At 41.6% G+C, this 142994-nt stretch overlaps 10 protein-coding genes across 19 annotated transcripts in view; 3 read left to right on the top strand and 7 right to left on the bottom strand.

Moving 5' to 3' along the window:
• LOC119905441 (plakophilin-1) overlaps positions 1-2214 on the bottom strand; it is a 20100-nt gene extending 17886 nt beyond the window's left edge. Inside the window, exon 1 of one of the 2 annotated variants that reach the window (XM_038722484.1) lies at positions 1469-2214. In XM_038722484.1, the coding sequence (XP_038578412.1) occupies positions 1469-1901 (433 nt within the window). In that variant the 5' untranslated portion in view covers positions 1902-2214. The remainder of the gene's footprint in view (positions 1-1468) is intronic. The other variant, XM_038722483.1, reaches the window with a different exon arrangement.
• A 5398-nt stretch (positions 2215-7612) lies between these two features.
• On the bottom strand, positions 7613-17378 carry tead3a (TEA domain family member 3 a). The gene is made up of 13 exons (XM_038721899.1): positions 17338-17378; positions 16546-16787; positions 12495-12559; positions 12221-12283; positions 10741-10752; positions 10203-10313; positions 10059-10102; positions 9883-9944; positions 9656-9789; positions 9386-9556; positions 8151-8291; positions 7886-8038; positions 7613-7754 (listed from the first exon to the last, which is right to left on the bottom strand). Exons 1-13 carry the CDS (start codon positions 17376-17378, stop codon positions 7641-7643), a joined length of 1353 nt encoding a protein of 450 aa, XP_038577827.1. The 3' UTR covers positions 7613-7640.
• A 23269-nt stretch (positions 17379-40647) lies between these two features.
• LOC119906079 (adenosine receptor A1-like) lies at positions 40648-41967 on the bottom strand. The gene is made up of 3 exons (XM_038723595.1): positions 41630-41967; positions 41082-41545; positions 40648-40896 (listed from the first exon to the last, which is right to left on the bottom strand). The coding sequence occupies exons 1-3, from the start codon at positions 41965-41967 to the stop codon at positions 40685-40687; spliced, it is 1014 nt and encodes a 337-aa protein (XP_038579523.1). The 3' UTR covers positions 40648-40684.
• Positions 41968-43262: 1295 nt separating this feature from the next.
• Positions 43263-46095, bottom strand: LOC119906080 (transcription factor Spi-B). Of its 2 annotated transcripts, none has more exons than XM_038723596.1 (6): positions 45993-46095; positions 45759-45793; positions 44771-44975; positions 44537-44655; positions 44200-44344; positions 43263-44042 (listed from the first exon to the last, which is right to left on the bottom strand). In XM_038723596.1, the coding sequence occupies exons 2-6, from the start codon at positions 45777-45779 to the stop codon at positions 43717-43719; spliced, it is 816 nt and encodes a 271-aa protein (XP_038579524.1). In that variant the 5' UTR covers positions 45780-45793; positions 45993-46095; the 3' UTR covers positions 43263-43716. The 2 variants fall into 2 exon arrangements, with proteins under 2 accessions (XP_038579524.1, XP_038579525.1); XM_038723597.1 differs by having other exon boundaries at positions 43272-44024.
• Positions 46096-63240: 17145 nt separating this feature from the next.
• Positions 63241-100800, top strand: LOC119905451 (leucine-rich repeat-containing G-protein coupled receptor 6). The gene is made up of 18 exons (XM_038722509.1): positions 63241-63920; positions 78861-78932; positions 84963-85034; positions 86940-87011; positions 90142-90357; positions 90521-90592; positions 92900-92968; positions 93488-93559; positions 93714-93785; positions 94173-94241; positions 94609-94680; positions 94986-95051; positions 95167-95238; positions 95685-95756; positions 96265-96390; positions 97489-97643; positions 98287-98367; positions 98503-100800. Exons 1-18 carry the CDS (start codon positions 63697-63699, stop codon positions 99756-99758), a joined length of 2910 nt encoding a protein of 969 aa, XP_038578437.1. The 5' UTR covers positions 63241-63696; the 3' UTR covers positions 99759-100800.
• Positions 100801-100875: 75 nt separating this feature from the next.
• ube2t (ubiquitin-conjugating enzyme E2T (putative)) lies at positions 100876-104487 on the bottom strand. 2 transcript variants are annotated; one of them, XM_038722519.1, is made up of 7 exons: positions 104359-104487; positions 103913-104022; positions 103714-103783; positions 103499-103604; positions 103262-103360; positions 102218-102301; positions 100876-101208 (listed from the first exon to the last, which is right to left on the bottom strand). In XM_038722519.1, the coding sequence occupies exons 2-7, from the start codon at positions 104019-104021 to the stop codon at positions 101092-101094; spliced, it is 585 nt and encodes a 194-aa protein (XP_038578447.1). In that variant the 5' UTR covers position 104022; positions 104359-104487; the 3' UTR covers positions 100876-101091. The 2 variants fall into 2 exon arrangements, with proteins under 2 accessions (XP_038578447.1, XP_038578448.1); XM_038722520.1 differs by lacking the exon at positions 104359-104487 and having other exon boundaries at positions 103913-104324.
• Positions 104488-104630: 143 nt separating this feature from the next.
• On the bottom strand, positions 104631-108422 carry zgc:194242 (uncharacterized protein LOC100005854 homolog). Of its 4 annotated transcripts, none has more exons than XM_038722515.1 (4): positions 108132-108422; positions 106031-106287; positions 105611-105791; positions 104631-105486 (listed from the first exon to the last, which is right to left on the bottom strand). In XM_038722515.1, exons 1-4 carry the CDS (start codon positions 108283-108285, stop codon positions 105290-105292), a joined length of 789 nt encoding a protein of 262 aa, XP_038578443.1. In that variant the 5' UTR covers positions 108286-108422; the 3' UTR covers positions 104631-105289. The 4 variants fall into 4 exon arrangements, with proteins under 4 accessions (XP_038578443.1, XP_038578444.1, XP_038578445.1 ...); XM_038722516.1 differs by lacking the exon at positions 108132-108422 and adding an exon at positions 107808-108095; XM_038722517.1 differs by lacking the exon at positions 108132-108422 and adding an exon at positions 107817-108094.
• A 22-nt stretch (positions 108423-108444) lies between these two features.
• On the top strand, positions 108445-113487 carry etv7 (ETS variant transcription factor 7). 4 transcript variants are annotated; one of them, XM_038722511.1, is made up of 9 exons: positions 108445-108826; positions 109045-109192; positions 109314-109478; positions 109559-109735; positions 110964-111071; positions 111195-111317; positions 111889-112031; positions 112174-112274; positions 112371-113487. In XM_038722511.1, exons 1-9 carry the CDS (start codon positions 108731-108733, stop codon positions 112540-112542), a joined length of 1233 nt encoding a protein of 410 aa, XP_038578439.1. In that variant the 5' UTR covers positions 108445-108730; the 3' UTR covers positions 112543-113487. The 4 variants fall into 4 exon arrangements, with proteins under 4 accessions (XP_038578439.1, XP_038578441.1, XP_038578440.1 ...); XM_038722513.1 differs by having other exon boundaries at positions 108461-108826; positions 109162-109192; positions 110940-111071; XM_038722512.1 differs by having other exon boundaries at positions 108461-108826; positions 109135-109192; positions 110940-111071.
• A 1122-nt stretch (positions 113488-114609) lies between these two features.
• LOC119905147 (patatin-like phospholipase domain-containing protein 2) lies at positions 114610-119560 on the top strand. Its single transcript, XM_038721898.1, has 10 exons — positions 114610-114817; positions 114906-115138; positions 115244-115309; positions 115394-115606; positions 116576-116636; positions 116752-117000; positions 117244-117361; positions 117950-117954; positions 117997-118138; positions 118242-119560. Exons 1-10 carry the CDS (start codon positions 114610-114612, stop codon positions 118387-118389), a joined length of 1443 nt encoding a protein of 480 aa, XP_038577826.1. The 3' UTR covers positions 118390-119560.
• An 8997-nt stretch (positions 119561-128557) lies between these two features.
• On the bottom strand, positions 128558-136423 carry LOC119906288 (potassium voltage-gated channel subfamily A member 10). Its single transcript, XM_038723856.1, has 2 exons — positions 136307-136423; positions 128558-132769 (listed from the first exon to the last, which is right to left on the bottom strand). Exon 2 carries the CDS (start codon positions 132559-132561, stop codon positions 130816-130818), a length of 1746 nt encoding a protein of 581 aa, XP_038579784.1. The 5' UTR covers positions 132562-132769; positions 136307-136423; the 3' UTR covers positions 128558-130815.
• Between the last annotated feature and the right edge of the window lie 6571 nt (positions 136424-142994).

The raw sequence follows: 142994 nt of genomic DNA, 5'->3' as shown, positions 1-142994 counted from the left end.
TTTTCACATCTTTGTCCGTCTGTCTTGTTGGATGATTCATGGGAACGTGAGGCTCACAGCGATATTGTGCCAAATGTAGGGCTCTGACTTGTCCATTACGGGACAAAAACACATTTGCTCTCTTAGCCATCTAGCCAGGCAGATTGTTTTAATTTCATGTGTTGAGGCTTTATGACATCTGCCTATGAAACTTCTGCTGCCACTGAACACAGTGGAGGTGAATGCTTCAAAAAAACTGTTTTAACAGACTTGCTTTCTTTGGTGAGAGCAGACCTGCACACCAAAGGGGGGATATGTGCATTTTATTGTGCTGAAGTTGGAAATGGAAAGAACAGATCTATAAGAATGGTCTGATTGATTTTGGTTTTAAAAAATCCTCCAATGTGAACTTTATGTGATTCATGAACTTAGCTCTATCAAATAGTCTATTAAATGTTTGGCCCTAATATTAAAGTTAAGACCACCTAATGGCCTCAGGGTTGTGTGCAACTCTGACCTTGTGGTTGTATTTCTTATTAGGCCTATTCAGTGTTTGTCTACTGTTGTGTTTTGTAGACCTGCAAATTTGCCCTGAGCATAGTATTTTAGATGCTTTGTTTTCTTTTTCTTTTTTCTTTTTATTTGCTAAAAAACTATTTGAAACAGGCCAGTAGTGTCCTTATCATGCAGGACACAATTGTCACTATCTCTCAAAGCGTTAAAAGTGTTAACCGTAAAATAGCATACAGGCAATAATCTGTAAAGTAGTGGTATTGCTCTGTTTTCATAGAACAGCCATACACTACATCTCAACAGGAAGACCTGCACATAGGCCATTTCACAAGATAATAATATTTAGTTTCTCAATTTTTATAATGGCTCTTGCAGTAATGCCAAACACCAGAGTGGTTTTGAAAGACTAAAATGTAATTTTCTAAAGTGCCTGTGTGGGCTTTTGTGCCCATGGTCTTAAGCTGCATTCCTAACTGACTGAGAGAAAACTGTGGGCATACTCAGGGATAGTCAGATCTGTCTCCGACAGTTTGAGCTCTCAGAGACAACGCTAACAGAAATCCCTTTCTTGTGCAACAGCAGCCAAGCATCACACTTCACGTCGATGATAACGGCCTATTTCACTCTGACAAAGGTCTATTTTGGCGTCACCTATAGCCTGTTGACACCTCTGATAATGAGTAGGCTTTAGTGTGCCACGGCGACCTTAGATGACAGTAAAGTCAAGTCGCCATGTCACACTAAACTAGCTTTAGGCAGAACAGTTTATCTCCACTTTCAGCCTACAGAGAAACGAACTATATTGGAGAGGTCTGGTAAACTAGAGTAGAGTGCAACTAACGTTAGCCTCCTACTTCTGGGGAACTTGTGTGAGTAATAACTAACAAGCAAAAAGTAAGAGGGGCCTATGTAAAGGTGCCTGAAAGAAATGAAAGCGGTTTTAACATGTCGTACGCTAAAGCGCCATGTTTCATACTTGTTGGTGAGGGCGACTGCGTGCCGTTCTTCCCCGGTTTGGACTTGCTCCTCTTGATGGTGTGCACCTGATCCAGCACGCGCTGCTGTCCCGAGCGCAGCTTGCTGTCGGAGGGCAGCGCGAGCGACGTGTCCTCCACGCTCCCGATTGTCAACACGGATCGCAGCGGCTCCGGAGCCATCATCTTTCGGTGTCCGTGAACGGGATGGATGAAACCAGTTTCCACAAAGTGCCAAAAACTGCAGACCCGGAGGAGAAGTGCGGCTCGTCTCAGCGCCAAGGAACGCAGCGGAGGTATCTTTAGCAGGCTATTTGAAACGCTCTCAGAGCTGCGACGGTGAACTCCACCCTCGGAACCGCGCCCCGTCGAGGTGGGACAGAAGAGTTCACACGCAGGTGCGGAGTGAAGGGAAGGGCCGAGGCAGACGCGCATATGGTGAATTAGGAGAATGTGTTTTTTTTCATTTGATCAACAGATATACTTTTCTGAAATCTCTAAGATGTTTTTTAACCACACCAGAAGAAAGAATGTAGCCTAGATATCATATCCAGGGGAAACACACAACATGCGTTTTTCGCTCTTTTTGTTGCCCGTCTCTTCTGGAGGCTGTGGTGCCTTTGTATTCTGTAGCCTGATAGCCTACACTTCATTGGGTTAATTATAGGTCATGGATATTTTCACGACTTAGCTGACTAATGACTGTCACATTTTTGTATGATTTACACAATACTTGGTGTATCGGTGTATGAGAGAGGGAAGGGTGAATATTTCATTTCACTGTTGGTGGGGACAATAAAACCATCTCCAGAGAGAAAAAGGAGCCAATTTGAAGCAAGTTTTTGTGATTCATCAGACCAGGCCACCTTCCTCCATTGCTCCATGGTCCAGTTCTGATGCTCAGGTGCCCACTGTTGGCTCTTACCACAGTGGACAGGGGTCAGCGGCTATGGAGACCCAATATGCAACAAACTGCTATGCTCTGTGTGTTCAGACACCTTTCTATCAGAACCAGCATTAACTTTTTCGGCAATCTGACCCACAGTAGCTTGTCTTTTGGAACGGACCACATGGGCCAGCCTTCGCTCCCCATGTGCATCAATGAACCTTGGTGCTCGTTCACCGCTTTTCCTTCCTTGGACCACTTTGATAGGTACTGACCACTGCAGACCAGGAACACCCCACAAGAGCTGCAGTTTTGGAGATGCTCTGACCCAGTCATCACAATTTGACCCTTGTCAAATTTGCTCAAAGCCAGTGGGTGGGATATGCTGTCTACCGGCATTACACTCATAAACCTTGAATAATGTTGTTGTATGCATTTGAAGAACTTGAATGACTGTCCCAGTTTACCCAGACCATGCTGTCCCACATTCTCAATCATATTTGATAAAGTGGGACAACAAAAAAAGCTAAAACACATATTCAACACATGCATGGCCTCAGGTGTTGACTCTCACCCCAACAACTTCACGCTCCACAGCAAACCGCTCCAGTGTGTGCTCAAAGTTCCGTTCTGATGAAGCAAAAAGAAACAAATTCTTTGCAAAGAGCCTTGAGATCCCATCAATGATGATCACAAATAGAACAGGTGATAAAGGACAACCTGTGTCCAACACGCACTGAAAAAGTGTTTGAAGTTGTGCCACAAACAGACTGCTGCCACCACTGGCCCTGGTACCCCATACTCCCGCAGTACCCCCCACAGGAGGTCAGAAAGCCTTCTCCAAGTTTGAGAAAACACATGTTGCTCATGTTTTACGATATTGATATCACGCCACTGTTGTCCGTTGTGACTCAGTCCATAAATGAGCTGGGTAGAATGAAAGAATTTCTACTTAAAACAGATCACAATAACAGCCTGCACATGTTAGGACAGCAACGTAACATATTACCTGAAATGTATAACAGCTGTTGGCCAGTGACAATAATGAAGAAAAAAAAAAAAGGTTTTATGGTTTGTTTATCATCATTATTTCATTTTTCAAGACTTTTGACTTTACAAAAAAGATATAACAAGATATATAAAGTGTAGAGAATGTTGCCAGAAGCCAGAAGATCCGTTTATCTAGATGATCATGATTCATGAACTTAAAATGCCTAATAGATTTCTTTCACAAACAGCTGTAGTTTTCATCACCTTATTGTGTTATTGTGTAAGATTAAGCTGGACTACTTTTTTTTAAGCGTCTGGTTTGCAGACAAACTGTTCAGGACACAAGCAAGCAACTTGAGGAGATAGCAAAGACAGAGGGGAAAATAAAAAAGGACGAGGTGAAGGACAGGGAGAACATGAGGGGGGAAAATAGGAGACAAGGACATGCTCTGCATAACCTGATTGTTTTGGCAAAGTGTCTTCATATGACATTTTCCCACCACACCCTTCACCTCAACACTGCCACGACGCGATGCGCGTTTCTGACAATGTCATAAAAGTAAATAAACTCAGCCTTGATTGATAATTACCAGATGTTTTATCTGAGTGAGAGGGAGGAACATGAGCTACACATTTATTAGGTCCACTGATAGTGTCAATTCTTCTAAGGTGATCATATAGGCTGTAGACAAGCCAGTATTGTTTGGTCTGTAGACCAGAATGGATGATTTAACGTGAGAAACAGCCATGAGCAACCTGTTAACTATGTCAGCTATATTCTTGTACTGTTGCCATGTTGGAAGAATTAGATAATGCGGTAAGTACCACACCCAGCCTCAGGGATTGTGTGTGTGTGTGTGTGTGTGTGTCACTGTCCACCACTTACAGTTCTGGCAGCATGGCATTGGTAAGTCGAGCCTTCATAGACAGATAACACTCTGACTAATGTCTGCTTATAGAAAAGCCAAAAACTGAGGAGAAGAATGGGAGGATTAGTGGAAGTGAACAGTTGTATGTAAACTTGTTGACTTGCTGTAAATAGTTTTAGGGGGAGTGTGAACACCAACATGCTTGAGTGGCCAGTGTGGACAAGTGTCCATTTATGTTAAAAGTGAATAGGCCCTGTGCTGAAAACACCTCAAAACCCAAGCAATAGGTCATGTAGAGTGATGCAGACCATATGGACTGTGTGTGTGTGGAGTCACACATTTAACACATTGCTTTAACATGTATGCCTTGGAAAGTTGCCAGCAAACACACATTATGCAATATATTTATGATTTTGAAAGATCCAGAAAAAAGTTTTGAGCATTTAGATTGGTTTACAGGTGTACACACCCACACTATACAGCATAGTGTATAGGTACTATAGGTCAGGGCATTTATTTGACATAATCAGGTCTGACAAGATATGAGCAGAAGCTTCAACCTTCACCCTACAGAAGCAGGGCAGTATTGTGGCGTGTATGTATAGTATGTAGCAGCAGGGATGACCCAAAAGTATCTGTTGTTAAGCCTATATCTTTCAATTGTGTATCATTTAACTATATCAGTAACGTTTCCCCACAAGGATATTAAACTCCTTGAATGGTGCACATGTGGTATAAAAGAAGTATAGTGTATAGCTTTCACATTGGCAAAACACCACAAAGACAATATCAATAACCTATATGACTAATAATAATACTAACAGTAAAACATAACTGTACTTTAGTTTGACCCTTGTGTATCTGACAGATTCATGTTTTTTTCCTTCTAGCTATGCAGCTGTAAAGAGGTGCACTGATAGGTTGAAGGCATTACAATGGAGATAAAAGTGAAGACTTTCCATGACTGCTCTGGCTATGTCACACCAGGCTCTGAACTCATCTGTCCACTGTAAAACTGAGGCAACTGCACCATCTAGCAGGCCAAATAAGAATTGCAACCTACAGTATGTGGCATGATATGTCGTAACAGTGAGGGCAATTCATCTGATTACAAAAGTGAGTAAAACTACACGTACAAAAACCACGTGAGGACTCTAAAGCAGCTGAATGGAATCCAGACGTCTGTCACTTACTCATTTACATCTGTGCCACCTGTGTTTCTAGAACACGTCAAAATGTCTCCCCTGGAAAAGGCCTAAGACTAGAGCTTTGCTATCATTTTGACAGTGGTGCCTAAACGACACCTTTCTTGAGAAACATTCCCCCCCTACAAAATCCCTTTAAATAAATTGCATTAGCGTTACTTCTTGTACTAACTTTGAACCCATTTACAAAATCTTTGCCTAAATAAAAAATATGATTGACTATGAAATGATCAGAAAGTCTTGTTTTGTTACCGACACTTAAATGATGACAAAGCATTCGATGCCAACTTTCATTACTTGACAGCTTGATACTAGAGTCTATGACGCATTATGTTGGTACTCAAAAAGTATTGAGGTTCGATACCCAACCCTAAAATGGGACTTTTTGAATTTCACTGAACCAGAGTATTAACAGTTCAAAATGTAGAGGATTATTTAAGATCAGCTGTTTTAAGTGTTCCTATGAAGGCTACACGATTCTGCAAACACTGTGATTTTATTGGTACAGCATAAAAGGCACAGATTTAATTCACTGAGCATACTTGACCAAACGAGTGATAAGGCACAGCCAACACAGACAGGAAAAATAAAAGAATAAACATTTTGGCTGCACACACAGTGAACATGGTTATTTAAAACTGAACCAGTCGGCTCTTACTTTCATGATCAAGACAAATCATTGCCACCTTCTGCATGGTTAAAGAGAATCCCACCAGGAGAGGGAGTGATAGTCAAATAACAGTTACTAGTTTTAAAAAAAATGCTGGTAGTAAACATGTACCAGAATCCAAAAACATTACATAGAAAAAAAAAGATGGGATAGAGCATATGTAATCTGGATACTTTGCTAGTGTTATCAGGCAAAACATCTACCCCAGTGCACGGTGGGTGACCTTAGTGTGGTCTGTACCATACATCATTTTGCATACATAAAAAAAAACACCAATCATATATGATGTTTAGAGTAACACTTCTAGCTGTGCTGGTAAAATACAAAAAAGAAGTTATTTCATCTTTACAAAAACGAGTCTATCTTGTTTTGGCTTATAAAACAGTACCATTACAAGTGTAGTGTACATATCCTATACATCAGTGCTCCTCAGGTTAAGGCTTTATGAACCAAAGCACATTCTTATCCCAACTCACGTGGAGGTAGAAATACTGCAGCAAGCCCACACAGTCTAAGTAAAAACAGTAATGTCAATGAACAGTAAAGATAAGTCTTTCATTCAAAATGCTGCTGAGTGTGAACTGAATCTGAAACTGGTTGTGTACTACTTTGTTTCCAAAGACAGGTGAGCCAAACTTAAACGCCTCCTTGAGCATCAAAAAGATCCTTCCCTCCACACCTCTGCGCCACTGGAGACCTAAAATTATGGCTCTCTTTACACTTGTTTCAAATATAAATACGACTTTACGTCTCTTTACATGTAGTGCATTACATTCTGGGAAAAGGTGCACACACATATCTTTCTGCCATGAGAGTTTTGATTAAACAAACTGGGGATTCATGACTCCACACTAAGCAGTGATAGAGGATACACCAACTATAGGCTCATTCAAGCCCTACCTTACGGAGATACTACAAACTGTAGAAGAAATAGCCATTGTGGCAGAGTTACATTAACACTGATTAAATGATGTGTTTGCCAACCTATATTCAAACTCGTCTCACATCGGTCACACCTATGATGCAAAAGCATATACTCGGAAAATTCCCTGGAGATGATAATTTTCATTTGTAGTGCAGCGCAGCTACATTCCCACTGAATATTGTGTATATGATCAGAGACTATCACTTATTAAACTTGACTAAATGTAATTCATCCCTTGTTTTTTGGATCATGTTTATCAATGAATTAAATTAAAAAGACAGGAATAATACCCTTCTCAAGGTGAGACAAGGTTACACTGGATCAGAGATCACAACAGTTGATGTGAATGACACCACATACTGGTCAAAATCCATAAAAATGAATTTCACTTTAGTGTTTAAGTCATGGGATGTTGCTGAGTGCAAATGTGTGCATTGTTTGCAGTGATGGAAATACATACAAACAAAAAACAGGTGTGACTAAAGTGTGACTGTTGGTCTGTAAAAACAAGTGTGTGTTTAGAGTAGAGGAGTGGGGAGTCTGTGTGTATGAGCTGGAAAGAGTGTTTACGCCATATGTATCAAAAAAAGAGTCTGTGGAGAGTCTCTGTGCATGCACGCCACGTGCTGCTAGTCATTAACTAGTCGATAAACATGGTACTGTGCTCCGTGTTCACTTGTGGACACTTCAAACACAAAGGCGATGCACAGCAGAGTCTCCTGAGTTTCTCTGTTGGACACAACCTAGAAAGAGACAGGAGAGGAGGAAACACATTGTGGAGGTCAGGATTTAATAATGAAACACATGAACAAACACCATTCCAGAGATTCAGATGTGGGAAATAAAAGAGGTGCGCAATAACACACGCACATACCTGTAGGATGGTGAAGTTCTCCAGTACACTGTTCATCATGTATTTCTCTGGCAGGTGTTTGAGTTTATGGATGAAGTTGATCATATATTCACACATGGGCGAACGATGGATGCGGAACACATACTTTCCTCCTTCCATTTGTGCATATTCAGTCTGAATGGGAGCAATCCACACGTACACATCACAATTAAACCACATGAGAATATGGTCTGATATGCGCATTAATATATATAGGAAAAAAGGGGGGGGGTGTTCATCTTCTCACCTCAACCTTCTCCACCACCTGTTTGCCAAAGGAGCAGACCTTTGTTGACACACTGATTGTGATGTTTTCTGTTCCACTGTACTGGCTGCTCACACCGTAGAACACGCCAGAACCCTCCTCTATGTCACTGCTCAGGTCCGCCTGAAACGAGCACAGAAAGATGGGCCGTGAGTGAGTGTGAAAAGACAGACAAAAGTAGATCTGGCTCAAGGTTCCCACTGCAGCTCTTCCTGCAAAATGTCTGATCACATAAGCCAGGGGATTTAAAAGTGTGAAGCGGGCCTCCCTCGGGGGGCTCCAAACAGCTTCAGGGGATGCTCAGTGAATGGAAGTGAAACAATATTACATTACTTATTGCATTAGTTATCAAAACGAGATCACATAGAATAGTGTACATGTGTGAGAATTCAGAGATAGATTTCAGAGATTCAGAGAGATTTGGGAACTGTTTTCCTCCCATCAAAGTCAGAAACTAATAAATGCCTTAGGACAGACCTTTTTTAAAACTATTTGGTGTAGTGAGAAGTTACGTCAAACAGCAATATTAGGCTATTATGGACAGACAGACAATTTTGTCTGTCTTGTGTGAGCACACGATGACACACGTGCATATGCGCACATGCAGGTGATGTGTGGTTTCACACTATATCCCTGCTCAACAGGTGGAGGTAACACGCCAAGATATGCCGCAATGCGCTAACAAAGGCAGGGAAAAAGAAGACTGCAAGCCGGAAAACATGGATGTAAACAATGCTCAACTTAAAATACTCAGCTTTACAAATGTTTTATGGAGGGAAACACACACAACATGTTTGTTTGACTCCAAGGATACTCACCAAAACACATTTGTTTGTAACACCACTGAATGTAAACAATGTTTCTTTGTTGACAAGAAAACTCCACAGAGAAAACAAAGTACTGTTAACAAGCAACCACCAATGAAGAAGTCAGTTCCTGTGTAAACACCAGCTCCAGAATCACACTGGCTTTGCTACCCCCTTGTGGTGTAGCAGGTTATAACCTCAGACTGTAAACAGCTATGCAATTTAAAACACCAACTTAAACCTCTAATGCAACAGCTGTATTAAAATGTTAGTGTCAAAGTTGTACAATTCCCCATGATCTCCTGACTTCTTGTGACTATTTATCAGACTTCCTTTTCTTCAGCATGCCTCTCATAATTCCCAGTTATTAATCTAATCTAATCAGTGAGAACACTGGTTTTGTGTACTGACCCAGAACTTGACGAGGAAGAATGCGTTGTGAGGCCCTTTTTCATACAGCTCCTTCAGGCCTCCTTTCTTCTCAGAGAACTTGTCGTAAATCTGCCTCACATCTATTGACTCCAACACAGGGTCATTGTAGCCTGGGTTTGATGGGCCAATGTGTACAAAAAGGTGTTTATACTGTAGGAAAGGAAGGAGATGTTATAAGAAAGCGAGGAAAGACTTTGTTTTGGCAACATTCTATATTGTTATCTTGTATAAATGTCTGGATGTCTGTACCGCCTCCCTGTCTCTCTGGGTCTCCAGAAAAGCAGAGTACTCTAGTAGCCGTAGTTTTGCTGAGGCGATTGTTCTGTCTTGCCATACAGGAGCTGCTATAGCTGCAGGGCGGTGGGGAGGCAGTGGCTCATAACCTGCCAAACATTGAAACCAGGATAACACAATTAATATAAATTAATATAACAATTGCTAATAACTCAAATCAGTGAGTTTGCGTTCACACTTACTGATAGGTGCAGGTACAGGGGCTGGTAGTGTAGTATATGGTGGCTGTGCAAAGGGCTTGATGCTGTAAAAAGAAAGAGCAGGAACCCCCTGAAAATGAGCAACTGCACCAGCTTAAGCACAGGACTCTCTCCAACTTTAAACAAACAAAACCAACTTATCTGCCAGCAATACTTACTCCTGAGAATGTCCAGGCTGTCCTGGCATAGGCCCGGGCCAAAACTAAACAAAGGGAAAGAAGGGAAACAGGGCAGATAGTATTACTCAGACTTTTACCCAGAAGGAAGAAAAGAACAGATGCACGTGTGTTTGTGTGTCTCACTCTGACTGGTGGAGGGAACGGAGTCTGGGCTTTCATTACACTAGCAGACACAATCTGAGCAGATGAGAGGTTGGCTACTGTCTGCAGTGCCTTGTCTTTGGATACCTGGTCCTATGTGAGAAAGAAAATATTACACCATGATAATGGTCCAACCTTGAAAAGAAATCTAGTAAACTTTTAGTTAACGCTCCACAGTCAGCCAACCTTAAAGGCCAGTTTAGACAGCAAGCCAACATTATTACATAGTACTTCAGCATGATGCAGTTACTATGAGGGAAGACAGGACAGAGTGCGAAGCAGATATTGGGGTGGGGGGTGGGGGGTGGGGGGTATGCCAAAGCAGGAGCCGCACCAAGCTAGCAGGCTAGGAGAGCTAACTGGAGCCATTACCAGTATTTAACTAAAGCCACTAAAGACAAAAAAGAGTCATGAGCAGGATTTTTGAGTCTGGCAGCAGAACTGAATTGCAGTAATGTGATGCCAACCACAAAGCAAAAAGCCTGAAGCACAAAACTGTAGTTGTATTTCCAAAACTTACCAAGTTCATGGCCTATGGCAAAGAAGACACATTATTAATTAACTTTAACAGTACATTCAACATAACAGTAGGTCACAGATTCACTGTTCTGCAATGTGGAAAAACAACTTGCTGACTACACAAAACTCTTTTACTAAACCCCAAACCTACCTTATTTTACACACACACACACACACACACACACACATACAAACACACACACTTACATTGACATGACAGGCTACGCCCTATTAGTGCTATCTTAAAGCTGACGTTCATACAAGGAGATATACTGGCCTGGAAATCTGAACAAGTTACACTCAATAAATGTGTATTAGAGGGCAGCAAGTTGAATGCCTTTGGTCAAAAATGATGTCACAAAGAAGCTTTATTACAGGACATGGTAAAACCACAAGAAAACTGCTTAAACAGAAAAGATATAAAAGGACAGAGAAATGTCTTAGAGTGAGATTGTGGAGATCAGACGTGATTTAAAAGGAAAAACTGAAATTCATCATGTGCGCACATGGGTGACGGGGACATTAAAAAAATCCCTGCATGTCTGTGTATATGCAAGCAATCAGGTTAAATACTACAGCCATGCACATGCTTAGGTCAACCCAAGACGGCTTCTGAATCTCAACTTATCTGTCCAAAGCCTCTTGAACTAAGTAAACAGATCAACATCGCTGCCATGCATGGTAACAAAAATCTCTTTCACACATATTATGATACATAAACACATTCAAAACATCTGGCATTTACACTGTAAAACTTAGAGTTACACGAGTGAGATCTTTTAACGCATGCAGGCAGATAAATAATATATCTGAAATATAATGAGTTTGCAAAAACTGAGCCGTCCATGCCAATCTCCCACAGCCATTAACAACCACTATCTCAGTGCCCCAACGATGGTGTTACAATCATGTACCTAACTATTTCAAAGCTGGATTTATGCTTCTCCATCAAGGTGTTCCAGTGGTCCTGCGATAAATACTGTACATGAATTCTAGCATCACCACAACACAAAATTGATATTTCATACGTTAACATTACAATTTGTCTATTATTAACGAAAACTTGAGTCCTTCTCTGAGTTGTTCCTCACTGTCTTGGTAGTGAAAATGTTAAACTAGCCAAAACTGACTAGTTTCCATTATGGTAGAACCCCCGATGTATGAACTGAGCCTCCTCAATACGTCAACAGAGAAGCATAAATCTGCCATAAGCTCTGACATAGACATCTATGGCGATTTGACGGGTTAAGTCAGATTTGGGCCACATGAGGAGCGAAGCAGCTAGCGTGATCAGTGAGCGTGTGTACCTTGAGCTTAGTCTGAATCTCACGTGACTTTCTCTTGGCCAAGACTTGCAGGTGACTAGAGACCTGACAGAAGACAGGAGGAAGGAAAGAGGATGGGGGGGAAGAAAAAGGAAAGGAAAAAAAGAGGGGATGTGACTACAGAGGGTAGGGAGAGTTGATTCAGTGGGCACCCACCTTGATGCTGGTCTGGTATTCTCGTACCCTCTTACGTGCCAGAACCTGAATGTGACTAGACACCTATGGGGCCAGGGTTACCCCCATGAAAAGACACACATTTTCAGGATGATTTTGCAGTTTTACATAGAAATGGTCCATTAAATTCAAGAAGGTGAAAAAGTAAATTACAACAAAATAAAAAACAAAAACATATCAGGTAAGCTGCACATAGCAAATCCTATTACATAAAACACATGTAAATACAATAGTCATCAGTAACATCTATGCATACCTGTTTGCGTGTGCGCGTCTTCCCTGTTCGTAGCTTGATATAGCGAGCTATCAGCTCATTTCGACCTGGAATTGAGAAAGGGATAAATAAAATGAGCACTTTAAATGGCAACATGGGGTATTGCAACTTCAGAGTTCATTGCGGGAAGTGTTTTTAAGCAACCAGTGTGTGAAACGCAGGGACACCTTTTTAGTCCATAAAGTAGGTACTGTCTGTTTCACAAGGATTCGCAAAACTGTAAAATGCCCCACGTACAAAAAGCACCCCCCCCATACGGCACAATTGGAAAAGGAACGGCTATAAAATGGTTCAAATTGATTTGAGTGTCATGCAATTTCTGTGTCTGTATGATATTCTCATTAAAGGACAGTGTGTGGTAATTTAGAGTCTGATCTGGTCTTGCTCGATGGCAGGGCTCCAAAGCAGACGGACAAGAGGTGGGAATGGGAAGGGAAAATAGGACATCATATAGTTTCCAAAATGTGGTCACTACAGACTGCATGGTCAGCTCTCCTTCTGCTTCCCCCACTTCCAACCCACACCTGATGAACTGCACGTCTCTAATCGTAACTGATGAGCATCTCACTATTCACTATGCTGTGTTAGAGAAAATTAGAGGATACTAAAGCAAGGTTGAAGATAAAAGGTGACCAAATTAAGCCACAGAGTCTGATTCCACAGCTGTAATCATTTAATGACATTTACACGTGAACTAACATCATCATCGCCATCACCATCCTTTTTCTGGGAAGTGGTATGATGCTGCAGAGACTTAGGCTGAGTCACATCAGCTCTGTGGAGTTACCAGAACACAGAATTCCCCCAAATCAGAAGGGGCTGACTCAGACCCAGCAGTCTGCTCCAATTCCCAAAACAGGACACATGCACTTTCCTGCAGCCTACAGCTACTCCACATAAGGCCAAACACTTTTTCATCTGGAGTCAACTCATGTCGCATTTGTTGTAATGTGTGTGATTTATGGCTTGGCACAAGAACAGAAGGCATATTGGACGACGAGTTAGGAAACGTGGCAATCCATTGCAAGAATAAGATCCTTTCCAAGTAACTAACTAAAAGTGTCTCCCCTTACCTGCCAAATAAATCCAGCATTTGCCCATTTGCTGAGATTTTCAGCCACCCCCAAAAAAGAGATACAGAAAGACTTCTTATCGAAATATGGCCTACTACAACTTTCAAATTGCAGGAGTGTTAAAGGCAACATCATTGTTTGGTACAGATCCTTGCGAACATCACACCATGATCATCTAAATATGTTTTTAATTAAACATTATGTAAAAATGATAATTCCCTCCAATGTTGCAAATCATAATGCAAGTGCAAGATAGGTCAAAATAATTGCAATTAGATATATTTTCAAAATCGTTAGCCCTACTGTGCAAAATGCAGAGACAGTAACAAACTAACTAAACTTGTATTCACCTTTATTTGGTCATTATTTCAGTTTGGTTTTACAATTAAAAATAGCAGGAAAAATCTACCAAGTGAGCACCTTGCAAATATCAATTTATCAATCTCATTTGCTCACCAGGGGCTGTATTAAGTGAAATTTTGAGTGAACTCGTGATCAAATTTCTGTGGAGTTGAAAATGCTCTTATATTTAAGAGAGCAAAGACAGCACTGAGACTGAAGCTCAATTAAGACTGGTCTAGTTTAGCAGGAGGAGGTAAATAATCACATGCATTGAGGTAAAAATGATATTTTATTAAAGCAGATTACAATATTATTATGTTTATTTAAATGCCATATTTTCCTTGTTTTAACAGCTGCACTGTGTGATCCATGCACACAATGTTTCTAACCACTTGACCGTGATATCCATATTTATCCACTTTAGACTGTAATCCATAAATTCAACTTCACGTTTGAACAGGACTTGTTTGATGCACTGACAATCTGCCAATCAAGGTAACATTTCTATAGCATCTTTAATGCTGCTGTTTGGTTACTACTCTCTCTATTTTGTCTTCCATTTTATTTTAACCTTTGGTATACACTAATTCAAAACTTGCTATGGACGTTTGTACTCGACTTGATAAATCGTGACTTCTTGTTGAATTTTATTTTACAGGATGGGATTAATTTAAGAGAATGTTTTTAATATAAAAGAACACCTCTGGTTGAAGTTCTGACAACGTATGGCCAGAAGATAATCAAACTGTAATGAAACAAATGGTTTCCTTTCTTCACCTTGTTTTTTAATATATCTAAATTGTATAACCTGTAAGACAAACTGATATTTTTTGCGTTTCTTTAAAACAGAAAACACTGTTTACATTAAGAAATAAATTAATTAAATTTCAGGGGGTGTTTGTTTCTCACAGTATTGTAATTTAGAGGCAGTGATTCAAATGTTTGGGGGTGGTGTCCTGCAGGCTGGTTTCGAAAATGAGAGACCAGTGGGTTTACTGTGAGCGTCTGGGATTATGTTCCAAGTGTCAGTGTAGCTTTCCAATGTGTGAGTGTGGCGGTGGGGCTGTCCTTGTTTATTGAGAAGGAAGTGGGGGTGGTCAACACTGTGAGGACACACTTCCACAAAAGGAGAAAATGCCGCAATGTTGAAACAAACTTTCCTTTTCTGTCGCATGGGATCGCATTCACAGGCTGCTGCAGGCAGGAATGCCAACCCCCAGCCAAAAAAGAAGAAAAAAAAAAGAAAGAAAGACAAAAATGCTGGGAATGTTGGATGCTAGCCAATGTCTTCAATAAGGTAGAAAGAAACAGTCAAAATACATCAAAGCTCTACTCGCAGACAGTATCCTGAACCAATCCTAATAAGAGCGAACACTATAACACTGGTTATTCAGTCCCATAGATCAATATGAACTCCTCTTTAAGTAATTATCGCCGAGGGGAATGAGCAATCAAGCAACTTATTCATATGCTAACCGTAACTTGACCTGAAAAGGCAACCTGCTGTATCCCTTGACCCTGTCACTGCTGGCTGCCCTTTGACCTCAAAGCTAAATAGCCCTCTCCCAAAATACCTGCAAGCAGATCACCTGGGCACAAACTAAGAGGTCTTTCCAAGACTGGTCAATAGCACCCTGGTTTCCGAAGTGCATGCAGCGAATCATTACTGATCGTTGCAGAGGTTCCTTAGAAAACCACACCAGGTGCAGGAAGAGAGTTTCATCATTCTGTAAAAGGCCTTTTTACATAGTTATAGTTAAGTTATATTTAAAAACCACTGTCAGATTTACACAGGCTTACGTTAACTAATTATTTAGAAGTGAAAAAAAGAGAGACAAATGAACAACAATAACATAAAACCTCTATTTACATCATCCACTGTTACGCAGCGCTACGTCCCAATTAAACATTTGCTGTGCTTGCATGTAAAACAATGCTTTCTTACAATGGTAAGTGGCTTTACATGCAATAGATGGCCTTCCAAATCTCTTTTCCTAATGACATGGCTGCAATGGTTTACACACTGTCATTTCAAAGTGAGCCAGACAGCACTATAAACAAAACGACATGCAGTACAGTAAGTCATTCGCAGAAGCCGTATGCAATGGCAAATTATATTGGGTATTTTCAGTTCCACTTCCAAATAAGTGATTTAGTTTAAAGTGGACTGATGCTCCTATACTGTATGTGCAGTTGCAAAGCTGTGTCCTGCAGAGACCCTGTGCCCACAATCTGTAAAGTGAATGTTACCTTGCTATTATTACGAAAGAAATTCTAGAAATGAAGACCATCCCCCCGCCAAAAAAATCTTTAAATATATTGATTCATTTTCTTAAAATGCTGCCACTGTAAAAGCATAATTTAAAATGTTTCTGTTTGTGGTTCCATAACAGAAAATGTTTGTTCAAAACCCTTCACAACCAAAGGTACAGGTAGAGTTCTCCATTTACATTTTTTCATTTCATGTATAAAAGTATCTCAGCAGGCATTTAACACAAACAAGAAAACTATGGTCTATGAACTAGATATGACAGAAAACACCTGGCAGAAGGAGGAGACATACAGGATTGGCTGGATGACAGTCATTGTGTTAGGACAGAACATTTTATGTTCCTCACCATACATCTTTCCTTCGTCTGAAAGTATGATCTTCCTCCTGCCGCAGGGAGGGTAGATGGCCAGAGCTTCCTGAAAGCTCTGCTCAATGTCTGGACTCCAAACGCCCTCAGGGTCGCCGTCCAGTCCGCGGTCCGGCCCGTCTCCCAGTCCTTCTCCATCGCCACCCTCCTCCTGCGCCCCGTCAGGGCTGCCACGGCAACTCCACTCCGACGCAATGATGACGGCTCCAGCCACAACACACCTATAAACACACAAGAGGAGATATTTTAAAGAACTGCTATGATAAGATGATGATACGAGTTTGATAAGGAGTTTACAATAAAAGTGGCAAATTTTTAAACAATAGCTCCTCGATCTCAGAGAGGTAGACAAAAGCAGACTTATAATTTAGCCAGCATATTTTATCAGCTGTAGCTAACTCCCTAATTAAGCAAACGTTAGCCCCATGAGTTGAAAACTCGGTCTCACTTTAAATGTTTCCGTCTGAGTCGTTTTTTAAACAAGGACCATGGAAAAGGGGTCCTAAATGAGCACACGGCAGCTACATATATGATAAAATAAAAATGTCACTAAATTAAATAAAGATCAGGACAGAGCTGCCACTGGACGTTCTCACATTTAAGCATTCCTTTGATTGGTTATTATTATTTGTAGGCAGGGTTAGGTGATGTCTAGCGAATTGGCATATGACGATGTCTACAGGGAAACATCACAATGGACAATATCGCTGTTTGGAGGCTTTACTCGCAAAACTTTACACTTTCAGTATTTTACTCAAACAGAAAATCTACCTGCATCTGCTGCCTAGTGAGTAGGGATGGGGGTCGTTCATTTTTATTGATACCCTTATTGAGACTGCTTAAAGATCCGATTCTTTATCAACACAACTATTAATATTTTACTATTATTTGATGACGGTTATTTGATAAGACCAGACCCAACAGGCATGAGGTAGGCCTGCACAGTATGAGGAAAATGTTCAATGTGCTATAACATTGTTATATATTGAGATGATATATGACTTGCGATAAATAAATAAAACACTGAAGTGTGCATATTAACTGCATGGTTGTTTTAAAATTAATTATAAAATTAGAATTTAATATTTTAAATACAGCTAATGTTGTTTCTAGAGCAGCAACATTATTTTTTTACAAAAGCAAAGTCACATTATATATATATATATATATATATATATATATATATATATATATATATATAAACTCAATATCTGACTTCACAATACTGAATGACGTTTAGAGAGAGTAAAAACTCAGACATCAGTCTGTATCAGTCCCTCCTTCTCCTCCTCCTCTCTGCTGTTATTCACTACCTGCAGGTAACGTTACCTGGTAGAAGGAGCAGCAGCTGGTTTGTCTCAGCCAGCAGCTATGATTTTAACAATGCCAAATTTTAAGACTACAGACCAGTCTATGCTACAGACAGACAGTTGTCTTTTTAGCTTGTTTTTAACATTTGGCTAACTGCCAAGTTAACATTAGCTGCGCTTCTATAAAACATACAGGATAACAGACTGAGGACAGAGATTATTAAATTAACCCTTTCTACATGTTTACCTTACAGACAGGTGTATTGATAAAGTATTGTCTTTTTACTTGCGAAGGTTTTATTGCACGTACAGTAACAAGCGTAGCTGTTGGCAACTCTGGTAGTTTGGTGCTAACTTAACTTCACCGTGTCCACTGCGACAGAGCGGTGTCTCTCTCTGCTTCCGCTGTGTGCGTGTGTGTGCACACCGAGTCAGTTTCAGACCCTTTTCAGTGTGTGGTAGTTATCCAACGAAGGTTAAAATCAAGGGCAACTGGAATTCCAGTTGCCCTTGATTTTAACCTTCATAACTATGACCTGGATGACTGAGAATCTTCATAGACATCGTGTGTGGTAGTGTTTGTGTGTGTCCGATTGGGTGGAAGGTGGTGGCTTTTAACAATGTTACGATGGTAGAGGGCTCAGTGGTCAATGACTGTCAGCCATCGCCCAACCCCACTTATAGGAATAAATAAATTGATAGTCTAATCATCAAGGTAAAATCCATTATGGAGCAACAAAAACAGAAACAGTGTAAATAGCAATGCTTGCCCAGAACCCAGGTTTCAGGACAAGGTTTCTTCCATATTATAAAAGCATTACACCAAAATATCTGCCACAGTGTGAGAGCAGAGGGCAGTTTTGACAGCTGATGAATTTATAGAAGGCGGCATTGCAATCAGTGAGGTTTAAAGAAATGAATGCAGCCGTCTCCTGGATGTAATACAATTTTCTATATCTTCAACTCAGCAATAGCAGGAACTCACCAACACACACCACTGAAATCTATTTTTTTTCTTAAATTTGTTAGCAAGGAAAAAATTGACCACCATACTTCTGAAATATGCAGTTTGATTTAAAACCACAAAAATAGAAAATAAATCAAGGCAATGTATTAGAGCTTCGAGTATTGGATCCCCACTCTCAAATGTCTGAGTCTAATGGAACCACTGTTCCATCTAAAAATGGTGATATGTAGTAGAGATTAAACAATTTGTCGGATAATCCAGTTATAATCCCATTTATCCATTAGTCAATCTAAAGAAAATTCAATCAGTAAGTTGTTTCAGTCATTTTAAAAACAAAAATTAACAAACAATCTCTGCAGCTTCTCAAATGTGAGGATATGCTTTATTTTATTATAAACATACTACACTCAGTGGCCACTGTACGCACAGGTACACCTGTAAAACCTTAACACTGTCAAAGGGGTATTAATTTAACTGTATGTTTATAAGTGAGCTTGTAGTTAGCAGTGGTGAAATGGTCAGCATTATACTGAGGTGTTTCTATTTTGCCCACCCCATTTGCAAACATGATGGGGAAGGATATTAGACACTTAATATAATGCGTCCAGTAATAGGTTGAGTTGCATTACAATGTATAGTTGTGCCAAATAAAGTGGCCAAGGAGAAATGCAAAAGTGAATTGAATATCTTTGGGTTTGGATTGATGGTCAGATAAAACAAGGAATTTGTAGCTTAGCCACCTCAGCTGAGAAAACTGAGAAATTAATCAGCAGATTAATAGATAATAAAATAATCATTAGTTGCAGCTCTAGTATGCAACCATGCAAATGATGTAAGTAAAAGATGCTATGTGTAAGATTGCAAGATTCATACTCCAAACAAATAGGGGGCAACAGAGCGCCAGATTAACAGCTAACTGCTAGTGACTGTAGCTGCCTTCTCTAGCTCCTGTTAGCAAGTTAGCTCAGTTAGTCCTGCAGCTACTAGCGGATACATTAGCAGATTCTGCCCAGATTGTGAGTTTGGAGCACAGGGGAAGTGTTGACCCCTTCTAGCACAGGAGCTATCGACCGCCAGGCAGAGGAGGTTTTCACGCCTGGGGCAAGGGGGACCCAGCGGTGAGTGCTGGCGAAGAACGGTGCCTGAACAGGCTCCAGAACTGGAGTCAGGCAAGTGGGCAACAGAACCACTGAACAAGCCTCAGACACCAATGGAGGCCAGTTTGACGACAGGGAATACAGTACCTCACCAACTATACAGTACCTCACTAATTATTATCTTTATCTTAAGAATATAGATTTAGCTATGCTGACATTGATGAGCCTCTCCGGTGAAAGATATGTCATGCAACAAACATGCGATAGCTACCTCAAAGTGAAAAAAGTTTTACTCCAACTTTCTAGTGGGAGTTTACCTGAAATTCAAGTATTTCATCTGATGTTATCTGTGGTGTGTCAATCTCTGTTTTGGCTCGCTCATTAGTTAAAAAAATGAAATCACGTTCGACGGTTGGAAGCCGTTATGCCAAGTGGCCCCCTTACATCACATGGCCCTCTTGATTAGGTTTTTATGGCTATTGAAGGGTAATTAATAGATTATGAAGGAATATGCCACACCCCAAATACAAAGCTGACCAATCACAGCGCAGTATAGGACTCTCTCTAACTGAGGTCCGACACTTTCATGGATGCGTTCCATTCACTCTAATGCAAAAGCAATCGTTTTCTAGCTTTTTTTCCCCCACTGTATTTTTCCAAGATATCGTCATACACTGTTCCTGGGGCACTTGTAATAGTTACAGTCGCTGCCCAGAGAGGTTTACAGGAGAAGTATGATTTATTCTCTTTCCAAAACCTTAAATAAATCCAGAAAAATTTCGGCTGTGGGTTGTTCCTAATGTAATGTTAATTAGCTAACGCTAGCTAACTTCCTACTGAATATAATGTAATAAAGCCCTACTGTTCTGCTTTTTAATGATTGTAATAATGAATAGAGGCCTACCCAGCTTTACAGGAACAGTGTTGATCCTTCATATCGTTGTCTCAATCGTCAGTGGATGTGGTGGTTCACTTGTACTGTGTGATTGGTAGGCTTTAGGTTTCATCTTTCATTTTTTCACATCCATTTGAGTCAATTTGACAGCCTGAAGACAACCTTCAAATGTATAATGCAACTGCAAAACTGTCTGCTCTTTCTGAGATCGCTTTTTCCAACAAATTTGACAATATTTCTCCAAGGAGTGCAGTAATAGACAGTGGCAGTGCTGACAGTTTGTCGGACTTAGCAACAGTAACTAAGGGGGGCGGGGCTTAGTGAAGGGTTAATAGAGGAGGAGACAAGCCTGGGCTGTGTTAGGTGAGGGATTCTTCACAAGATAAACGTAAACATACTGCAGCCGCTGCTCGACAGGGACCTGGCGGTTTTTAACGTTAGAAATGCGGCAGCGGATGCTGTAACGTTATATGGATCGGATATACCAAACACTTGCAGTTTGTGTTCTTTTTGCGTGATCTTGTTGAAAGGTGATCCAAATAAAATTTGACTGCTTTTGCGGAATATCTACGGGGGAGTGTGAGCTGCTGTGTTGGTCTGTTGTTTTGCCCTCCAGGTCACTGCACGTCACATGACTGAAAACTATGAATTGCCTACTGAGGTACAAATTGTATTACAAGGCAGCTTGGGTTGGTGCTACCTGGTGAGCATGCTAATTTCAGTGGATATCTCTGCGACATAATACATAGGTCTTTCACATAATGTCAGAAAGGTTACTTCTTCACATTCTGTTAATGTTCGATGTTAATGTTTTTAAACTAAAAAGTCTTACACATTATCACAGGAATTCTGTTGAAACTTTGCAAGACAGCCATACTATTACCACTGATATTGGTGCTGACCTCTCAAAAATGTTCTCACCCACAAACTGAATATGAAAGATGCCCAAAGAAAACCAAAAGAGTGGCCATGCACTGTCTTGCTAAACTACATCACAGACATTGTGATGGACGGACCGGACCAAAATTAACTCTGCCCCTGCCGAGAATGGTGATAGATTTCTTGGGCCCCAAATGTCTTCACACTCCACCAAGAGCGGGATCAGATTCATCTAAAATTGGTTACAGCTTTCTTGGGTAAAGGGTCTATTATTAGTCCTTGCATTCAGGGTTAAAGACCTGACGAGAAAATGGCAAAACATTAAAAGCTTGTAAAGTTTGGCCAAGGTCAATGAAGACACCACCAGTTGGCCTAGCTATTAAAGTTACACCGGTGCATGTAAGATGACAGATGACAAATTGACTATAGAGTTAGTGATGGCGAGACCACGTTGTAATTTTCCTAATCATTCTGGAGAAACTAGTTTAAAAAAAGCAGTCCTTGCGCTGATATGAAATTCAAGGAAGTCTGCTTTGCCTGCATGGGCCGCATGAGGAAATTACACATTCTTTTGTTATTGTTGATGATGCTCCAAGTCTCCTCAAACACAGACACACACATGCAACATGAATGCTGCCTGGTGTGTAATGTTTTCCAGAGTGTGGCTAACATGGTCCCTGCCACAGAAGGACCACAGAGGATCAGTGTGGTCGCCGAGCTTCCCTGCTGTGGTGGACTTATTGGACACACTCTGCACAGGGCCTTCCCAGATTCGATCATTTGACGGGACTATGGTGTTGCCACAGAGATGGTTTGGAAAGAGCAAAGCCTAAAAAGAACATTGTGATACTCAAGTGGAGGAGATGTGACGGCCTTTAAGGTTTCTACTGTGTGATAAGTCAGCCACTTGGCTGAAAAAAACAACAACATACTAATAATTTTTCTTATCTAAATTAACTTGATAATTCAAGACTTTTATTAATTATATTAGAAGTGCTTATGTGGGGTTTTGTAACAGTTTGAGTTCCCCCCTCTAGGGTATAATCAACCCTGTAACATAAGTAACATCACTAACAGTGGTTCCCAAACCTTAGCTTTTTTCTTGTGAATACGTTCCCCTATTCAGGCCCATAAAGGCCTTCAAATTAAACAACCTGAGACGGAAATATCCCACTCTGGTTGACGTACGCAAAGCTCATGCCCACACAAGGCAATAACCTTTGATGATACGTCATATATACAGCTCAATTCGAGGGGGAACACAAGCCTAAAAACCACTGCTATAGGAATAGGTATATAGGAATTTCTTTGTGAATATCTTTTTTTTTTGTTGGCAAATACAGAACATAAATATTCCATGATGTTTATGCTACTTCAAGTATGTCCTTTTTTGTTGTAATAACTATTCTTTTCCAAATTGTGTCATCTCAATCAAATTACAAGCTCAGTTTGAGTTAAAGGGAAGGCAACATACAAGGGATTAATTAGGTCTGATCAAAAACAAAACAGTTAAGGGGCAATGTGTAGTTTCCACTCTCGATTGTGTTTTCAGCCCCAGGTGTGCTGCAAGCGGAGGAGGCTTGTTAATGATGAATACTATCGAAACCAAAACCAATCACTGTTGTTTACATGGTCCGTGCTTGTAAAATATCAACCATGTCTGAGTCTTATAACGTAATAGATATCATCTCTGTCTGTGTTTCTCTGCAAAATGCTAAAATGGGTCGCCAAATGTAAAGTTAATGTGTGGGAAACACTGCAATTATAGCTAAGTATTTTACAACAGATAATGTTAGAAACTGGTCGGTGTTAGCAGCAAAGCTCACGTTATCTAACTTGAGCCAACTCTAACACACGTTCATAAATGGCGAATAAAAAAGTGATTCATTTCATTAAAACACTACATATAGCCCCTTTAGGGGAAAAAATGGGTTGATTTTGAAATGCCAAAGAATGAAGATGTTAACTTTGATTAAATCACCTCAGTTAATCTGATGCAAACGACATTGACAGTGGCCACTGGGTAGTAATGCACTCAGGGGCCACTTTATTTTTTAGGTACAGCTGTAAAATCTATATTGAAGTGTTTCTAATATTTTTCCAGCTTCATAAATTGAATAAATATATGAATTTGTGCAGATCTGTTGCATTGGATTACATTAATGCATAGGTGTACATGATAAAGTGGCAAGGGATTGTATATCAAGTGCAAGGTTACTGCTGAGCAATTTGGCTAAGATTTGGCAAAAGCTTTGTCATTTGCCAGAGTATTGGTGATCCAAAGTTAGGACATTATGCAGAGAAGGCTAATGCTGCCCTGCCAGTTTCAATATAGCTGCCAGTGGCCAAAGGGTCAGGTGTTTAGTGCAGTGAGGAGCCAGTAGAGCATTGAGCTAAATAAAGCTATGAGCTCAGCAAACACATGCACATTATGGGCTCCCTTCTGCTCCAATGGGGACAGCAGAGACATTATGATTAACAATGCTAGATTTCATCACAACACTTTCAGATTTCCATGCCGACTTCAGCTGTCTACTACTACTACTTCCACTACCACCACTACTACAGACCTCACATCGATAAGGATTTAACGTTAATCATTTGAACTTATGAAACCAAAGGTCAAATCTTAAACTATATAATAATTCAGTCAGCATAGCTGTGCTGGAGACTAAAAAAATGTGTCTTTTCCCCTCCTTCCTCTGGCTTCTGTTGAACCTGTAAGACCAGTCTCACATGTTGGTGACACTTTCACAATAACAAGAAATGAATCCCATCTGCTAGCAAGTAACTTAGAGGGGAAAAACTGAAATCACGTTCAACGGTTGGAAGCCGTTTAGCCAACTGTGAGTTGGCAGAAATCTGCCTTTGACCCAAAGTGGGGGGGAAAACTTACATGTAACCAGGCCAAGCACATGTTATACATAGTACAGACACTTTAAGGTGCAAGTAGAAATGTTATTTTCTATATTTCCGTGGAAGTATTACAGGCAAGCCACTGATAACACACTCGAGCTGGCATGCTAGTTAGTTAGCTCGTGGGCTAATAATACCTCAACAAACTGCAAACTAAGTCCGAGAGACGAATAAAAACTCATTTCAATTACAAACGGGGGGACTGACTAAACAAAAGAGGAACTCCCTGCTAAACACACAAGGCTCTGAATCAGCAAAGCGGCAGCGGGAAAATGCGAAATATGTCAAATATCCCAAAACTTCAAGCGCACAAGAAGCGAAGCAGCTGCTGCAGCATGAAAGTTGCTGCTCACAACAAAGAACTATCTGAGAGCGCACTCACCTCACAATGGCTTTCCTGCCCCGCTGTTACAGGCACACACTGCTCTTCGTAAACTTTTGTCTCCACGGCGGATTTGCTTTCCGAAGCGAGGGGTATTTCCTCGGCAAAAAATAACCGTGTTTGACAGAAAAAGGCGGAATGCCAAGTATGAGTTTGGTATGAAATCAACGCGCGGAGGAAAACGCACAGAGGCGTGGCGTCGAAACACGCGCACACGCAAAAGTTTTGTGGGTCTCAATGCAAACTCCTCCCAGAAAAAGAAGGGATAGGGAAAAGGGGCGGTGTAGATGTTACACAAAATATAGACCTAAGCTAAATAGGCTACTGTTTCTTCAGAGTTCAGGTTGATTTCTGACTGTGGCATTTCCTGCTCTAGTGATTTTAATGACAAATACATACACGATAAAAGCAAGGAAACACTTAAGAAATTAAAATACAGTTAAAAGAAAGATAAATAAATAAAATTAACTAAATTTAGGAAAGGCTCTTCTATAAAAGTATGTTTTAAGAAGGGACTTAAAAGAGTTCACTGACTCAGCCGACCTGATTTCCTCGGGCAGGCTGTTCCAGAGCCTCGGGGCCCTGACAGCAAACGCTCTGTCCCCTTTAGTTTTCAGTCCAGACTCTGGAGCAGAAAAAAGAGGATCTCAAGGTACATGATGGTGGTGTTTCAGCTCCTTGGTCTAAAATTACTTGATTTAAAAGTTAAACTCCTACATTCAAAATGTAAATTAAGTAATAGTACAGAAACATATGGTAACAAAAGTAATGTTATCCATTATGCAGAAGCACTACTTTCAGAGTGTAAATTAAAGATCTATTGTACTATTGGATATTATTAGGTCTACTTAATGTTTTGATTTATTAATGTATAACCAATTTTATGTTACTTTATTCACTACTGGGTAGTTTAATGGTAAAGCTTTGTTTTAAAGTGTCACAAGCCAAAAAGGTTGAGACAGACTTGACTGAACAATTTAATGAAACATAAGGGATTCTTATGCATTCTCATTTATGTCTTTCTCATGTTTTGCATATTCCTTGATTAATGTGTTTATTCCAGTTACAATGCAGCAAACTCCACTGCTGGCAACTTATGTCCATGACTGCCACACTTCTAGTGGGACCACACTACATTAAAAAAAAAATGAAAAAGATTCTTTCTCATCATAAATTACAAAATAAATATAGCTACATACACAAAGGGACCTATATGAACAAACATACATTACATAACACACTTTTTTTCTTATTCTAATCAGATAACAGCTTTATACAATTTAGCTTGTATACAGTATCATACACTTAATAAATCTGATTTAATTTTTCTCCTTTCACAGAGACTGTTGAATAGGACTCAGTTTTCCTGTTTAAAACACCACATTTGAGTTTAGAAAGAAATTCTTAAAACTGAGTCTGGAAGAAAGTACAGTGGTCTGATGTTCTTCTGGATAGGAACCTGTAGAGGATGTAGAGTAGGCCTACAGTGTCTATCAGAGGTTTTTTTCCTTAACCCATGAACTGATTTTAGGGACATTTACTAAACTCTGAAATACATTTTATTGTATTGGCCTCTGTCATGCTACTTTTTCATTCCCTCCCTTTGCTGTTGTGCTCCTTTACAGGAGGAAAGTAAGAGAGACCGCCCAAACCCACTTCTGTAACCCAAGGCCGATATTATGTTAGGCCTTGGCCAATTCTTTTTATTTTTATTTTTTCAAGTTAACAGAACTGCTATTATGCCAAATACATATTTTGTGTCGGCCTATTCTTTTACTAGATATGGACATTAAAACCAGTTTATTAAAATAATTCAAGTACAGTGACTAGATGAAGAGGTTATATTTAATTGTTGTTATCAGAATTATTGCCAGGGACAATTCAATAGTCAGGGAGGGCAGGGAGACGTCTCTACCATAGAATTTACCGTCTACTAAATTCTAGGCCTTTGCCTGGTTAGTTTATTTTTCTTACTTGCTATGATGACGTCCCCTGCTATGAAGTCACAAATTACATTATATTGTGAAAGAATTCATACTTACGTTCTGGGACTGGACACTAGGGCAGAGGGCTGTCAACTCTGCTCAGGGATTCAAATGGGCTTGGGTCATCCCTGGTTAATGATTTACATCACCTACAGTATTACTCTCCCATACTGACAAGGTGAGAGTAATTAAAGGAAAAGACCTTCTGCTTATGTAGCCGACATGCAATAGTGATATTGTAAAAGGAGATGTAAATGGCCTCTGAATGATATGTCACAAGACTGACAAAGGGATTTAACCCCTCTTATTCTCAGCATGCCCCTTAACAGCTGACATCCTGTTTAATGGCACATACAAAAGATGAACATGTGATCTGGGATCCTGCATGACTCACAGTTTCACACCTGTTTCCAACAGTTTCTGTACTGGTCAGAGAGGTTTTATGCAGAACATTATCAACATCGGCAAGACCTATCAAGCCCTAAGGGCACCTGCTTAGGTTCTTTAACGCTCTGAACTGATTGTTGTGATTGGGTATAAAAGTGACAGGACTGGCAATGGCAACAATTCACTGGACTGGTTGAGAATAGAAGAGGAGCACGACCATGTTGTCCCTGCATATGGCCACTGGAGGGCAGTACTGCCATAGCAATGGGCATTTCACAGGACTAGCAGTTGACATGGCACTGATTGATGAAAAAAGTGGATGACATTTAAAGCCAGCAAGCAGGCGTTTTTGTTTTTGTTTTACCGGTCCTGTGAGTTTATGAAAGCTGCTCAGAACAGAAAGGGGCATTTCATCTTTTAGTTTAGGATTAAGATGAATGACCTGTCCAATATAAAGTTGTGACAGATTGCCAAACAACAGTTGGATTTCCCTGGTTTCTTTTTGAGGTGTATAAACATGTCTATATCTCAACCTGCCTGCACAAAGTTCTTTCCCTTCCCCAGTGAGGTCTGCGGCATCAATGGAGATCAGGTAGTTGGAGGTAGCTTCATGTTCTCATGTTCTTCTAGAAAGAGCAAAGGAGAAGAAAGAAAAGGATTTTTTTAAAATTTGAAACCAGTCTGACTACAATACATCTGTGGCATGAATTTTATAGAAGTCAACTCCTTCCTTTTGTATCATTGTTCTGTTCAAATATAGAAAGTACATAGGAAGTAAGCCTCAGTCTATCTCTCTTATCCTTCAGTACTTTCCACTCACTCAGGAACTGTCTTGAGGGCAGACTCTTCAGGATTATTAATTTCACTCTCCAGAGGGGTTAGGCTGCCCTTCCTACTGGAAAATAAGGAAAGGAAATTGAATGGCCATTCCAGTGCTCCCTCCCTTCTTCCTTTTTTTCTTTTCCGCATCTATGTCTTCCCCATCAGCTTTGTCCGACTTTATATTGATATTTGAATATCTATCTAATCTTAACACAGTACCACAGTGATAATTTGCCACAATGCTTCTTTCTGTCTTTCTTTCCCTAAACTTTACTCGGCATGTCTTCCATGTCTTATTTACCTTCTGCATGGGCTGTTTAATGTGTCTTGTTTAGAATAAAATAAAAATAAATACAATGGAACTAATAATCATTTGTTTTGAGAGTGGCAAATAATGCCACTTAGACCTACCTTTCGGTGAAATACCTTAGTGTGAAATAGTTTCATTATATTAGAGCTGAGACTTCCAGTGTGCACCTTATATTACAGAAATTCACACACTTTTAGGAGGAAAAAAACCTGCATGTGTCCAAAAAAGTGGGATTGTTCTTCCAGCGTTCCCTTTTCAGGTCACAGAATGCATTTAGAGAAGTTTGCCACTAGATGGGGCGCCTCATCTTTCTCGAGTCAAAACTGGTCAAGATGGTAGTTTAACTCTACATGCAGTCTATGGTTTAACCGTAGCCAGTGGCAGTGGAAAAAATCTATCATGAATTTTTATGTAGGCATATTTGTGAGCAGATGTTCCGTACAATTGTTAAACAGTTTACTACAAGAGTTTAGTCTGACTATTATTGATCTCTGTTGGGGATCGAGGAGTTGCTTTATGTAGGCCTACAAGTCAACAAAGTCAGGCTCAGATTAATGTCTGCCAAGCTTTAAATGCTACAATTATTAATTGTTTAGGTAGGCACAGACCCGGCCCCTCCAGTGCATCATTTGATCTCACACTTTGTCACTAGGTCTCTTGGCTACTATTTTTTGCCGATGAACAGAGCAAAACAAAAACTGCACCAATCCCCCTGTTGAACAGCTACTGCATAAACTTGTCCTTATTATAAACAACTGGATTCAATTGTTAATTCAATTACTTAATGCAGATATTGAGCGCACAGACAGTGTATGGAGCCTCTTCCCTCCTCCAGCACCTAGCAAAGTACAGGCCTACCTATCAGAAAGGTAAGTTAAGCAGAGGGCTGTTTAGTTCTAATACAAGGATTGTGAAAAAACGTGTTTTGCTTGGTTTGTTCACTTTAAAGTTGAGCATTTTCAAAAGTCCAAAGTACTAGCTTTTAGCTAACGTACTGCTAGTTGCATTTAGCTAGTGTCTAGGAAGTCCTCCACATTATTTAGAGAAGATATTTTGTCTGGTTTGATTATTGTGTTTATGTGTCAGGAAAATTATTCAAGGAACAAGCCGTAATTAAACCTTTACTTAAACCATATTTATTTGCAAAAATGATCAGTAGGCTAAAATAATGTTGGGCCTCTCACATGTGACTTCATGATCTACTGTGTTAAGGTTACTTGATCCACTATAGAAATTGACAAGACAACTACATTGGTGTCAAAACGTCAGGTTACACTTTAATTGGATAGTCAGCCAGGCAGTTTATATTATTTATTTGTAACATTTCAACAGCATATTTGAGATTCAACCATTCAGCTGTTGCACAAATCAAACTGTTTTCTAGGTTTGGTTAGGTTTAGGCACAAAAAACACCTTTTTGGGGTATGTTCAGCACACATATCCTCTATTGATAATATGTTAAACATCTACAGACAAAGTGAAACAGTTGAAATGTTACAAATACTAAATATCTGCAAGCGGACTAGCCAAATAAACTGTGACCAGATGTCTTACAATATATCCATATTTCCCCCAGAAATAATGGCTTCAGGAAATTGTTGGTCTATTTTTATTGACTTTAATTAACTTAATGAACATATACTTCTATTGTGAATGTTTTCATTCTTATTATAAATCAGATTTCGGTAGTTGCTGAACTGCTGACAATATGTTTCATTAAGGATTCTAACATAATAACTGAGGAAGGGGTCCTTAAGTTAGGCTAATTAAGAGAGCAATAGGTAGATTAAACCTACAATTTAGAAAAAATAATTATTAAATGATTAGCCTACCTCAACATTACAGTATTAAAACCCCAGAGCATTATGTTGAGGTGAGTTAATAAGTAACAATATATCCTCAGTGTGTGTGTGTGTTGTCTGCGTGCATACACAAGCAACTGTGCTGCTCATGTTATTAATAACAGGAGGAATAACAAAGTAAGAGTGTCCCCGTGTGAACTGGGTGTGAGCACCAAAACACACTGTTATCAGATTCAGCTGTCACACTCAGTTAAAGGCCGACTAACATCACAACTGTGGCACAGCCTTTTGAAACTCTGCGTGATGTCTCGAGCAATGATTAGCTTGTGTTAGCTACCGTATAATGCTTCACTGTTGCCTGTTATCAAACGCTGAAGGAATGTCACACACGGCTCTCTTCCTGTGTGTAATAGTGTGGAAATAAATGTGGCCGCAGTGCATTCAGAGTACATCTGCCCCTACAACTGTACAATACAGTCTGGCTGTGTGACTATATTTGTCCTCCCCTCCTTCCTTCTCTTGCAAGGGGACAGGAGAGTCAAGAGTTGGAAGGTTGCCAAAAGAGGCCGGCCCGCCATGCAGCTGAAACTTTTACAAGCCAAGCAGGAAGAGACACAGGGAGCGAGCGAAGAAGAAAAGGAGGAAAAGAAAAAGTGAGAGAGACGTCTAAGCTCCTTTCTCTCCCTCTCCCTGTCTCTCTCCTCTCTGTGTCTGTTTGTCTCTCTTTCTTTTCTTTATTCCTTGTTGAAGCCATACTGTATTTGCCCGCCTTCGTTGGCAGGGGGCAAGTGTAGGTCTGTGAGGACGGGACAGAACGGGACGGGAGGAGGAGGAGGGGGGGTGGGGGGGTCTTTGGGTTCAGAGAGTTCAGCTGAGGAGAGAAATAAATGCATAAACAACAAAGGAGACGTGACGTCAGGTTGAGGGGCTGTCCAACCTGCTGGCTGAATCTGAGCCTCCATGGAAGAACCGGATTGTTCGTACCACATGTGTGTATGTTTGCCTGTCTGTACAGTATGAATGCTTGTGTGTGTCCATTGTCCTGTCTTCGAGAAAAGACTCATGGAGTTTAAGCAGAGAAGCTAGACTATTGTGGTCTGTTTTGTCTCTGAGGAGAGTGTTTGAAGACTGGAAGAACCTTCCAAAAATGTGCGTGAGTGTGTGTTAGTGAGTGTGTGTTAGTGAGTGTGTGTTTGGCCAGTGTGAGTAACTCAGGTATCACAGCAGCTGCAACTGTTTCACTTACCGAAGACAAAACAGGCTTTGTTTTTTTGTCTTCAGGTGGTTGGTGAGAGTTTTAGAGAAAATGTATTTTGTTTGCAATTTAACGGTAAAATAGATTCCTGTTTCGTTTTTTTTTTTTAGAATTAAACCCAGCATTTTCAAAATGACATGTCTCAGCAGTGAGCTCTGATTGGTTGGCTTGCATTGGGATGCCCGCTCAGACGCCGGTGATTCGTCCGCGAGCGGGCTATAGAGAATGGTCGGCCATTTATGAACAAATGGATTTATGTTTTCTCTCCTAATGCTTGAGGTCACTTGGAGGCGACAGCCCTCTGATCCAAGATCTGCATTGGTGTTCAGCTGTCTTGCCGGAGTGAGAATGCAAAGGGAGACCTGGGAAAGATGCCAACGCCTGGTTGGAGGGGGGGGGCGAAAAAGTGACATTCTCTGAAAAATCCACCCTCTTCGCTCATTGATTCATTTAGCTGAACTCCCTGAAACCCCTCCCACTGAGGAGGGCAGATATTATCCCCGATGGAGGGAGAGGACAAATTGACGGAAGGATAAAAGGGAGACACGGAGAAAAGCAGGCAGGATAAAGATGTCGAAAAAAGACAGAAACTCGCCCAGGACTCCTCTTTGAGTCAAGAGAACTTGCCAACAAATGTCAGTTTAGAGTTCGCATCTTGAGACAGTTTGGGCTTTTTTGATCTATTGATTGCACAAATGTGGCGAGATGGAACAATATGGCAGAAGTGTTGGGATCTGCTTGTCTCTCTCAGCCATCTGTCTGTTGCTGCAGGATAGAATAAGTACAGCACAAGGTGAGAGGTGTGTTCTGGGTGTTTGCTGATTAACGCACAAATTCTCAGAGTGCTCCCAGCTCCTGTGCCACTGTTTTGTGTCACCGCGTCTGCTCACCACAGTTTTTACCCTTCTTCTCTTTTCTTGTATTTCTGTGTCTCACTCTCTTCCTTAACTCTTTTTCTCTGACTCCTCCTCTTTCTGTTCACCCTTCTCTCTCGCTACAGCATGTCCCTCCCTTCCTCTTTCTGTGTCTCTACCCCCCCCCCCCCCCCCCCCCCCTCCTCCTTTTTCTCCCCTTCCCTCTTGGCAGCAGTGCCAAAGTGGGCAGGCAGACTGAGGCAAACACAGCACAGGGCAGAGCAGAGGGCGATCCAGAGGCTGGCGAATTGATTACGTGTATGTTTGTGTTTTGGAGTGTCCTCTGTCTGTGTGTTTGTCTCCGTTTCGTTGGTCGTACGCGGCTGCAAGCAATGTGAGTCTACTGCGAGTCTGTTGTGGAGCTTTATCTCTTTTTTGTTGTTCACAGTGTGTTTGATACCGTGGCTTGTGTGCGCTTTGTATGTGTGTTATAGGACTGTGTGTGAGCAGACGTCCCTCTGTCACCCTGTGTACGGACAGACGCACTCACGCCAGTAGGAGGGGATTGTGGGAAGGGGGTGTAGCTCTCAGAGGGTGTGCTCTACTCCTCTCTTTTCCCTTCTTCCCGCCATCACGGCCCTCTTCTCCTCCAGTCCTCCGGCCCAGCCCGCCGCTCACGTACAGGCTTCAGGTATTTTTCTTTTTTAATCCTGCGACACCTCTTCCCATCTTTTTCACTGCCCTGTAAGCTTTCTCCTCCAGTCCCTCTCGCCCTCTTCTCTCTCCTTCATCATGGTCTTTCTCCTGTAAATGTGTCTATCGTCGTCGATTGCCACGCTGCACTCCGCTCGCCGCCATTTTGGCTCAATGGACATAACAGGAGAAACTTTTCTAGAGCTCAGAGGGACTCCCTGACTCCCTGCTGGCCATCTTCTTTCTCCTGCTTCCATTATCTCTTTTTTCTCTGTCCCTGTCCCCTTCTTCCTCTCTCCTCTCTGCTCTAGGACAGCAGGCTCTGACAGGGTGGTGAACCGTCTTTCTGGGGCTTTCCGTACTGAACAGGTGTCTCTTTGTAGACTGACGGGATGAAGGACAGGCCTACTCGGTCACTTTCTGACCTCAGAGGGTCGACCAAGCTGGTGAGCGGTTGTTGTGTCCAAGTCAGTACAGGTTTAGCTGCTGGCCAGCGTTGAAGAACTGCACCGACAGGACAAGCGAGACACTTGGCAGGTCTCTTATCACCCAGAGGCGGTATGATAGCTAATACTGGGGCAATATTTACTTTGTTTCTCATGCCCTTCGCACACTGTTTGCACTTTCTGCCACTGTGAAAACTCAGATATGAGGCAATTATTTCACAAGAACATGCGTGTTTGTGCATGAGTTTTATCTGTCTCCGATCTAGAGGTGTGACAGTTTGTTTGTAAGGTGGCATCTGTAATGTTTGTCTTGACACACTGCGTCACAGGCTACAGCTTTTGATACTTTGCACTTCAGGGGAAACTACGGCAGAAATGAAACCGAGTTAGGTCAGACAGTGCTGTAAAGAAAAGGGCAGATTGTTGAGCAAAGAGTGCAGCGAAGCGTTGGTGTTCTTCAGTAGTTCTTTCTCCTTTTATCAGTAAAGCCGTGGATTTATTTTCACCAGTGCGACCTTCCTGTCAATGCAGAAAAGAAAACTTAAACAGTAGCGTTTGTCTGATTGATGAGTTTATCTATGAGCTGCAAGAAAACAAGCATGTTATTATTATTTCACTGCAATCTCATGTCACAGGCCAGAATGCCATGAAACAAAATTTCCATGTTACACTCTCCGAATTAGATAGAACAGGATATGTAAATTAATCAACAACCAATTTGATCTTTTACACTAAAGAGGAAATGAAATACAGATTGAATTATATAAAATAACTGCATATTACATGTACATTAGAAATCTAACTGGACTCCTTATTATGAGTACTGATCTAAATAAAGGTTGGTGTTAAGATGGCGCCTTCATGCCACGTGTTTAAGAAACAGTGAATATGGGCAGACCCTTTCAACATACCCCTAACAATTTGTTGTTCCTGATTCCTCTGCATCAACCTTGGGCGAATTAATTCATAAAAAAATGTATATGATGCAATGTAATGCAATGTGTATTGACAGGTCAGTGATCAAAGGAAAATGTTAAGAAAGAAGCTGGAGAAAAAGAGAGAGAACAAGGGTTACAGAGACAGAGAGGTAGGAGTGGGAGAGTTCTTACCCCGCCCCTCTCTTATCCTCAGATGAACTTATCGTGTTGCCTCATAATGTTTCTGAGTTTTTCTCCTAGAGGCAGTCAGGCTAACTTCCTGTATTCAACCTCAACATAGCTGATTGGCTGATATCTTGGCTGACCGGCCGCAGTTTGCAGCGAGGCAACAGGAAGTTTCTCATCTTGTGCAGGAAGCTGCAGCTGTTTCGTCCTGACACACACCACTTTGCACTCTCGCATGCATAGCTCTTTGTGTACATGCATGCACGCCCTCTTTGAAACGGGCATACCTTACCAAAGCGTGCTTGTGTTTGTGCATTCATGTGCATGTGTGTCTGTGTGGCATCGGTGAATGCTGTAACATGTGGGCGTGTAGCAACATGCCAGGCCAGGCATCTGAGCTATCAGAAACATTTGAAACCATGGCAACCACACTTCTCACCAGCACAATAGGGAAAGCGATAGACAAGTGAAAAAGAGGAGAGGGGAGCAGGGCTGGACAATAAAACAATAATTATCGCAATATAATTTTTTTCAATAACAATATAATACATTTTCAATAAATGTTCAGTAAATGTTTGACTTTATTCACTTAAGTCATACATGAATTAGGTCTTAACTAAACTAACTAACTTAACTAATATGTTTATTTTGTTGAGGAAAAAGGACCGAAAAAAGCTTTTACTTAATTTTACTCGTGCATATTTGTTGACTAAAGACTTTATCGCAATTGATTTGAGTGTTCTACCTCAGATTTGGGAAGTGATCCACTGTTTGGCCTCAAGTGTTGACCATAAAGAAGAGTTTAAACCACAACTAACCATCAGGTTTCGTCAGCTTTCACTCAGGAGCAAAAATCAGCCTTTAAACTCGAAAGAAATAACAATTTGATACTTATCGTGCTAATTATCGACATCGAAAGATATGAAACTTTTTATTGTGATAACATTTTTGGTCATATCGTCCAGCACTAGGATAGAGAGAGTAAATGAAGAGGAGGACAGAAACCTCGGATGTATACTTCCTTCATTTAGAGGTTTTAGAAACACATCTGGCCTGGGTCTGGGTAGTTGGAGGGTATACAGTCGCTAATAGTGATTCAGAAATGGTCTTGTTTTTTTCCCTTTTATCAGCTAATACCCCTCAACCTGATATACTTAAGTATAAATCTAAAAATTGGAGATTTACAAAAGCGGAATGAGTGTGTTCCCGGCCACTGTTTCAACTTAGCTCCACTTCTGTGTGGCTGTATTTACGGTTGAAATGATTGTTAGACACTGTGATTTTCAACACAATGGCTCCCTTATGCCTTATCTGGGTCATGCTATCTTTTCATCAAACATGTTTACCTAGTTCTTATGTCTGTGTGAGTCCAATATTTGTGCGTGCAGCCCTCTAGTTGGCAAAATGGAGGAGTGGATGGCCATGGACTGGAAGCATTTTCATTTAATTAACATTTAGTAAATCTGGATCAGATAGAATGAGTTTCCTTCGTGTACACAGGTCAAGTGACTGTGCGGTGTTGAGTCTACCAGTGTGCGGATATGTGTGTAAGTGCATGCATTTGGCAGTGTATTCCTGTATACACGCATGCACATAAGCATGAGCCTTGTGTGTTTGCGCTTGGTTAATGAGGATTTACAGAACATCAGAGCGGGCACCATGCCAAATGGGCACGGAAGTGGCTCAGTGCTCCCGTCCTTCGCCCTTTAATGTAGGAATCAGGTATTCCTTAGGGAGTGGCAAAGATGAAAAAGCAGGTACGATAAAATCGCTATTGAGGAGCGCTCTATTGAGGATCAGCCCTCTTTCTCGTATCTGCCAGATGCCTGGGCACAGTTTTTCCTGTAGATTAAGACTGGACACGAGTAAGACAAGACGCGTAAACATACACACATGTGGTACGAACACCCCGTTCTGCGTCTTTTTAATTGCGGGAATTCTTCATCCTGCCATTAATTGTGTGGCATACTTCCTCTGCCAACTCCAGCTCCCCCACACCGCTCTTCCTCCTCCTCTTTGCCCACCATCACCACCTCCTTCCTCCCTCATTGAAATTCTGCCTGGTACACAGACACTGCCCATTCTTGGCACAAAGCTCAGAGAGAGAGGGAAAGAGAGAGAGAGAGAAACACACAAGAACCTGTACCAATCGTCTGGTGCCCCCGTCCGTTGTGTCTGCCAAGCATTCATCCCGTCTCGCGGACCAAGGGACCAGGCAATCCAATAGGTATTTCCCTGCCTCTGCTTCCGGCGAAAATCTGCTCCAATTCGGAGGAGTTTTGTTGGCAACTGAGTGTGCCGTGTGTGTGTTTGGGGATTTGCTGATTAATTTGTGTGTTTACGTCGTTTGTATCGGGTGAGGAATAAATCTGACGTATCCTGCATCCTTTCACAGTGTAGGGGAGGAAGCCAAGGCCTATTGTTTCAGCATTTCACTGTTTTTCTCCTTCATTTTTCGCATGGGTTCTGATTTGTTAAAGATGGCGCAGTAGTGGTGGTTCTTCGTGTGTTCTGATAGCACAGCAGGTTGATGTTGGAAGTTATTAAAACCTGTATAATAAACACTGCTAAGTCATTTTAGCAGCCATTTTGATTATGTTCTTATAACTCACTACACAACGTAATAAGTAGATATTTGGATTGTAACAGCTTGTCTTTTTTGTAGGTCTTCACTTTAAAATTGTCTTACAAGGCCTTTCTTTTTTATAGTCATGGTGGTATTATATACTAAAATACATTTAAAACAAACAGTGATTGTTGCATGTCTGAAACAGAATCAGGTATGGGCTTTATAGACGCTGTTGCTGTAGATGTGTTTGAAACATATTGAAAAAGATCAAATTCCCAGTTCTACAGCTGACATTGGGTTGTGAAAAACCCAAAACATACCCAAGGACAGATTAACATACTAAAGCAGGAAATTGTCCCCGGAAAGCATATCCTGGTTGGTCACAGCAGAGCAGTGTAATCAGAGGGCAAAAGAGGACAAGGTCTGTGTTTCTGGGCTTAATATAAATATACTACCATTTAGCCATGATTCTGCTGTGACAGATGCACAGACAGACTGTCTGATGCACAGACAGACTGACTGAGGCAGATGAGATTAACTCAATAGCTCACATTTCTTCCTTATCTCATCTTTTCTTCAGGATCCTCTCAGCTGCCCCACTGGCTGGAGGGATATTTATTTCGGAGCTGTTGACAGAGAAAATTATTTGCCCTAGCCGAGCCATGTGTGCTCCTTTTATGTGCCATAGACAAAGTCCACGAGCGCAGACAGCAGCGCCCAATAGAGCTCACGTGACAGACCGAGTTTGGCCCCAGTGTTTCCACAACAGTTGGGAGTTGTGTAGAGCAAGGGACACCAGTTTTTGCAATTAACCCAGAAGCACAGAATTCCCCGAAAGCATTTACTGTTTAAATGTTTGTTTTCCTTTGAGGCCATGCTCAGATGTTAAATCTTCATTGATTTGACCCATTTGTGTCATATCACTGTCAGTCTGTTCCCCTTGTCCTCCGAATACAGCTCCAGTTAGGGGACATTTCTCGGCGACCAAACAGAGCTTGTAGATCTGTCACTGGCACAGTGGCAGAGTTGGGATCATGCCAACAACCCCCCCTTCTGTCTGTCTGGTCTCCTGTAATCAGACTAGCAGGGTCTACTGCATGCTAACTACGGGCCGGTCTGGATCAAGTCTCGGGGGTTGTGGCTGTATGCTAATTTATGCAAGCAGTGTACCTCCTAACCCCTTCTCTGTCTATCTGAGGCCCAGGTCTGGCATTTAGTCTGGCACTCATTAACCCTTCAGTCGCTGCCATGTTAACAGGCTGGCCCATCCTAACCCTTTATCCCTTAAGAGTTTAGCGTTTAGCTGCCTGAGCATGAGCATCTTTCTTTGTGAAATTAATAAAAGTTTAAGAAACAAAATACACAGTCTGCTATGTTAAGCGAGAGTGCCAATTTTTTTTTATTAAACCAAAGCTGAACAGTTAACAGTACAAGTAAATTCACAGGAACATGGACATGCTGTATGTGATGATACTTTTTCTCTGTGAACTTTCCAGCTGTCTGATAAGTGTGGTTAGAGTTGCTCTCTGTGATAGTGAGTGTGTCGTCTGGGTCTGTTGGCTTTGTCTCGGCGCTTGGCGCAAGATTGATTCTCTATCGCATCGATTGAACAGCCGCTCTTTCTTAATCAAGAGACAGCAGGCTCAGGAAAAAAAACCCCTGAAAGGTAGACCTTATAGTGTTTTTAAGCAGACCTAAAATGGCCGATGTGCGAGACGCCATTTTGTGTTTCCTTGTTGTGTTTTGGGGGGCAGAATCCCAGCCTTGTATTCAATCAGAGGCAGCTGGTGGAAGCCATATTTGCAAGCATCTGTGTGTGTACCTCTGACTGAGAAGCAGCAGCCAGCCTACACAGGGATAGCCCACTGGAATGAGCTCAGTATTTGGCAAAAACGGAAACGAATTCCTGGCACAGAGTCGGCAGCTCTTTTTCCCCGCCTCTCTCGATCACATGCCAGAGTCTCAGGAAGCCAGTGAGTTGTTTGTTGGGCTTTCACACATTAGTGCTCTCACTTTCCGATGTCCGCTTACCGTTAAATTGTCTTTGATTTAATTTAATGGAACCGAGTTCTTAACTTTCAGCGCCGCATTAAAAAAACAACAAAAAGAAGCTTGGTTGATCGGTGAGGATGTGCCAATATGCAAAATCTTGGAAGGTCTTCTTTTGTTAAGAAGGGATAAACGTTTTTCTTGGCAGTTAAAGCCTTGTCGTCACGAAGCACTCCACGTTCAGCCATAAGTTGTGATTTTGAACCATTTCCAGGCACAAAAACAAAGACACAGAGATAAAACTGAAAATACAACGCGCTGAATTTGAACACATCAGTCTAAAATGTCACGTAAATATACACTTCAAAAATTGATGATCCTACCCAGTTTTATCTTGCATGTATTTTTCTGAGAAGAATAGTTAATTAAGATAACCCTCTCTGTTTCTTTTTCTTTGTACCATTGCAGGGCAGTTACCTTTGTGGATCTTTGATGCTGAAGCAACGTGGATGCTGTCCTTGGGGCTGAGGTAGTAGATTGAATAGTTGTGGGGTTGTGTAACCTCTTTTTGAGATAACTATACAATCTACTGTCTTTCCCAAGGAGACAGCAGAGTCAGCTACTCGCCGACTGTCATCTCAGGATGGGCAATCACGCTGTCCATCAAAATATACGCTTGCAGCAATCAACATAATGTACTGTGACAAGCATTGTTGTTGTTTTTTTTGCTAGAGCAGCTAAATCAGGTTTCAGGTGTCAACAGGACGTGAACGTGTTTGATTTGGGCTCTGTCAGGGTGAGGTAGTAGGTTGTATAGTTTGGTGGGTGGGATTGTACCCTGCTCAGGTGATAACTATACAGTCTATTGCCTTCCCCGAGGAGCTCACTGAACACTCATGAATGTTCAACACACTCTCATGGCTAAGTATCAATATTTATTTTTATGATTTGGGGAGTGGGAAAAAACAGGAACTAGTAGATATGTGCTGCAAAAGGTTAGCGATGCATGAATTGAAGCTGTGAAATGACTAACTCAAAAAAATGTACATCTCAATAAAAGTTACACATGCCTCAAATCAGTTGCCCAAAAAATCCATGAATGACATCTTGAAATTGTTTCTTCGTCACCTACTGCAATTCTGATGGCTACATGGTTTGTGTGCAACAGCAGCTATTGAGTTTGTTAGTCTAGAGCACCCTCCAGTGGAGGCTTATGAGTTAGCTTTGGCTTAAATAAAGTTTGCAGACAAGATTTAGGCGACCGAATGCCATGGCAGGCTAAGTGTGTGCAGTGTAGGGGTTTCACAATTTCAAACACACAGACTGCCTGTATTTCCTCAGTTGGATATCTGTAATAAAGCCTTAAATGATTGTTGACCATGTTTTGTGTGTATGACAAAGTCCCATGAACTTGAACCTCAGACATACTGGACTTATAGTGACCCTGTGGTCCTTTGTTAGGGCGTGGCCATCCGTCCTGATCCACACATCTCGGTGTGATTGGCTCGGCTGCCTGTACTTGATCGGCGAACTTGCTCATCCCCGTTGCAACAGGTCATGTTCATGAGGAAGCGCCTCCATATTTGTCTGTAAGCCTGTTGGATCTTTGGGATGCGATATGCATAGACCACAGGGTTGACTGCTGAGTTGGCGTGAGACAGGAGAATACCTGGAAAATGGATTTGTTACCATCATATATCACTAACTGCTGGTAAGTATTGTGATCTGTATGTGTGAGTGTACAAATACATATGTGAAAAAAACAAAACAATTTAAAGCCTCTAGGGGAACATTTCTCAACATGTAAATACAAAAACAACCAACAGCAGACTGTGTGAGGGCTAGAAGAGCTACCTGTATAGAGCGTCCCTGGTGTGACAGCTTGGGGACCATGAAACAGCAGCATGCAGTTCATCAGGTGCAGAGGAATCCAGCAGCTGGCAAACAAAATGAGAACCAGAGCCAGGGAGCAGGCCAGCCTCTTCTCCCTGAGCAGAGAGGCCTGGTTTTGAGGACAGCCCTCCTTCAAACGGCCCTGCAGGCTCCAGAAGATTCGCATATAGAGGAGGGTCATGACCAGCAGGGGTGCAATGACACATCCCAGGAAGTTGAAGTAGACCATGAAAGGGAGGGAGATGACTGAGAGGAAGGTGCAGGGTGGAGAGATGAAGGAAGTGGAAGATGTATTTGTGGAATCAAAGGCTAGAGAGGAGTAGTTGTGCCAGCCAAACAGAGGGGTGAACCCCAGCAGGCAGGACAGTATCCAGCACACAGACACTGCCATCCATGTACGCCTCTGTGTGGCCAGGGCTTTGTACCTGAGAAAGAAGGAATGAAATTGATTTCCACAAATCAATTAGTAAGCATGTTCTCCATCCAGCTTTTCTACTTGCAGACCTCACCTGAGTGGTGTGTGTAACCTGAGGTATCGGTCCACGGCGATAGCTAGCAGTGACAGCACAGAGGCCTGAGTCAGCACGAGCACGACACAGCTGAGAAGTAGGCACAGGTCAGGGGTCAGACTCACCCAGCCATCCAATAGTACAGACAGGGGCACAGCCGCCACACCCACGAGGCAATCAGCCACTGCCAAGGAAACGAGAAAGCAGAAGGTTGGCTCTCGAAGGGAATCCCGGATACCAACACACACCGCACACACCACCAACACATTGCCAAGGCAACAGGCCACAGCAATCAGCGCTTCTAGGACTGTGTAGGCCACCCAGCTCCACTCAGCCATCACTGCAGATGAAGAACAGGGAAGCTATGAAGTTTGACGGAGCAGGTTTCCCTGAGAGCCCTGGACAGGTGGGTTGAATTCCACAGCGAGAGTTATGTCCAGCATAATCCTGTGTCTGCTGTTCAGATAGCAGATTCCTGCTTTTCAGCTGATTTGGCTTCAAATGACCAGGAAAAAAGCATGGAACAGATGCTTTTTATATGCAAACATGCATGCGCTTTCTGCGCACACAACAGGCGTGCACTCCATGGAGATGCCATCTGTATTTCATCAGTGAGTGAAAAACATTTCCTCACTTTGTGTGTGCCTCAGTCGCCTTAGAGGAGAGGATTACATGAATGAGCCATGGCACATTTTTCACAGAACAGTTTGATATTGCATTTGTGTTTGATAACGGTACTCATATCTTTTACTTGAGTAACACTACAATTTAGCAATACTGAATAAGTAAAGCTAAATATCAAAATTGCTAAATATCCGTTTTCAGTGTCATATTTTAATATGTATTATATTACTAATGCATTGGTATGTAAGCAGTGTTTTAAATGTTAGAACTGTTTATCATGTTTTAGATGTAAAATCTAAATCTGCAAAGTAACTAAAGCTGTCAAATAAATGTATTCGATTAAAAGGTAAAAATGTAGTACAGTATAAAGTGGCATAAAATGGAAATTAAATTATTAAAATCATACCTAATTTTAGTACTTAAGTAACATAAGTAAATACATGTGGTTACTTTCCACCGTGGTTACTGTAAATACAGCATGTCACAGCAGAACAAGTTTGTGACTGTTACCAGAACCAAACTATCTGCTTTGTAGTACAAGCTGTAGTCAGGGATGACTACGAGTTCATGTGTGTTGAACATTATGTCATTTGACCCTGTGTCACGTGGTTTCAGCAAATATGTGTGTGGCCCCATCATTTGACTAGGGAAATTAAATTACATTATTTTGGCAGCTTCATAAAAGAAATTTATACTCAGCATCTCGAATGTGTTCAGTGTCTGCGTGTGTCCTGCTACTCCTGTGTGTCAGGGTACTTTGTAGATGTTACTGATTAACAGGTTTTGCTTTTAATGGTGTTTTGTTCTAATGCACGCTTACTTTGCATACAATTTTGGCTATGGGTGTGTGCTTGTGTGTGTCTGTGTTTGCACCAGTTTATAAGCACATCTGTGTTTGCCTGGCTGATAGGCACCACACAGTATATCTTTGTTCACGTGGATAGATAGACAGACAGACAAGAAAATATCAGGTATTCTGAAAATATTTTCAGATTTATTCATTCATCTTAAAAAAATATATTTTAACACAAACAGATCATGTTTACACAACCTATTTTTTAAGTCTTTAAAATTATCGTGTAAATGCTGACTATCTGCAATACAGAATCACAAAAAACAGAAAACCACAACTTTTATTTTAAGAATGATAGTAGTTCTACTTATGAAGTAGATATTATGTGATAACCTGTTAGGTTTACATAGTTTATAATGGCAGCTGACTTTTCATGCATTGCCTATCACATCACTAGCACCATTTCCTGTTTGCCCCTTATCTGACCTACAGTGTTTCATCCTCTGGCTTTTCAAATACCCAGTATTCATTTGTTTCTACATACCATAGAATTAGAATCAGCAGAATGGACATGAATGGGACAACCACAGTGATTTTCCGTAAATATCCATTGTGCTTATTGTTTTCCATGCTTATATACATATATATTATATACTGTCCATCAGGCCTCTTACACTGCATTAGATTCTCCTTTTAGGCCTCGCAGTGTCTTCTCATCGAACTGGTAGGTGAGCTTCCTCTTCACCTTGTGAATCTCGCCCGTGCGGGAGTAGTTCCTCAGCGCCCGTGCCATCTTCTGGTAGGTCATCGTCTTGCGATTGCCCTTACGAAGGCCCCAAAGCTCCGCCAGGCGCTCCTTGTTTTGGGAGGAGAACTGGAATGTACCAGCCGAGGACTGGACCCACCAGATACAGTTACGCATCGATGGCGTCTGGAGCATCTCAAACAGGAACTGGAACAATCGCTCCTTCCTCTTTCCTGCCAAGGAGGAAGAAGCTATAAATACAAATGTGACAATGACTCAACAATGTGCGTATGTGTGAACATAGATGTTTTTTTGTCCCAACAGAAGGCCTTACACTAAATACGAGCCTGTTTGGTGTGTAGATATATCAAAATAAATTTTGTTGAGAGTTTTGGTGCGCATGTGTACCTGAAAGTGGGGCAAGAGGCAGGGAGTCTCTGTCCTTCCTGCTTCCCCTATCCGACGATGGTGATGGGGAATCTTGGTACTGGGAGCTACTGGACTGGGAGTCTGAGTCAATGTATGCAGGTCCCACGTAGTAAGAAATGTGGTCCTGAAGCAAACACACATAAAAAAAATATTCATAATTCACACATATAACCATTCCCAAAAATTATGAAGAAAGTCAATCAAAAAAATCTAAATTCAACCTCAAAATGTGAAATGTGTCACACAGTAATGTGTAGTTTTATTCAGCAATGTAAGAGGCATCTGAGCTAGGTAGATTCAGGCCCCTTGAACTCACCCATTGATGGTCATGGGGACTAGGCAAAGCTGGAGGCAGGGCATGCTCTTCATATTCCTCATTTGGAGTGTAGGGGTCACAGTGCCACTCATACGGATGCTGACCAAACCAGCTATTTTCTATGGAGAAACAGGCAAAAGATACAGTCAGGTAAAAAGATATAGAAATACACAACCACCGACATCATCTCATTTACATCTTTTTCATTATCATTGCCGCCACCCCCACAGTAACCTATGATCCTGGTGCTCTGGTGGGAGTGTGTGTGCTTTTGTTGCCCCACGGTGGTTGGAGGTGATGCAGGTGTGCGTGCAGGCTGGACCTCCAGTGAATGCTCCTGCAGATACTCCTCAATGACCTCCAGGTCCACCTCAGGGCAGGATGAGGGAGCCACTCCGCTCCAGGCCACACGGTCTCCACTCAGCCTGACAAAAGCCATCTAACAGACACAGAGGCAGGACGCCGGCTTTGAGAAATAATTCACACTCACTCACAGTTTTCCCCTGAACTAGGTTGTTGTGTGATGCAGACAGAGAGAAAACACTTTGCACGATGGGTGCCATTTATCCCGTGTCAGTCATAGCCTAAGGTGGTGTTCTTGCACACCTGCTGTTTTTTTCATTATTCTGTGTTGCATCATATTGTGAATAATTTTGGTCTGAGATCGGGAGATTAGGGATGCACTCACTCATCAATTTTAAATAAGCTGGGAATTATCTATGAATCCTGAATTCTACATAATATTAAACCGCACACATCATCCTTAATATGTAATATGGTGAATTCGTTTCCATCTAGGCTAGATTTGTCAAACTCCAAAATGACACACACTAAAGACATTCACAGGGCAGCAAACCGTGTGATATTTATTCTGTTTGCATGGTTTTCTGTATGGGTCTTGAAAATGAGCCAGGTGTGACAGTGTGTGTTTTAGTTTGACTGGCAAATTTATGCAAGTGTTTGTGCCTCCACCAGGACAGGTAACATTCAGGTAACAGTGATGTGCGGCTTTGCTGCTTACTCTTACAAATAAACCTTTACCCTCCGCCAACACGTCAATTACAGTTAACACTATAATATTTCATAAGCCACTATTACACAAACATCCAGTTATATAAATATAACCACTTTTCTTTGTCGTTCATGGACTGACCTATGGTTACACTCTTTCTCTCTCTCTATATATATATATATATGTACAATAAAATTATATCCAACTCACCGTCTCCATTTCTGCCAACATACTTAAAGGACAATCTGGAAAAAGTTAACACAGAATGAGACAGTTGTGAGACACAAGAATCAAAGTGCAAAACATGAACAGAGAAGTGAAAGAAGACGTGACACATGCTTCTCAAACTTATCAAGATGCAGATAGACAGTCATATGACAGCAAAAGACAACAAGGCCACGTCAGAACCTGAATGAATGGCTGTAACAAAGAAGATACCTGTACCTTGTTAAGTGAGAGGTGTATTCCTGTGTCTGGTGCAGTGCAGTAGTATCCTCAGGCTGTAGAAGGTGGAGACATGAGAATATGAGTACTCACCTGAATGATGCTCACCTCTTATATGTCACTTTTGGCCAAGCCCCTTTGGTTGTTAGTGGGAGTGGTTCACAAAAGAAAGCATTTTTTTCTTGGCAGATTGTTTCTCTATTTCATATTACGTGTGAGTGTAAGCAGTGTTTTAAAGCTTGTGAAAGTTTATTCCACAGAATCAAAACTTGCGGTGTATGTGTGGTTTCTTATCATTGTATTTTCAGCTGCAGAGGTGCAATGGGAGATAATGATGTGATTTCATATTTTTGGCTTTACATCCTGGTGGAATAAAACATGGTAGTGGGCAAGGTAATGAAATTATGGGAAAAACATGCTCTACTACCTAGACGTTTTGAAGAAAAGATGGGTGTTATATCTTGAATTAATACTGAAATGCTTCTACACACACTCACTCACATTTGCATGCATCCAAAATTCCATTTAACTGTAAAAGGTATTTACCCATACTACCCACTGGCTGAACACTATTCAGTAAGGAGACATTATAATGTAGTTTAGAGGACAAGGATATTTTAAGTGTTTGTTAAGGTACAGTATTTTCAACAATTACAACATCTCCCATTAAGACATTTTAAACAATAAAAACTGTATTATAGTATATTGTCATTTATTATTATCTGTTTATTTACAGTTCACAGGAGGGGTTAAAGTTGTTGACAACTACATTGTTAACACATAAAAAAACCCTTTAGATAATGGCTTAAATAATATTACATAATAATATTATTACAGACGTGGATTCCAGTGTTATCCCTCTGATGGTCTTGTTTCAGGTGTTTCTATGCTATGCCTGCTGGGATGTAGCATGTAAATGTTGACAGATATACATTTAACCTCAGGAAAAAATGCCTTTGACACAGATTTATGGTTCGATAAGTAATAATAACATAATAAGTCCAAATGCAGTGGCAGTAGCCTGTGACCTCCTTGGACTGATGATATATGACATGCATGTAATGGGACAGAGAGCAGGTATTTACACTCTGTGTTTTTTTCCTGTGCTATCATATAAACATGATAAAAACTCAAACAGTGCTTACAGTAACGGCATCAAGACTTTACAGCTTGTCAAGGTTTAGTGTAGAAATTCATCACACTGAAATATTACCAGAGGCCCCTACATTATAAACCTATCAGAGTACACAAAGATACATACTTAAGGTCGTGGAAGGTCAATACGTCAAAGTGTATCAGCAATTATTTTATATGGTGTTGTACCACTTAAATATTGAACATTTGTTTCTTCCTGGTTCTGGACAGCACCTTTAAAATGTATCAACATGAGTACATGTACTTGTGCATGTGTGTCATACTGTATATGTGTACAACTGTCAGAAGATTGACTGACACAGTACAGCAGCTGGGCAAATAGTGCTTTCCACCCAGTGTGACAGGGTGACCATCTGGAATACTTTAGTCTTCATGACCCTCTCTCTCTCTCTCTCTCTCACACACACAAACACACACACACACACACAGCCTTGTGGTGGCACTATCTTCGTGGGAACCCGTCATTGACATAATGCAATCCCTTGTCCCTTACCCTAACCTTAACCATCACAACTACATGCCCAACCGTAACCCTTTCCCTAACCCTTACCTAATTCTTACCTGAACCCTAAAACCAAGTGACCCTTAGAGAGCCCTTTAAACTTGTAGGGTCCAACACTTTGGGCTCCACAAAGCTGTCGAACCCCACAAGTATAGAGGAATCCCTTTTTTGGACCCCACAAATGTAGTCAAACAAGCCTCCACACACACCTTACACAAACACAAATACACACTCATACACTTACAGTATATGCATATGCATACTGCCCTGCTCTGTAAAATGTTACTGCTCTTCTTGTATACACATAGCACAGCTTTGTTTACCCTGTGCATGTTTGCTCATGTGCAGGTACAAACAATTGGAACCTAGTGTACACAAACATTTTTACTTTGGCTTGATTGATAAATCTAATCATGGATCGATTGCCTCACACTAATTGTTTGTTTTTTACAGTGTGCTGTGGTTTTAAAAGCTAAGTCAGAAGCAGTTGGAAAACCTGTTCAGCAAGCTGGAGAAATAGCTTCCCCGAAATATCAGGAGGGCTTCCCGTACGTGATGCAGATGATGTCATAGACCCCATTTAACCCTCAAGATGCTAACTGTATACATAAAACAGATGAAAGCACATCCATAAGTAACAAATCAAACTGCAGAGTAGGTCATAATCTTTATGATAAGGCCTCAGTTAGTGTGTGTAATATTTGCTTGCACAGCAAAAATTATAAATATAATTCCCACAGAGATAAAACCATCCTCCCTCAATATGTATCATAATTCTCTAATTAGCCTTCACTGTGAGGACACCACAGCCACTACAGATTTTCTTTGTTGTATGAAACTGACATCATGTCAAATATATGTTGTAGGTAGAATACACATGTATTGATATATCTAAGGCTTGTAGTTTATAGTATGTGAGTACATGTCATTAAATTATTTGCCTACAAAGCTTGGGAAAAATCTGTGCCAATATTAATACCAATAGAAGTCCTAATTCCAATCCAGTTCCATACCCATACTATACCTACACAATTAGAAATGCCAGTGCCAGTGCTGAAAAAATGCAAATGCTAATATCATTAGAAATGCCAACAGTGGGCACCCCTGTAGCTCATCTGGTAGAGTTGCTCAAGTTTGATTCCAGCCAGAGCCCTTTTCTGCATGTCATCCCCTCTCTGTCTCCGTGCCTTTCCTGTCAGCACTTCTAAAGCTCACTAATATGTTATATTGTAATTATTTAATCTGTAGAGAAAGTGTAACATGGACACATTGTTGTTTTAAGGGAGGTTATGTTTCAGACTATTTCTTGGTAGGGCACGGTAACTTCCTGGAGACTCTGCTGGTTGCCGGGCAACTTCACTGTAACAACAGAACTCTCTGCACTAAGCTAGGCTAAGTGTCTGCTTGTGGTAGCTTAACATTTATCATACAAACATGAGGGTAGTGTTGATGTTCTCTTATAACTTTCGGCAACACAGAAAATAAGAGCATTTCCCACAGTATCAAACTGGTGGCAACAGTGGATGTAGTGGAAGTCAGAGGCAGACTTTACCAAGACCCCCCAGAAATACATCCCCAGTTGTAGTAGTCGCAGGGGTAGTTGCAGTACAGTAGTAGCAGTTGTAAGCAGGTGCTAGTGGAAGTAGATGTTGTAGCAGTAGTAGTTGAAGGAGCAGCAGTAGAAGTTATTAATTGTCAAAACATAGAGAGAGCTTTATAAAAATACTCGATAAACGTGTTCGGAAAACCCCTGGGTGAAATGGGTGACGGTTAGGATTCCTATAATTCAGCTTGCACCTGGAGGATTCAAACAAGGTGATAAGGCCAGAGAGACATTGGACCCTTGCAGTCAGAAACACACAGAGTGGCAGGTGAAACCTGACAACTGTTGCTTTACCCGGACAGGTACTGTAGGTATTACATTTATCTGATTTGTGTTTTTGTAACTGCCTTAAAATGTTGTCAGTCCTCTTTTTTAAGCATGAGCATCTAAGTCTAAGCTAAAAATAAGACTTTGCTTCCAAGAATAAACTCAGGGTGTTGAGGGGATTTACAGAGGGTGAGCTTTCTGAGCACTACTACTATCATCACAGCTATTGCATAATATATATAACATTATTTCACTATGTCATTCTCTTGACAAAAAACAATTTACATAACTGACTTGTGAGTGTGCACACACACAGACACAGACACAGACACAGACACACAGACACACAGACACACACAATCACACCCACCCACCCACACACACAAAAGCAACATTTCCCATTAGTGTGTGAAGTTGTGAAGCACTTAGTAAAGGGTTGGTGATGAGTAATGGGCCGTGTGTGTGTGTGTCCATGTCAGAGTGCCCAGGTGTAGTGGGTTTACAGTTATAATCAAACCCCCTAGGTTGGTGAACATACGCAAATCACCTGTACACATGCAGGTTACTGGGAATTTCCCTAACGCCTAGACAAAAAGGTGTGTGTGCTTGTTGTGTGTGTGTCAAGTGATAAGTGATGAAGCCATTAACTCCCAGTGAATGAACACCAACATGTACTATGTATGTAGGAATAACTGAACTGAGTAATATGTTAAATATTCAGCAGCAAACATTACACAAATACTTGTTTTAATCAAATTAAATGTGGGGGCACATGGGATTTATAACATTTAAGTGTGTAATTCCAGGTAACGTATGCATTTATGTGTGACTCATGGTAGACCCGGTGATGATTTTAATTAATTTTTTTGGAGCAACTGTTTTTAAAAAAACTTCTGTTAGATGTTCACACCCATGGGCAGGGCCCCAGTGGTGAGCAGGTGAACAATCTGGCAGGTGAGCAGGCAGTTGGACATGCCGTGGTGTTGGCATATGTACTGTGTGTAGAAAACAATGGCAAGTATGCAAAACCTGAGGTTGACCCCCAACATCACCACCTCTCTATCGCTTTCACACACTTTGTTTTTCTGTATTTACCCTCTGTCTTCTTTTGACTCAATGCCAACTTGTAATCTATTAATTTACTTAATAATTTTGATTACTTTAGTTTTATTTTTGTTATGCATTTGCACATTGCAATTTATATCTTTCTAAAGTGCATTACTTTCTACAACTGTATTATTTATAAGATTCTCATCCTAATGTAACTAATTATAATATAATAATAATCTTTATTTGTAGAGCACTTTTCAAAAACAAGTTACAAAGTGCTTTAACAAGTGTAAAGACAATAATACCCAAGAGACAATAATACAAAAACAATACAAGATAAAAGCATGAAAACATTGAAAAGACTAAAATACACGTTTAAGATAAATATAAAATTAGTAAAATACAATAAAATAAAAGGGATAAAATAAAGTCAAATAAGATCGGGAAAGGCTCTCCGATGAAAGTATGTTTTAAGAAGGGACTTAAAAGAGTTCACTGACTCAGCTGACCTGATTTCCTTGGGCAGGCTGTTCCAGAGCCTCGGGGCCCTGACAGCAAACGCTCTGTCCCCTTTAGTTTTCAGTCGAGACTCTGGAACAGACAGCAGACCTCTGCCCAAGGATCTCAAGGTACGTGCTGGTGTGTATGGGACTAAAAGTTCAGAAATATAACAAGGCGAGAGGCCATGAAGAGCTTTAAAAGTGATTGTAACAACTTAACAACTACCTGCACAAAAATACATGTAATTTGCATTTAGTACTAACTAGCTGTGCAGTGGTCAATTGGTCCCTTTTCAGGAGGATAATATACATCACTCATATGGGAATGCTGGAGATAAGAAATGGGATTGGGAACTGGTGGGACCTTGCATTCCCACGGAAGTTTGTTTGTGTCCTCCAGTAGGCAGTCCTACAATCTGTGGTCTCAATAAACAATCATAAACCACACAGACACAGACTCGCACACAAACGCACTGGCCTTATCGGAATAACACATAAACTGGAGTGTGAAGACTGTACATAAATCATCTGTTTTCACAGCGAGATAACCACAAAAAGAGCCAGAGCGAGAGAGTAAATGCATCTAAGCGCAGAAGACAAACATCTCCATGAGATTCTCTACCTCGCCACCAAAGACTACAATAAAGGGCCTGAGAGGCTTTCATAAGCTATTTTAAAACCAGTCCCTGTTGCACACAGAAAAGCCCACATACGCCACACTCGGTGAAGCTATGCATTTGTCTGTAAGAACAGCTTGACAAGATCATAGTGTATTCTCCTGCTGGAGGCCCACACCTTCACTCCACAGCTGTTGTCATGAAGGGAGGGTGGATGAAAACAATAGCTGTCTTTTCTATCAACCTCCCACATCTGAACTTGTCGCCTCATTAGCAACAAACTCACACAGAACATCTGTCTGTTGTCTCGCTTTACATGGTATATGCCTGATCTTCTTACAGTGTCAACATTACAGAACAAAATGTTTTGCTGTCCTCTGCCCTTTGCTGTAGTAAATGATCATGATACTGTAACATGGAAAACATAATACCATGGTTTGCTACAAGTCATTGTTTAAGTCACAAGTACATCTTGATCCACTCAAGTCCACAGTCAATTCCTATCACAGAAATACTGTTGTTAGTACTGTTTTTTTCTGCTGTAACAGAAGACCAACAGCTGGTACAGAACAAAAACAGTATTTGACAAAAACAAGACTAAGAGTCTACAGCCATGCAGCTATATAATAATGTCAGCCTGTCAACATGCTCACAGTGACAATGCTAAACCTGATGTTTAGCAGGTATAATCTTAGTGTTAGAGTGTTAGCATGCTAACATTTGCTAATTAGCATTAAACACAACATACAGCTGAACATTAGTTTGCATGTATTTAGTCATAAACAAATTAAATATTTGCCCTGATGATGGTGCTTTACAATTTAAATTTAAGATTTAAAGTAAGAAGAGCACCAAAGTGATAATAATTCACCCTGAGGACAAGGACCAAGATTCACAACAATTGATCGAACATTTCCCTCAAAACCACACATTGCAAACTCATGGCGTGGTGCTAGAGAAAAGTCAGGGGATCACCAAAGTCTGTAGGATTCATCTTCTGGGCACCATGAATGTATTTGCAACATTTTTATGGCAATCCATCCAGTAGTTGTTGAGATATTGCAGTCTGAACCTGGCCCGGTTGACTAGAGCCATACTGCTAGGGTGGCTAAAATCAAGGAGTACAAACATGTAGAGGAATTTAACTGATTCCTGGGGGGGAAAATTTGTTATATAAAAGGGCGTCAATCCTAAAATAACACCTCCTACAATTAAGTTACAGTCATTCCTTTAAAACAAGGCCTACATTTGTCTCAATCAACCCAAAGCAATATCATGACAGAAAACCACAACAACAGTAAGGGTGGTAGCGGTACAGACCTAAAAATGCATAATAGTGATAACAATATTAATGATGCTTTTGTTCAAACTGTTAAGTCTGACGTACGTCCACATGTGCTCTACAATGGTCTAAAGAAAAAACAAAAACAAAACACCACAATATAAATTAAATCTTGAGAAATTGTCATCAGAAAGGAAAGGAAAAATTCCAAAAGGGACTTATCACAACAATGCTCTTGATATTTTTATTTATTTAATGTTGAATCAATGGAATCTACATCCAGTTAGGTTTTTTTCTGCTGGGATTTCTGCACTTTCAGGAGTGTCCAGTGGAGTCATGTTAACTGTCAGCACGTGTGTATTGCACTTTATGGTTTGCCTGACTGACAGAAAGAGCTTGCAGTATCATGCCAGGGCAAAGGCTTCCCCATTCCAGAGAAGGCCACATCATTGTGTGAATGATTAAAGGATTTTTAGCACTTCTGCTTTGCCGACATCTTCAAAGGCCATAGTGCGGTCAGCAGAATAAATGACATGGCAGTTTGTGAAGTGAGGCTCGTGGGACGGAGTTCCTGTGGTCTGAGTCTTTGTGCTTAAAGGGCAGTAACAGAATCACAGCTAGAAGAGTACAGTGTCTTGGACTTTATCATGTTTTATTGTTTTACAACACTGAATCACAGTGGATATCATTTAGAATTGTTTGCTTTATGATTATTAATCAGAATGAAAAACTCCTAAATGTTGAAGAGAATACTTTTATTAGCTACATAATATTTTTATATATATTATATAATGTTTTTTACATACAACACCTGTTGCAATCAGATAGACTGGAACTTGGAAGGGGCTCTCCAAGCACTCAAAAAGACTATATCAGCTTTGTCTAGGATGCCTCCAAAGGAAAGACCCCGTTCACACAGCAGATTAAAATGCCTCTTCAGCAGAAAGAGATTCAGGCCTAAGGCAGGGAGGATTCTGACCAGATCAAAATCACAGATGCGTTGAACACTGACTGAAGGAAAAAGAGAGAGAAAGAACATTCTTTGTATAGAAGGTGTGGACTTGGATTTGTTACAATAGGCAGAGAGAGAGAGAGAGATCTACAAAACATATCTATACAAACAAAAATAGAGATGGTGTTACATGTATCATATTTTAATTGTTTGACTACTTAAAGGTCTAGGTTTCTAGGACACAGAAATCCCACTTATAATCAATATTTAGTTTGAATCTTTCTAACACAAGTTTTACTGGGAAAATTCTGTAATATCTTGAAAGACGCTTCATTAAGCTCATTATTGAGAAAGTATTTATCATAAATTGTCCATGCCTTCTTCCACTGTCCACTGTGTGCGCAATTATTAATGTGCAACTGAGTATTTTGACCATATCATCAGTTTTATGCATACTTTACAACTCCAAGCTGTATAAAGTTGAATGCTTTTTAGATTTAAGCATATCAGGTGATGAGTATTTGTGTAATGAGCGAGGGTGTGGCATAAGAAGATCAACACACTGTATCAAGGTGTGCATAATTGTTAGGCAGCTTCTTTTCCTCAGGCAAAATGGGCCAAAAAAAGAGACTTAACTGACACTGAAAAGTTAAAAATTGTAAATTGCCTTTCAGATGGATGCAACACTCTTGAAATAGCTAAACTTTTGGGGTTTGACCACTAGCCAAGCAGTGGAGTACAGAGGATGCATGTGATGAAGTATTGTCCTGCAAAAAGATCATGGCCTTCTTGAATGTTGAGGAATTCTTCCTGTTCCGCTGAATCTTCCACAGACTGGCATTAGGTTTGGGAGTAGAGTTTTAGTCCATCTTCAAGCTAAAAAGGTCTAACTATGTCATCCTTAAATGATAGCAGCACATACCAGTACCCCATCCTCCACCTTGCTGGTGCCTGAGTCGAAGTGTTACCGTGTCCATCACTGATCTAGCCACGGACCCATCCATATGGTCCATCAAGAGTCATACTCATGTCTTCTTCTTTGCCCAATCTTGACGCTTCAACTTTTGAATCTTATTCAGTAGTGATTGTGTTCTAGCCTTTCTGACCTTGGCCATGTCTCTGAGTACTTGGCACCTTTTACTTCTGGACACTCCAGGTAGTTTGTATTTCTGAAATATGGTGTCACTGGAGGACTATGGGTTCCTGTTAGCTTCACGTTTTATTAAGTCTTCTGCTGTTAATTTGCGCCTTTTCTTCTCCATGAACTTTTTGAGCCCCAGCTGACTATTGTAAACAAAATGTTTGATTGTCCGGTGGTCACACCTCAAACGTTTAGCTATTTCAAGAGTGTTACATCCGCTTGACAGGCATTTTACAATTTTTGACTTTTCCGTGTCAGTTAAAACTTTTTTTCGGCTAATTTTGCCCAAGGAAAATAAGCTGCCTAATAATTATGCATACCTTGATATTGGCTGTTGATCTCCTTAGGCCACACCCTTCCTCATTATACAAATGCACATCACCTGATATGCTTAAATCAAATAAGCATTCAACCTTATACAGCATGATACTGCAGATAACTATGATGTGGATGACTTTGCAGAGGGGACAGTAACATAACTGTGTCCGTTCTACTCAAGTGTCCCAGTAAGCCATGACAGTGAGCCAGCATGAACAATGCCAGAACCATAAAACTGAAGAAATTCCATGGATATAAGTTATCATTCACTTTGTTTTTTTTATACCTAAACTTGTCCTAATGTGAAGTATCAAGATGTCCAGGTTTGATGGAGATGTTTAAGTAAGCCCACACATGGTATTTACAGCCCTTCTCTGGGCTGTGTGGCGTACAGACTGTGCTTGAGTCACATCTTTGTTTTTTTTGTTGGAGTGGGACAAATTACGCTTTTATCATTCTTATAACTCCTACATGGAGTTTTCTGACCTCACGTAATTTTCCAGCACAGCTCCACCCACCTTCAACCTGACAACCGAAAACACATGTGTCGGTGCATAGCCTTCAATAATCAATAATGAGCAGCATCACACATCATAATGGATTATTTTCAGTTAACAGTTTGTAGTTACAAATGCTTGAAAACATGACATTTTTAAGTCAATATATTTTCAATAAAAATACTGCAAAAATCCCACCAACTAGGTACATATGAAGCATTTGAGATGGCAGACACTTTAGAAAACTTAGTAGGCTTATCTCATCGGGGTGCTGCTGTCTCTATCAGTGTCCAATTTGACTGTGTTGCCTGTGAATCCAGGTCATTTTACTTGCAAACATTTATAAAGAACACTAATCTCAGCTTGTGCCATTGTTTAACTTAAACACAAAATCTAAAGACTGAATACTATGGGAGGGGAGCTTTAGTTTATTAAGGATTAGAAGACTATGGGGTTGTAGCCGTCAGCTGGTTGTTCAGTTGCTGACCTGCTGCAGTGATGCTGTTCTGTCTTTTGACTGACGATGGCGCCATTTCATTAGCTATTTCAAAAGTCAACTCTGGAGCCCACACTGTAACGGTATGATATCAAAAGATTATTGTAATCATGCTTTCTGTGATAATACCTTTAAGGTGCCTAATTTCTTTCTTTTTAGCAGTAATCTTTCAACTGCTGCTATGTTGTTTTCAGATGGCTGGAATTCTCTGAGCCTTGTGTGCAACCTACAATAATAAGGCTCCTCTCTTCATCTCTTAATGTATTGTGTTGAGTCTCCTGCTAGTCCTATCTAGGTTCTGCATGGATGGGACTCTATGGAGACAGTCCAATTCTTTCAGTCACTGTTAACATTCCACATCAGTCTCCCTCCACACTGACACGGCTGATACCATCGATACCATCATGCAGAACTGGGCACGACGGCACAAACATACATCACTCGCACAAAAAACACACACAGACTAACACAGACACACTGCTACAGATATGAACTTGCACACACACGTGTACAGAGGTATGATTAGGCAGTCCTTGCCACAGTGATCAAAAATTTGTTTAGTATTTGCAGGTGCAACAGTCACACAGACAAACACACGCACCAACAAACACACCCTCTGATCGCAGCGCCACAGGCGTCACTCAGTATAGCATCAAACGGAGTGGAGCGTGTCTGTCTTTGGCAGAGTGCAGGTGCAGACCTGTCTGCTTTAGTGAGCCTATTTCACCATATTAACCCTCGTATATATCACACTGTCACTGCAGAGAAAACGAGCCAAGTGGAGATCAAAACACAAGGCGGCTTTGTCTGGGTACGACAGATGCATCTTAATGTAAGGGAAAGTGTTTGGGTGTAGTACATTTAAAGTTACCTGCCCTCTTCAGAGTTATCTGCTCATGTGTGCAGTGTGGTAGGGGCTCCCCCTTTTGTTTGTTAGTAGTTATTGCACCAATGACGGTTAAACATTAAAACACTTGTGGTGCATTTTTATGCAAGGTTACAACTCAAACAAATAAGCAATTAAAAAGTGAGTAATTTAATTAAAACTACATATAGCCTCTTTAAGTGCTGTTGACTGCAGGTGGAAATTAGCTTTGAGCTAACTCTTGTACAATAAATCAAATGGTAACATTTATGTTTAATATTGCAAAGGGTGTTACGGGTGGTGTGGGGACAGAGAGGACCCAAATGCAACGCTCAGAGGATAGGAGGTTTATTGAGGGAACAAGGGGTTGAGGGACCGGAGTGGAGGGAGAGGTGGAAGCCGGGGAAACACAGGCACGGGGAACAGAGTTGACTGGGACCAGGGAGCCGGGGGACACTGGGGCCGAGGAAGGGAGGATGCAAGGGGGAACTGAGAGTACGCCGTGGGAAGCCCGAAGAGGAGAGGACCGGAGGATGAGCCCAGCCGACAGAACAGATGAGGGTGAGTGAACCTGGGAGGGAAAACAGACAGGGTTAGTGACAGGAGCGACAAAGCACAGGGAATTTGAGAGAAAACAAAAACTTGAGAGCCTGAACGCAGAGGTGGCACCGGGTATGGAGCAACGACGATCAAGCAAGAATGGTGTGGAGAACCGGGGTACAGGCAGGGATGAGGTTGACTACTGGCAGGTGTGGCAGGCTGACGAGGTGGCGGGTGAGGTGCAGGTGCGGGTCGTTGGCTGGGCTCAGGAGCAGAGGGAGAGAGAGAGCACACAGGGGAGAAAACACAGGGAGGCAGGCAGGGAACAGAAAACCAAGGAAAAAGCAGAATAACTGAAAAAAAGGAGAAAAAAAACAGGACACCGTTAGTCGGGCTGCCACCACAACAAAGGGTCGCTTAGAATTAAATGAAATAAACACATTATTCCCATTGTTGAAAATATAGTGGGACCTCTTGGCAATTGTCAGTTATCACTTTAAAGGTTATACAAGGTGACTTTAAACTGCAATGTAATTGTGAGTTTTTCTGGATTATTATAAAGAACACAATGTTGCTGACATGCATATGAAAACTACAAAAAGCACAAAAAACCAGTTTTTTATTTGACTTGTCTGTCTTTTACATTGATTGCTGTAAAACTGTATTGAAAAGTCCTATACAAATAAAGCTATTATTATTGCCACTGTATAACTAAATTACCAATATTTTTACCACTAACTTTTTAATTTGACATAGCATCAAAATACAAATAACATTAACGTGTCAATAACAATTCTGGTGGTGTGTTACAGATGTTACAAATTTGCGACCCTCCAGTTGAGGGGAAGAGCTCTCACCAGCCTGTGGTGGAGTGTGATGGAGTGGTTTGCTGAACTCCATGACTAATCACGTGCCTGAGCCTACTATTGTCCCATAACACGGGAAAATAGCTCCAAAATATCTGCCCACTTGCCAGCACCCCCTCCTCTTCACCCATCCTGCCCCGCCCTTGCATCCACGTCTTGCTCCTTCTTTCATTCATTTCTTTCCTTTGTACTGTGAGATACAGAGAGGAAGAGAGGGATGGGGGCAGGGATGGAGGGAAGGAGAGGGACCTTTTGTTGGCTTTCAGGTGGTTTCACATGAAAAGCCAGAGTACACACCTAGGTTGCCGCCACCAGCGACCCAGGGCGTCTCACTTGCTTCCGCTGGGTATACCTTCAATTGCCTCTGTACAGCCTAAGCATGCACAAATACAGACACAGGCACGTTTGCACGCATATGCATCTAGAGATGTCTGCACACAAGTGTGCTCACTTATGTCAACTTTTGGTCTGTGGATTTAATTGGAGGGTTAATGGTAGGTGTTGGTTGTGGGTGGGGAAGAGGTTTTGTGAAAATCAGAATCAGAATCAGGTTTATTGCCAAGTAGGTTTGCACATACAAGAAATTCACTTTGGTAGATTGGTGTAGAACAATAAACACAGTAAGTAGAAAATATAAAGATAAAACAAGTACTGTAGGTTTAGAAGCATACATACAAAATGACAATATATGAACATTTTTTAAAGATGTACAATATAACTTTTTAATGAGAGCTGTGCAGTTTGTGCAGGGATGTACAAAATATTTACCAGGGAATGTGCAAAAAGTTCACAGTATGAGGGGGGAGGATGTGAGGTGGGATGGAGTGTGTGTGTTGGGGGGGGGGTGATTGCACAGCTACTTTGTCTGTTCTCTGCCTGAATAGACTCTTCTTGCTGCAAGGAGCTCAGGTAGCCGTGTGTGTGTGTGTGTTTTATTCCCAGGTAGACCACGGTGAGTGCTCTCAAGTTAGTGTCAGGTGTCAGGTAGCTACTTGTCTTTGTGTCTTCAAGGCTGCCGTTGCTTGGATAGTGTTTACAGCCCAGAGAGCACAGTGGAGAGAGGGAGGATGGGGGAGGAGAAGGGAGGGAGCACTGGCTTTGATCTGATGCAGACTGTTTGATAGCGTGTGTGAGTGAGAGAGCGAGTGTGAGAAAGGAGAGAAAGGGAGAATACGAGTGCACGCATACTTTTTTCAGTGGCATGTACAAATGTCTGCACACACTAACAACTGTGTGTGCGTGTGTGTGTGTGCCTTTGTGCATGTGTTTGAGCCATTCATTTGACCCAGGGCCCAAACAAGCCTTTCCAGGGGCCTGAGTGGAATTTGAAATCTTAAAAAATGTGTGATTTGAACATTACTGACACACAGAGCTTATTAACCTAAGTGATACTGAAATACAACACACCAAATGTGTCATACAGACAGGAGCAGTAGTCACGTAGCCGAGATGTGCCATCCGGGAATCTGATAAAATGAGTTGTCAAATGCTGCCAGTGTGTGTTGTCCTTAGCACTACTGGCACAAGCAGTGTGGCACATTGAAAAGCAAGTGATTCAGTGCAGGTGTCAACTAACAACTAACAAAATGACATCACACACTGGTCATATTTATAGCTATAGATCGCTAAAACAGACTACGCAAAGTATCAAAAGACAAAACACCAATACCACACATCACTTCAATTCAAATATATTTTATTTACATAGTGCCAATCATTAACAGAAGTTATTTCATTGCACTTTTCATATGGAGCAGTTCTAATATTATTTACAGAGCCCCAACAATTCCCATCATGAGCAAGCACTTGGCAACAGAGGCAAGGAAAAACTCCCTTCTAGCAGGTAGAAACCTTGAGCAGAATCTAGACTCAGGGAGGGCATCACCACTATATCAAACAAATAAGCATCATATCATCCCAGCTGACATGTCAAACTATTATTAGGCATGCTGAATGTGAGATAAGCCTAGCTTAGTTCAATTACTGATGCCAAGGGATCAGTGGTAGCTCTGCTCAAAGATCCACTTCCACTGCTGTGGGTTTAGCACTTTGCACTAAATCGCCTAGCTTTAACACATAAAAAAAAAAAAAAGTATGTATTAGCCCTGTGCCTCTGAATATGCATGCCTTTATTCCAACTAATTACTTCTTCAACTCATTTTTAAAGGCGCATTTATCCTCCCTGTGGAGTAACAGACACGGGACTTCACATTCTCCCCCACGGGAGAAGAATGGATTACAGTGACTCTCATTTAACCTTGCAGACTTCCATCAGAAAGGTCAGAGTGGGTACAATTTGAACAAATGCGTAACTTACTTTCTTACGGTAAGGAGTGCCATTTGCGGTTGTATTTGCGACTGAACGGAAGTAGTATCACAAACAAGAAGAAGACAGAGAGACAGATGGAGAAAGACAGAGACAGGCAGGAGACCAGACATGCAGGTTTTTACAGTATGTGTGTTTTAGGGCTCACCTGGGGCCAGACAATTAAAGAGCATTTAAAAAGATGACAGAGCTCTGCCCGCAAGAAGAAGAGAGGTGGAGTTTGCAGGTGTATGAAGAGCATGTGCTTTCTTTTTTTGTATATGTGCATGTGTGCCCATGGGAATGCGTGTGTTCTAAGTGGATGTACCATAAGATCACGCAAGGTCTTCCTCTGAAGGGTCCGTAATATATCTGCCTTTTTGCATCTGAGGTATAGTGAAATGCTCGTGAAAATAGATAAGAGACAGCAAAGACGGACATTCCACTACAAAGAGGAAGAGAACAGAGAACGAGAGAGGGAGAAAGAGCATGAGAGAGAGAGAGAGACTATGTGGAGAACGGCTCTGAAAGAGTTTTTGTGGGGCCATAACAAAGGCCCCTCAGAAAACACAGTGGCATAGGAATGTTAATTAATTAATGAGAAACTATTCAGCCTACAGAGAATAGCAGAGAAAGAAAGAAAGACAGAGGAAGAGAGAGACGGTGAGACGGACAGACTGGCCGGAGGGGTAGACAAACTCAAACTGGGTGCAAAGACATTTACAACTGTACAGTTTTATATATTTCAAATAGGGTGGTGTGCACTTTTTCAGGCTCCAGTTTCTATGCAACTATGCAGTCTTCAAGGCCTGTTTGCGTGTCATAACTTTACATGTTGTAGCCTTGTTCATGGCTTTGCATGTAACACACCACCACCATCGATTGAAATCCTCAGTTCCTCAAGCCTCAGCTTCCCAGGAAACAGCCTTGTTTTCCACATTGACTATCATGCATTTTTGAGCTAGTCCTTTGGGGTTTGAATAGATTTTATGAGCCCAAGTGGTTGTCAGATTTTATCAACTCATGGATGACCGTGTAATCCCTCCACTAAAACATGAAAATCACCAAAACTGGAGTTATGAGGTGTGATTTAATGCTAACCCTGCAAAGGATTTCTGTAAAAATTTCTCAAAAGTATTGCAATAATCAATTGGTGCTGTGTTTTCTATTGGAAAAATTCTCTCATCTGCCCTCCCTACTACAGCTTTTTACTGCTTGCTATTTTGCCGCTGGGAGATACGCCTGAAATTTAACAAAAGGACAAAATAACATCGGTGTTGCTTTGAATGGCAAGCCAGTTTTTCTTTGATTTGCTATAATTATAGAATGCATCATTAGGTGGTTAGGCAACATCCTGTACTTACAGGTGCATCACATATAAAGCTTAGTTGTGTAACGTGAAGCAAGAGAGTCTAATTTTATAGCATTCTTCTCTGGCTGTATGTAGCCCTTATTTGTCCTCAATGTATCGGGAAAAGCACAGTTTTAATTTCAATAAAAAGTCCACACAAGCAAGAATTATGTGTTGAAAGGGAGCTCAGATGAGATTATTTTCAAGATTCTGTGGAAAAGCTGCAAGTGAGCGCAGATAGACTGTGTGATAGAGATAGGCTTTAGCCCGAGGCAGCTGACGCTTCTTCACAAATCCGCACTCTTCTCTCTATAGACCGGAGTGTGTGCATGTGAAATTGATATGTGAGCTCCTTTGCGCCAGTCGCTCATAATCTGTTATTTTCTATGGGTGTCCATATGTGCTTGTGTGTGTATGTGCGATCGCGACATTCCAGCGGCAGAAACCTGAGAAGGTGTGACTTACGAGACACTGGATTCTGCTCTTTCTGGGGACAGAGGGGTGCTGAAGTGTCAGAATTCCAATTTCCTCCAAACAGTCACTCCCAGTCACACACTCTGACCCTCTGCATCTCTCTCACACAACCAAACACACTCTGCTGCTCTCATTCTTATCCCCCACAGATGGCTTTTTCCTCCTCTCACTTTCAGCTACAAACACTGTCTCTCATTTTCTCTTAGTTCCATTCATAAGGTCCCACAAGTAGAAATCTAGTCTCAAACCACTGTACTGCATTGCCACCACCCTCCTCCTTGTTTGCCTTCCTCAAACTAAACACTCTCTCTTCACATTGAGCTTCAAGGCAAAGTAATAGAGGGGGAAAGGAAGAGAAGGAGAGCGAGAGGGAAGAGTTTGAGAATTGCGGGCCCCTCCTACTTTCAGGAGATGCTCCAGCCCATCCCTAAATTTTGGGCCAATGAGGGTGGCTCATTCACAATTCATGCGCTCCTTCTACAATAGGTAAGGAGAGAGAGACAGAGAGAGCAAGAGATATATACAAGGAGAGAGAGACAGACAGAGAGAGGGAGAAAGAGTGACTGTGTTTTGGGGAGAAAGACGGTGAGAAAGGAGAGGGCAGAGTGAGAGGGACGACAGGGAAGAGGTGGAAGAAGTCAGAACATAGTTAACCCCTGGGGATGAAGTGGTGACTGAGAGACAGGCACACAGAGAGGAGAGATGAAGAGATAGAACTTGTGACAGGGACAGATTTACAGTGTGGACAACCTGCACAGGAGAAAAAGGCAGTAAGGAGCTTTTGAATCGATACTGGAGCCGGGAGAGGAGTATTTGGGAGAGCAAAGAAACACTGGAACCTCCTCACTTGATCAAAGCTGTCTCCTGAAACACCAGAGAGGACAAAAGAGAGCGTGGCAAGACAGACATCCCTACAGGTGTAGATGCAGCCAGGCGGGCAGTCAGACATGCTGCCTGTGCTTCTGCTTCTCTGCGTGGCTGGAGGAGTTTGGGGGTCCGCCCCCGGAGTGTGGGGGCAGGGGCCGGTGGCACCGCTGTGCCCGTCTCCATGCCAGTGTGAAGAAGACGGCATCTTCGTCATGGTGGACTGCTCGGAGTTGGGACTATCGTCTGTGCCAACTGACCTCAGCCCTCTCACCACTTACCTGTGAGTACAGTTGTGTAGTTCCTGTGTTGTCTTGTTGCTTTTCACTTTAGCCTTTCCATCTCCAGGCCCCTTGCTTGGTCCTGACTGTGCCCTTGACCCCAGTCATCCTTTCCTTGTGTTCCCACTTTGCATCTCATCCTTCTACCTTGATCCCCAAACTTCAATCCGCTTCTTATTCGTAATGGTTCAGTGCCAATGAGTTTCTTGTGAAAAAAAAAAACGTGCCTGCCAATCGTGAGCCCCAATTGTTGGTCTTGATCATTAATTTATAAATAAGCTGGACAAAAACCTCTTAATTCATGCTGCTAAATTGCAGCTGGGATACCCTTTTTAAAAATAGAGCAGAAGGCAACAGTCGGTTGAATATGTGACCAAGAAACAGCAGCAAAACCTGCATGTGGATAAAAATGGACAGGGCCGAGTAGGAACATGTGTGTGTGTGTGAGTGTATGTTTTGACCACTATGGCAAAATTACTAGACCACTTCTTTCAGTATCAGGTTTCCGAGCGCCAACTGGAGACCCAGCGTGAGAGTTTGTGTGTGTGCGCGCATGTGTATTCCTTTGTGTACATGTATCCAAGTGTTTGTGTGTGTGTGTGTGCATGTGTAAGCTGCAAGCACATGACACAAGCATGTGTTCGTGTGTGTGAATGAGGAAGTGTTTGAACACAGATGTCCAAATGAGTGAGGTTTAATGGCCAGTTTTATGCAGCTATTCTGTATCTCGCTGATACCTAAAGTCAGTGGTCAAACAGCTAGAAACTGTTGACAACACTAATTTAATTCTCCATTTTCTTTTGCTTGATCATCTAAAAAACAAACAATTTGTGAGTGTGGGTTTGAAAAGCTGGCTTGAGAAGTGGCACATACTGTTAAATACCATCAAAAACATGATCATTAACATTACTCACCACTAGGATTTATCAAAGCCAATACAAGAAGCTTTGGACTTGTATTATGCAAAAGACAGGAGATCTGAGTTTCTTACACCTCCCTGCTGTGGCTTACAGCCAAATCTTACAAATTGCCTCACTGCGTAAGCCTCTGAGGACAGATTACAGACACTTTGTGATAACTGATATTGAAGTGATAGAAGTCACATCCAGGAAACAGGGTGTGATAGAGCAGTTGCTCACTAGGGGCTCTACAAGTATTACAACAGTGGAGGGACATAATTCATAGGGAGAGAGGAAAAATCAACAGTTTGTGCAGCAAACGACTCTTAAAGAGACACATAAAAGACATATGAATGATGCCCGACAACCTCGGCTCTCATGGGTGCCTGCAATGGCCAGATTCCACTGTGTTCGTTTGAAAGTTAAAACACATGGGGAGTTTATTGAGGTGAAATACGGCCTCATACTCCATCCAGGAATCACTCTCACCTAGGAGAACACCAGGCGGTTGGCCCAACGACGGGGCATGTCACACAGCTAAAAGCCAGCAAACACACACACACAGGCAGGGATGAATCTGAGAGGGAGAGTGTTGAGCCTCTCAGTCCTCCTCTAAAATAAAAACAGTGATGATCTGAGACTCCCTCCGTGAAAGTCTATACTGCCCATAACTGCTCCACTACAGCCACACACACAAACACACACACACACACAGACAGATGCACACACAAACACACATCATTCCCTACAAACACAAGAGTAATTGTTCATTTCCCCTGGTTACCTAACAGTGGATCTGGACCAATTAGTGAGTTTGAGGGCTGATTTAGAATAAGATAAATAAACTCAGCGACCAACCGCACACGCCCACACACACAGTGACACACACGTTACTGCAGCGGGGAGGAGAAGGGAATGTGGGACAGTAGGAGAGATGCCACAACAAATTAAGATGGAAAATCACAGATTTCTCTTTTGCCCCGCTGATAAAAATCATCACAAACAAAACAACCTCCCATTTTCAACCCTGCCCGCGCACATGCCCAGGGCACACACACATGCACACATGCACACACGCACACACACACACACACACTTAGCCCAGAGCCCAGCACAGCAGGCTACAGTTTCTCATTTCGTCCTGGAGTATAAAAGGTTCCAAAAGTGGAGAGCTGATCCAATCCTCACAAGGATCTGTCGAACTGTCCAGCACGCCCCACTGTGCTGCGGAGGCTGGATTAGCCTCCCAGCACATACTGTAGGCTGCTGAGGTCACAGGGATTTGCTTGGGAACAGTCCACATTACAAACCACATCCAACACAACGCTGTGAAAGTATATGACATCATTCACCCGTGTCATCTGAGAGCCCTTCAAAAGTCAGCGCAACTGTACGTGCTATAGTGACCGAGAGGTCAATCCAGGATATGCATGATTCACTCTATTTTCTAGAGGTTATTTGCACAGTTGGACGACTGCACTGCATATAGGTAGACACATAACGGAATACTAATCAACAAAAACATTTGTAGCCTACTATAACACCGAAGTGAATATTGGTTGCAATGGAATTCAACCGTTCGGAGGCAAAGGTGCTCCGAGCTACTTTGAGCAGAGTGAGTAGAGATTTACGGCAATAATCGTTTCCGTGGGCAACACATGAAATGAGCTGTCATGTGAGATGCTTTGAAAGAACTTCTCTTTGATATCAGATTAGAGAGGAAAGACAGTGCCCAAGGGTGTGTGTCCGCGTGGGTGTGTGCGCCTGTGTGTTGAGTTTGAGAACACTGTGTACAGTGCGTACATTGGGGGGTTCGGTGCTATTTTATGTGTGGCTGCAAGTGAGGTTACTTGTCATTAGAGACGGCTTCACAGTGACACAATAAGTAGCAAATGAATTAGTCCCCTTGATAGACATCCATATTTCAAGAAAACATTGAATAGTGTTGAAAATAACTAATATCACGATGACCTGGCTGGTGTGATATTTGTACACTGACTGTTTCTAAGGTTGTCAGGTGCTTATGTTTACACATCTCACACTTCTTGCAGCGGTCTTCATTGTATGTGTGTGTAAATGTGGGGCTGGGGCTGGTCTGTCACTGGAGTTGAGCAGCGATTAGGTGATGCTTTGCGGTAGCGGTGAACTTCTAACAGTGTTTTGGCCGAGGCCAGGAAACCACTGCAAGCGCATTAGCAGACAGAGGAAAACCAAGGAGTGTGTGAGTATGCGCGTCTGTGTGTGTGTGTGTGTGTGTGTGTGAAGACCACCCAGACTGCTGAGGGAATTTGTTTTTTTCTAGCCAGTGGAGGTGAAGCAAAAGTGTAAGAAAAATGGAGAGAGGGAAGATGAAGAAGAGGGGTGAAAACTGTCAAGTAGAAAGGAAAGGATTAGACATTGGTGACAGAGTAATGTGTAGTGGAAGACCTAAGTTTAGGTTAAGCAGGCATACAGACACATATGAGCACACACACACACGCAGGAGAAAACATCCTGCCCCTGTACGGTGATGACTGTAACAGTCGTGTGCGTGTCATTTAGCCATTATGTTGATGGAATGATTCCTATCATGAGCGACCGGGGGTCACACTGTAAACACTATGTCTGAGAGAGAAAGAGAGAGAGAGAGAAAGGGAGGGAGAGAGAACTTGTAAGCGATGGAAGTGGGAGGAGGATTTGAAGGGAAAAAATTTACAAAAATAAGAAAATTGCAGAGAAAGGAGGACAGTGTGTGTGTGTGTGTGTGTGTGTGTGTGTGTACTGTCAGTGGCGGGTCCTCTATGGCAGCTATCAGCTTCAGTATCAGTGTCCTGGCTCCAGAAGTCTATGGTAGCCCACCGCCTCAACAACACTTCCCTCCCTCAATCCTTCCTTCTCCACCCATTCTCCTTTCCTCACCTGTTTCCTCTGGCCTCCTTCAGATATAACAAGAATCCATACATTAAGTGCTTGATTGTGTGTGTGTGTCTTAACAGCAGGTGTTGTAGCTGGTCATGCAGCACTGAATGTAAATGTATAATCACTGATGTGCAATGTGCCTCTAATCTAAATGAATGCATATAGCTCAGGGCAGAGGAGTGAAGGGTGTGTACCCTAGCCAAACGTTCTAAATGTTTTCAAGGTATGTGTGTGTGTCGGTTGGGGGAGGAGGTCCTTTGGCTACAAGCCAACTAAGTATCAGCTGTGTATCACATTTGGGGAAGAGAGTTACGCACCTTTGATTATATGGAGGAAGAAAAGAGTAGGATATGTCATAATTGCGTCACATATACACGCTTTGGAAAAGCCGTGTCTATTGTACGCAAAACGGCGATTTTGCGTGTATATGATACGCTGCAGTTTGCAATAGCGTTGCAACACAAAAGACGGCCGATGTGCACAGGTTTAGGCACTAACTAATGCCATGGTTGAAGTTAGGGAAGTTGCCTCGAGGGGGCTATCAACTCCTTAAACAAAAACATCTAACTAGCTAGTTAGCGACCGGAACCCCGTGGCGTCACATACACGCGTACCTGGGGGCGTCCACTATACACGCAAAATCGCCGTTCTGCGTACAATAGACGGCTTTTCCAAAGCGTGTATATATGACGCCTGAGCATGAGAACAGGCTGGTCATAATAGTTCATCTGAGGAGTTTACTGCACAAACTATTTCCCTTACACACTCCCTTTGTTCTTTCCTTCCTTCCTGCAAACTTGAAATGTCAATACCTGTGCTCTCTCCCAGATTCCCCAGAGGCCTGCGGTGAGCACCATCAGAGAAAGCCACTTGGGCCAGCTACAAAAGTGAAATTTATGCCAGGAGGGTGTTGGAGAGAAGGGATAGGCAGTTAGCATTGGATATTGTAGTGGTTGGTGGTTTCCGGAAAGCAACCTGGGAGGCTTTTAAATGTCGCTCAGGGACAGACGGCAGGTAGGTAGGTAGAGGATAACAATAGAAACAATGACATTTCCCTCGGGAGCGGCAGGCAGAGAAGACACAGAGGCCATAGTGTGCTCTACCGCTCCATATCCTGTCCTTTAGAAATAAGTAGAAAGCAATCACGACACAAGATCTTGAAGGGAACTAGGGTGGAGGAGGTGGAGATCAGGGTGTGGAGCATGTGTTTGGAGTATATGTGTACAGGAGCTTGCATGTGGACTGAACACAACAGTGGTTGGTATTTGTTTGGGTCAGACCTGTGCCCATTGATAGAATATGTAAATCTGTGTGTTTCCTGTGATAGCAGCATGACGCAAGTATGACACAGGGGGCTAGGAATGTGCTCCCTGTGACGTGTGGTTGAGGGGTGAAGGCCTGTTTCTGACTGAGAGGATTCAGAATGCCTGCATGGCCCAGATTCCTCTTCAGCCCCTTTCCAACCCTGGGAATCCATGGGAATGTTTGCGTGTGTGTGAGTGTGTGCACATGAGAGTGCCCTGGCTCTCTCTTCTCCACTACAGAGAAGGCATTGTCTCAGCCTGGGCCAGGCCATGACAAATGTCCCTAACTGTTCTAGTGTGTGTACAGGCATATATGTAGACCCAACACACATGTGCATCCATGAACTGTGACTTTTGCGATCTGTCATTTGTGTCAGTGATTATGGTTAGATAACGCATAAATGAGACTATTTATATTTGTTTTTATCAATTTTAAGAAAAATACCACACTTTCTTTAAAGAAGCAGATTTGTTTAAGCCAAAATTAGGATATCGCCTCCCATCCAAATGTTGTGGGTTTCCTGCTGCAGGAAGAACTGCAGATTGCAGCAAACAAGGTCCTCTTTTGCTGTTGCTCCTCAGATTTTTCTCTTGAATCAGGCCTCCATAAAGTCTTAGAGAAGCCAAATCAGGGCAAAGATGATTGTTATATATATATATATACATATACACACACACACAGTACAGGCCAAAACCTTCTCATTCAATGCGTTCTCTTTATTTTCATGACTATTTACATTGTAGATTCTCACTGAAGGCATCAAAACTATGAATGAACACGAGGAATTATGTACTTAACAAAAAAGTGTGAAATAACTGAAAACATGTCTTATATTCTAGTTTCTTCAAAGTAGCCACCCTTTTGCTCTGATTACTGCTTTGCACACTCTTGGTATTCTCCTGATGAGCTTCAAGAGGTAGTCAACTGAAATGGTTTTCCAACAGTCTTGAAGGAGTTCCCAGAGATGCTTAGCACTTGTTGGCCCTTTTGCCTTCACTCTGCGGTCCAGCTCACCCCAAACCAACTCGATTGGGTTCAGGTCCGGTGACTGTGGAGGCCAGGTCATCTGGCGCAGCACTCCATCACTCTCCTTGGTCAAATAGCCCTTACACAGCCTGGAGGTGTGTTTGGGGTCATTGTCCTGTTGAAAAATAAATGATGGTCCAACTAAACGCAAACCGGATGGGATGGCATGTCGCTGCAGGATGCTGTGGTAGCCATGCTGGTTCGGTATGCCTTCAATTTTGAATAAATCCCCAACAGTGTCACCAGCAAAACACCCCCACACCATCACACCTCCTCCTCCATGCTTCACGGTGGGAACCAGGCATGTAGAATCCATCCGTTCACCTCCGTTCAGATTTCCACTGGTCTAATGTCCATTCCTTGTGTTTCTTGGCCCAAACAAATCTCTACTAGAACTCTGCTAGCTGCTAGAACTCTGTGTGGCATTCAGCTGGTTTCTAATCTGAGCTGCTGTTAACCTGCGATTTCTGAGGCTGGTGACTCGGATGAACTTATCCTCAGCAGTAGAGGTGACTCTTGGTCTTCCTTTCCTGGGGCGGTCCTCGTGAGCCAGTTTCATTGTAGCGCTTGATGGTTTTTGTGACTGCACTTGGGGACACATTCAAAGTTTTCGCAATTTTCCGGACTGACTGACCTTCATTTGATAAAGTAATGATGGCCACTCGTTTCCCTTTACTTAGCTGATTGGTTCTTGCCACAATATGATTTCTAACAGTTGTCCCATAGGGCTGTCGGCTGTGTATCAACCTGACTTCTGCACAACAGAACCGATGGTCCCAACCCCATTAATAAGGGGGAAAATTCCACTAATTAACCCTGACAAGGCACACCTGTGAAGTGAAAACCATTTCAGGTGTCTACCTCATGAAGCTCATTGAGAGAACGCCAAGGGTTTGCAGCGCTATCAAAAAAGCAAAGGGTGGCTACTTTGAGGAATCTAAAATACAAGACATGTTTTCAGTTATTTCACACTTTTTTGTTAAGTACACAATTCCACATGTGTTCATTCATAGTTTTGATGCCTTCAGTGAGAGTCTACAATGTAAATAGAGGTGTGTCCAATCTTTTGGCCTGTACTGTATATATAATAATTTTCTTTAGCTTTCTTTGGATCTTTTTCTGGTTTGTATAGTTTGTGTCTCATCTTTCATTGTCTCTTCTATTTTCTTTGCTCCCATATATAAAGCACAGTGCATATAGTGTTTCTGCAAATGGTAAAATGGGATTTATGTATTACTGTCATGAGTTTCACCCATCGTATTCCAATATAACACAATAAATGCCCAGAATTGTCGAGAATAAAAAACTCAAGTAGTGAGCTTCAGACATAAAGGAGAATGTTTAGTGTTGATAGCAGTGTGTGTAGGACATAGATCTCCAAGTTTCCCTGGTACCTCAACATGGGTCTGTCTGTCTGTACGTCTGTGTGATCGCTGGCCAGGCCTGCAGACTAAAGTGGCTCATGCGGAGTTGGCAGTGTGCAGGTGATGACTAGTAAGAGCTAATGATACTTAATGCCCTTTCCAGCAACGTACACACACACAGAGACACACTTACACACGCATGTACCCACAAGACCCCCATGCAAGGAAACACGTTGCTCAAGCATGGATGTATGTACACACATGCTTGCTTGAACACACACACACTCACATGCACATACTGACTTAATGATGGTTAATGCCCTATCCAATCCCCCTGCGCAGCATCAAAGCATCCCACAGAGCAGTGCTGATACAGCGATGCTAGCAGGGATTAGCTTGGGAGAATGGACCACTGGGACGGGAGTTAGCTAAAGGGAACAAAGAGGCAATCACAGACACACTTAAATGTCACACACATGTGCACACACCTCAGGCACACGCATGTAGCATAGCCAAATAGGGGGGTACTGCACAGGAATGTCCAGAAAGTGGTGTAGAAAACAGAAGATGGAGAGATGAATGAAGTAAGTAGAGATAACTGATCTGAATGCAGAAACAGCAGTCAGGTCACTATGACGGCATAAGGCAGTAGTATAATAATTCTTGGACTTTACAGGTGTATTTTCCATCTGCCTTAAAGGGAGACTGGAGGGAATTCTGCCACTGCAGAGCCTCTGCAACTGCAGCCAGACGTACTCACGTCTCTATTACATGTCTGAGAAGGAGCAAAAGAGGAAATCTGGACTTTTTACATGCATGGCAAGAGGCCAAACTAAATCTCTTTAAACCAACAGCAGCCACATGTCCTCATTGGTATGGGGTAAGATTTCACCAAGGGCTGATCTAAGTTCAGGTCTAGATGTTATCCTCGGGTACTGTTAAATATATGGAGCAGATGAGCTGATCATGGTTCTGTGAGTGCAGCAGTAAAGGAGGAGTGAGCCAGGGGTGGATTTCAGCAGTCTTCCAACCAGATCTAGTGTCCTCCTGTTTCTGCCATTCAACCAAATGAAGTCATAATAGAGCCTGACACTAATACTCATCGGGTTTCATTTACTGTTGTATCCGCTGCTGAGGATCTGCCTCGAATCAGTGTGCAGGAAAGAACACCTCCGTAAGAGATACCTTTTCAGGATGTGTGCAAAAGTGCTGAAATTTGTAACCCCCTTTTTTCCCCATTATTTTAGTGGCATGTGTTTGTCCGGGGCTCATGAAACATTTCCTTTTGTCAGGCACATGTCATGTAACAAACATGAAAGCAGGACAAAATATGCATGCCAAAACAGCAGATTTGTAGATGAGGGGCAGGGCTATGAATGCCTTTCTGCTTTCCACAGCTATGTCCTACCCACAACAGCTGCCTGTCAGTCCTGTCCACATGTTGGAGGCAGTTGTATGTTGTGTGGTGCCGACTGTTCCAACACTTCCTGTTCCAGTACTGAAGTGCTTGACCTTTCACCCCCCTCCCCTCTCATGACAGGGTGTGTGTGGGAGGACAAGGAGCGGACACAGAGTGTGTACGCGTGTGCGTGCGTGTGGATCCGTGTGTGCTTGCGTGCTATACCAGGGTATGAATAAGTCCCAGAGGGCATGAATATGTTTCCCATGACATGGCCTCAGACTAAACAGCCGCTCTCTCCACCCAGACATCCGCCTGTCATTCTCCCCTAAACCGCAGTGAGCGGAAAAGTGCACAAAACATGGGAACACAAATACACAGACGCATCACCCTTTTCTGTCTTGTTATCTCCTCTTTTCTCTTCCTCCCTCCCTGTTTCTCTGCTCTTTTGTAGCCGAATCCTCCCCGTGGCCCTCCTTGTCCAGGTGAAAGACTTCTCCTCGCCCTCTCCCTCTCTCTTTGTGCCCCGTGAATGAGAAAAAAAGAGAGAATAAGAGAGGGAAAGATAAAGAGAGAGTGCCTTCGGACACAAAGGGCAGTGTACCCCTCCCAGGAAGTCTGGGAGAGAGGGAGAAAAAAAAACACATCTTTAGAGGAAGGAGGAGGGGAGGACAGCATTGTACCCTCCTTCCTGACTCTTTGTGTTTGTGTGTGTGTGTGTGTGTGTGTGTGTGTGTGTGTGTGTGCAAGCTCATGTGTGACCGCGAGAGAAACTGAATGCCAAAGCAGTCAGTCTATTCAGATAGAAAAAGCTAACACACTTAGACCTCACCCTTGCACACACATCAGACACACAAACATTCTGCTCACTCTCTGTCACACACACACACACACACACACACACACACAGTAATGCACACAACCATTTAGGACCTCTTTAAGGCGGCGCCCGAGCATTGACTACCAGTTGCATTGTGTGGAATAAAAGATCCTCTTTCATCGCAGCCTTAACTTTTTCAAAGGACTAAGCGGAGAGGATCAGACTGGCTGAATCCAACTGAAGACATTACTGTCATAGTTACTGTAAAAGACAGCCAAGGTGCGGCTCAAGCACCGCTAATGCAGAACCCCTGCCCTCTGGGCAAGGCTCTGGTTGTTGATTTCCACTAAAGATCTATTACTCTAATGTTCCTCACAGATAAGCCGCCTTCAAAGGAGCAGAGCTTACCGCCATTATTGGCTGTTTGTTTGGTAAGAGTCTCCACCTGAGCGAGGAAGAAAGGGCAAGAAGAAAGAGAGCGAGCGAGAGAGAGAGAGAGACAGAGAGAGGGGAGGAAGTGAAGGGGAAGACCTCGGGGCATGGCTCTTGTGAAGTGATTTTTTTTGCGAGTCATAAAAAACATCCCTCTCAAGGGCAGCAATGTAAGACTGCTTGTTTACATGCTTTCGCCTGCTTTGTTATGTACTGTACCTGCATGCAATTTTATGCTTGAGCAGCACGCCAGAAACTTTTCCATACAAGTTGTTTTTTTGAGACTCTTTGAGTCAATGGAATTCTCCAAAGTGAAATGTATCAAATCATCTTTCCTCAACCTGCTCCTGCACAACTTTTTCTGGCTGACACATTTCACTGTTGGTGACAGAAACAGACACCTGACTGCTGATTGCATCTGTCCCGCTCTGAGGGTATATTCACTCGCCAGGGTGGTCCATCATCCCACCCCACAAAAGCCTGGAGCCTGGAGTGTGTATGACTGCCTGTGGATGTAGCACGGCTGTGTGTGTGTGTGTGTGTGTGTGTGTGTACATCTCTGAAAACAAACAGAAGTGTTTCTCATATGATGTGGCCAGTTGTTTTGCTGTGCTAAATCACCAGCTCTTGTCAGAAATGCTTCCATGTTGAAATTGGCTACAACGGTGCTAGGGGCACATTGACACCCACACCCACACACACACACACACACTCTGCCTTTGATCACAGAGCCGATAACATACTTCAGTAGTTCTGTTGACGGCGAAGAGGAAATATGATGAATCACATTATTGTAACTGCCGGACTGTGTAACCCCATGCTCCAGTTGAAATTTGAAACAGAGATTGGGAGAGAAAGAGTGTGAGCAATAGAGTGGCATAAGAGTGAGGGAGAGAAAGGGCCAAGGCTGTTGAATGGAAATGTACCTCTATGTCTTCATGCTTCTGTTCCCCCCTTAAGAAAAGCTCCTTGCCATGGTTACTCAATCAATCACCGCGTAAAGCAGTCAAATATGCAGTGCATTGCCTTTCTTGCCATGCCAAACCTTCCTCTCTTACATTCACATGCACACAAGCGTACACACTCACACACTTGGGAGAGGAAAGACTAAACGATCTATCAGAGCACATTGTGTATCTGCAAATCACGGAACGATGGAGGGGGATAGGAATGGAAAAATGCCCATATCTTTTTACTCCGCCAATTGCTGCAATATTGGCCATGATATCACACTACTGTGCTTAAACACACAAAAAGACTGAAACACAGACGGAGATCACTGGGGGCTTTGTCAGTCATTCCACAAGTTCAGGGTGGAGGGGGATAAAAAGAACAGTTAGGAGGCACATTTGTGTGAGCGTGTTTGTTGAGGGACGAGCACGGGTCTCAATGTCTACATCCTCTGCTCGGGAGTCTTTAGTTCATCATTCAGCAGCAGACGGAGATCTGAGGGGAGGAGATGGCCCATGTGCCTCTGTTGGTTGAGAGATGTGTTGTCCTGCGAGAAGTATCGGGCTGCTTTCTTGACGCCGCGATGGCCAAGATAGGGCAGGACGGTTCCCCACTGAACACTCACATGAAAAATAAAGAAACCACATGAAGTTTGAACACACACACACACACACACACACACACACACACACACAGCAATCCGTCTCCATGCCCTGGTAGCGTCCATTTATGATGTGGTGAAAGCGGCGACCAGGGACTGTACCCACCACATCTGCAGGCTCACTGGAAAACAATAGGGGTGTGAAAATGAGCGACAGACATCTTACCACACACACCGCAGTCACCTATAAATGGAAATAATATTGTACTGAACACACAGACACAGATACTGACACACATACTTGCACCCGATCTCCCTGTCTCTAACACAGCACACACATTAGAGGTGCCCATAAACACAGGACACAGAAACCCCAATTCTAATTGTGGAACTCCCATACGCTGTGGAGCCTGCAAAATCTTTAAGCGCTCCCTTTCCCATTGCTTTTGCGGCCATTTATTTGCGCTGAAAATATCTGCACGTCACAGCGCCAGCCGACACAATGCACATGTGGTAGTCATCAATCATAATTATCATGGTTTAAAAAAGCCACAGCTGTTATTTGATTTTAAAAACAAGCCATAGCGCAGCGCCTTCCAACGATACGTCAAGTTGTCAGCGGAGGCCTTGGCCTGCACAGCAGAAATGTCTCTCTCTCTCTCTCCCCGGCTTCCCAATGAGCACGCTGGAGAGCACAGCCGAGCGGAGCTGCATTCAACCTTTCCCCATGACTCACCACTGTGTCTTTATTTTTAAACATTTTCTCTCTCCATTGCTGCGTGTTTATTCTGTCTGAGTGAGGCCGCTGTTATGGACTTCACACAACGTTTGTTTATGGCTTCTTTAATCAGGACCAGATAATGGAGAGTTGTCTCCATCCTTGGGCGCATCCCCAGAAGTTGGGTGATGTGTGTGGGTGTGTGTGTGTGTGTGTGTGTGTGTGTGTGCGCGCCTGCACGTGTCTGTGTGTTGCTTTAATGATCTCCCCCAATAAATATTTTTCTCAGTAGAATATTAATACACAGACAATGAATAGGATTAAGGTGTGTATGTGTATTGTTCATGAGGCCCCATGAGGTGACTGCGTGTTATTTTGCGTGATGTCACACAGTCTTGATTATGTCAGTTGGTTTTGCTGTTACTGCTGGCTGTGTCATCTCCATGGCAACTTTGTTATCACATATATTTACCTCTGACTTTAATCAAGCCAGTAGTGCATTACACTTGTTGTATTCATTCCCAAAGTACTGCCTGGAGCCTGAGAAGAGTGTGCCAAAAATGGGACAAACACAAAGTCTAAATGATTCACATGACATCACCGCAGTACGTCTGTTGAGATGGAGACCTGAGGTCCCATGACGCCATCAGTAACAGAAATACATACTCCATTATTTTTTTGTTTAATGTAATTAGCTACACTGTACTACATTTTAGGAGCTGAGGTGAACTTAAAAGGGCATTTTAAATTTTGGATTTACCTTCTTTATATAGTTAGTTCACTCGTTTGTTGTTCATTTGTAACTACGATATGTTATATATAAACTGGATATAGGCTGGATAAGATAAGAACATTCTATGGACATATAATACAATAAAGAAATAAATGCAAGTATTGTAATCAAACATGGCTACATTCAATATATCCCATCATAATGCGTATGCATTATATTACTATAAATGCGTATAATGCCACTCTTGTGCTTGTCAGAACTGGCTGTCTGAACACAAGATTCAAAAACTACAGGGACATGCCCGTCAAAACATACAACAAAGTTAAAGTCAGTAATTAAATGCCCTACTTTGTTCTGTTACAGACAAAAGCAACATAATTACAGAATCAACCATTTTCCCCTCACCTCTGATTGAAAGCATCCACCCTGCCTATGTGTCCTTAATTTGAGTAACACCTTGAACCCCTCTCTCTGCAGTCAGACCCCCCAGGAGGGGGCATCTGTAACAGGAAATTCCTACGCAGGGAGACTAATATGCCAGTATTATGTTTTCATAAGGAAAAAATTCAATGTCAGCAGAGGCTGTAAAAAGGCTACATAATTATCTGACCTACAAAATCTCACAGCAAAAGGACACAGCTAATGTTGCATGCTCATCGAGCGGTGAGAACACACCTCCTCAAGCCAAAGTGACAGAGGGACTAAACTGTTGGTATACATCATTTGTTTAAAAATGACAGGCTACTCAAATACATAAAGTGGTGACTTGGAGAGTGTTATCGTGCAGTGTTTTTTCCACATCTCCCCTGAAGCTGAATATAGATCTTGCCTGCGGATAAATTCATCCAGCCCCCCATCAGCTTGGCTGACTTGACAAACAAACAGCCAGCGTGTCAAAACTCCCAACTGCGAAGGGCTTCTGAGAGCACAGTTTACACTTGCTAGCCCGGTGGTCTGGCTTTATGAGCAATGGTTAGTGTCATACACACACAGACACACACGCACATACAAGCCTCACTCTTGAAGAATCATGCGAGACCCCAAGGGCTGTGAAAGCAAAGAAGGGGTGACATAACACCTCTATGCTTTCATTGTGTTTATCAAAGAAATGACCTTACATGACTAGGGCCACAAGGTTATGTATGTTTTCTACCAGAGGCTGACACATAAGTTGTCCTCATACTAGTTCCGTGCGTGCGCTGAATGTGTGTGTGTGAATGCATGCATGTATCTGAGCATCCTGTACCTCTCCCTCTTTGACCACAAGGCAGCTGCATCAACACCAACCCCTCTCACGTCAGAGTGTGTGTCAGAGATGCTGAGAAATGGAGTGTGTCTATGTTACAGCAGTGAACAAAGGGGGGAGGAGATGGTCTCCTCAGAAACCTGAGGACAAAAAAAAGAAGAGGAGAGACGAAGAGGGGACAGAGAGAGATAGATATGGAGGGAGACCAAGGGGTCAGATCTGAGAGAAGGTAGAGTGAGACATCTGGAAAAGAGAAAGAGTCTCTGGGATGAGGAGGAAATTGCAGCTGCCCAACAATGATTCATTGGGGAAAATTCTCTTCTACATCTCCCTCTCCTCCCTCTCGTCCTCCAACCTCACTACCTAACCCGCTAACCTCTCTCTCTGCGCACTACTCCCCACTCTTCATGATTGATCGCAGTGTGAAAAATGCGCCAAGCCTAAACATTTGTAAATGTACATGTCCTGAGTAGCTTGAAAGAACATTGATAAGGTATACACTGATTTATCCTTTGATACTGATTCACCCCCCCCCCCCCTCTCTCTCTAGGGATCTAAGTATGAACAACATCAGTGAGATCCAGCCCAGAGCCTTCCACCGACTGCACCTGTTATCAGAACTGTGAGTACAGAATCATTCAACTCACATTCAATTATTGAACCTCCATCGCCACAACTCACACATGACAAGAAGCAGTCACTCCCTGAGACGCTGATATGCGCAAAACTCAGTGATGGGGATTGATGACTCTGGCCTGCGTCTGATCTCTCCTACCAAGAAACTGCCTCCAGCGATAGGCTAGTAGATCCTGTGATGGCTACACAAAAGAGGGAGGCAGGGGGAACCTGATATTCACTCAGAGAGTGAATATATGGTCCTTAAAGTGTTTAGAGAGCAGGTTCTGTGCTCAGCATCCAAGCCGCTGCTTTCTTGTCCTCCTTGACTTTGTTTCAGCTGGACAGCTCAGCAGGAGAAGTACACACGTAGACACAAGCCTTTGCCAAGACAAACAACCCACTATAGGGGAGCTTCAGGACAGGATTGGGGGAAACAGAAACAGCCAAGATTTATGTTTTTTTTTGTTTATTACATTAAGTATAGGTACGGTATCATTAGACATGATTTGAAATAGGTGTCAATACACTAAATTAATTCCAATACGGGCATGATTCTTGTGTACTTTTTTTGTCTGGTAGCAAAATAAATGTTTTTATTTTCCTTTGCCTCTGTGCCAAACTTCTTGACTTCTATACTATGCTACAGACACACTCCGGTCAGTACTTCACAAGGTAAAAGGTATTAGTTTAATTCTTGTAGGGTTGATGGAAGCACGAAGCTGTAACAAAATCACAGAATATTTTGAACATTTTTTCGGTCGACCTGGTTTGTATATCTGATTTGACCACTCAGCAAATTTTAGCAGAATCTTGGTTTGACAAAGGCTGCCAAGAGATATGGCCTAAGGGTGTGTGTAAGTGTGTAGTAACTCATGGGGGCTTATGTGTGCATGTCAGCCTTCACCTGATTCTTTTGCTTCTGAAGCCTGCAGTGTGTGTGTGTGTCTGCATGGGGCGTTTGAACAGTCCGCTGCTTTCTTTGCTAATTCTCGCAGCTGCAGCCTGTGAGGCATGAGCTAATGATGATGAAAGTAAAAGGTTAGCTGGATAACCACTCATTTGGCTTTGTGCCACAGTCAAACTGGATCTGAAGAGCAGAACGAAGCTGAACAATTAAGTTTGGTGACACCTTGAAGTTCGAGAGTTAAATTCTAGACTTTGATTTATTGCCGTTTATTGAATTGCTGATCTGAACTTTTGCAGTCATAAAAAAACCCCAATAATAATCAGAACCACACAGTGCAGAGTGATGTTGAACATCGATGCTGACATTTGCCTGCTTTGGGGAAAGGGAGGGTGGGGGTCTTGGATGCAACTCCACCTGTTTTTGTCCAGAGACTCCCAGCGTTTTACAGCTCTGTCGATCTTGCTTCCTCTGTATCACTCTCATGTTCTGACACTTTATGGAGACGTTCGGTTGCTTTGTAACACTTCCAAGGAGGATGTTTCTGCCCTAAAGCCAATTTTTATAGGCGCTGGCCATTTCTGGAAACACGCTGAGACGACAACAATGTTTCAAGGCAGAGAGAAGCACATATCTGACATCCACTCCTGTCTAGAAGGTTTAGAGAGATGAAGCCTTGCACATTATAATTATGACAAGTTATAGTGCTAGAAAAAGAAAAACAAACCAAGGCTCTAAACACAATCATGGTCTGTTTAGAGCAAGAGCGTTTGATGTGGGTCCACAGCACTTGTTGGTAGCACAGGGAGAGGCAAGGGGCAGGCAGGTTGTGACTGGTAGAGTGATAAATTGTTTGATGTCGGGCTCTACTTCCCTGCCTGCCCTCCCTCACTCTATCTCCCTCCTTTCCAATTCATTTCTACAGAGCCCCATCTCCATTTTACTGCAGGCTATATGCAAGCTGCGCTCACCGCCTTTGATAGTTTTTCTACTTTCTACTTTTTCTCTCCATGTTCTTGCAAACCAAAATGGCAATGGTGAGAAGTCCAGCCTTAATCCTGTTTTACCCTATGAGGAGGAGAGGGAATAAAATCTTATAGAGTATCCTTCTGAAGCCATGCTCATAAATGGAAAACTGAATCATGCTGCCTCCTATTTCGTAGCTCAATTCTATAGCATCAAAGTGCAAACAGCTAATCCCTTTGAACCTCAAATGAGGTAATTAAATTAATTCACAAAGCAGGTCGAAAACCTCCCTTTGAGTCACCGTGGCATTAAAATTGGGAATAAGATGTAAGTGTAGTCGCCCCTCCAGCCCTTTCTCTACCTCTAACTCCATATTTGTAAATCGAATTCTATTGATCTTAGATCCCTCTCATTAAGCCTTCATTTTGCGCTTTGATCAGTAGATCGCTTCTTAATTCAAACACATAAACCTGCACGCAACTGTCAGTCACACGGAGCACGAAGAGAGGCGACAGAGAGGCAGACTGCATGTCTATGGATTAATGAGAGGGCAGAAAGGCCCACACTCTGGTACACCGAGACTGGTTACTCATCTACCTGATATCAAAGACATTGCCTCTCTTCAAATGTTCCGCTCTAATATTAAAGATGGGCCACCTATTTCTGGTCTAATTGCAGCTTGAGGGTGGTTTAAGGTGAAAATGTCCCCCTAAAAGCCCTTCCTGAAAACTACTTTAGAAGGCGACAGTGCTTTCTGCCTATCATCAGTATCAAAGTCCAGGCTGTTTGTATACCTCCGGAGATCACATTTCACTCTGCCTTTTTCCTATGATGCCTCTCATAATCAGCCGTTTGGGTTGAGTCTCTCATGCTCATCTATATCATTATCTAAAGCCACCACTCACCTCCTAAATACAGAGCTGAATTCAGTCCATTGAAAGTGGACTGAGAGGTGAAACAATCTCACCAGATCTTTTTAATCACTGTTGGTTTTGCCTTTTTTGACGTACAATATTACCAGCTTAAGCCAAAGTGCCTACAATATGGTGGTAGCTCCTGATAAAATTCCGATAAGTCTAATCTCATCTTTCGGCAATATCCTTCAACCTGTAATATCCATCCAGCCCGGGCTTCTCCAGTCCTGTGAGAGTGCTGTCAGGTGCATATCCGCAATCACACAAATGAAATCCAAATGTAAAGGGAGAGAAGTGGAGGCCAGCGCTGCCCTACTTGTCTTCCTCTTGGTGATAAGATTGTCTGCTGATAGGCCAGAAGTATGACGTAGGTGAGGGTTAAGGGGTTACAATATTGGCTGTCTTGACACTCCAGGTGCTCCACACATCTGGGACACACATCTAGGTCAATTAAAATGTTTCTTTTTAGCGTTGCCAACATTGGTTTTTGTCTGCTTGTCTCTTTCTCTTCCACAAACACGTACCCACCCGCACTGTTTCCCACATCTATATTTTACTCTATAATTTCAGAGGTTAACACCAGGTTAAGTGGTTGACCCTCAGGCTGGATCTCCGAACAGAAGGAGGGATAACATTTCTATTGATGGACCAAGGGTGAAAAAGTTCATACACGGAATTGCACTTACAGAAACGCCTACGCACAAACCACACTCTCAGATAAGATCTGTTTATCCTCTCCTTCTTCTTTCATCATCGACTCCTATCAACCACCAGGGCCCTGCTGCCACTATGATGTCCTATCACTACCTGAGATAGCATCCCAAAATATGATGTTGTCTTTCTGTCTAGGTCTTTAATCCGTCTGTTTGTGTATTATTCTGAAGCAATAAGACATGGTGATACATAGAATAATCAGCAGTTGTTATGGTCCTTCAAAGCCCTCACTGATCAGCTCTGATAGCAGGGTGGTCTCACCTTTGTTACCACCCCTCCCACTCTTCTCACATACGATTGAACAACACTGGCCTCTGTCATTTTATCTATGAATCACTTCAATAGAGCTGAATTATGCTGAGGTGGAATTTTTATCTGCGCAGTCCAGGGGCCAAGAAAAATTCTAACCATCCCAAAATCAAATTAAAAGAAAAAAAAACAGTTGGAGCCACGGTTTGACAAGAGCAAGGCGCCTTTCATTAGAATGAGATTGATGTGGAACGACTAGGAGGCTAAGTGCGGAACACTCACTCATACGTACGATCATTTACACACATGTGCACGCATAAATACACACACTGATATCATGGAAACAGTTGGTCAATGGCAACTGCCGGTGTTCTGTTGATGTCTATCAAGAACGTCTGAACATTTCTTTCCTTTTTCAATATCCATCTTCACTTTCGACATAATTATCCATCTGACAAATGAAGTCTGCAAAAAAATAAGAAAAAAGAAGCATGATTCCACTCTAATGCTGTTTTGGCTCCAATGGTGCAGCTAATAGAGAAAGGCTGGTTGGCAGTAGGACATGCACATCATACCATGGCCTTAACTACAATGTTTGTTTTCTAAAACTCTAAATGACTGGCCCTCCTCAGTGAAAAGACATTTATTTTTCTTTGGTGCTACCTATATCTTTTTTCCGTCCAATGCGTCTGTAACTAATCATTGCGTTTGAACAGGAACCAAAAGAAGGCACTTAGGGGTCTTTGCAGAAAGAGGCTTAGATCTATTTTACTGGTGTCAGGACCTTAGCAAGGCCTATTGAATCCGTAACCTCTGGAAAAATAGCTATTGAAATGGTCCCTGGTGACCAACCTGCGCAATAGCGGAAACTAAAATGGTATTGAAGTAGCCGACCCATGGTCCTCTGAGGTACAACAAATGGCTATATACCGGTTTCTTTAGGAGTGAAAATCAGATCTAGGGGCAAGTTGAACTCCTTTATCTTGAAATAAGATTGAATATTGGAGTCTGTAGGGTCAAAGAGCTGCTGTCACTGCCAATCAACTCTATCATCTGTGTCTTACTTCTCTTTGAGATCTATATTGAGACATACGGCGACGCAGTCAAAGTCTGTTTGAATGGGTTTTGACTGTGGTTTGAGAAGCATGACTAAATGGCACCACAATAGCTTGGATAACGATCAGTTCATTTTGCATTCTAGTAAGCCGATGTGGGTGTGCATTTATGTGTATGTGCGGGTGTGTGTCTTTGGTAAATAAGAGTTGTATAAGAGTTCTAAACTGGGCTGTGGAGTGCGAGATTTGGCAGGCAAGGGTGGAGTTGTGTGGTTTGCCACTGCACACTAATAAGACTGAGACATGTTGACATGAGTATCTGATGTCAGAGGAGAGTTTGCTGGGAGCCCTCTTTACCATCTGGATGATAGTGGCTTGGAAAGGCAGGCCAAACCCTATATCAATATTTCAATATCCTGGCGTTGATGGAACAACTCAGCAAGAGGTGGGCTGCTTAGCATAAGTCTGAAATGTCAGGGAAATGTCACCTGTAGAGCAACGGTTTGAGGAGGAGGATGCCAACTTTTAACTTGTGTGTGTTTAATAAAAGTGGGTGGTCTTGAGCTGTGAAGACCAAATCTGTGTTTAAACTGTGCTTCCAGCTTGTGACCTTGAGACTTACTCTGTTGGACTGAATGTTATTTATTTGGACATCTTATTTGGACACACTCGCAAATGACCATTAGGTGCTGTGTTTGATAAACAAACTGATTGGATTGCTTGTGTGAATGTGTGTGGTTTCTCTCCCTCGCTGTCCTCAAGGCCCCTCAGAACGGGCCCATTTACCACAAGGACATGGAAAATAGCACACACATGCACACTGAACACACATGTGCACATATATAGTATCCACCTTACTATATAGACTCACATAAACACACTCACATGAGCACAAGCAAATATACTTTCACACTGTACTTGCTGACCCAGTATCAGTTTTTACTCACTCAGAGGATCCCAGGATTGGTTAAAGTTTCAGGGTGTACTTTGGGCCAATAGCAACCGCGTTTCAGGGAATAGAAAACTGTTATTTGCATACTGCCCTAACAGTAACCCCAAAACAGGAACTCAAGGATGAAGTCATATCACAGCTCAATCCAAAAACGTAGAATAAAGAAAAAGGCAAAACTGCTCTTAGGAGACTTGTAATTTTTTTTGTGTGTGTGCTTATATTTCATTGTTCACTTTTATATTATGTTTTCCCTTTTTTGATCTCCATGTTTCTCTCCTAGGCGTATCTCAGGGAATCAGCTGAGGTATATCTCAGGCCACGCTCTCCAGGGTCTCCACAACCTCAGAGTTTTGTAAGTAACCTCCTCCTCCTTCCCACCCTATCCCACTCTGATGGATCAATCTTCATTCCAGGTGGGTTGTTCCACACCAGCATTCTGGGGGGATAGAGCTGTGCTCCCGCCTTGAATTAAACACACAGGCCACGCATCATTAACTGTAGTTAAAGTTTATGGGCTGGGGGGAGACCTGCCCTGCTTGCAGTTCCTTCATTCCCAAACAAGACCTGTTGCAAGCACACACACACACACACACACACACACACACAAACACACACACAGGTGTAATGCAGGGACCTCCCAGTCACACCACCCACCGAGATTACAGCAAGTGACAGAAAAAATCACTTAAAAACGCAATTCAAAGCTGTTCTCTCAACACCCCACATTTCATAGTGTGTTCACAACCTTACGATCCATGGCCACCAACTGTTAGTGATGTATTAAATCACCAAAAAAAGTGCAAAGCAACCAACAACCATGGTACTCTCCCTCTGACTTGTAAGTGTGGCATATAATGATCTGCAGCCATATTTCTAGTGGGTGCAGGACAAGGGTATTAAGGAGGTTTTCACAAGCCTTGGAAACCAGCTCAATTCCTTTTGGACCCTGGCTGAGAAAAGTTTGAGAAGCCCTGCCACAGAATGTAAACTCGGTCTGAGAATTGTGGTTTGTAATTTGAGGGAATCTGGGGGATTACCAGGCACACAAGTTGATCTTCTTTCACCTTGTTGTGAAACGAGACAGAATGAGTGAACCAGCCATGAATCATGGAGCTATTATGTCATTACTGCAGAAGGACACATATATCCTGAAGTCTGCAAGCGTTCATGCCTCACAGACTAACACCCTAGCAAAGTTTGGACGGTCTCTTTCACCTCAGAGCAGCTGAGATGTCGGTTTCCTTCCTCAATATATTAGTTAAAGTCAGGCCATGTCAAACACAAATGGACCACTAACCTTGTGTAGGGTAACCGCAAGGTCCCTGCTGTCTCACAGATACACACACGCATGCACGCACACACACACACGCACGCACACACACACACAGAAGGTTATGAACACAAAGTGGAGTACAGCTCCCTGCAGGGAATTTCTTTTAAACCGACTTTGAAAAAAACTCAGTTCGACGCATTTATCATGGCATCATCGTCCCAGTGGAAACAATCCTCTCAAACCTGAGTAGCATTTTTTCTAAAGTGAAATCATTGTATCTTACATAGGAGACTATTGTGAAATATAACACAATAAAAGCATGGCATATTGAGTTATGTAAATAAATATAGCAAAATATGCGACATCCAGAATGTCATTGTAACCATCACTTACGACTAAATAAATAAAGAGATAATACAAATTTGGTTTGAGGTTATTTCATATTTATAAAGAAAAAAGATACATTATACAGATTCATTTAATATAATAACATAACTGTGAGCTAAGATGTTTAACTTACAAGGCCTCTACACTCACAGAGAGAGATTGTGGCACCATGATGCCACGATAAAGGCATAACGGCACTGCTGAGAGCGACACACTGGAGACTGTACGCCTCGTGCGCCAATGTCAGACGACTGGTCACGATAAAAACTTTAAAGAAGGAGGGAAAGACAGAGAAAAGAGAGGGAGGGAGAGGAAAGAGAGAGGGCTATTGTTTGCTCCCCACTTCCTCCTCACTTTTTGCTCCATTCTTCTGAGAATGACATCAGCAGCCCACCCAAGGAGCTCCTCTTTCCCTTTTCTTCTACCCTTCATTCTCTGCTTCTCCTCAAGCTTTCACTGGCCCTTTCCTTCTTGTGTCAGATTTCCCTCACATTGGAATTATTTGTTCTGCTTGACGTGCCCTCACACACACCACGTGCACTCCGTCACGTGTAGACCTATTACCTATAAACTATATAATCTGTACATGTCTTTCAGGATGCTACAAAACAACCAACTGGAGAGACTTCCTGATGATGCTCCATGGGACCTACCCAACCTACTGTCCCTGTGAGTCTCTCTCTCTTTCTCGCTTACACACACACACACACACACACACACACACACACACACACACACACACACACACACACACACACACATATTAATCATGGTACTCTACCTCGTCCAGCAGGGAATGAAACCCCTGGCCACCCACCCACACATCTCAGTTCTAACCGCAATGCAGGTACAGAGTACCACTGACATATTACAGACCATAGCCCAGTAGTTCTGCATTCAGTGCTGTACTGCCTGACGGTAGGAGTCACAGCCTGACTGTGTCAATGCAGTTCATGGTAGCATCTGGAAGCCATGAGGGAAACAGCAGACACTGCAGGCCAGGGAGAGCATCTCCAATGAGCTGTGAAACAACCCCATTTTCCATCAATTCCCCCTCTCTTCCTCCTCCGCTCCTCTCCTCCGTTCTTCTCCCACCACCCACACCGCTATCCCCCTGGCTAATGAGAGTGTTTGGTGGCATAATTGTCTCATCTGTGGGGTCAGTGTACGTGTGTGTGTGTGTCATTGTGAATGTTTGGGCGGGTGCATGTGGACCACCTCATCTGTAATTCCTCACCCCAACCCGTCTCAACTTTGTACCGCACACGTACTCCACATCCCTGCTTTCCAAATTAATAATTCTTTGTAAATATCCATAAAGCCATTTCCTTCATCACGCTGAAACACACACACACACACACACACACACACACACACACACACTCAAATAGCTGGAGTTGTAAAATAGGAGGGGTGTGCAGATGTAACTTCTCTACCACCTACAATGTTTTCCTGTCTGGTAAAAGCAGGCCTGCTCTCCCTCAACATAGTCACCAAGACTGCACACACACTCACACATCTGTACACACATACTGTAACTACAGGCAGACACTATGGTCCCAGCTGCCCTTGTGTGAGTTTGTGTCCAACCTCACAGATTTCTGTCATGATGATGTCTCTGTCTATGAGTGTGTGTGTGTTTGTGTGTGTGTGTGTGCGCGTGCACAAGCGTGTGTGTGTGTGTGTGGTCTCTCAATTTCTTCACACAGACATATTCTCAAGTAATGAAAACATACATATACACAGAGACACACAGAGGCAGTGTATAGAGACGCACCTTGTCATTACTGTAATGATAAGCCCAGCGGAGAAAGATTACTGGAAAGGCTTTGGAGAGTGAAGCTTGTCGGCGCCTCTCACTGACATAAAACACACCAGGTAAGGAGAGAGAGAGACAGCATATCAGACAGCACATGGGTTTTAAATTGGTATAAATGTATAAAGGAGGCTTTCATCCAAAATAAATCACGTCTTAATCCCGGACAAGAATCTGTTTGCAGGGAAATGTGTCTCACGGTGCTGTTGTTCAGTTTGGTGCCATCATAAGCAGACGGACGTGTTTTGGGTCCCAACCCACAGGTTAAGCAGCGTAATCACCACTGATGAGTTCCACAAGCCACATTAATCAACGTAACCCTGTTTTTAGAGATTTGACTCTGGATGGTAGTGAAACGTGCTCCTCCAAATTCCCTGTTGTATAAAATGTTGGCCATCTGGAGAACTGAACCAGCGGAGGCAGGTCCACAGATCTCCTGGATCATTTAAGAGAACTTTCTCTTTCTCGCCCTATCCCTCCCTCCCGTAATCGTACCTCAAACTTTGATGTGATGGACAGGAAATAGTTGCTGCTTTATTGGCTTCTGTGGAACATTCCTGGTTCTGTCTGGACCTTCTGGAGACCTGGCAGGTCCACCCAGAGGAGCAATTATTATTTTGCCCTGGAGAACAAACCAGAAATTTGAAGGGTCTTCCGTAGCTTTCATCCTGCGATTTGGGTCAGGGCCAAACAATGTCCACAGTTGGTGTGCACAGGACGCACAAGGACGATGTTTAGCACTGAGAACAAATGTGTGCTCAGGAAGTAGACGCGATGACACTTTTGTGAAGTTGTTTTTATGTGTGCGTGTATACACACATACATGTGTATTTACATGTATGCTGGAGGGTGTTTCCCTATATGCCTGTGTGTGAGCATCTGCCAGTGTATACAGTTGCCTCTCCTGATAGAAAATTTCCCTGGGGAGAAAAGTTCAGGGTTCAAGTTCAGATTTCACTTTGATGATACTGTTTGTTTGGTGAAGCCTCCGAGGGGTGAGCAGGCTGAGGAGGAGCTGTAGCGCGAGAATCAAAGAACCACAGTGGAAGATTGATAAGGGAGGATGTTTGAAAGCCCAACAAGAGTTAAGGAGTGAGGCGCAAAGGGGTTCGCGGCGGCTGGGAGTGCATCAATGAAGATGTGTGAGAGGGGCCGCAGGGAGGAAAAGGAGATTAATGAATGAGTATGAAGGGCCAAAGAAAGAAGAATAGCGGCAGGAAGTGGTCTCAGCTTGTCAACTCTGCCCTGAGGGGATCATTCATCACTATGGACAGTGTGTATGTATGTGTGCATTTATGTGGTGTGTGTGTCACAGTCCACACTCATCGCCTGTGGGTTGAGGATACTGAGGGGATGGAGGGGACAAAGGTTTGTTAGGTTTGGTATAGTTGAAGAGATGAAAGCGCATGCGTGAGAGCATATGTGTGTGTCCGCTGTCATAAATTCATCAGTTGAAAGGAGTTGTGTTTGCATACGAGTGGTGGAAATGCCAGGGACTGGTGGCGACAGGAGGACTCCGATGGAAAGAGTGAAGAAGGGAGGAACAGCTGAAGCTGCATCTTTAACTTTCCCTCCCTCCTTCTGTCTTTCCCTTTTTCCAGACATTGAGGGAAGTCGGCTTTACACAACATAAATAAAGTGAGGTAGAATAAAACGGGCTCACAGCAGCCGTTCCTACACGTTTGTGTCTGAGTTTTTCTCTTTTTACATTTCATACATGTCTGTGCTGGTGAAGCTAGACATGGCTTATTTAGCATGGGAATAAATCAGAATGAGGAGCTTCTAAGAAGCTGCAGCAAAGATGAAAGAAGGAGAATTAAGGATGTGTAATTCTCATAATAACCCTCCTGTAAGCCAAAATGTTCCAATGCCACGACACACAAACTCTAACGCATAAGCACGGATACACATGCACATGAGCAAACATACCTGTACTTAGACTTGGTGATTATCTTGCTAAGCTCAGTTCCTCTCACCCTGCAGGCGTCTTGATGCTAACCTGTTGTCTGAGGTTCCGGCTGGGGCCTTTAGAGGGGTTCGCTCTCTAAGACACCTGTGGTTGGATGACAACTCCCTAAGAGAGATCCCAGTGACGGCCCTGGACTCTCTACCCTCCCTGCAGGCCATGACGCTGGCCCTGAACCAGATCACACACATCCCCGATTATGCATTCACCAACCTCTCCGCCCTTGTCGTACTGTAAGTCACATCTTGATTTGTTTACTTATAACTCTCCTGAGTCTGGGTTTCTCAACTTACCAGAGAAAAAATTTGTTCCGTTGATGGCGATGATTGCAGTGTGGAAACGTTTTTGAGAAAGTAATTTCTGATTTGTTGAAAAATATTTGTGGCCTTTGTCCAGGCATCTCCATAACAACCAGATCCACAGCATGGGCGCGCGATGTTTCGGAGGTTTACACAGTCTGGAGACACTGTAAGTATCACACACACACACATACACATAATCACAGACACACATGTGTGCGCACATGCTTTTTAGACCATGGTTACTAATATAAATTAAGCACAAGATATTTTCACTCTCGCACACACACAAACACACACCTCCTTGTACTTCTATAGTTGTGAGGACCCTAATTGAAATAACGCATTCCATGGACCGTTACCCTAACCTCAACCATCACAACTAAAATGCTGACCCTAACCCTAACCTAAAAAACAAGTCTAAACCTTCACACAGTCCTTTGAAGTTGTGAGGACTGGTCAAAATATCCTCACTTTCAAAAAATGTCCTCACTCTGTTAAAATCATGTTCCAGTCCTCACTATGTAAGAAGTACAAGTACACACACACACACACACACACACACACACACACACACACACACACACACACACACACACACACACTAACATGCACGCACCCTGATGATTTCATTTCATAGACCCAAATGAGTACCGTCTCTGTTTCCCCAAACACTGATGCAGGCTATGTGATGACAAAGTATCAGAAAGTATCAACATTCATTTGGCATGGTAGTGTTTACAACAATGACTGCCTTAGATTGACTCCGAGATATATGAAGAAGTCCCTGAAATATAACCTCAAAACTGTAATATACCCAAGAGCCATCAATTTCATCACTTTGTGTGTCTGACTACAGCCCTTGTTTCTCTCTCTCTGTGTGAAAGTGTTTGGTGTTGCTTGGAACACCTAAAATTAATGTGTTTTTCTAAATCATGTGTACCAAGTGTGCCAAAGAATAATAAGTGTAGTGCTAAATCATAAAGTCATAATGATTCATAACCCAATAATTTCAGCAGGTGCTTGAACGTTTCTTAAAACCACAACCAATACATGAACGACAGGAATGTGAAGATGTGAAGTTCCTCTTTGATTACCTTGAAGTAACATCAACAGATTCCTCTGTGTTTTGTAAGAGTAATTGCTAGTCAGCGCTGAGGTCAAATCTGGCTCAGCGTGGCTTCAGGAAAGTTGTTTGAGCTTCGATAACTAGATCCTAACCACACGCCAACCCGCAGGAAACCGACGCAGCCATATGAAAGAGGTGGGGAAAGCAAGCGAGAGAAATGGAGACAGTGCAACCGTGTCTCCTGCAAAATTCACGGTGGTCTGATGAAACCACAGTTTCTGGCATGCTGCTTAACAACCTGTTGAAGTGTAAAAAATTATGCGTTCCTTTTTATGAGCATGTGTGTGGGCACATACGTGTGTGTGCAGATAAGAAAGTACTTCTGCCTGCGCACTCACAAGGGTACGGCCAGCTTAACACTCAACTTAAAAGCCATTATCCATGCCGGGAAATGTGCGGGGACAGGGTGTAAGTCAGGGGAGCCATGGTTAAGGGGATGAAGGGAAATTAGAGAATGAGAGAAAGAGGGATGGAGCTCTCTAGACCAGAATAGTGTGTGTTAAAGTGTTTGGGCTGTCAGCGGCAAGGAGAGAGAAGATTCAGCGGGATAAAATGACAGGTGTCATTGACGTGGGGATTGTGCTGGTATGAAGGGTTAATCTCTCACAGCAGCCTCGCTTATGAGAAATATGAGAGACCATCTGCATCTCCACCACCCTCCCCAACCCCTAGTGTGTATTATAAAATCATTACTAGGAGGAGACGTCCAGGAGACTGCTGGAAAACGTAACAGCATATGCAAACAAGACAGAGCAGATACCAGACAGAAAAACATTTCACAACTGGGGAACTCGGGGAAGAACACATATAAATCTTTAAGTACTTAATAAAAGGCATATTTGTTGTCTTATACTTTAAAGGATTAAAATAAATCCAGTTGACTATGACTTAGTACTTTTAGATACCCTTTGACCTGGATGGCTACAAATCTTCAAAGACAGCACACGTGTGCACACATACTCAGGCACATGTCTTAATATGGCAAGGGACATACTATGCATGCATGCAAACTACACACTTTATGTACCATGTACACACAGACATGTACAGTACATATATGCAGTACATTTTCCTGCCACCTGCATATGAGCAGTGTCAATTATAACAGTTGTTTTGATACAGTGTTTCCTGGGCAACTAATCAGAGACAGACCTAAATAATCAGGTCAGAGCAGCAAAGGTCAAGGGTCACATCAAAACTTCCCACTCTACAGCTGTCAGCCTCTAAGAGAAGTGGCTATAGTGCTATTATGATTTCCATTGCAGGGAAATAAAACCTTCATCTTGCCTTGGACTTAATGTTGCAATATATTATTTAATTATGACTGTTTCTGTCTCTCTCTGTCAGGGATTTAAACTACAATGATCTTCATGAGTTCCCTGTGGCTATCAGGGCACTCAGTAAGCTTCAGGAACTGTGAGTACACACACAGACACACACACACAAAAACACACCTGCCTGACATGACTATCGTGGTTGCCTTATCCCAAGTAATCCCGTTAAGTGATTTTAATGTGGCACTCGGATACAATCTCTCTCGCCCTAAGCAGGTGCTGGCTACACACCCACGCACCCGATTGCCTGCACGTACACACAGACGCACACGCATGCATCCATTTACGCACGCACGTACGCACGCGCACACACACACACAAACACACCACGATTTCCCCTCAGCTTCAGCAGATGTTCCGCAACTACATATGTGTCACAGATACGGCGTATGTGTGCGTGTTTACATCTCATTTATCCAAAAATGTTTCTCAGCTGTGCAACGGCAGGTGCAACATGAGGACATATGACTTGCCTCTCGCTCACAAACGCACTCTGTCGAATCTCCACACACACACACACACACACACACACACACACACACAGAAAATCAGAAACATATTAATAGACCGTCTAACTAACAGTATGTTTTTCTATTTGCAGGGGCTTCCATAACAACAATATCAAAGCCATCCCTGAGAGGGCCTTCGTGGGAAACCCTCAGCTCCAAACCATGTGAGCTTAATGCTTAATGCTACAATGTGCACATGCTGTATTAGATAAACACATAATTGCGATTTCATGTCAACATCATGTACAACACAACTCATTCTCCAAAACAAATTAATCAGAATATGTCCAAATCAATTTTTCTCTTCCTTTCTTGCAGTCACTTCTATGAGAACCCCATCCAGTTTGTGGGGAAATCCGCTTTCCAGTTCTTACCTAAGTTGCACACACTGTAAGTATGTGGCCAGTAGAAACCATTCCAATGAGTTAGCCCAAACACTGTTTAAATCATCCTCTGTCCCTAGCAGTGAGAGTTGAGTGGACATGTGTAATGGCCTACTGAATGATGTTGTGTTAGAGTATTGCTATGCTGTGTGCTGATGTGGTAAGAGAGTGTGTTGTAAGAACATGTTGAATGGTGTGACTTATGATGTCTAGTGAGACAGCCAAAACAGCCTGTGTTGATGTTGGAAGAAAAGTTTGATGGCTAAAATGAGCTGTTAGACAAGGTCTGTGTGGACACGTGTGTATGTGTCTGTGAGTGAGAGAGAGAGAGAGAGAGAGACTGAAAGAGGGAAAGAAAGAGTTTTCTGACACTTTTCTCCCTGGTTGACTGCAGTTCCCTTAACGGAGCAACTCAGATTCAATCTTTTCCCGATCTGAAAGGAACCACCAGCCTGGAAATTTTGTGAGTGTCTCCTTTATCTCGACACATACGCATTGTATAATTTCACCACATACAACAACAAAGAATGTGAAAAGACACTGAGGTTAAGATACAACCCCGGTAGTCCAAGTACATGAAAGAAAAATAATGTAGAGAGAGAAGGATAAGCAGGGGCGAGACACACAGAAATAAAAAAAAGATAATATGTGTGTTTTAGGATTCTAGGAGAGAAAGGGACAGAACAGGAGAGGCAAGTTATGCCAGCCGGTGACAGGTTTGGCGAACGTACACAGCTCCCTGTCTGACCAAGTTAGACTCACGGTACTGGGGGATCCTTTCGCTTGCTTGCACTTCAACAATGATCAGAGGATTCTATTTTTCTCTATAGGACGCTGACTCGGGCCGGTCTCTCAGCTCTCCCTCTGGATATATGTGAGCAGCTGCCTCGCCTCAGAGTGCTGTGAGTACACACACACACACACACACACACACACACACACACACACATTAGGGGGAGAGTGAGAGGTACAACAACTGATACACAAAACCCAACTGTGGAGAGTTATGCCCCTAAGCAATCATTTGTACAATCACTGTGCTATTTAATCCAATGACCCCCCCCCCCAAAAAAATGATTGTCCTGCTACATTGCCTTGCTCACAGAGCCGACTGTTGACCCAAATAATCCTGTCACCCCCATAATTTCCCATGCTATAAATCCACAGCTGGTCACTGTGTTTATGTGTGCTTTGTGTATTGTTGTAGGGAGCTGTCTTACAACCAGATAGAGGATCTGCCCAGCTTTTACCACTGCTCTGCATTGCAAGAGATGTGAGTAGTTCAACCCCCAACACAATTGCACACACCCAACAAAATCAACATGTTTACGTTTCCCCACACATCTGACATTGCCCTTATTTTGCCTGTATTTGTTTTTCCCCAACAGAGGGCTACAGCATAACCAAATCAGGAGGATAGAGTCAAGCACCTTCAAGCAGCTCACCTCTCTAAGAACACTGTAAGTCTACGTTTGTTGTAACAGTTCATTTTCCCTCAATGTCACACATTGTTGTCTAGGAAATTCATTATCTAGATCAGTGGTTCCAAACCTTGTGGTCAGGACCCCACAAAGGGGTTGCACGATATACCTGAAGCTTCAGCAGATGATTAAAAGGACAGGAGATAAGAAAAACATAACTCTGCTACACAAAAAGAGCTTTTTTCTTGCAAAATACTAAAGAATATTTAAATAAAACAATATGTAGAGGGAAATCACTCATAGTATGATGAGGAGTCACAAGTAGACAATTTTAAGGAGTCATAAGAAGAAGAATCATTGGTCAAAATCAAAATATGTAGTCTTATGACTTATTACTGACATCTAGTGGTGATTGAGATACAACATTCAATGTGAAATTCCTTTCGGTCCATTTCAGTTCACTTTGATTCTTTTTTTTCTATCAGTGATCTGAGCTGGAATAAGATCGAGTGGATCCACCCAGATGCCTTTGCCGCACTTCACTCTTTGATCAAACTGTGAGTAAACACAGATATAACCGTCATTAAGACTCTTCTCCCTTTCATCTGGTCCTTCTGCAGTCACTCCTCTCCCCTAGAAGGCATGCCAAATGTGTGCATCTTTAATTAAAGTTAAGCTGTATGTCAGAGCCCTCACCTTATAAAAACACTCCACACTTGACTGCGTGTGCTACAGAAAACCTGTTGTCATTGGCTGAGTCTACAGAGAACACTATGCATTTATTGTTTGAAAAACCCCTCTGTGTGGCCAGGAAACTCATCTCAGGTCATGCCAATACAAACTGCTTCTTTGTGTGAAGACTGGTTAAAGTATGCCTAGCTAAACAAGCAGATACACTGCATCTGACTGGAAGTGTAATCTGGAGGGAATCAGATAGACAGCTAGGATGACCCTCGGCAATGTCTGAAATAAAATCAAATTTTGTAAACACTGACTTGGCCTGATTTGACTTCTCACCCCCTTCTGTTTCTCCTGTTTCTCAATTTCTTTCTATATTTTTCTCAGAGACCTGACTGAGAACCGCCTCAGCTCAGTACCTGTGGCAGGTTTGGGGAGTCTCACCCATCTCAAACTGAGGGGCAACACAGAATTATACGATGCCTTCAGTCCCGATCACTTCCCCCGTATGAGGTAATACACACACATGTTTGTTCCTCTGTCCCTGTGGGGACATCTCATTGACATAATACATTCCCTACCCCGTTACCCTAACCTTAACCATCACAACTACATGCCTAACCTTAACCCTTGCCGAACCCTAACCTTAACCCAATTGCAACCAGAACCCTAAAACCAGGTCTTAACCCCCCAGAAACAGTCTCTACCCGTGGGGTCCTCAATTTTCGTCCTGATAACGTGAGTCCCCATTGGTTAGTGTGTTAAATTCCCCACTGGGATATAAAAACATGAAACACACACGCAAGCCATTGTGAATCCTTTTATTCTTTCTTACTTAATGTAGTCCCCAATGTGAACTTTGTATTTTAGTTTCTCATCAAAAACTGACTTAAGAGGATAACTTACCCAGGTGTGTATCCTCTGGCTGTAAGGAACAATGCACTTCCCATCCCTTTAATTATCCTTCCTCTTACCCTCTCACAATTTTCTATTTATACCTTTAATTTATCAAAAGCAGCCAAGGTTAACAATAAACTAATTATACTGTATCCCTGCAAGCCATTCCTGAACTGAACTTCAACAATGAGGAAGCATTTGTCAGCAGCAAGTTACTTCTTGTTACAAAGATCCCTGAAGGCCTGGAAAGGTGCAAGTGAAGTAAATATGGAGAGTGAGTTTCAAAAACATAGGAGATGGCAGGTGATCAAGTGGCAATGTCAGCAATACTGTAGAACATCGTCCAAAACAGAACTCCTGGCAGAAAGTCATTTCAAAAGCATTGCACATGTACAGTAAATGTTGTACAGCCACCCACAACAAAGTTAGCTGATCCAGACTCTGGAAAACAAACAGTTTCACCTACGTTTTCCCCATAGATGATGGGTCATTTTGCACATGTGCTCAAGTGCTGGAGGAACAGATTCATAAGCACTTGAGGTTGCTTTGAAACATCAAAATTGTGTCTAAAAGCTAAGCTGCTAACGCTCATGCTCACAATAAAATGACGGAAGTCTTAAGGTTTTGTTCCCATTTCTTTGTCCTCTTATACAATATGTTGTGGCATTGTTTTTCCTGGTCTATTGTCAGTACTGTTCCATCTGTTTGTTGCAGGGTAATAGAGATGCCTTATGCCTACCAGTGTTGTGTGTATGGTTCCTGTGATAGCTACAAGCCAGCCAGCCAGTGGGATACAGAGCAGAGCAACACTGATGAAGACCTACACAAGAGGACTGTAGCCATGTACCCTATCCACACGGACACACACTGTGAGAAAGCACGCAATTACGATATCTGTGCAATCATACTGAACCAGTATATAACACACATGGTACACACCCAAGAAGAGGGGTAAAGTAATACTTGTACATTTGAGCCCCATATGCCTGTGCTCATTGCCGAATTATTGACACAAGCCCACTTGAAACATGTCAGTGCCTCAGAAACCTCAGCTACCTGGCAGCTGACACACACTCACACTTGAGTGTTGACGCTTTCACGCATTCCTGTGGCAGGCATAAAATATTAACACCAATAAACCCAAATTAAGTTGAAATTAAAACGATTAAACCCACACCATTAAATGTGAAAATAAACAATTGCTGGCTACAACAAAACGTAAGAAAAACAAAAGATAATTAAACCATGACATATCACTGATTAAAATTTATTTACCTTTAATTGCTTGAAAAACAGTCACGCTGATCACATTTCCTGCAATTATCTTCTACAAATATTTTTGTTTCTTTCATTGCAAAAGAATGTTAGATCACCTCCCTTACTGTGCCAACTATGTACATGTATGCAGAATAAGCTGTCATAAAACCTCACAAGCTAAACATACCTTATACAATGGACTGGCCCCAAGGGGTTGGACCTCTAATTTCTGACCCTGACAACGCTTTATTCCAGATGACCCTGACCTAGAGGAGTTCCAACTAGAAATAGAGGAATCCAAACTACAAACCAGCATCCAATGCACACCAACTCCAGGTAACTGAAGCTACACCTTCAGTGATTTATCAACTGACTTACAGATTGTTTTGTCACAACTACAGCATGAGGAAATTAAAGCATGAATTCACCATTTGTAGTTGGTTTATCTACAGCTGATGTGTTTGTTTGCAGGTCCTTTCCGTCCCTGTGACTCTCTGTTGGGCAGCTGGCTGGTTCGTGTAGGCTTGTGGTCCATCTCCTTGATGTCTCTTCTGGGGAACTCCCTCCTGCTCCTGTCCCTCTTTGGCTCACCTGGTTACCTGTCACCGCTCCGCTTCACTGTGGCCTGCATGGGCGCCTCCAATCTGCTGACGGGTGTGTGTACATGCACTTTAGCCCTTGTGGACGCTCTAACCCTGGGAGAGTTTGGTCACCATGGTGCCCGCTGGGAGGGGGGTCCTGGGTGTCAGGCCACAGGATGGGTCTGGGTGTTCGCGTCTGAGGCAAGTGTGTTGCTGCTGACTCTGGCAGCCGTGCAGTGTGGTGTAAGCGTGACATGCGCCCGCGCCTACGGGAAATCCCCATCCCTTAGGAGTGTTCGCACATGTGCACTTTTCTGCCTCACTCTTTCCCTCACCCTTGCTTCTCTCCCACTGGTGGGAGTTGGAGAGTACGGGTCCTCACCTTTTTGCCTACCCTCGCCCCTGCCACCCCCATCCTCTCGACTGCCATCCTCCCTGGGCTTTCCCTTGGCGCTCATTATGATGAACACCCTGTGCTTGCTTATAGTCACAGGTTCATACATCCGTCTTTACTGGGAGTTACTTAGGGGTGAGTGTGAGGGCCTGTGGGACTGCGCTATGATCAAACATGTTGCTTGGCTAATATTCACCAATGGCCTCCTCTATGTACCAGTAGCTTTCCTCTCCCTCTGCTCCCTCCTGGGTCTCCTCTCTCTGGGGGAGGAAGTGCTAAAGTCAGTTCTCCTTCTTCTCCAGCCCCTGCCTGCCTGCCTGAACCCCCTCCTCTTCCTCCTTTTCACACGAGACCACTCACAGTTTTTCTTCTGGCCTCACCCAAAAGCACGTCCACAGCTACGCCGGGACCGAACCCTGGACTCGCTGGTTTCTGTGGAGACAGAGAAGAGCTCATGCTCCGATTCTTCGGCACAGGTGTCACTCGCTGATGCCGATGCCCTGTACAGTGGGGGGCCCCCATTCCAACCCCGACTGGATCCAATCATGTTTTCCCACTGCTCGTCTTCTTCCTCTGTTCCTCTCATCCCTTGCCAGATACCCACGCCCACCGCCAGAGATAGAGACAGGATGACAGAACGAGGGAACCTGAACGATGATGAATGTCTTAAGAGTTTGGATCAAGACGTGATTCATAACACTTGCCCTCTGTATCATTCTACCATGACGCCATCTCTCACCTCTCATCCATGAGCCTCCAAGGTAGTGGACTAAATAGCGGAGACACTATGGACACTCAAGGACCACCACTGAGCAGCAGCACCAAGACCAGCTCGGGGTTATCAATCCTCAATGGCTTCAGAATGAGTCCACACACACGAGACTCTAGAGTACTCAAGAGAAGTCTTTGAGAACACAACAAAGTGCCTTTGAAAATGGAGAGTACAAAGTTCCCTTCACAGTAAAGACTATTAAAGGAAACACCACAAAACAACATGACAGCTATAATAAAAGGACAATTTCAGACACTACCCAGTGGTCAGCGTTAGTCATGGACTTGCATGACAAAAAGAAAAGCTTGTTAACTATATGGAAAATCTAAGCATCAGACAAATCAATGGTTTAGCCAAGCAGAATTTAGGTAGAACCAGTAGAATTTTAAGTGTAAATGTTTATACTGAAATGTGATCATGAGAGAGTATCTTAGAGGTTACAGATTGTTTTGTTATATTGTAATTGGAGTTGTCTTTTTTATATAAAGTTCTATCCTATTGCTAAGGTCTGTTTCAGAGAAAGGGAGTCATCAGACACACCAGGACATTTGATTAGAGTAAGCTAACAATATGCATTCACAGAAATTCTATTGTCAGATAGTTTTCTTTGCAACTGTGTAATAGCTGTTATATGTTATTCTTAAAGTGGCAGTAAAATGCAACAGGAAACAGGTCGCACATACGGTTTACATGATTTTGTCTCAAATATGCAACTCTGCCCAACATGAGGCCAGCAGTTACACAGACTAAATGGGATGTAGCTATCTTTCTACAGACATGAGTGTAGGCTAGCAATATGTACATACAATGTAACTACCTCTGAACTAGCATGGTATTGACTTACTACAGCCTTATGATGTTTGTCTCCCTTTTTATATGATAAACAGCAAATATATAATTTTATATATTAGGAAATAAATCCTTACTTTGTAAAAAAATTTTTTTTTGCTATTTAGGATGTACATACTTTGTATACAACTGGTAAGCATATGTTTGAATAAAATTATTACCTTCATACTGTATATACACATTACATCACTGTGCTTATGCTACTATTGTGAAACTCGCCTTCACGCGATACAAGAAGTCACTACATACTTTAAGTTGTAAACTTTAATATCACAACACACACACACATAAACATTATGCACATAAATGTTAGCACAGTATTTCTGGGTTAAGAACAGGAAAGGATCCATAGTAAATGGAACTAGGCATTAGTACTAAATTAAAATGTAAAATCCATTCTCGTCACAAGTAGACAGGTGTAGAAGACATGGTGGCTCGGGAGAAGAGCGACCCGTAGACAGAAACTACAAACAGGTTTTTTTTGCTGGCTCCTCTGCCTCCTGCTGTGCACCCAAAGCGTCTCTTTTGCGGGATGAAGCTGTCTGATGGGGACTATTTTCTTTGTTGCTCTCCACGACTCCCTGGACAAAGACAGATACAACTTCATGTTAGACAATGACAGCATTGCCCATCTATGCTCCTCCACATCCCAAAACTGAGACGTGTGAAATGTGGAGGTCACACTTGCAACAGTTTGTATCACTTTGTTGTAAGTGAATATTAAATGGTGGTGGTGGCGCAATGGATAAGATGCCCGCCTTTGGTGTGAGAGATCAAATCCCCACTGTGACCCATGCACCAATGTGTACCTGAGCAAGACACTTAACCCATAGTTGCTTCAGAGGTGTGCAACATATATACCAATTGTAAGTTGCTTTGGATAAAAGCGTCAGCTAAAAGAATAAATGTAAAAAATAAAGATGACATTCTACCAAGGGAGCACAGCACCACCTTGTGGATAAAATATGCCACTACACACAGCTAATACAACGACAGACAGTAGAGTGCTGTGGAGCAACTGACAACAATCATCAGAATCGGCTTTTATTGCCTGGTATGTGTACACATGAGGAATTTGACTCTGGATTGTACATTGCTCATGATGTGCTTACTCATACAAAAATACAAAATCACAATAATAAAAATAAAATCAGACAGACTTCAGTGTAGACAACACAAATATACACACTATGAACAAAAACAATATAGACATATAGACAAATAGTGCAGAGAGCAGAGTGCAAAGGATGCAGGAATATGTATGCATGTTGGAGGTGGATGTGATATACAGGTACATATACATGCATACATGTACACATGTATACAGTGCAATGAAGCATAGAGCAAAGGATGCTGGAATAAATAAGTATAAGTATTTTGTGCAGGAGGAATGAATTGAGGTAGGTGGATTTGGTATACAGTATCTACAATATGACAATATAACAGTATAAACAGCTCAACCACTTACAATAGTGCAGCCTACCCGGGAAGGTCAGTACGTAATGAAAATAAAAAGGTTAAGGAGGATAACTGTTTTAATCGTGACCGACAGCACGTTACAATTGCTTCACCCATAGACAAAGGACTTACCATGTTCTTCTGAACAGCATGTTCTTGTGTCCACTTCCTGGCTTTCTCCGTGAACATCTGTTTGTTGTATTTGAACTCCGATGACTGTATTCAAAAATATGTAAGCGTCTCTTTACAGGTATGTATATATACACGCGCACACACAAACCTATATATACACATATTTACACTACTGTAATTTACGACTGAAATAGACTGTATTTGAAGAGGTAAAGGTGTTTCAAACTGATATCTAAACAAGTTATTCTAGCATTTAGTAAAACCTCTGGCTTGTAATAAAAATACAAATTGAAAAGAGCATTAAATTATTTGATACAAATTTTAAGCATAGTATTATTTAGATCTCAGACATTCTGATGTCCAAAAACAAGTTGTTACAAAATCTCTATTGTCACATATTCATATTTTTTTATTAGAATATCATAAAACTTAAATTAATAGCCCAGGCTTGCAAAGATGAGAAATAGGCTACTATCAAATTGTTTATTTCAACCAGTATGAATATTACATGTATAAAAATTACATATGAAATACAGATCATTCATTTAGCTATTAGAGACAGCCCATCAAGGCCAACCTCAAGCACAGAGGGAGAGAGGCTGACCATACAGGTAAATCTGAGTGTATTATACTTTGGTGCTCATAATTAAGTGAACAACTGAATTATGGAGAATCTAACTGATGTACAATATGTAGCGTGTCCATTTTAACAAACGTTTAAAAATTTATATTTGTATGTCCAATCTTAGCAACTTAGAACTACAACTCAAGCAGGCGACCCGGTGGGCTTTAAGAGGTTTTATACATCCAAAGAACTTCTATAAAAACCAGAACAGGCGTCTTATTGAGACCTGCGTTTATTTGTCAAAATGTGTAGCCACACCAGTCAAGTCAAAGGGACAGGCGTCTAATTGGGACTAGGCTTTTGATTGAAGTTTTATGGTATTCAAAAAAACAAATGAAACCATCAGTGTGATTGTGTATCGAGTTTACGGTAATCTAACAGACAGCATATCTGTGAATGCAACATTACACGTTACTCACTATATCAGCCATGAGTGGGTCGTCTGGATTTGGCTCAGCCATGAGCAGCTGAATGGAGGTGAGGACTGTGGAGATGTTTAGGGATGGCTTCCAGGCTCCCTGAATAAAATGAAAGAAAAAATAAAACAAGCAGAAAACATTAAATCTCCTAATTTATTTGACAGCAGTCAATCAAAACCAGATAACTAGAGGTGAAACACAGATCATATTATGTTTTCATTTGTAATCTGTAACAACCTTTGGCGGGAGTTTGAGAGCATCATGGCATATACGTCCTGAATTGTCGATATTTGGGTGGTAGATGGGGGTCAAGAATCGGATTTTGGGAGGCTCGAATGGGTACCTATGGGAGGAAAATAGCAGGCCTGTCTTACTAGACTGCAGTAAGTGTTGATAAGGTGGAAATGGGAGAGCGAACACCTCCACCAATGTAGACCTTTGAGAACATGTACCTCTCTGGGACTTTGATCTCCAAGGAGAAGAGTCCACCTTCATATGGAGTCTCTGATCCGCCCACTATCTCTGTAAACCAGAGGAAGAAAATACATGATCAGGTAGCTCAAACAAGTAGCTTGTCATATGTGTGGTATACAGTCTTGGACAAATGCAGTCTTAGTTCCGTTTCAAAGCCTTAACGCAGAGAATGCTTACGCGCCCGGAGGTCGTCTATCCGCTCTTCGGTCTGCCAGCATGTTATCCCGGGAGGTGGCTCGGTGCTCAACATCTGAAGTTCACGCTTTAAACGGGAAGCCCTCTGCATTCTGCCGAGCGGAGAATAAAGCGAGCAGGGACGAGTCTTGGTTAATGCTTCACAAGCGCCTAGCAAGAAGAAATGTTGCCTCCTCGTGTAACGTTATTCATGTATTCGTTTTGACCACACAGAAAACCTTCACTCGTTTTATAGTGCAATTATCTCAGGGTGTACTGTCAAATGTTGCTTTTGAAATCAATTTTAACTTTAGCTAGCTTGTTAAAAGCTAACGTTTTAGCTGCTAAATGATATGCCAACGGAAACACGTTTATGAATCCAATAACTAACGTTACACCCTGTTGAGGACAATTTGTTATTTACTCGATACTGAATTGCAATAGCTTACTCCTTGCCCGCCTTAACAACTGTTCACAGCCGCTGTTTGTATTACATTCACAACAGACCGCAGCGGACCGTTTGGTTTTCCCTCTCCCTACGTCATCAACACCGCCCGCGTTCTTTTTCTTCTTCTTCTGTTTTAGTGCAGTCCCAACCGCAGCACGGTCGCCTCCTACCGTTGAATCCGGCGGCGTCTCGTCGCCTGTTGGAGATGTGTGTAAAGCAAGATCTGTTTGGAACTTTGTAACCAACACCCAACATTAATGCATTACACCGGAATATGGAGCTCTATTTATTTATTTTTTAAACAAATTTATATTAGCCTGTATGTACACTTTCACTACATAGCCTTTGTACAGTATAACTTATGCAATACATAGTTATTTAACTATGTATATGAATAATTTCCTTCAAGATAAATTATTGTAGTTTTTTTTTTTAACTTTTGTGACAGTTACTTGATATCTGGAGCCAGCAGCTTGTCAAACAGAAATGAACAGCATATCCTTATTTAATGTCAATCATATCAAACAGCTTTACAGTTTAATCAAATATAGGGTAGTGTCTAGTCTAGTCTAAGACCCCTCTGTATCAAGGAAATGGTCAACAAGGCAGCTCTACAGTGTGGTTCAGCTGAGAGGTATGGAAGATTTTAGGGAAGGAAATTAAATCAAACACAGAAATACAATACACACTGATATGACTTACATATTTTCATTTAATTTTCTGTGTTGTGATTTGATTTTGATGTGGTTTGGAAAATCCGTGTCACAAATGAAAAACAATGTAGTTATTTAAAACAATTAACACAATCAATGCATAAAATGCAAATACAACCAACAATGTGTATTGTATTTTACTTAATTTCTGTGTTTGATTTGTTTTCATTTAAGCATTTAAAATACACACAATTTCTCATTTGCGGTTTCATTTCAGTCTTATTTTCCAGCAGTGGCAAAGATAGCCTGAAAAACAATGTGTTTGTGTTGTCTGTCTTCCATTCTGACATCAGTGAAGCCAGAGTCTCTCAGAGCTGCCATGTAGGCCTGCGGGCGCCAGTTCTCTCCTGGTATCACTCGCTTTGCTGCAAAAGTAGCCACACGGAACAGCCTCAGCGTGGTCACCATCAGCCCTCCTGGGTGGGGTCAAGAAAGAAAAAAATGACATTTGTTCAGAGATGCATCACTGAAAGACAGCAATTACTCATGAAAATCCAAACGAGGAGTAAATCACCAAATCATCTGAGAAAGGTCATATACCTGGTTTCATTACCCGGTGTATCTCTGTGGCTCCCTTCCTGAGGTCAGGCCAGAAGTAGTAGCAGTTACAATGAAAGACTTTATCCACAGAGCTGTCTGCCAGAGGCATTGCTGCGACATCACAGTGATGTAGGGTCACTTTCCCACTGGCCAAAAATTCTTTCAGTTGCTCACTTGCCATCTGTAAGAGAAGAAAGAGAGAAATATTCTACTATTCCAAAAGTGAGTAATGTTGCCCCTTCAATGAAGCCACTTACGGTATGTATAGTATATTTTAGGAAGGCTAGAGAGGCTTATTACTGTGTCTTGTGCTTGGTTCTTATAAGACACTCCTTCTGTGACTTCAACACATGCATGTTAAATAGAAACATAAATAGAATTTAAATACTTTATTCCACTCTGTCAGTATTCATACTTCACCTGGTGCATGTACTCTGAGTAATCCACACCTATAAGGTGACCTGTGGGCTCTGTGAGTAGTTTGACTGCTGACTGCAGACCAAGTCCTGGGCCATGACCCAGCTCCAGCACTGTGTCCCCAGGTTGGATCCCACTCAGCTGCACAGCACTCTCTTCGAGGACCCGGTTGTGCGATGTGAGCAGTTTACTGACCAGCCACCCAGTTACTGATCGTGTCGGATTGCCCAACTGTTTCCCCAGTTTTTCAGCCCACATCACTGGAGAAATATGACAGAAAACAAGTCAGCAGTTTTTCTTTTCTTCTTTTTTTCTTTTCTTTTTTACACAGGTGGCTTCAAAACAATTTTAGATATTTGCCACCCCAAACTGCAATGCAAATTGTTCTAAATTGCTTAGACTGTGACCTCTTGTCTGGTCTTCTGTTAGTGTGGGGAGTATACAGGTTAAAAATGCATTGAAATAGTTACAGCTTAATATAAAATACATTTATTAAATCTCAGTACCACTACTTTAATATTTTGTAACACGTAATAAACTTTGTGTGAAACATACACCTTTCTCTTCTTTTTCTAATACAAACAAACTAACTAACAAAGCTGAACTGCAAAATCATGTATTCTAATACACGTAGCTTTTCAAGTTATCAGCAAACAGTTCGGGTGACAAACTGGGTCAGATGGAATATTTGATGGTGGCTTTTCTGTAATGTTGAGTTGGACTTCAACTTCTTACATTAAGTTAATGTTTAACCTGCTGTGTGAATCAATAAAGACACACAAAAAAACAACTAAGCCAGAAAATTTGTAGAATTTCTGTACAGGCTTTTGTAAACTGTATATTCCTATTGTTGTTTTTATACTTTCAACAATTTCACCTCCACTAGGTTTAGTTTTGTATGTTTATAAATTAGAAACTAGAGCATGATGTGGTCATTTCAACTGTCATTTTCATTGTTATTTCCTCTCTGTATGTCAGATAGCCTATACTTTATAAGTTTATAGTTGTTGGTACTGTAGTCTATATCAATTAAATAGGTTAATGTTTTTGTTAAAGTGTATAAACTCTGTAGTCGTTGCAAGTCTGTCAACTTCAAACATTAGGGTCTCACCATTGTTGCTGCACTATTGAATAGAGCAGTGGTCGGCAATAGGCGCTTTGATAGCAGAAAAATAAACACAAATAAATTGATAGTGGCTGGGTGCTGAAATAGATCTATCATGACAGGTACAGTTACTCCCATAATCATTTCCTCTTAAGTGAACGTGCTTCCAAAATAAAAGCGTGAGAACTTTTTTTGCAGCAATGCTTTATGTCGACTTTATTGAGACCTTTTACTTTGAAAAGTTCTAAAGGACATTCAAAAGAGTCTCTGGCTTGCTTGACATACCTCATAAAAAGCCGTCAGTAAATGTGTGATCAGATTCCATAGGTTTATGAATGCAGACCACACACCAGGATGCGCTCACACACTGCAGCACATGCTTTATTGTGAGCATGTGAAAAAGTGTGCTTATAATAATAATAATCTTTATTTGTAGAGCACTTTTCAAAAACAAGTTACAAAGTGCTTTAACAAGTGTAAAGACAATAATACCCAAGAGACAATAATACAAAAACAATACAAGATAAAAGCATGAAAACATTGAAAAGACTAAAATACACGTTTAAGATAAATATCAAATTAGTAAAATACAATAAAATAAAAGGGATAAAATAAAGTCAAATAAGATCGGGAAAGAAGTATGTTTTAAGAAGGGACTTAAAAGAGTTCACTGACTCAGCCGACCTGATTTCCTCGGGCAGGCTGTTCCAGAGCCTCGGGGCCCTGACAGCAAACGCTCTGTCCCCTTTAGTTTTCAGTCGAGACTCTGGAACAGATAGATAATCAATTTGCTTAACAAGGGAGAAAACATCGGCTATATGTTGGGATCGATCTCACAACTCTCCCAAAGTCCCGCACACTTCCAACTGAGCTAAACGTGCACCCAAACATCTAATGATTTAAAATTATTTGACTATGTTGAAAAAAAATTGACCCGATGGCAGACTTATTTTGACCCCTGGACTAGAGCCCATGCTACTTGCATGCTAAACACCTTACCTATAGTTTGTCGTTTAGTAGTGTAATCCTGAAAGCAGTGTGCTCCTGTAAACGCCGCCTGGTTGGTCTTCCTGTAAGTGTAGGAGGAGCTCCAGGGTCTATTTCTGTTTTTTTTTACGCGCACGCGCCGCTCCCTCCCGGCTGTCGCCCACATTACTTTCTCACACTCCCACGACTTTAATCACTCACTTCCTGCAATTTTCACTTGTTTCCCCGCCACAAGAATCCTTCATTTAGCCCTAGATATGTATTGCGCGAAAGTGTGAACCCCCCCACTGGCACAGCTTGTCCTTATACTTTATTTATATCAAAAGATAATTTATGCAGGGGTCCCGTAAGTATGCTGCTGGACCGCGCTCCTATCAAGTGCACACAAATGTTTTTTTGGAAATGTCCTCTGCGGTTGCTTCCTCCAATCAGCCTGTTTTGCACACACCCCCCCTGCAAGGATGAGTGTTTCTTTCGTTTTCATTTCCCGGAAGGCTCGAATGTGAAAATTGTAGACTTTTTATTTCTTCGAAAGTTAAATGCATGCCTCATTTAAAATGGACTTCGGGGAGTTTTGATCTGCAGATTATTTCATTTATTGGACGAGTTGTATGTCTGCTTACAAGGAAGTCATCCAGTTTTTTCGGACGGTTGAACAGATAAAGAACATTTCCATGGAGAACATTTCCCAGTCACCTTTGGTCAAGGTAAGTTAAGGTCTCAGGAGCAAACTGTTTTAAAATGCGCTGTGAACCAGGGAGACTTTTTTCAGGTTGAAACTTTCAACTTTAGTCCATGGCCAGCTGCTGTTGTTTAGGCTACTGAAAATTTTGATTTTAGGTAAAGTGTTTTAAAGTTTTGCATTGCTGTTTCTATAGCCTATGCCTGCCATTCAGTGAGGTGTATTTGTTTGGATGTTTTGTAGCAAGAAAACAGAGCAAGCTGTTCTACATCCATAACCCATGGAGTGCAAGTAAGCAATCCTCTCAATGTGCATCACTCCTCCCCTAACCAGTTTCCTTTGGTCGGTCCCCCCTCTCAGGAAGACCTGTGGCATCTACCTGGACGGCTGCGTGAGTCCAACCTTATTCTCTGTTTGAATGTCCTTTGTTTACCAGTCCAGCAAAGTCTACTCTACTAAAGCAACGCCGCTTGTAACACTGTGTTTTTGAATCATGTGCACCTGTGTTTCAGGAATAAACCCATCTCTGTGGGATAAGGAGGACGTTGCCCACTGGCTCTACTGGGCTCAGAAGGAGTATTCACTGCGGCGGCCTGAAAAGGGGCGCTTTGAGATGAACGGTCGAGCCCTGTGCCTGCTCACAAAAGAAGACTTCAGACGCCGCTGTCCCAGCTCAGGTAGAGATAAGTGTGTATGTGTGTGTGTATGTATATTTTTTTGTGCCTGGGCTTTCATATGCACCCCCTATTTTCTACAGGTGATGTTCTGTATGAGATCTTACAGTGTGTAAAGCAGCAAAGGAGGAGTGTTGTCTGTGACCCCTCAAACACGTCTTCCTCCACGGCAACTGGGCACACTGAGAGCCCAGTCAGCTGCCAGATACCCCCTCAGGATGTCCAAGAGCCCCAGCCTTCCCCGGTGAATGGCACCCAAGGTCAGTAACGTTAGTTAGTACATTTTAAACATGTATAGATTCAGTTTTATCGGTCATGTATACAGGAAATTTGATTCCAGTTCTTAGTAGCTAACAACATAGGCTTCTCAAACCAAGTGCAGAGAACAAAATAACAGGACAATACAGATACAGACATACAGCAAAACAAATATAATCAAACTTAAACATATAGCTACAATATATAGGAAAGATCTGGACAATAAAACCATCAACATTAAGGTCAGTTTGTTATTGTATGCACAGTATGGTACAGCTAGTGCAGGCAGTGCAAAGAGCACATACACATTCTCTACATGCACAGTGTTCATAAACTGTTGATTGTCTGAGTTTGTCGCACATCAAATCAAACTTGTTTATCCTGGTTAGACTGTGGCACGAGAACTTCCTGATCAGCCGCATGTACATGTGCAAACACATCAGGAATTCATGCTCGCCCCTACGCTTGTTTTACTGTACATCCATGGGCTTCTTTTTCCAAACGCTAAAGTTTAACCCTGACCAATGACAGCCTACCCTCAGCCCCTATGCGAGTCAAATGAATCTTTCTCTCTGCTTTTTCTATACGTGTGTGTGTGTGTGTGTGTGTGTGTGTGTGTGTGTGTGTGTGTGTGTGGGAGGGGGGGGGGGGGGGGGGGGGGGGGATATAAGGCCCACTCTCAGGGTGTTAAACAGTTGTAAGCAGCACTTTAATGTTGTTGCTGGTCCAGATGTTGAGAAGTCTCACTACATTATATGCTGTTAGATACTTTAATACATTGCAGTGCATAATAATATATAATGTGCTATGTTTTTTGTGTTATGTAAAATGTTTATTTGCAGCTGCACCCATCAGATAAACGTTCATGGTTAGTGAGAACATTTTACCCTTCATTAGAGAATATAAACACACACGCTCTTCGTTTGTCCCTACCAGAAAAAAGGTGCTTTCTGATATAGAAAGTAGGATGTGTGCCAGTGGGTGTGTTGTGGTTACCTGGAAACCAATTATCTTAGATAAGACTTTCCAGAGTCCAAAAACAAAGACTTTGTTCTACATACTCTATGCAAGTAGGGAAATGGCCTCTTCGTGTTGTACAATGAATTAGCCAATAATGTAAAATGTTTGAGCTGCTGTTAACACTTTTTATCACTTTTGCTTTCGGTTTAACTCTTGTTCACAGTTCCTCATATTTCTATCTCACAGTTTCCCTCGCTTTCACAACTCCAGTGTCGGCAGCTGTTGTAGCCACTGTGACCAGCCAGCCCCAGCCCATGTCACCTCTCAGAAATCGTCCCCCGATCCTTTACACCTGCCCTGCTCCACTCACAAGTACTAGTGGGTATAACAAACGGCGATGTCAGAAATATAGTGCCCCGCGGCTGTTACTTACCGTGTTGACTGATTTTCTGACCCTCTCTCTTTGTTGTTCTCTGCGTCTTTCCTTTCACCCTCACTTAGATGGATCAGCAGATGTCGTCCAGTGTCCTACCCGAAAAGAGAGCATCACCCAGGAGCCGCTCAACCTGTCCAGTCGAGAGAAGCCAAGGAGCCCGCTGCACAAAGCCAACGGTCGCATTCCAGGTAGTGTTGTGTGAATTTATTAGCAGTTGTACTACAGAATTCACACATATACAAAAACAAATGTATATTGTCCTAGAGAAGATAATAAAAATTGTAAATCCTTTGAAACACTGCATCAAGCTATTTTAGACCACTAGGGGGTAGAAATTACTCCGCTCCTCAACTTCCTATATTTTTGGACACCCTGTAGCTGCGGTTTTAGTCTGCATAAGAAAAAGATCTCTTTGGCTTGCTGAACAATTGTTCTTCAGCCACATTTTTACTTCAGCTGTCCTCTGTGTCACTGATTTTGTCCTTGAGGCAGAGCATAGAGCAATGCAGACTTGAAAACCTTAGCTCTGAGCTGCATATAGCGGCAGACTAGGTGGTTTATTGAAAGAATAAATAATTCAATTCAGTCAAAAATATTGCTTAGCGGAGCTTTAAGAGTGACAGTCTTACACAGTTAAGTATTAAAAAAATTAATCCTTTGCTTATGGATATTTAATAGAGCATTACCTGTCAATACCTGTCATTGACGATAGTAGTATACGTGTTACATGTTACTTATTGCTATTTTAATCATGGCCAGAGTGCAGACTGCTGTGGGACTATGTCTATCAGCTGCTGTGTGACGACCGTTACCAAGAATACATCCGATGGGAAGACCAGGACAGCCTGGTGTTCAGGGTGGTCGACCCCAACGGACTGGCACGTCTCTGGGGAAACCACAAGGTGAGCACCCAGGTCTGTGAGATTCACCTTACAGGGAAAATGAACACACGGGCGGAGAGACAAAACAGCCGAAGCAGGGGACATGGGAGCAGAGTAAATGTTGTACTGCAGGCCCTTGATGACTTGTGATCTTTTTTTACAGAACCGAGACAATATGACCTATGAGAAAATGTCCCGTGCTTTGCGTCACTACTACAAGCTCAACATCATCAAAAAGGAGCGGGGGCAAAAACTTCTTTTCAGGTCTCTGTCCCCTTTCTCTTTGCCATTCTTCTTCTGTCTTTCCCCCGCAACCACACACACATTTATTGTTATTACCTCTTCTCTGCCTCCGCTCAGGTTTCTGAAACTCCCACAGGGCGTCAGGAAACTACAGGCTGACCCTGCTGAGTCACCAGAACACAGCCCACCTCAGGACGGGGACTTTCCAAACGGCAGTCCTACACATGAGTTCAGTGAGGACAATTTTGAGGTTTCCCCTGATCGTGCTTCTCCACAGCCTCCTCCATAGGAAAAAAAAAAGATTGTTAAATGTCCTAAATACAATACAACAAGACAAATTATTACAGAATAAAATGGAGATTGTCAGAAAATAACCCACACATGTACAGGTTTAAAGGACCAGTGTGTAAGATTGGCAGAATAAAGCCAAAATGGAATATTAATAGAATTGTTTTCATTAGGGTATCTAAATCTAATGTACCTGAAACTAAGAGTTGTATTTGTTGCTTTAAAATGAGCCCTTTATATCTACAGAGGGAGCGGGTCCTTTTCCACTGAGTCTGCCATGTTTCTACTGTTACCCAGAACGAACAAACCAACCACTTTCTCTAAAGGGGGCCTTTTGTGTTTTTGGCGAGTTTAGCGGCCACTGTAGGTTCTGGGAACGGGAGGCGTAGGGGAAGGGTTATCACTTGGTTGAAATATGCAGCCTCACTGCTTGATGCCACACTGGTCCTTTAACAAAATGTGCAGTTATGTGAATAGTTAGGAATGTTTGGACTGTGAGATAGCTTTTCATTTTGCTGTGAATCAACGTATGTATGACAGTGATCAGGGTAAACACTAAAATTAAGGGATGACGGAAATTATGAAAGTAATCACATCAATATTCAAACAAACCAACCAATCATCAGAAACTAAATTTCTCAGGTTTGCTCAGTATAATTGCAGTACAAAAGGTTATTATTCAGATACTATATAGGTCTTGCAGAGAAGTGGTGGAAACTGTTGAAGTTGTTGCAGTTTGTTTTGTGATCGTTTGTGTTCGCACAAAAACATGTGTTGCAGGTTAAATGCCAGTTTGTACAGTTTATTTTACAAATAGTTTGCTTTATTGACCCCAAGTCGAGGTATTTAAGTTTGAAATTTGATTCAATGTATAGATTGATTGTCAATGTTTTTCCTGCTTTGTAAAATAAATATTTTGTATCGTACCTCCCTAATTTGACAAATACATCTCTGTCTGAGTGCTCAAATGATGTCTTAGAACAGTTATTATTTTATTACAGATGTTCAGGGATGAGATCGGCCCCTTTGGTGAATAATCTAGTTATGACAACTGATCATTGAAGCCTGAAAAGCAACATGTTTGGAAAACAAACAATCATTCACAGTACTCCTTGTCTAACTCCGGCTTCAAATGTGGCAGCTGTACCTTCAGGGGGTTCTTTGATAGCATAATAACCAATCGCTCAGCTGCAGATATATAATCATACCTCTTTGACAGCAGAAATTATGACATTTCAATTAGTTTAAGTCAAATTACTTTATTTCACCAGGATAATACACCCAGTATCAATACTGTCTTGGGTACATATTAAAATAAAGTAAAAATAAATAAAATTCTACTGTCAAAAAAACAATTGCACTAGTAGAACAGGCAATGTGTTTTTTTTATTTTCAAAGCTATAAGATATATTAAACCAGTGACTACTTTTGTGAAAGGTGCTGCATTGCATTAATTAGAAATAATTTCAGTAAAAAAGGAAAAGTGGGATGAAGAAAAACTCACGCAGAAGAATCAGATGAACGTGTTAACTTTTTGTTTCCTTGATTAGGAAATCTGAAAAAGACAAAAATGTAAATATAAAAGAAAAGGCACAGTCAAAGATTTTTTAACCTAAAGGTTAAAAAATTTAAAGGTAACCTAAAGGTTAAAACATTTGTTAAAACTAACAGGATTTATGGTGCAAAGATGTTTGTCTGTCTGTGAAATCCTTCTGAAAGAAAGCGCTTGTTTCTGTTGGTTTGTGCTTTTCATTCATTTGTTCAGCATTGTCAAAGATTTTGAGATTTTTGTATTTTAGTTGTGTCACATGGAAGCCAGCCTGGGATAAGCAAACCAAAATCATGTTAGCTCGGACACAAAAGTCATTGGATGTTAAATCACATGGGCATGACCGACATGGTATGTCTAATTGAGACTGGCTTATAAACACTGATTTTGAAACCGTCGCCCATTTTCACTGGATAACTCATCTCAGCCTGCTTGATCTTGGACCACTTTTAAAAGAACAAAAGAAGATTTTACTTTCATCATATACAGAATTTAATTGAGAATTATTACCATTAGAAAATGGCTTCTGGAGTTTTCAGTTGTCATTATTGTGAAGTTCCTCCTTCCATCTCCTTCTCTGGATCTGGCTTTTTGGCCACCTACCAGCTAGGGGTAGCCCAGTGCTTCCTAAATTTTGCACCCTGGATACTGCGTGCGGCACCTTGTGTCCTGGGTGCATCTGCTGGGTCTCTGGTAGCAGCTGCTGTTGTCTGTGAAATGAGCCCGAGTAAGTGACCTTATTGTTATTGTATTTTTTAAAGTCTACTTCTGTTCATGAAATTACTGTCTCTGACTCAACGTCTTCTATTTTACAGTTGCTATGCGAGATGAGATGATACGTTTTGCCAAACAGATGAAGGCTTTTACACTTGGCCCATTACACCCCTCCATTAATGTTTTCCACTGGTTGGAGTCCATATTACTCAAACATCTTCCCTTTAATGCGCACCAACTGGCCAGTGGGCGTCTTGCTGTGGCTATGACCCGCATCACTGATGGCAAGCTCATTATGATGTCAGAGTTCCAGTCCAAAGAGGATGTTGTGCAGGTGAGTTGGTACTACAAATTCACACTAATGCTTTTTAAGAAAGCTGAGCAGGTTAGTAACAAATTAAGACATTAAGCATAATTGTATTACAATTTTTACTACCAGGCTTTGCTATGTAGCTGCTTTGTGCCTGTTTACTGCGGTATGCTGCCTCCATCCTTCAAAGGAATAGTGAGTATTTGATAGCCATTTCACACACTCACTTTCAGCACATTGTTTCGACTGTATCATCATGAGTGTGTTATTTTCTCACAGCATTATGTGGATGGGGGTTTCAGCAGCATGCAGCCAGTACTCCCTGCACTCTGCAGTCAAACCTTGACTGTGTCCCCCTTCTCTGGAGAGGTAGACATCTGTCCTGCCGACACACCTTGCATCATGGACATGGTAGTGAGTGGAATCACCTTGAAGGGCAACATGGCCAACAGCTTCAGGATCATCAATGCTCTCTACCCCATGGCTTTAGAGGTCAAACCTCTGTTGTATCTAGAGTCTAGATGGTTTTTAAAGATGAATGTAACTGTTTTTGGATAAGCAGACATTACATTGATGTATTTTAACTACTGATTTAATCTTTAATGTACAGGTTAGATAGTGGATTGCGTCTGTTGCTTTTGTAGCTAAAAGGGTAAATGTTTTAATTGAATTTTGTACTGTTATTTTATTTTTGCACTGTTAGATTTGCTGTCCTGCTCCCCTTCTTGGCCAGGGCGCCCTTGAAAAAGAGATTTTATCTCAATGGGTTTTTTCCCCCTGGTTAAATAAAAATAAAATAAAATCAACCCTTTACCACACACCTGTTGATGAATGTAATGGCAGAAAATAGTTTTTTCTTCTCATTATAATCTTTTATGCCCAAATTGTTGTGGAAAATTGTGGTTTTCCTGGTGAGGGATTGAGCACATAATTGAGTTACAACAAACTGTTGTCTTTTGAAGAATTTATAAGTACTATAATACAAATCAGCTGGACTACATTTTCGGTCTCCTAGGACAGTCACTAACATCTGGCCCAGAGCAAAGGGATGCATAATCATTTACACAATATAGGTTTCTATGTTTTGGGGAAAGGAAAGGTAAGGCAAAGAAAGGAACAGCTAGTAAGGAAAACAATAAAACAACTTCACATCTCTGACCTAAACCCTAAATACGTGGACAGACTAGAATAATGAGTATAATAATAAAAGGAACAGGTTAAAGATTAAAAACAATATATAAGACATAATAATAGAAAATAGCACTATTATAAGTACTTTCATAAAAGATTATAAGAAGAAGAAAACCAATTTTCTGTAACTCAATTATTTGCTCAATCCCTCACCAGGAATACCACAATTTTCCACGACAATGAATCAATGTAATTTACGTGCACTTGCCCAACAACAACACTGTAAAATTTTGTAACATTTCATTTGTATGTGATTCTTTCTTCCTTTAGACTCTGGAACAAGCCTACGACAGCGGCTACAGAGATGCAGTTCATTTCCTCCTGAACAACAGTGGGTCAGCTGTATCTACAGGGGAAAAGTTGTGTAATTGAATGTACTGATTTTTGTAGATTCACTCTGACGTACTGTCTTTATTTCTCTTTCACATCTTCCCCTTCGTGTGCAGATCTTGTCCCGTATTTGTTGATACACAGAGTTTCCGAACTTCCACTTATCTACAACCAAACTCAAACATGGAGGCATCTGGAGGCCACCATAGAGGAAGATAAGGAGGCGAAGATGGAAAAGGAGACTCCTACACAGATATCTTCTATAGACAATAGAAGCATGCAGATCGACAGTTCTACTGATCATGAGTGGGCCAGAAATCGACTGAGTAAAGAACCTCCTCTCCATTTTGACTTGATAAAGAATGGTATGGTTGCCAGACATGCACACACACACACACACACACACACACACACACACACACACACACACACACAGACACACACACACTCTCACACACACACACACACACACACACACACACACACATTTAACGGTCTACTCTGAACTAGGATCTGTCTGCAGTTTGTCAGATCATATATGTAAATAAAGGTTCAAAACATTCAGATTGTTACACTAACCCTAAAGTTTTTGCCAACATGTGTTTCAGTTCTGCTGGGGAACGTGGTGACCTATCTAAGCATGTTTGGACTCTCTGTAAGAATCTTATTCCACCTGCTCCTACCCCTCATGCTGTTGTTTTACCCCATACTCCAGAGTAGGCACAGGTAATAAATACACCGAACACACATTACATAACACAGACAGAATTGTAACAGCCATTTAGGATTAATTGCATGGATCGTGTGCTGAGAAATACAAGGCTATGAGGCAGAACAAGTTTACATTTTCTCAGGTTTAAAGGAACAGTTCAACATTTTGTCAAATCTAACCATTAACCGGTTAACTGAACTTAGCATGAAGACTGGAATCTGGAAACACTCGTAAAACTTCAATCTGATGTTTATATTCTGTTTTTTGTACAATTTAGATATAGCATGTTAATTAGTAAGATTTACAGGCATTTAGGTCGTTGTAAGATCAGTTTTGTTACCTCAGGCAAGTTGTTTCCCTCTGTTACCTGTATTTATGCTATGCTAAGCTAACTAAGTGGTATCAATCTTATCATTTAAATCTTTGCGAGCAGACGATTAATCATATTCCCCAATATGTCAAACAATTGGTTTAAGACATATCCAGAGGCATCCATACATTTGCACTAAATAATCTAGACCAATGAATCCCACATCATACTTAACCCTTGCAAGTCTATTCACCTTGACATTGTTTAGGTCACGCTTATGTTTTGGTTTTAGTTATGGTTTGTTTGGTTGTGCCCTTATACAGAAACACCAACACTAAGTCTGTTCTCTCTCTCCCAGACTGGAGGTGTTGTTTAGGAAAGCGCCTGAGTTGGTGTTCTGGGCTTGGTTAAGCCTGAGACACTTCACATTCTTCTTTTTCAACATACTTGTTTGTAGCCTCAAGAAGAACATAAATGACCGGTAAGTTACTGATATTTTCTTTGTAACATCTCATCTCATCTCATTTTCAAGGCAACCTCACTTGATTGAATATAACTCAACTGAACTCATCTCTATGTTTTAGAGTTACGCGCTTCATCCTGCTGTTGTTGTGGCTGAAACTTCAAGCACAACATGAGGCTACACAAGGGCAGAGGCCCTCTACACCTTCAGACGATGCCCATCTGCCCATTCAGAGATTGCAAGGTGTGGGAGTCTACACAGATGGTTAATTACTCCATCACAGGATTACAAGAAACCATAATTACAGTATATGTAAGCAAAAAGTATTGAAGGTTGAGTCTTGTTTTATTTAAAAGGGGTTTTATTTGATTTTTTTGTACTACAGTATCAGTAGAGTGAAAGGCCTATTTGTAGAAGTAACTGGTTCTTTTACAGTCAACATGGTACTGGATTTGCAGTAGAATCAAACATCAAATTAACAAACAATACTACACTTAGCACAGAAAAGTTTTATAACACTAATCAGTGTTTAGTCTGAAGGTGATATAGGGTCAAATGTCTGACAGCATGAATAGGTATATATTGTGTGGTCACAACAAGGCCCTTTCAGACACATGTCAACGCCACCACTGCCCTCTGAAAGACATTTGCAGTGCCTCGAGCTTCGCCAAGATGGCTTTTTGTTATGTTGAACAAAGCGCTTGTTGCTCACATGCGCTTGCACCAAAGTTCATCTAGATCTAATTGTGGGCCCAGAGTTGAAACCAGAGGTCAGCGCAGCGCAACTCTTGTTGTGACTAAAAGGGCCTTAAGTCATCAGGAGGTATGCTTCTTTGGAAATTGAAAGCTTGGCCCAATGTGGCACTAGGTAATAGGGTCTTGTTTCTTGCCCTTTAGACCCATCGCTGCATAACATACTTGGTGTAACTGTGTATGTTATGTTATGCTGTTCAACTATATCAATATAATCTTTAAAATCTACTTATCAAGCTTTTTTTTACAGAATACAATGATTTCTGTTTCTTCAAAACCCCAAAACTCACTGCTGACTGAACTGTGGACGTCAGAGATTCATCAGATAAACATCCCACCAATTTCTCAATTTTTCAATTATTCAAAGTTTTCACGGAACATTGATTCAAGTTGAGAGTTTAGCTCCAGGGCGCTCATCTAATAGGCCTTTCTAATTTCACTGGTCCTGTGATATGCTATTTGAACACTGCTCTCTTTCACTCCTTGTCCCCTAATGTCCAAGTATTTGCCACCTCACCACTATTGTTCAATGATTTGCTGTTAATCCTCATAGGTCTCTGGCATGCCCTCGTTTCCATTTCAGAAGTGGATGCAGGAAAATCTGCCTGGTTAGGTTTCACTGAGGGCTATGACACTTTTGATGTTGTAGAAACAGAAACACTGATTTCTTTTACTTCCATTGTAACGTATTGTAACCAAGATCAAAATGCTTTCGTAATTCTGTTCTTCTGTAGGCAAATTAATAAATGGTGCATCACTTATTTATTTTGTACAGTGCATTTTTATTGTTGTAAGCTATGCATTGCTGTTAGCCTTTGCTTTGTGTTTTAGTTTGTGAAACTTGATCAGTTAAGCCATTACTGAACTTTAACAACAGCTATACATTTAGATACAAACTGCTGCTCTGTAGGGCAGTCTTCTTCCAGACCTGTAACAATTAATTTTGGCCAACAGACATAAAGGTTGATTCTAATATTGGCTTGATTATGATGAACAGATATAAACATATGACCAACTACATATCAGGCTATGGCAAAATATTGCAGTGCTTAAGCTTGTCAGCAGCCAAAGAGCTGGCGCCCGTGACTGGGTTACTTATTTTGTGGCTGTAAAAACTTACAATTTAGTATGTCTTTAGGGAGTGGGTTTCTAATTAAACTGAAGGTCTGCTAACACTGAGGAGGGCCTTGCTTCTTTGTAAAATAAAATATAGGATTCACCCCCTTCTCATCCCAAAACATTTCACACAGATGATGTTGACAAAAACTGTTTGGACTGTTTGGAAATGCCATTTCATAAAACACCCACAAGATGGAGCATTAAGCACAAGAGTGGAGCACAGTACAGCCAGTTGACTGGGAATTTAATAAGTGCTGTGAAATCAAAAGGTCTACCGGATCTCTCAGCCTAAACTCTAGTCTGGGGATTTGGATAAAACTTTTTACCTGTACCAGCTTTGTACACTATTTTTAGATGCTGATAAGGGAGAAGGCTAGATACGCCACCTTAGTTTTAAATCCTTTATAAGCTGAAAGATGAGCGTGAATACAGATGCATTCTGGATCTGTTTTATCAACTGTTGGCATGGAGAATCACAGTCCCACCACATTCACCCTTTTTTAAAAGTATTTTTGGGCATATTCGTGCTTTTATTACAGACAGTACAGAGATGAGAAAAAATTAAGGAACCGAAAGATACAACACATATTCCCAGTCAGTCAACTTCTCAACTACACCACATTCAGTACAGTACACACTTGATCAGCTAATCCACACTCCTGCCTGAATGGTAACATGTGTTGTCACTGAGCCGGAACGGACCATTTGATCTCTGTGCCCCATGTCCTTTTCATACAGATGGTCGGTTACCTGCGGAGAGATCCTCTTATATAATGAGTGTGGTTGGATCATACGGATCACAAACACATCTGCTGCTGTCCTCCACCAGCCACTGATCCAGCCAGTCTGCCAGAACCAGCTGGCTTTGTAAAGGCAGAGATGAGACTCGATATTGGTGGTCTGTGAAACTGTAGGGGTTCATACATTCATGATTCTGTTCATTAAAAAAAACATGAGCACGTTTAATCTCCTCTCCTCTTCTCCTCGAGTACTAAAGTCCATAAAAATTTGATCTGAGGAAATGAGCGACATGGCTAAAATTAGAGCACAAGCTGCCCCCTGTCTCTTTGGTGATGATATCTCTAAAAGTACACGACTTTTTTACTAATCAGCTCTGCAACAGGGCACGTAGAGCGTACTTAGGTGAAGAGTCAGCACATAAGCAGACTGACATTTGTTTGTGGGTGTTTGTCCTAATTTGTTAGTCTTACCAAAAAGGTGTGGGTTGCTTTGTGTGTGAGAGACAGCAGAGGAGATTTAGATAGGGAGGTCAGCTGATGTTGCACTGATACAGTGTCACTGCCTCACTAATGGAGATGGAGCACCGAGGAGAAAAGAGGATGACCTTTGAGATGACAAAGAGGGTTGTGAACCACCTGACTTGCAGAGACTCTCTCCATCACATCACTTAAACAAGTTGAGAACAGATTGCTCTCCGAGTAAGATTTTGTAGTGTGTTTATGTGTGTTTGCTTGTTTAAAAAAAATCTGGTGCTCTCAGATGACACATGCCTTGATTGAGGAGCGAAAGGACAAGAAGTCAAGTGAGGACAGGGGAGGGAGGGGTGTTGATTATGTCTGATTAGGGACTGGTTCAACATGAGTGAGAGACATGAAAAAGAAAAGGGAGGGACATTCAAAAATGGTACAAAAAGCATACAGCAGCAAGACCATCAGAACTGATCATATGCAACATCTTGCCCACTTGCAAGGCCTGAAATGTTTTCAGGTCCACATTTATGTTACTTATGTTTATAAACTGGATTTTTGTCAATTTAATTTTTGTCACGTTTACATTGTAGTGGGCTGTGACTCAGAAGGCCGAGCGGGTCATTCACCAATCACAGGTTGGTGGTTTGATCCCAGGCTCCAAATGTCAGTGTCCTTTGTCAAAACACGGAATCAAGGAATATCTTTTTGGACTTCCTCAGACTCTCAGAATCTTATATAATCTCTACTCACACAGAAGCACAGATAAGGACTCTTTTTTTTCCCCTCGCTTCTTCAGGTCACATAGGCACAAACTTTAAAGTATTGCCACAATCACCTTATACTATATCTGCATTTTTTCAACAAATTTCTCTTTAAATAACATGGTTATTTTACATAAGTATCACAGTTCTCTCTGCTGTTTAAATGAATGTCGGGGGATTTCAAAAAATTCTATTACAACTACCTTGTTCCAGACCGTAATAGTCAAAGCTAATGACCCTCAGCAGTACTTTGTGTTTACTAGTAATTAGCAAATCTTATTCTAACTAAGATTATACCCACTAAACAACACCATATTAGCAAGTTAGCATTTAGCACAAAGCTCCGCTGTGTAAGTACAGCCTCACAGAGCTGCTAGCATGTCTGCAGACTCAAGTCTTATTTAAATTTTGTGAACATGACACCTCAACAGATTGTGAAAAGATAGAAGTTCTAGAAAATTCTTCGCCTTAAGATGCCTAGGGCTTATGTGACCAACTCTGAGTTTTTTTTGTCTGTCTTGAAGCTAGGTAATCTGTAGGATCTGGAAGGGATAATTTTGATTAATTCAGTCCACTCAATCAACAGACATAAACAGATGTTGGCAGGTTTCACTAGGGAGCACAACTTGCATGTTTTAATGAATGAGTGTGTTTTTTTGTGTGTATGTGTGTGTGTGTGTGTCCGACGTGGATCTCTTAGACCCTCAGCAGGGCCCTGTGATCCAACTGAGTAATAAACAGCAACAGATTGACAGTTTTCTGTTTCTAATCCTTTCCTCCTCCTCCTTGGAGGCTCCTTAAGAGCCCAGTCGATAAGATAAAGAAATACTGTCTTGACGATGATGCCTGGCACTAAGGTACATCTTTTCCTTGTAAAACAGACTGGCTGTGCTCCATTTGCCTTAATTCTGACTGACTTCATGTAATCATACTTTTAATTTAGAAAGTATTTCCTCATGTGTAATGTTCAAATTTAAATGTTTATGTGCAAATCTTTAGAAATCAATTAATTCAATTCAATCAACATGCTTTGGCAATAAATCTCCCCATCCTATCTGTTAATTACATAAAATACAATTTACAATTCATTTCAAGTTGTACATTTTCAACTGTATAGTCTTTGGTATATGGATACCAGGGAATGGTAATCTTGTATTGTTGCACTTACATGTGATTTGAAAGACTCAGAGGCTACCACTTTTAATGCATCCCATGATGGCTGCAATGAAAGACTTTCTGTTTTGTTCTGAGCTGATCTCACAAGAAGATGGTTTAATCATCACAGGCTTGTTATTCTCTCATGATAAGTGCATAAGGTGGAAAACTGTTCCAGTGCACAGTCGAGACTATTGTATCCCTGCTTGTGTTTAACCCCCCTTTTTTTTACCCCGGATACTTTCACTGAGAGTGCTGTTCTGTTTTCCCAGAATGTCCTGCTTGCACAGTTAGAAACATCACACCCAGTACAACTGGGTAGGCTGATCTGTTGGCCCCTAATGCTCCAGTGAAGCATTTGTGGATTAAGGGCCTTGCTCAAGCACACGTCAGCAGTGGAAATGTGGAGTGACAAAATCTGCACACTAACCTTCTACTCAGTGTACTTCAAATAACCAGGCTCCTATTTTCTTAATAAGAATCTTAATAATATTGGAATCAAGTAGAAATTATTTCATACTTTCTTTGGTAGCTATTTTGCCTTTCTTTCATTTAATTTAGTCATCAGCCATCATTAGAATAAGAACAGTACATAAGTCACGTAATTAATTTTCATACCCGTTCTGCTTGTTGTGAAAAGTTGTGAAAATAATCACAATTTAAAAGAGACGCAAGATAAGCCAATTTATTGTCATGACACCGCTGACAAATTACAGTTTGATTGTTCCCCTGATATTTTTTGCTTTTTTTACACTTTGATATCAAAATGTGAAAATGTCAAACCTGTTTTTGTTATCAAATTGCTTTTCTTTAGAAATAAAGAATATAATCAGAGCTTTGAGCCATGTCTCATAAGCATCTTTACAGAATCATTGATTTGACTTTTAAGGTTTGAGAATTGTGTTGTATGCTGCTTGCTATGTAGTAAAGAATGGATATTGTGTGAAATTTGTATGTATTTGAATTTGTATGAAAGCTGAAACAAAATATTAAAAATAAAAATAATAACAACAAATCAAAGTGTTTAGTTTACTGGGCCGTTAAAATCTGTGTCTTTCCCTTGCTGTATATGTGCGCACTATTATCACCAGCCACAGTTAATTATAGATGAAGATCCCCCCAGCCCAACACACACACACACACACACACACACACACACACACACACACACGCGCGCGCACTCTGTCTATCTTCTCACTTGCTCCACATATCCCTCACTCCGATGTGGAACTTTCCATCAGTGCATCTCGTTAATGATGGAGCACTCTCATGCATCTTTAAGCACTTGCCAGGGATCTTCCACTGTGCAGTTTCAGCCCTAAGATCACACACATGCACACCTTTTGAAAAAGTCAACAATGGAGTTTAGTTCATTTTCACTTGAATAATAAAAGAGAGGAAGGACAATAAAGAAAATGCACTTTACCTAAACTCTGTAAGTAGGCACTGGGCGCTATATGGAACAGCATGGCAATCCTGTTTTTTGGCCCCATCTCTGTATTTATGTAATGTGTAAATATGTGAAAAGTGTATATTTTTATTTGTGTCGCTTTATGTTTTTCTGGGCCTTTGGGAGCCCAGACAGTTTAATCTTATGTCATCCCAGCAGATTAGCTTCAAACACTGCATGCAAAAGATAACACTCCTTCTGTCACCTATACAAACAGGATCACGACAAAAAAAAAAAAGAAAAAGAAAAAAAAAGAATCATGGAATCCTCCTGAACCGCATACTGGCTGTTGCTGTCAATCTCATTATGTGTTTAAATTCTAGAGCTTTCCTATTATATATATTTATGTGTGGGGGAGTGCTGTGTGCAGATACAGCAGTAGAGGATATAGTGATATGTACTGTATGTATGTTGATGTGTAGTCCCCCTGAAGTTACAGACAAGCATTATGCAGTTTATGTTGCCTACAACACCTCAAAAGAAACAAATAAGACAAGATTATACATTTGTATATTGTAGACTATAAATGATAGAAGGATTACTTAGGGAATAGTTCTGAAGCGAGAGTGAGAAACACATAAATCCATACAAATAGTGGCGTTGTTTATATCTTTAGAAAAGAGCATGCAATACGCACGTTTTCATTTACCCAAAAATAAAAATATTTGTATAAATTTGTAATTTCACATATGATTACATATATTAACCCTTTATTTATACATCAAACACAGAAAGTAATCTGGGAGTATGTTACGGGGTGTGGTGTGTGGACAGAGAGGACCCAAATGCAGCACTCTGAGGGAAGGAGGTTTATTGAGGGAAAAAGGGTGAGAGGGACTGGAGTGGAGGGAGAGGAGGACGTCGGGGAAGTACAGGCACGGGGAACCAAGGAGACAGGGGGCCAGGGGGCCAGGGAGCCGGGGAACACAGGGGCCGAGGAAGCAAGGAGAGGCGGGGGAACAGGGAGGACGCCGTGAGGGAAGTCTGAAGAGGAGTGGGCCAGTGGATGAGCCCAGCCGAACAGAGGACGAGGGTGAGTGTACCTGAGAGGGAAACAGACAGAGAGACAAGGTTAGGGAAGACAGCGACAAGGCACAGGGTAAGTGTGAAAAAACAAGAAACATGGAAGCCTGAACACAGAAGTGGCACCAGGTATGGAGCAACGACGATCAAGCGAGGATGGTGTGGAGAACCGGGGTACAGGCAGGGATGAGGTTGACTACTGGCAGGTGTGGCAGGCTGACGAGGTGGCTGATGAGGTGCAGGTGCGGGTCGTTGGCTGGGCTCAGGAGCAGAGGGAGAGAGAGAGCACACACAGGGGAGAAAACACAGGGAGGCAGGCAGGGAACAGAAAACCAAGGAAAAAGCAGAAAAACTGAAAAAAAGGAGAAAAAACCAGGACACTCACCGTCAGCCGGGCTGCCACCACAACAGCGTATCTATTATTGAGTTTGGGCAATCCCTTGGATTACATTACCGATTACAATTTTGATGAGGTATCTAGTGGCTGTAATGGAATACAATTTTAGTGACCTACCCAACCTTTACACAGGATGCAGTTAGATTGACTGGCTGTGGTTAAAAACCCACAGTGCCATGAGAATATTACACACACACACACACACACACACACACACACACACACACACACACACACACACACACACACACACACACACACACACACACACATTTTGAATAAATCACCAGAAAGAGACACCAGGATTAATATCAAAAGCTGTTTTAGTCCTCCTGATATGATGTGATATCTGGATTTAATAGTTCAGATGGGCGTGGCCTTTTCAAATTTGACTTTGAATCCATGAAAATTATAAGGCTCAACAATGTTTGTACTCAAAATAAAGCTGTTAATGCAAGCTTAGAAACCTGGACCATCATCACAGACCAAGATCCTATCTTGGAAAAGGCACAGTCCAAGTCTGTTTTGTCTTGTAAATTGGATTAATGTAAGTCATTGAACAATAGTCTGCTGTTTTTGAACACAGAGCAACACAAAGCAAGGCAACCCAGCTGTATCAATTTAAATAGCAAGTATAAAAACAATTCTTGACAGGGAGAAAGGATTGCACGGTGTGTATAGATGTGTATTTTGAGTGATGGGGCAGAGACAGATGGAGAGCTCTAGAAAAGGAAAATACACTAACATTACCTGAAGTGGTCTTTTGGATGAAACACAAGTCAATTTTAGCTTCTCAAACCTTTTCTCTCATGCTTGATGGGCATCACCATTAGTTTCCTTCCCTCAAAACCCTCTCTATTTTCCTTTAATTATAGAATCCAGGCACTCGTGTTTGTAATTTGAATCTTCTTTACCTTTAAAGCACAGGTGGAACTGAAGATAAGTATTGCAATGCAGCAATTACTTTAATAAGGTTATTAGTTACAACTGTGTTTGACATGTGAAAACATCCTTTTGGGAAGCAGGTTAGAGTGCAGGATTTCCAGTTCATATAATGATATGCAATTTGAAGTATCTTCACGATACACACACTCCATTCTCCATGTTGCTGAACACTATCAACACTGACTATGAATTGGCTTAAAATGTTTTAATGAACACATTTTGTTCCTGTGGCATGTTGTCTGCCGGAAAGGGTGTCTCTGGAGAGTGATGTGACATCCTGGCATCATAACTCTCTACTATCACTGACAAAAACACTATTCAAATATAATGTTGAGTGACTAGCCTGTTTCAACACAAACTCTTATCCTAAGCTGAAATATTAAATAATTTCCCTCAGGGAAAAAGCTTTTGAAAATGTTACATTATACAGTGCTACTAAGTCTATACTTTTTGTGTCTTTCTCTTCTTAAACCTCAGGTTACACAAATTACAATGGTTGCACCACATTAGGACATCCGTTTTCCTTCAACCTTTGGTGTGTTTCTGTCTGTGTGTGCGCCGGAGATCTATTTCAATTGTAACCTATTTCCGTATGTGCTTGTAACCTATCTACGCGGCTGACAGTCTACTGCCAGAGATCAGGCAGCGTGTGAACTCCGCTCTCATCTCCTCCCAAGGGTCATTCATCCCTCCTTTCTCTCTTTTCATCGGCAGCTCTGTTTTCACTCGATGTCCTTGGGTGACCCTCATGTCCCACGCCCATGTAGTAATAATCTGGGACAAACAGCCATTCATAGTTTAGTGTTCTTGGTAATCCTGGAGGGAATGCAACCGGTTTAACTGAAGCCATTGGAAAAAAATTTTGGGAGCAGGAGTTTTCAAATAAAACTAATCAGCCGTCTTCAGCAGGATTCTGGGACTCTGAAATGATGGAAACAAGTTTCTATTATTGTTCCCAACCCTGCATAATAACACAACAGTTGTGATGACAGAATAAAATTGAGCTCAAAGTTGCCTGTGAGTGATCTTAATCTGCATAGCTAATTAGACACTTCTTGCAAATCAAAAGTTGGAATGATATTTTTATTGAATATCACCAAACAGCTAATATACTTATAGACAAACCTCTAATATCTCAGGACTGTGGACACATTTACAATATTTTCTGCATCTAAGTTTAGGTTGATTTATGTCTATGTATATCTTTATAGTTGCATACAGTATGTTATTCAGCTACTAACGTCTGATACATACACAGACATTACTAGACATACACAAGTTCGTAAGTTAAGTGATTGATTGGCTTTTAAAATGTTATGGTTTCATATAAATTCATTAAAAAATGCTCCCTCAAGTCCCTCATCATGTTTGTGTGTTATTTTGAATTTTCTTCTTTCAGCTGTGTGATATACAGTAGATTTGTCCTATTGTGAATATGCACAACACCATCTTGTCATTTTGTATCCCCCGCACTTTTTACACCATAAGGAGTCTGTAGCTTTTCACACCGCCTCACACTTGAAAGAGGCAAATGCTTATTTTAGAATACCATTGGTGACTGCGAGAGACTGTTTTATATGATAAATTCAGTGGGGAAAAGATGTTCCACAATTGACTGCTTCAAGTATTTACTGAATTCATGCGTTTATAAGGAGCCTTTCTCGGCCTGAGACCAGGTGTTGAGGTGAGTTCAGAGAGAAGGATATCAAGTGAAGCTAACTAGCATTAAAAGCTAGCAGACTACTCCATGTCAACCAGAGACTGGCGTCCCTTTTGTCTCGGTTGTTGCACTGCCACACATGCCTTGTTGATGTGACCTGTATCTGTGTGTGTGTGTGTGTGTGTGTGTGTGTGTGTGTATGTGGCACTAACATTACAGTGAAAGCAGAGACACATTACTGAAAGTAATGACGAAATCTTCCCTGAAGGGGAACACTGATGGAGATAAGAAGAAAATACAAACACTAACTCATTATCTCGCTTTTCTTCGGTCCACAAATCAGAGCACATAAAAAGTGAGATGACATGATTTAAAATCCAAGAATATATTGCATACATTACAGTAAATTGTATACTGAAATGTTAACATACATACAAATACAGTGTAATGGTCTAACAAACTCTCAGACGGCAAAGATAATCACTTCAGGCCAGTTGTACCCTGAACTCATTATACAACAGTGACTTTACAGACAAGGGACTGACTATATCATAAAAACTGATATCATACTGTATAATCATTATCACCATGAAGCTGATTGACAAACACACAGGAAACGCATACACATACTCTTAGTTTGATCATGTTCAATCATAAATTCAGACATTACACAATTCTAAAGCTATATTGAGATAATATCATATTCCTGGATCCCAATAAACATGTCACTTAATCAATTTCTTTTATAGTAGGAAAACATGTTATGAAAGAAATAAAACATACCCCCGGGTACATTACACTGATACAGCATAATTTACAATTATTTCTCCAAAATAAGACGGATGGACATTTTGGCCTCTGTCCCCTGGCCTTGTAACAGTTCCCTTAATTCGGCAATTATCTTTGGCTTCTTCCTTCTCTCTTCCACTTTCTCAGAGTTTTATCATAGTTTTTTAACAACGGTGTCCATGACAGCCTTATTTCCTCAATAAGATATCCACTAATTGACAAACACGATGATGTTTATAACATGAAATCCACATTTTGGAGGGTAGTATCTACCTCCTATACAGGTGGTATCCACTATTCTTTGGATATGCTAAATTGTAGTTCAGGTCAGAATGTATTTCTTTGTTGGAAAATAACTCTCACAAACAAATGCTAAAATAGAGAGAGGTTACAACTTCTACATTTTCAACTGAGATGAAATAAATAAAAAAAATTCTGAGCATATATGCATGATGAACATAGGTATTACAGTCAGATTATGTATGGCGAATTCAACAGTATCCCAACATTAATAATTTAAGGCACTCCATTATAATACATAGTGTGAATCCAGTTAGACTGCTAACAATAGTGGAAGATTCTTACGCTACTCATTAAAGAGAGTGAATAAATACAATAGAATCATGATACATTTTTAAATAAATAAATACAGCAGGGCTATAATCTAGAAACTATACACAAGTTACTCATCCACGACACTTACAGGAAGATTGTGTTTGGATTCTTTGCGGGTTTTTTTGTTTTTGTTTATGTTCTTTTTTACAACCATGGTCTTATCTGTGTAAGATATGCCATCATTCATTCCACTTATTATTTTGCACATTATTTTGTTATCTTCATACTGAAGTAGCAGGGTGACACACAACGTATTCCTCTTGCAATGTTTCTGTAAATTAAAAAAGGCATTTTACTTTTTAACTTTCATTATATTTGAAAGGCAAATAACCTTCATGGCCCAAGAGGACACTGTTTCAAAGTTGAGTTAAGAGTATTTGTGGCCAGATATTTCAGCTGTGAAGTTGGTTTGCAAAATGTTATAAGCGATTGGATTAATGGCCATTACAATGAAAATAAGACCACAATTATAAAAAAAAAAAATACATGCTACTAAATTATGACAATTAATTATCGTTTTTTCTGATTCTGTGCAACTAAAAGAAGAGTCCCAGCACAAATATGTTGACACTCAATCCTGAACAAGAACATAGGGAATTCTGTCATTGTTATATTAGACACTAACGAGGTAAGTACAGTACATCCTGTATATCCTTATAAAACATTTTTCACTAGGTACACAAATTTTATCACAATAATCCCATTACAATATAATTTGAGGGAAATCATTACAGTTTCCTCCATACTCTCTTCTTCTTTATTGTTTCTTTCCTGCTTTGTGGCAATGTCTCTTCCTCTAAATTGTGTCCTTCTACAGTTATTTCCCTTTGTCAGTCTGCCAGATGCCATTGGCTTTATTGAGTGAGGTGTTGCTACCCTGTGTGGTCCCTGTCTCAGCCTTCATGGCTTGCTCAACAGCATCTGCCAAGGGCAACTTGTCCTCTGCCTCCGTCTCTCTGTGGTAGAAGTAGTTGAAGTTGGAAACAATGACGGGAACAGGCAAAGCAATGGTCAGAACACCTGCGATGGCACACAGGGTGCCCACCATTTTACCCCCCATGGTAATGGGACACATGTCTCCGTAGCCTACAGTGGTCATAGTAACCACAGCCCACCAAAAGCCATCAGGTATGCTGACAAACTGTGTGTTAGGCTCATCTACCTCAGCAAAGTAGATAGCGCTGGAAAAGAGGATCACGCCGATGAAGAGGAAGAAGATGAGCAAGCCAAGCTCACGCATGCTGGCCTTCAGAGTCTGTCCCAGGATCTGCAGCCCCTTGGAGTGACGTGAGAGTTTGAATATACGAAACACCCTGACCAGACGGATAATACGCAGAATGGCCAAAGACATGTTCTGTCCTGAGCTCTCTTGTGGCGTTGTGACCAATTCTGTAACCACAGTAACAAAATAAGGGATGATGGAAATAATGTCAATGATGTTCATGAGGTTGTGGAAAAATTCCTTTTTGCTGGGACAGACCATAAATCTCACACACAGCTCAAAGAAGAACCAAGCAATGCAGGCAGTTTCAATGATGAAGAAGGGATCAGAGAAAGTTGTGGGCTTTACACCAGATGGAGCCACAGAGGTGTAAATTGTAGATTGGTTGAAAGGCTGTAGTGCTGTGGGCACAATTGGGTCGGCTTCATCTCTAAATTCTGGAAGTGTTTCCATGCAGAAAATAATGATGGATATGACAATAACAAAAACAGACACCAATGCTACACCTCGGGCTGCATTTGAGCTCTCTGGGTACTCAAAGAGCAGCCAGAATTGCCTATACATATCATTATTAGGAAGAGGGATCTCAACATCCTTTATGAATCCTTCATCTTCTCTGAACTGCTCCATGGCCTCACTTCCAAGCTGATAGAACAGAATTTCATCTGCAAACACGTCCAGGGGAACATTAGCTGGACGTCTGATCTTACCCCCTGACTGGTAGTAATACAAGATTCCGTCAAAGCTGGGTCGGTTCCGATCAAAGAAGTACTCGTTCCTCATTGGATCAAAGTAGTCCATCCTCTTCAACGGATCTCCTAGCAGCGTCTCAGGAAACTGGTCCAAAGTTTTGAGCTGTGTCTCAAAACGAAGACCGGCAATGTTGATGATGACTTTCTGGTCGCCGTCATCCAGCCCTCGTTTATCTACAAATAGATCCTCACAGCATTCCTTAGCAAGCTGGCTGAAGATCGTCTCGCTCTCCTTAGTGCCCTCACTGTTTAGCAGCAATTTCCAGTTGGAGATCATACTGGCACAGCTACTGCGCCCCTGTCTGTTTGGAGATGGCATGGTTGGGGACTGGGGTACTCCTAGTGTCTGTGTCTGTGGAATGGGCGAAGATGAGGTGGATTCCCACATGCAGGAGGGCACAGGACTGTGGCAGGGGGGCGTAGAGGAGAGCTGAGGGGCTCGCAGAAGGTAGTTGCTGCCTTGGCTGTTGTGCTCGGGGGGCAAGTCCACTGTGAGAGCTGTGGTCTCATCAGCGTAGGTGTCCACCTCATCCTCAAGGCTGCCGTCAAGGCCATCCATGCTCTCAAAGTCTACCAGGGCCACCTCCATGGGTGCGGTTCAGCCAGTGCAAAGCCTTGGGACCCCAGGATCGGACAATCAAACACACACACACACACACACACACACACACACAGACGAACAGATGGTATTCTCAGGCACCAGAATTATCAGCAGAGTACAGAGGCAGCCAATCTTCAGCAGCACTTACAGTAACAGGACAAATTGAAAGCCCCCTCTCCTTTATTCCTTCCAACACCTGTAGAGTGAGAGACAAAGAGAGTCAGTGTGTTCCTGTCAATGGTTAAGGGTTTGTTTTGTGTTAACTGTCATCAGGTGACAAGAACATGACGTTGGAAAGCACATGTTCTAGCATGACTCCTTGTTTCTTAGCTACCCATCTCTGTGGGAAACCAGCAGTGGGAGAAAGACACGTGAGAGAGAAAGATAAAGAAATGAGGGAAGAAAGAGGAGGCAAAGGGGTGAAGCAGCTAGAAGATGGAAAGAAAGATGAAATTGTAACAGTAGCAGGGGAAGATTTCACTCTTTAGAAGAAAGTAGAAAAGTCATTGCCACTTCTTTCTGCAGTCTTAATGTGGAGACACTGTGATGAGTCATGTAACTGTGAAAAAGGAAAACAACAAACAAAACAGAACTAACAGTAGTAGTACTAATGTGGATGTAAGTTAAAATATCTCTGCTAAAACAATGAAACAAGGTCTTTTAACTCCTAATCTACTGTAGCCTATATACACAATTTCTCCTATTTACTAGTTCATACAGTCACTGGCATACATGCACACACATTATTTCTCTTTCACAAACATAATCACAAACATAACACCTGCTCAAGGGGATCAAGGCAAACACCCTGTAATGATCTCAATGCAGGCTGTGGAAGGAGATGATATTGCAGGGTAACTGGGGCTGTGCATACATTAGTGCATAATTAACTGGCTGTACTGTGATAGCATGGACTTGGCTTCCTCCAGACAACTGGGCTCACCTTTAAACTGCACCATGTCACAAAATTTCTTCAAGAAATCCACTCTGCTACTATTGTGCCATCTGTCTGCATTCAGATATACCCTGGCTTGTGTGGCTTTTCATCAGCATAAAGACTACTCAGCTGTTGTAGTATTGCTATAGCATACTATGAGAATCGTATAGTATCCTATAGAAAGTTTGTAGTATTACTATAGTATTTCTGTTATTCTATAACATTCTGCTATTTTAGTAGCTAGAGTAACCCTATACTTCAATAGTAATCATATATATCTAGATCTTTATAGTATTGTGTATATTTTAAATATTTAATATAATAGTAACTATAGTATATTATATGGTGTTTCTCTTTTGATCACACTATTAAACTCCTATTGAAATACTATAATGATGTTACACTAAATGTACAGCAAGACATTTACAGAGTAACTTTTCCTTTTTTTTTGTAAGGGAAGTCTCACCTACATAAGGACGTCACAGTTGGGGTGCTGAGAGAAGGTCTGTCTATTTAATGACATCATACTAAATGGTGCGCAACATTCATGTCTTTTGTATTATTTGATGGCCAAGATAACTTAAATCTACAACCAAACACAACAATTTGAGAACATTTACACTTCAGCAGACAGCAAACTTAAACACCGACATACTGTACGTCAAAGCAGCCACAGTGTAGTACAGTCAACAACAGGAACTAGTGCATGAGAACTGCAGGGAGATGGAGAGGGAGAGGATGAGAGAGGGGTGTAACCCACAACCAGCTCATCATAATTCACAATAATGCAGCTCAGTGAGGATACAGACGTTTCATAGAGGAGACAAGCATATATAACGCAGATCTATCTGTCTGTCTGTCACTGTTAACAATGACTCCAGTCTGCAGTGTAGTTCAGACACTTCACTTATCAACTACAGAACTGTAGTCAAAGTAAGTTTTTATCTAACGTCCACACTTTTGTCCATACTTGCAGGCATGTGGTGCACTCCCAGGGGCTGGAGCAGGGGGCGCGCCCCTTTGTGTGAAGAAATGTTGTAAAGTGCCCTCCAAGGTGGCCGTTTGTGCCAACAATGTGATTAAGTGCCCTCTGGGTACCCTTCCAGTGGAAAAAATGTGACGTAGTGCCCTCTAGGGCGCCTCAACGTTTGAGAAAAAGTGATGCAGTGCACTAATGGGCACCCCTCCAATGGAAAATTGTCATGCAGTGCTATCTAGACTGCCCTTTTGTGTGAGAAAATGTGGCAAAGTGCCCTCCAAGGTTCCCCTATGTGATGAAGGGCCCTCTGCAGGGACAGATTACCACATTGGCCTACCAGGCATGTGCACAGGGCCCAAAATCTAAAAAGGGCCCATAGAACTTTGTGATTAACTATTGCCGAAGACTATTTTCTGGGTGTGCTCGAGAATACAGATTGTCTAGCTTTCAATGATGCTTGATTAATGAATTTCTGATGAATGCGCTGGTCATTCAGTTTCTGTGCCCTGTTGCCCCACCATGTGAAGCTGGTGGCCTTTTTGTTTTTTTGCCCCTTGCTTGAGTCCAACACTCTGTTTCTCTGTTTCTGTTCTGTTTCTCTCTCTCTCTCTCTCTCTCTCTTTTTTATTATCAATTGATGGTTTTTATAATGCCTGGTTTTAGGGGTGCTGAGGGGGTAACACCCCTTCTTTTCGTGTCCATGTCTCTACACATTGAGTAAAATGAGTAGGGCTAGTGTATTTTAAAAGCATGTCAGTCTAGGCCCTTTAGAGGGCTATTGAAATGGGTGAAACATAGCTAAGTCCGCCACTGTGTATGTCTATGTCCGAGTGCTGACGCCTGAAGATGTTTAATTAAAGACTCTAGAGATGAGTCACCACCTAAAATCAGTGTCAGTGATACCAATCCTGCCGGGACTGAGAGAGAGAGAGAGAGAGAGAGAGAGAGAGAGAGAGATGGAGCGGCTGAATGAATAAGGAGGATGACATGAAAATTGTCGGGAAGACGGATGTGGGTGGAAGGACTGGGTGGGATGTGACAGTGAGAGAGAATGGGAGTTGATACGTGGGTGGATGGATAGACAGGATGATGAGAGAGCAATCGTGACAAGGAAAGAGGAGTGGTTTATCAAGAGCAGAAGAATCAGATGATGACCAGGGCTAAAAGAAAGGAAAACTGTGCATACAGGTAGAAGAACAAACTGGTAAAGATGTGAAAAGTTAGAAAAAGATACGAATTTCAACCCTTGCACATAAAATTATATGGTAAGATGAAAGCCATACGAAAAGATCACTAAATCAAATCAAACCCACTTCTCTCCTCTTAAACCTCAAACCACCTGACCAGAATGACGTCATTTCAGCAACTTTCTCATGATCCTAAAATAGAAGCAGCAAACCAGCGTAAACTGACAAGACACTTACATCAATACCTGGAAATTAGGCACTGATCATGCTTGGTCATTGCTCTGCTTTGCCAAGTTCTAATATTTTTCCAATGATTCAATATGCCATCAATATTTAATTTGGAGTGAATTTAATAAAAGAATGACTGCTCTGACTCCAAAAAGACAAATATGCCAATGGTCGCACTGATTCAGCTATTTACCTTTAATTACAGTAGTGCCCAAGATCTGTTGAGAGTCATATATTTCGGGTGAGTTTCTGCTTTATCTTAAAAACAGAGTGAAATCTGATTCAAGTGAAATGTGGTCTCTGGGATAGGGATAGAATATTAAAAAATCTGCTCTCTGGACTTCTCAAACTTGCCCAAACAAGCCCATAAACAGAGTAACAAACAAGCAACACACGCCTTACCTTCCTTAGCAAGAAGTCTACAGACCACGTGTGTATAATAGGCTGTAAGAAAAGCAAAAACAGGAGAGGGAGAAAAGGCTTCTCTACAAGTTCTACCACTGCTGCAGCTTCCTGCTACCTCCTGAGACTGACTAATCTATCATAGACTACATTGGGTAACATTATGCTGGAGTAGAAACTAGAGCTGGGGCAAAGGCCACCTGCGCACCCATGCACACACACAAACACATGCAAACAAGCATGCACACAGGCCACATGCAAACAAAGAAAAGCTGTAAGAAAAAAAATCTGCTGATAAATATTGCTTCGTTTATATTATAATTTTGTGTGTGTGTCTGGCCACGTGTGTCAAAAGCCATCTCTCAGTGATGTATGTGATGTACTCAAGGCCCTCTAGACTGGAAAGGTGCGTTAAGATCCTCATATTTCTTCACGCTTGACTCACTCACCCCACACACACACACACACACACACACACACACACACACACACACACAGGCCATATCCATATCTGACTTATTTACAGAATCACAATAAATAATTGATGTTTAACAACTCCTTTAAGATGTACAACACGACAGTGTCACGTGGGCACCTAACATAGCTTTCCACTTTCATCTCGTCAAAACTTCAACGCTATCACCTACTTCAGCTCTTTATCTATACACTCCATACCTCGAGAAAAAACATTTTTAATGATGCTCAGTCTAAATGAATGCCAACTATCTTCCATCAAATAAAGAAAAATGTAATCTCTTGATTGACCCCCAAGTATTTTTTTTGGCAACCACAAATGTCATAGATCTTCTTCAAATCAGTGAAATCAGTCAAATTCCGCAGAGTGACACTCGACCATACCTCTCTGTCCTCACGCTGTAAAACATATTTGTACACACAGGCATGTGAGGAAGCTGCCACTCCACTCTCAGAAATCCTATAGCATGTGTGAACAACTACTGTGGAGAGTCTTGTCAACGCTGTTTAATCAACATGTCTTGTTGCATTTCCATTAATATTTGTGTAATTGTGAAATTAATTAAATCCTGTTTTATGCCCTTCAATTTGACTTGGGTTTACAAATTAAGTACCCACACAAGGATATAAATTAGGTCCTCAGTCTCAGTAGTGTCATTATGCGAACCTGTCATGAATACTCCAAAACATGTGAAAATGATTCATTATCAAGCCCTTCTGGAAAACAGAGTGCTACACCACTAAATAAATAACACAGTACAACTTGCTAAGTTTTCATCATTTCTTTCTGTAGGACTTTCTTAGTGTTCTTCCTGTTGCACTCTCTTTATCATGCCATTAAATTGTGACTCTATTGAAAATGTTTGACCATGTACAGTATGTTAACAAATGACAGCATATGTCACACACCTGCAAATGCTCAAATAATTGTGCATTGACAGAAAACACACGTAGAACTTGTTCTAGATTCCAATTCTCATGCGTACTGTACATTTTCCCATTATTTAACGGATAAATGTTGGTGTTGTATTATACTATTACTGTACTATTGTGCTGGTGTATTAATCTCAATAGGATGTGCAGTAGACACAGTGGATGGATGCTTAAACACCAAAATGCTAACTCTTCTTACTATAAGGACAGTAACATGCAACCAAAATCAAACAAAATACTTTCACTACTTTTACTGACATGACAACATAAAAACAGAAAATATCATATACCAGTGTTTCTTATACTATAATGCTGTCACATATGCATGGAAAAACACTAGCAACTGTGCTCTGTAGCAGAGGACAAAATGTTTCTAAGGAGGCAGTGTGACCTTGACTCGTGTTAGGACAGTGTAAAACAGAGGTGTCATATGGGGCCCACGCCACCCCGTGGTGCTCCGACTACTATTCTTGTCATGCTATTAACCCATGAGATACCAGTTCTTTCTTCGTGTCATGCTTTAATGCACGCAAATACATGCAAGCACTGCCCACTGTTGGTAGAGAAAAAAACATGTGTGGGACACTCTCAATGGGAAAATCAGTGATATGGTATTGCATGCTGTGCTGAGCTACATTTTAGTAAGCTAACCGCTATGACTTTACCACATGTGTGTAAACATGAACAGATGTTCCGGCTGATCTAGCTTAACTACAAGCCAGTCCTTTGCTAGAAATGCATGTCTCTGTGCAATGTTTACCTTAACCAAACCAAAACATTGTATACCATTTATTAATTATATTAATACATTTATTTGATTAATGTAACAAACCATTTGCTATAAAACAACGCAAGCACCACTGTTACTGTCTCAACATGCCTCATGCACATGCAGTGTTTCCACATAACAAAGTGGAGTGGAAGGGGTGGGGCAGGGGGAGAGAATGACTATTAGTTGCAAACTAATAGTGATGTAAAATAAAATAAAATAATGATGATATTACTAGGACTCATGATAAATAAAAATAAATTGTAGCAGCAGGTCTTGAGCAGGAACATGGGTGCAGTAGGTGGCTTGCAATCAGAGATCCAGAATCTACTGTAGAAATAACCTGCTGAAAGCGACAGAAGGAGAGAAGAGAGATGAGAAATAAATAAAAAAATTGCCACTTATTCCTCCTCGTTTATTTCCTCAGTTTTTGAATGTGTTCAAGACTTCAGTCCGTTTTATTTGTCCTTTCTGATTTCTAATATATATCATTATACACTGATGTACTAGTGCACTGTTCACTAAGGTATGTGGTACCATACTATACTATACAAATACTATGGTACACTATATTCTCTATAACTGTATGCTATGCTGTTAATGTATGATGCAAATCTGCTTTAAGCTACCCCTGCAGCAGCTGTTTAAATTATAAATGCCTCCTGACTAAAAAAATAAGAAAAAAACCCCCCTAAAATGATATCCTTTGAATTACTGTTCACTTTCCTCATCGCTAACTGAAGTCCAAATATCAACACACTTTACGGAATAACATTCATTATCACAAAAATAATCTTTAGTGTGCCAGATGTTTGCAGCTGAGCACAGTTGGTGAAGTGCGCTCACACAAGCATTAAAGCATTACCATTACCTTTTCATTCTGCGTAAAAGAACTACTGCAGGCCACATTCTCACTTCAATGTATAGTAAATACAGTGTAATTGACCCTTTACATTGGACCCTTTGTGATTCTCCTGTGATGTGGCGGTGTGAACTTTCTGGCTGTGTGAGGGCATTGGTTGGCAGAGCTGGTATTTTTGGACGAGAGGTTTGAACCTATTAAGCAGATTAATACAGGCTGGGCAGCTCAGTGCTATAAGCTGAGGGATCTCTTCTGTCAGATCAACACAGATACTAGCGAGCCATCACAGATAGGCCCACACACACACACACACACACACACACACAGTAAAAAATAACACTGCTTGAGACTTTTTAAAAAATGTATTAGACAGAACGTACAGATTGAAAGACGGCTATTGTTAACCCTACATTTATTCTTCGCTTTGTTATATATGATAGTAAACTGAATATATTTAATTTGGTAAAATAAAAAAGCTATTTTAATACATAATCTTGGGCTGTGGGAAATTATCAGCCATTTTCTGCTGTTTTCTCATATTTAACAGACAAAATGATTAATTGATTAATCATGAAAAATTTAATAGATTGATTGATAAATCAAACAATTGCTAATTGCATCCTTAATAAAAACGCAACCCTCACACTCCCTCACTTTCTACTGCACTATATGAATATCAAGTTGCTTCCTGCAGTCATACTTAATGTTTCCATTGAGCACAGATTGCTAATGCAGAAAAAAGAGACTACGGTTTTGTTACCCACTGTCATTATGAATCTTAACAGTTTATGGGAAAACAATACATTTAAAAGCTCACACATACATTATAGTGCAAAGGTTTACATTGTATACAGATACACAAAAACACACACTGACAAGCAAACTGTACACACACAAAAATCCTTTCTATTCACCACAGAGAAGCCTATTACAGACCTTTTCAGAAAATAGTACACATGGCAATTGAGAGTATATTTTTAATCATGATACATCTATTATCCGAATAACAGATTTTTGGAATATCATAACCATATCCCTCTCTCTTGAGCTTTTAAATCACTTACCAAAATATGAATTACAAATGTCCATTTGGTAATGCAGTTCACATAACTGAAGCCAAGTGCTGCCTCTCATTAATGGAGCTAAAAATAGACACAAAATGGATCCTCAATGAACTTCAGTTTGTTCCAGTTAATACCAGGTGACACTATAGTGTATGTTTGTACTGTATTAGTGAGAGCATGCGGGTGTGTGTGTGTGTGTATGTGTGTGTGTGTGTGTGTGTGTGTGAGTATGTGGTGGGTCACCCAGGAGAATAGTGACACACACAATTACTCACATACATAAATCACAAGTTCTATTCTGTGTATCAAAACAACGTCCAGCAATGCTAAACACGTCAATGTGTCAGATTTGTTAAAAAGTATGAATAAATACATATTGAAGTAGACAAAAACAATGATTTTCATTTGCTGATGGTGACCGACCATAAGAGTACTTGTAGCCTTGATTACTGTACATATTACTTCTTGCTTTATCTATTAAGCTATAAAATTTACTGTGGTATTCTATACTTTTAGAATAAGTTATATAAGAATAATTTTACATTCTTTACAAGGTCACTCCAGTATGTATTTCAACTTATAATGCTACTGCTATTTGGTAAATGTGTAACATTTAACTTGCCGTTCATAGCCCCCTTACCTCGGGGTAACTTTCCAAATGTTATTTGCTGGGGGACAGTGAATATAAATGTGAGTGTGATGTGAACATCAAGAGATGCCCAGTCTTGTATTGTGTGTCTTGCGTGTGTCTGTTGTTCATTCCAAGAAAAAACTGTAGCTTGATTAGTATCTACAGCTGAGCCCAAAGTGATGGGACTATGTTAAACATTGAGAATTCAGGGAGTGGGAGTAATCTTGAATGACACGCACACACACACACACACACACACACACACACACACACACACACACACACACACACACAGACACAGACACACACACACACACACACACACATATTTTGAATAAATCACACTGAATTAAAGAGAGCTAGAATTAAGTATCTTCACAAAATGCTAGTAAACATCTAAACATTATTTTTTCCCATTTTACCCATCCCAGCTCCATGTGTCTGTCTGGAGCAGATTTGTGGTCTACGTGCAATCTCCGCGAGGCATAACAAGATGTAAGCTGCTGATGCTGACATGGGTGTGTCTGCAGGCTCCAGGCCAAGTCCCAGTGCACAGCAGCTGGGACCAAAATCCTCCCTTGGCCTTTTGACAAGACACACACACACACACACACACACACACACACACACACACACAACACACACAAACACACACACACACACACACAAACAGCGACAACAGCACGAGTAAAGTATAGCCAAAATCACTTCCTAAATAAAAAACATCCTGTAGAGCATCTAAAAACAGCACATAGCAGGTCTACTTTAGACATTGACAAAATTAGAGGTAATTATATGTGCTAACCAACAGGTACAGACTCAAGAAATGAAAAGATTAAGAAGATTTAGGGCTGTTTTATTGTGGTCTATGTGCTACTCACTTGAGGTGCAAAAAAAGTCCCCTGTATACTTGGCCTGATGCAGAGCTCTGAAATATAGTTAATGCCGTATTTTGGAGAAACCAAAATACGGCATTAACTATATTTCAGATCTACAGTACCTGCTTCTCAATCATTACTAAGCAGAAGTTAACATAAACATCTAAAAGTGGATGGCATCAGACACATAGCCTACTGCCTTCCATTCTGGTTTCAGAAAAATGCAAAAATCATAGGCAAAAATACACATTATGTCTGAGGTACAAATCCATTTACTGTATGTAAGTTACATTGCTTTTTCTAAATTTGGATGAACAATGATCGCTGCTACTTGGTGTGGGTGGGTAAAAGAAAGACAAGTCACTCTAGTCAAATCGTGTTGCTTTGACATCCTCAATTACTGGCACAGAGGTTGACTAAAAGTTAGACGTGCCAGCATGGGTCTGTCTGTACTTAGGTAGAAACTGTTACACACCCAAAGCACCTGTGCAGAAAGATAGCCAGAAACCAGCCATTATCAAAGCAACTCAGTCTCAGTTCAAGGGGTCACATATGGAAGCTTGGTCAAGAGTCATTGTTCAACGCTACAAGTTGGCCTAGTATAAATAACTCCAAAAATCTGTGTAGGAACATATGTGTATACAGTATCAATGCTTAGTTGTGTGTAAACAGTATATGCTACAAGACTGTCTTCATGATAGAGGCAGAATCAAAATAATTAACACTAAAAAAACTTCTATACAACTTCCATAACATTATATATTGATGACTAAATAAGCAACAATCAAAATCTACAAAACATCTTTAGTTATTACTTACACAATACAGAGTAAACCCCTCAAAAACTCTTCTTGAGTGTGTGGGTGTGGTTTGATCAAATTTGATTGACAGTGACCAAACAACTGAACAACTGTCATTCATGAAACTACGTGACATCACCTTTTTGCAATTTAGGCCTGCCTACTTAAAAACAGTGAGAAGAGCACATAGAAAAAGGAAACACAAAAAACTATTAATGTGAAATCACCAAAATAATTCTTACTTTGATAGAAAACCTTGTGTCATGTAAGATCCCTT

The sequence above is a fragment of the Micropterus salmoides genome, unplaced genomic scaffold (genome assembly GCF_014851395.1).
Source record: "Micropterus salmoides isolate LMB-PRFRI ecotype aquatic unplaced genomic scaffold, ASM1485139v1 Ms_hic_scaffold_16, whole genome shotgun sequence".
In the NCBI taxonomy this organism is placed as follows: domain Eukaryota; kingdom Metazoa; phylum Chordata; class Actinopteri; order Centrarchiformes; family Centrarchidae; genus Micropterus; species Micropterus salmoides.
This window is presented reverse-complemented; position numbering and strand designations above follow the sequence as displayed.

Excerpts from the sequence above, each read along its gene's own strand:
- LOC119905451 (XM_038722509.1), top strand. The coding sequence starts at position 63,697 with ATGCAGCCAGGCGGGCAGTCAGACATGCTGCCTGTGCTTCTGCTTCTC. Across the intron at positions 95,757-96,264 it reads CTTCACTCTTTGATCAAACT|AGACCTGACTGAGAACCGCC; the intron begins GTGAGTAAACAC and ends TATTTTTCTCAG. Across the intron at positions 98,368-98,502 it reads CCAATGCACACCAACTCCAG|GTCCTTTCCGTCCCTGTGAC; the intron begins GTAACTGAAGCT and ends GTTTGTTTGCAG.
- zgc:194242 (XM_038722515.1), bottom strand. The coding sequence starts at position 108,285 with ATGTGGGCGACAGCCGGGAGGGAGCGGCGCGTGCGCGTAAAAAAAAAC. Across the intron at positions 106,288-108,131 it reads TACTAAACGACAAACTATAG|TGATGTGGGCTGAAAAACTG; the intron begins GTAAGGTGTTTA and ends ATATTTCTCCAG. Across the intron at positions 105,792-106,030 it reads ACTCAGAGTACATGCACCAG|ATGGCAAGTGAGCAACTGAA; the intron begins GTGAAGTATGAA and ends CTTCTCTTACAG.
- LOC119906079 (XM_038723595.1), bottom strand. The coding sequence starts at position 41,967 with ATGGCTGAGTGGAGCTGGGTGGCCTACACAGTCCTAGAAGCGCTGATT. Across the intron at positions 41,546-41,629 it reads AGGTTACACACACCACTCAG|GTACAAAGCCCTGGCCACAC; the intron begins GTGAGGTCTGCA and ends CTTCTTTCTCAG. Across the intron at positions 40,897-41,081 it reads ACCAGGGACGCTCTATACAG|GTATTCTCCTGTCTCACGCC; the intron begins GTAGCTCTTCTA and ends TCCATTTTCCAG.
- ube2t (XM_038722519.1), bottom strand. The coding sequence starts at position 104,021 with ATGCAGAGGGCTTCCCGTTTAAAGCGTGAACTTCAGATGTTGAGCACC. Across the intron at positions 103,361-103,498 it reads CTCTCAAACTCCCGCCAAAG|GGAGCCTGGAAGCCATCCCT; the intron begins GTTGTTACAGAT and ends CATTTTATTCAG. Across the intron at positions 101,209-102,217 it reads ATGCTGTTCAGAAGAACATG|GGAGTCGTGGAGAGCAACAA; the intron begins GTAAGTCCTTTG and ends GTCTTTGTCCAG.
- LOC119905147 (XM_038721898.1), top strand. The coding sequence starts at position 114,610 with ATGGCTTCTGGAGTTTTCAGTTGTCATTATTGTGAAGTTCCTCCTTCC. Across the intron at positions 115,310-115,393 it reads CTCCATCCTTCAAAGGAATA|CATTATGTGGATGGGGGTTT; the intron begins GTGAGTATTTGA and ends ATTTTCTCACAG. Across the intron at positions 118,139-118,241 it reads AAGAAGAACATAAATGACCG|AGTTACGCGCTTCATCCTGC; the intron begins GTAAGTTACTGA and ends TCTATGTTTTAG.
- LOC119906288 (XM_038723856.1), bottom strand. The coding sequence starts at position 132,561 with ATGGAGGTGGCCCTGGTAGACTTTGAGAGCATGGATGGCCTTGACGGC.
- tead3a (XM_038721899.1), bottom strand. The coding sequence starts at position 17,378 with ATGAACGACCCCCATCCCTACTCACTAGGCAGCAGATGCAG. Across the intron at positions 9,945-10,058 it reads CAGCCTGGACATTCTCAGGA|CATCAAGCCCTTTGCACAGC; the intron begins GTAAGTATTGCT and ends TTCTTTTTACAG. Across the intron at positions 9,557-9,655 it reads CCCAGAGAGACAGGGAGGCG|TATAAACACCTTTTTGTACA; the intron begins GTACAGACATCC and ends CCTTTCCTACAG.
- LOC119906080 (XM_038723596.1), bottom strand. The coding sequence starts at position 45,779 with ATGTTGGCAGAAATGGAGACG. Across the intron at positions 44,976-45,758 it reads TGTTGGCAGAAATGGAGACG|ATGGCTTTTGTCAGGCTGAG; the intron begins GTGAGTTGGATA and ends TGTGTCTGTTAG. Across the intron at positions 44,043-44,199 it reads GCCTCTTGCCCCACTTTCAG|CTTCTTCCTCCTTGGCAGGA; the intron begins GTACACATGCGC and ends TTGTATTTATAG.
- etv7 (XM_038722510.1), top strand. The coding sequence starts at position 108,731 with ATGTCTGCTTACAAGGAAGTCATCCAGTTTTTTCGGACGGTTGAACAG. Across the intron at positions 108,827-109,044 it reads CCCAGTCACCTTTGGTCAAG|CAAGAAAACAGAGCAAGCTG; the intron begins GTAAGTTAAGGT and ends GATGTTTTGTAG. Across the intron at positions 111,072-111,194 it reads TGCTCCACTCACAAGTACTA|ATGGATCAGCAGATGTCGTC; the intron begins GTGGGTATAACA and ends ACCCTCACTTAG.